Here is a 121896-nt window from a genome sequence, read left to right as displayed (position 1 = left end):
CACCCTCTCCCGCAGACAAAGTCACAATACATCTCCATAACAGACCCTCCTAATACCCCTCTCCTGCAGACACATACCCACTACATCTCCATAACAGACCCTCCCAATACCTCTCTCCCCCAGACACAGCCACACTACATCCCCATAGGAGACCCTCAATATCCCTTCTTTAGACACACACCCAATGGGATGGTTCTCGGAGTACCCAGGACTGTGAGTCACTTCATTAAGCTCTGCCTCCAGCGAGAAGGAGTCTTGCCTGTGGTGACTGGGTGTTAGTTTCCTAACACCACTAGCCTTTAAGACACTCAAGCACTCTCCTTTGGGTTATGCGGGCCCTGTCTTTGCCTAGCAGGTTAACAAGATGTGCACCTGAGTCCCCTGAAGCATTCCCCTATGATATCCAGGCCCTGACACTGACTACCCAAAGAAATCCCAGCTCTTCTTCCCCAAAGGAGCAGTGTGCCCCAATTTGCCAGTTTTACATTAAATCAGCACTTCTGTGTAACACATAGCATGTGTGAACACTTATAATAAAACAAAAGAAGGTTTATTTAAGAAATCAATTCCACTGGTGTGACGGGGCAGAGCGGCCCTACACTGGTACCACAGGAGTTAATCCTTCCTTCCTAGCAGAGGAAGCCATGCCCCAGAAACTCTGCTGGGCATGCTCCAACTGGAGAACAGGTATAAAAGCCCGCAGGTCAGCTCAGTTGGGGCTGACCACTGGAGGTGAAGGATGCAAATATGCTGCTAGCTCCTGAGGTGGGAGAGCCTGCATGCTGGGAGTCAGCCAAGCTGAGATACTCCCTGAGACTCTGATGGCAGATATTCCAGGAGAGGAACAAACTGGAGGAACCCCTGCAGCAGATGACCCGGCTTTCATGGTAGGAAGTGACCCAGGAGAACTTTAGAGACAAACAGTGTTAGAGCTGTATTGCTGCTTGGTGTGTTGCGGGCAGATCCCTGCCAAGCGAGTGGCAAGGAGAGCTTGCCACTACCAGGGACCTGGGTTGGGGCTTGGTGGAGAGGGTGGGCCTGAGTCCCCCTACTCCCTCACCCCCAAACTGTGAGGGATTCTAGAGACTCTGGCTGCTAGGCCATGCTACCCTGCTCATGAGGGGGGGTTGTATGGACTCTGGCTGCTAGGCTGCACTATCCTGCTTGTGAAGGGGGGTTGATAGAGACTCTGGCCACTAGGCTGTGCTACCCTGCTCGTGAAGGGGGCTTGTATGGACTCTGGCTGCTAGGCCATGCTACCCTGCCTGTGAAGGGGGATTGTATGGACTTTAGCCGCTAGGCTGTGCTATCCCACCAGACAGAGGTGATAGTGGGGAAGAAGGCCAAAAGGCTATAACTGACTGCCTGTAGAGGGGTGGACACAAGGACTAGAGAGTGATGAGGTGCTGACGCCCCATCCTACCCCTGCCACAAAGGGGTGCTGTGGTGCCAGGCACGCCACAACTGGAAACAAGAGAAAATGATGGAAACAAATGGTTACAATACAAAACATGAACTAAGGCCTGTGCTTATTAATAGTTAGTTTCCCTATCTAATAAAGTAGGTTCAGTCCATTGTTCAGTCCCCAAAGTTCAGTCCATTGCAGAGCAGGCTGGCTTCATAGGAACTGGGATCCAATCTTTCTTGAAACAACCCTGCTCAACAAGATATATCCTCAGTGAAGGGATGCAGAGTGTCTTTCTCCACTGATATGCTGAACCAGTCATTTGTCTTTATTCATAGACAGGGTGATCCTTTGTCTGCTATAATGTTCCTTTTTGCCTTCAAGTGGTATCTATGCCTATAGTTTTTCTCTGATGGTTTTTCCACTGACTTTTCTATGTTGTTGCTATGGTGGACAATTGAGCTATACATTACACAGTCAGCTAGTCAGGGAGTGGGTGACAACTCACTCCTGCTTGAATGGACTGTCACTGAAGCATATAATTCCTGGGTGACTCGCTTTCACGCCAAGACCATAAGGGCATAATTTTCAATATAGTTATGTTATTACTTTAATATTACCTATACACACCTTGCAATTATGTGTACTGATACATTACAAGCTTTCAGTAGAGACTTTATATGCTACACTTTGTGATTAATATCACGAAAGCAGTGTATTAGGTGTAGAGAGTTTGTCAGGCCCGAGATAGGAGTTGCTTGTAAAGAACTGAACCCTTTGCTGGTTGGCACCAATGGGCCTCTGTGTCACATCCGCTACATCCCCATAACAGACACCCACTATATCCCCCTGGCATGAAAGCCTATCCTAAACAAACTCTCTCCCATCACCATTATAGCTCCAGTTCATCTCACCTTCTGCAATGCATTCACATCTCACATTAGCACACTCATCTGCAACCCCCCACCCACACTCTTCCTTCCTCCCCTCAGCACACAATCACTCTACCCACCTCCATTAATCAGACACACACTCCGCTCCCCTATTTCAGCACCCACCCAGCCACCTACTCTACCCCAGGCTCGCAAGAAAAATCAATGCTTTTGTTTCTGTGCATAAAGGAGATGTTGAGAGTGATAAAAAGCGCACAAGGATTTTGTCATATTTTTCTGTTGCTTGCAAGAATATCAGTTTGAGATTTTTAGAGGGTTTCAGAGTAGTCCTGGAGGAAATCAGCTTTTGATTTTGGTCGTTTTTTTGTAATCTTTACTGTTCTTGTTGAAATTGTGAGTTCCGGCACTTTTTTTTAGGCCTCTGGCACTGGATGCATCAGTAGCAGCTCCATCAACAGTCAAGGTAAAGTGGTCACTTACACCATAGTTTCATTTCCTGTATTTTCTATGAAGATCAAAGAATTTTTGCACCAAATGTGCAATTTGTGAAGACCATGTTGATATTTACATTTTGGAAAATCTTGAAGAAACTCATTCACTATCTTCAAAGTTCTGAACTAGTGTTTCTCAAACCTTTCAGGTTGGCGACCTCTTATCTAAAGTAAAATTTTTCCTGACCCCTTTACATTTACTATAAAAGTAAGAATAAAGTGTGTGTGTATATAATGATAGTGATAACGATAAGCCTAGATCATTTATTTGTGTGTTTGTTTTGAGAAGGTAACAGACAACAACACTTGACCTTCAAAGATAAAGTGTGCAAGGAGTAGAACGAGCAAGACTTTCTTTGGTTTAGATAATAAAAATTTAATGTCTCACAACTACCCCCCACCCCGACTGCCTTTCATGAACCCTTGAGGGTCATGACCCATCAAATGAGAAACCCTAAAAAGGTAATAATTGGAGGTATACCAATCTCCTTGAACTGGAAGGGACTTTGAAAGGTCATTGAGTCTAGCCCCCTCTCTTCACTAGCAGGGCCAATTTTTTGCCCTAGACCCCTAAGTGGCCTCCTCAAGGATTGAACTCACAACTCTCGGTTTAGCAGGCCAATGCTCAAACCACTGAGCTATCCCTCCCCCTCTTCTAAACATTTAACAGTGTTGCATCTGGTAAATCTAGCATTTGTAGCCAACCATTTATTTGGATTCCCTCTAGCTCAGCTATCTCATCCCTAGAGATTTAGGGCCAGATTCTGTGCTGCATCTTCTGAAAGGTGCCAATCACGGAGAGGAAAGCTTGTACGTTAACAGACTCTGCTCTTAGACTTTAAAAAAATTGGTATGTTCATCATAAGCCACTTTTAATTTTGACTATGGAGTCAAAGTTGTGGGCATGCACATGATTTTAAGGAATTGGATGAATACGTGGTGAAAGCGTGAAATGAAAGTGAAAGTGTGTTTGAGAGAAATCATCCAGCTTATTTCTCTAAATTCAGGTAAAGTTTGTGAGGCTGCTATCTGGGGGCCATGAAGAATTATCTACAAGCTAAGGAAATTTGATATAAAATCAGTGAGACAGCAAGCACGGAACTCCACAATGTCATCTGAGTCACTTTTCAGAGTACAGTCAGAGTACTTTAACAGCAAGGGAAAGTTATCCTGCATAACTAACAGGAGGATGCACAGTAAAGAAGTGGCCACATGCACATGAAAGCAGTTGATCCCTCGTACAATAAATACACAAACAGTGTCCTTCACTTTCACTAGGTAATGTGTACTAAACCTTACAGAGATGATGCATTTTTAATGAATGAATGCATTTTTAATGCTTTCGTCCTTCCCTTCATTCAGAAACGATCATCTTCTCTTTGACAGTCCACGAAAGGAGAACTCCCTGCTCAGGCACTCATTTTCAAATGAGCCTTGTAGCTCCTGAGGCACAATCCTGTACATTTGTACTGCATCTCCTTGTCATTAAAAAGATATGAAATGGCAGTACAAAAAAGATGCTTGGGAATGTAGTTTTACTAAGTGTCACTGTAGATCTAGATTGTAGCATAGATAAGGAGCACTCTCACTCCTGAATCCAGCAAGCTGCCATACATTACAGCACTTTCTGGAGTTTAGCAGAGCACATGGTGCATTTAGATTTACTGTATTTCCCAAAGATTTTGACTGAAGTTGTGATATGAAAGGAAACTCCTGTCATCTCCTTTAGGCCTAATTTCTTGCATACCTTAAGAGTGGTAAGCTTACTACAGAATGGCATGTTTGCAGAGTTTTTAAAAGCCTCGGAGCAGCAAAATGAAAAATGACAGAAAATGAATGAACAAAACTCTTAGCACCAAACTGATAAGCTAATGTCGCTCCCGGAGGTAGCTGCTTTCTTCCTTTATCACTAGGTGAGAGCATGCATGACCCCTGAACACAGTCAACTTCTTCATGTATTCCTTGCTGGGAGGAGCATCACTAGGTATTTAGGTTCTTGTTTGGCTTTTCAGAAAAAAATTATGGATAACAGGAAGAAAGTGGGTAAATGTGCCGAGGCCAACAATTAACCAAGCAGGTACTCAGTGGGCAATCGGGAAATTAAGAAAGCAAGAATGTTCCTGAGATGCATTAGCCACCCTACTCCCCATCGTGGCCACAATTGCTCCCATTGTGGATCAATGCCTCCAATCCCGATCACGTACAGCAAGAGAACCCTTGAGGATTTCCTCTCTCAGCAGCTGTGCTAAAAGGACCCTTTCCCCCTATGGGCAGACACTAATACTTTTGCCTTTCCTCACCTAAGGACCAGGAAAAAAACTATGGAAAGTTTAACAAAATGAAAACAATTGCCTCCAACCTTTTTGCCCTGTCAACAGGAAAATCTTAAGTACATGGCTGATATAGGGTACACAAGCCCTGTCACTTGACCGGCAAGGAAGGGTTAACCCTCCTACCTAGGAAGGATCTCAGTTGCTAACAGGTAGGGATACTCAAGAAGTGGTCATATGACTGAATTGAACAGGGTCAACTGATAAATGGGCAGCCTCTAAGCTCATTTGAAAGAGGGACCTGTGGGGAGAAGGAAGGGTCATCTGCCCTAGAATCAGGATGATGCGAGGATGCCTGAGGCAGTGTTTTGCAGAGGCTTGGGGAGAAGGCCTAGAGGGAATGGCCATGCAGAGTTGATACAAGATCCGGGTTCTGGAGTGGGACCAGTAGAGCTCCCTTGCTCAGAGAATTGTGGCACCGAGAGAAAGTGGGGCCTGAAGCCCCAAGAATGGGCAGATAAAGCCCTGATACAAGTGAGGAGCGGAAAGGCTGCTTATTCTGTTGTACTTCTTGTTTACCCTGCAAAGGGGGCCAAAGGAATGGTTTATGATTTGGCCAGAAAGCTGAACAGTTAAAAAGCAGTGAAGTTTCCCATCCAAAACTGGGAGAACTGGGAGAGGGGAAACTGAGGGGAAACTGAGGCATGGAGCCCCAGGTAGTAAGGAAGAGCTGACTGAGAATTGTCGTGTGTGTTTTGAATGCTGAGTTGTCAAAACTGAAACATTTAACATTTCGGTTTCGATGAACTCCTGTGGCAACAGGCTGGTTTCTGTTGGAAAACATTCTGGTGGTCTGCTGGGGAGTCTGGGCTTCCCATGTGTAGTAAATAAGGTCCCAAAGGTATGAGCAATTATAATTTAATTACCATGCAGGGATTAAGGCCTTTTAAAAAAAAAAGTGACAGAAGGGTAGGCTCGGAGAATAAACCCCCAAGGTCTAACTGCTATATTTCCTCAATAGTCTGAGGAAACACAGAGTTGCTGCAAAGTTTTGCAAGAGTGTACCACTGGTGCAGCTAAAGAGACTTTCTTCCTTGTTTCCATGTCTGTGATTAAGTAAATTCATATCAAACACTGATATTATATGACAAGGGTCGGCAACCTTTCAGAAGTGGTGTGCTGAGTTTTTTCATTTATTCACTCTAATTTAAGGTTTCACGTGCCAGTAATACACTTTAACATTTTTAGAAGGTCTCTTTCCATAAGTCTATAATATATAACTAAACTATTGTTGTATGTAAAGTAAATAAGGTTTTAAAAATGTTTAAGAAGCTTCATTTAAAATTTAAATTAAAATGCAGAGCCCCCTGGACTGGTGGTCAGGACCTAGGCAGTGCGAGTGCCACTGAAAATCAGCTCGCATGCCGCCTTCGGCACCTGTGCCATAGGTTGCCTACCCTTGTTATATGATGTGCCAAATAGTAGTAAAATAGGGAACTTGATGGAACCTAATATCATTAAATGTCTATTAAGGAAAAACAATGAGGAATCCTTGTGGAACCTTAGAGACAGATTTATTTGGGCATAAGCTTTCGAGGGCTAAAACCCACTTCATCCACTGCATGAAGTGGAAAAATACAGTAAGCGGGTATAAATATACAGCACATGAAAAGATGAGAGTTGCCTTACCAAGTGGGGGGTCAGTGCTAACGAGGCCAATTCAATTAGCGTGGATGTAGCCCATTCCTAACAGTTGACAAGAAGGGGTGAATATCCTTGTTGTTCTTACTGATGCACAGGTTTCAGAGGGGTAGCCATGTTAGTCTGTGTTAAGGGGAAGTGAACTGTAAGTAATACAGCTTTGGGCAAAATATTGTAACTCTAATGACAGGGTTTACCCAGGGCCGCTCAGAGGATTCAGGGGCCTGGGGTCTTCAGCAGTGGGCCCCCGCCGCCAAATTGCTGCTGAAGACCCAGCACTTTGGTGGCAGGCCCTGGGGCGGAAGGTCCCCCCCCCCCCGCCCTGCCACAGGTCTTCGGGGCACTTCAGCGGTGGGTCCCGGAGCAGAAGGACCCCCCGCTGCCGAATTGCCATAGAAGATGCTCTGGGGGCCCGGGCCCCGTGAGAGTTTTCCAGGGCCCCTGGAGCGAGTGAAGGACCCCCCTCCAGGGGCCCGGAAAAGCTCTTGTCGGGGGCCCCTACAGGGCCTGGGGCAAATTGCCCCACTTGCCCCCTCCTCTGGGCAGCCCTGGGTTTGTCCTCTCAGGATTGCTCAGGAGGTAAAGTCATATTGATTTCTTCTTCTAGTTTAAGTGATAGTGAAGAAGGAAAGCTAATATTTACAATCAAGCATGTTCATGCTATCAAGTGAAGTACACCTGTGCTGAAAGAGGCAGTAAATAAAAGGAACTGAAACCAAATAGTGTGTGTATAAGGACACTTTACCAGAAAGTGACTAATCAGAAATGTAACTGTTTGACTGATAATTTACAGACTCAGCTCAGCTGTACATGTCAGCATTCCACCATTGTCATTAAAACAAGCAGAACAGAAATGGAAGCTTTATACAGCTGTTCTGGCCTGTTGGAGAACCTTCTGAAGTGATTTTGCATTGCATGATGGACTCTTAAAACAAGTCTAAAGCAGCTAGTGTTCAAGGTATGTCACAAGATGTTTGTACCAAAAGTTATGGCCTAACTTCTTACATAAGCTGGTCTGATGAGACATGTTGAACAGACTGGAAAATTCCAATCCCAGTTGCAAGAACTCAAAAGCTGATGTCTTGTTTCCTGACTGGATGGTTAGAGTTACTCATTTTGGTTGGATGCTTTCAATCTTTGGAAGAAGCATGGGTCACCATCTGATTGGTCCACGCCAGCACTTCCAAGAAGAACTAAGTTGCACCACCCAGTAGAAATAGTATAAAATGGTCTCTTCCCTTCAGCACATCGCTTCCTTAAAACACTTGGAAGGGAGAAACCTGGGGTCCAGGGCTGGCCAGCTGGGACGCCTTCTGGTGATATCAAGTACGTATCTTGGATAGGCACCTCTTTCTATTTTCCAGCTGCTGGGGTTGCCTGCTAGCATGCCAGAAAAATACAGTTATCATGTTGATTTAAACTCATATCCTGCTGAAAACAATAACTAAGCAGAAAGCTGATGGCTGAGCGAAGATCTGATGATAAATAACAGACTGTCTCTTGTGGTAATGACCCAAATCAGTCATTTAACCACTTCCTGAAACGGAGTACTTAAGTAGTAAGGAAGTGTACATGCTTGTGTATGTGTTTTTTAAGATTGTCAGAGTTAGTGTGTTTGTGTTTGTTTTGTAACAGGTTCCAGTCAGGATTGCTGTAAAATAACTGCTTAAAAGAAAAAAGGATAGGAATAAATGGCCAGTGTTCACAGTGGAGAAAGATGAAAAATCTGGGTCCCCCAGGGATCTTTGTTAGGACTGGTGCTGTTCAACATATTCATAAATGATCTGGGAAAAGGAAGTAGATAGTGAGGTGGCATAGTTTGCATACAATACAAAATTACTCAAGTCCAGAGCTGACTGCGAAGAGTTATAAAGGGATCTCACAAGACCAGCAACAAAATGGCAGATGAAATTCAGTGTTGATAAATGCAAAGAAATGCACATTGGAAAACAATCCCAACTATACATACAAAATGGCGGAGTTTAAATCAGCTGTTACTGCTCACTCGAGATCTTGGAGTTATTACAGATAGTTCTCTGAAAAAAATCCACTCAAGGTGCCGCAGAAGTCAAAAAAAAGCCAACAATGTTAGGAACAATTAGGAAAGAGAAAATAAGATATATAATGGCATTATATTTTCTAAATCCATGGTAAGCCCACATTTTAAATATTGTGCAGCTCATATATATAATATGAGAGAGTAAAAGGTACAGAGAAAGGCAACACAAATTATTAAGGGTATGGAGCAGCTTCCATATGAGGAGAGATTAAAAAGTCTTGGACTGGTCTTCTTAGAAAAGAGATGACTCAAGTGGGAGGGATATGATATAGGTCTATACAGTCACACATGGTGTGGAGAAAGTGAATAGAGAAGTGTTATTTACCCCTTCACATAACTAGGGCCCTACCAAATTCACAGCCATGAAAAACGCATCACAGACCATGAAATCTGGTCTCCCACCATGAAATCTGGTCTTGTGTGGTTTGTTTTTTTTTAACCTTATACTATACAGATTTCACAGGGGAGACCAGAGTTTCTCAAATTGGGTGTCCTGACCCAAAAGGGAGTTGCAGGGGGATCACAAGGTTTAAGGGGAGTTTTGCAGAACCCCTGCTTGATATGGTTATTTTAGGGGGATTGCAGTATTGCCACCCTTACTTCTGTGCTGTCTTCAGAACTGGGCAGCCAGAGAGCAGCAGCTGTTGGCCAGGCACCCAGCTCTGAAGGCAGCGACCCGCCAGCAGCAGTGCAGAAGTAAGGGTGGCAATACTATACCATGCCACCAGTAGCAGTGCAGAAGTAAGGGTAGCAGTACTGCATGACCCCAGACAATAACCTTGTGACACCCCCCCACACACCTTTTTGGGTCAGGATCCCTACAATTACAACACCCTGAAATTTCAGCTTTAAATAGATGACATGAAATTTATGATCTTAAAAATCATAAGACTGAAGTTGACCAAAATGGACTGAATTTGGTAGGTCCATACACATAACACAAGAAATGGGGGTCACCCAATGAAATGAATAGGCAGTGGGTTTAAAACAAACCTAAGGAAGTACTACCTTACACAACACAGTCAGCCTGTGGAACTTGTTGCCAGGGGATGTTGTGAATGCCAAAAAGTATAACAGGGTTCAAACAAGAATTAGATAAGTTCTTGGAGGCTAGGTCTATCAATGGCTATTAGACAAGATGGTTAGTGAAGCAACCCCATGCTCTGAGTGTCCTGTCCCTAAATCTATGACTGCCAGAAGCTGGGACTGGAGAACAGGGGATGGCTATCTCTAATTGCCCTGGTCTGTTCTTTCCTTCTGCAGCACCTGGCACTGGACACTGTCAGAAGATACTGCACTAGATGGACCCATTATGACCATTCCTATGTTCTTAAAGTAGCTTTGAAATTGAACAAGTTACTCTAACTAGAATTATAGAACCGTGTACATATCTACCCTAGTTAATGGTTTCACGTTGCCTTTCAAATTCTCAGTGTAGATAGCCATAAAATGAGACCAAGTGTGCAAACGTTAACTACATTCAGTCTGTATAGTCTGTCAAATGTAGGAGTTTATGCCAGATGGTTAGGACTGTGTCAGATCCCGAGGTTAATATAATTAATTGGGAAACAGAAAATAAGTGATTACTGTAGACCCATTGGGAAGGAGACCTTGGTGAACTGGCATGTAAGTAATTGACCAAATTGTGTGATCTAGCTTAGGATTGTTTTAGCAACACTGGAGTTGATCACTAATTGGCTCAAGTGAGGCCCTATTCTGAGGGACTCAGTAAAAAATCTAAACAATCACGTTCCCAGTATAGTAACTGAGTATGTGTTTTGAGATTTGATTCTGAAAACCTGAATGGTTATATCAACCAATTTTCTAACTTGTATAGACAAATCAGTCCTATTTTTAGATACTATTTTTGCCTTCTTATATCCTATACTATTAATGGCTATGGTTAAGGATATTAAACTCTATAAAACTAATATCAACTCTTGATTCTTGTTTCTTTAGGTAAGCAATCAAAATTAAAAGAAACCCTAAGAAAGATGGTACAGGTAATCAGTTAAGCAGCTGATTAACTAAGGCAGGGATCAGCAACCTTTGGCACGCAGCCCATCATGGAAAGTCGCTGGTGGGCTGGGCCAGTTTGTTTACCTGCAGCATCCGCAGATTCGGCCGATCGCAGCTCCCACTGGCCATAGTTCGCTGTTCCAGGCCAATGGGGGCTGCGGGACGTGGCGGACAGCACATTCCTCGGCCCGCGCTGCTTCCTGCAGTCCTCATTGGCTTGGAACAGCGAACCACAGGTAGTGGGAGCCATGATTGGCCAAACCTGTGGACGCAGCAGGTAAACAAACAAGCCTGGCCCACCAGTGGCTTTCCCTGATGGGATGCATGCCAAAGGTTGCTGATCCCTAAACTAAGGCTTGTTTTTTTCCCTATATTTCTGAAAGGGATCCACTGTAGCCCTGCCATGTGGACTGCCCTGGGGCCAGGAACTGCAGGGGTTCCAGTGTCGTTCTGGGGCAGCCTTGCCATGCGGACTACCCTTGAGCTGTGGACCCCAGGGCATCCAGGGTTGTCACTGTGGAACCTGAGAATGCTTGATATAGAACTCTCAGGGCCTCTGACTCTCTGGGTTGTTTCCCTTTCATTCTGAAAAACTGAATGGAAATGATTTTTTTTCCTCCCCAAAACCACCATTTTTGGAATCTCCTTTCTGCAGGAAATTTCAAAATGAAGATTTCTGGAAATGTCCAAATTTCCCTCATAATGGAGACTGAGTTTCAACCACCTCTAGCACTAAGGTGTTTGTTTTTTTTTTGTCATAACACACAAGAACACAATGGTCACTCAGAATTACCCAGTGGACAATTGAATCCATTCACGAGAGACATAGCAGCTTATGCAGGAGCTTGGGCTCTCAAGTCCACCCAGCCCTGTAGGTTCAAGAGCCTATGCCACAACATGCATGTGGCTATTTTTAGCATTCTACCTCAAGCCCTACTAGCGCAAGTCTGTCTGCTCAGGCTGGGAGGCTTGCTGCCAGCTCCAGTGTAGGCATACCCTTATTTCCTCCGTATTTGTTGCAGAGCTTCCATATTTGAGGGTTGGCAAGGATTTGGTGTTGGGCCAAGTGTGTCCTCTGGGGTTCAGCAGAGAACATATTTGCAAATGCCACCACAAGTTGGAGTACCTGCTGCTTTTGTTCCTGGCTTAGGTTTTCTTTCAGGGCAGTGAATGGTCATCCGGGAGGATGCAGATGTGGGGTCCAAGCTCCGGGTCATCAGTGTCGGATATAACGACAAGGCCTTCCTCTGCTTTCCACAGCTTTGGCAAATTTGTGATAAATCTGCTGTTCCTCCGTCCTCCTTTCCTGGTTGTCGGATCAGACAGTAAATGACTCCTACACTTTTCATTACTGCAGAAGGTCCCTGCCACTGGGCCTTTAGTTTACATTCTGAACTTGGCCGAAGCAACAGGACCCTATTGCTCAGTTGGAAGACCCACAGATATTCCCTTTTCTTATAATACCACTGCGGTAGCTCTTCTGCTTTCTGGAGGTTTTCATAAGCAAATGCTCCCATAGTCTCGCCTCTTGTGTATATCTAGGATATATCAAATGACACTTTCAGCTTCCAGGTCTTGGGCTTACTATGTTTCTCACATGAGATCTAGTATGTTTCTGGGCTGCCTTCCATATAATAATGAGAAAGGAGAGAACCCTGTTGAGGCATGGGGGGGGGGGTTCCCAAATAGCAAGTAGTAATGCCAGGAGTCACTGATTCCAGTGTTGAGTGTCCCGGGCAATATATTTTAAGGAATATTCTTAAAGGTCTGATTAAATTGTTCAATCAATTGTCAGTTTGAGGGTGGTATACTGATGTCCAAAGATTTTGATCTTCAACAAATTTCAGACATTCCACATCAAGGGAGATGTAAAATTGGTTCCCTGGTCCATCAATCTCTTTGGGGACCCAGGCAAAGACTTTCAATAATTTCATCTACAATTATTTTGCACTCATGGATCACAATGGTACAGCTTCTGGATGGTAGATTATTCCATGCACTGTCACTAAGATATGTTGGTACCCCATCACACTTTTCTCTAGGAGTCCTACCATGTCAATGCCCACCCGCTTGAAAGGGACCTCAACCAAGGGGAGGGGTACCAGCAGAGCTCGTAGGATTCCTTTGAAGGCCACTAGTTGGCTGGCTGGGCAGGAGGAACAAATTTTTGACCTTTTTGACCTGTTTTTATTAATTTAGATGGAATAAATGGGCTAAAGGCATTAACATAATTTAGTTTTTGCCCAGCATTAAACTGTGTTAAACAATGTTTGGTATACAGAGACTTCAGCCTGTCTAGTACCTTGGCATGCATATCATTAAGCTTCCTTTTAACCTTTTATTAAAGATAAAGACAAGGGAAAAAAACAGTGAAAACATTTTGAAATGAATAATACTTTCATTTTAACATCTTCTGTTTCTTGTCTCTTCAGCTGGAGAGTTTAAGAGCAAAAACCCCTTGTTTGACAGTCTTTTTAGAGGGTGTTAAAGATGTAGTAATTGCCCTTTTGGGGGTGGGGAGATGTTAGTTGAGATGGGCTGGAGCTGTTAAAGTTTGGTCTCATTTCATCCCAGATTGTGTTTGCCATCTCTGACTCCACCTGAATCCCAATGTTATTTGGGTCCCCCTCTCTGGCCTGGTCTGGGCAGGACATGTCTCAGGATAAGGATGAAGGTCTGGGGTCCCAGGAGATGGTAGGGGTGGCACTTGGCAGCCATGATGGTGAAGCTTGCTCCAGTAGCTTCTGTCTGTTTTGTCTCCTTTTCTTTAAGGACTGTGATGAGGTGTTCACCCCATGCCAGCCCTGAAGGGGCTACGGAAGCTGAGAAGGACAAACTAGTGAGAGATGCCATGGATGAAGGGTTTAGGCTGGAGAAGCACCTCCTGACTGGAAGATGAAGCTCAGCTGAGCAGGTGTGGACTTGGCTACTATAAGGCCAGGAAGCTGGCAACAGAAATGGCTGCAGTGAGGAAGTCTGAAGCCACCCTTTGTGCATTAAAGAAGGAATGAGTAGGAGCCTGGCCCCGAGGGATGGGTGTATCCAGAAGAGAGAGAGAGAGAGGTGGAAAAGAGAGCCCATGGGAGGCAGAGCAGGTAGCAGCTCAAGGAGAGAGCAGCAAGTTTGGGGAGTGAGCAGATATTGGCTGCATGTTGCAGGGTCTCTGGGCTGGAACCTGGACTAGTGGCCAGGTTCCCCTACCAGCCGCTGACAGAGTGGCAGTGCCTGGATAGCAGGGCCAGTGAGACTCTCTACAGCTGGAGAGCTAAGTCTCAAAGAGAAAGCTGCAGCTCACAGAGTGAGAGGGGCTGCAGAGTGAGAAGTACAATGAGCTGAGAGACCCCAAGGAGAGGTATTGGTCCTGGAAGAAAGCTATTCCCCAGAGCAGCCAGGAAGAGGCGCCACCTGTGATGAGTGAGTACCCCAGGAAAAGGACCCGAAAGGGAGTGGTAGGAGGAATAGCCCATCCCCTCACTATTTGTCTACTAATTAGGCCCAGTTTGATAATAAACCAAAATGTCTGTAATTTCCATACTCACATTTTTTTGTTTAGCAAGCATGATTTTAACAGTATTTGAATTATATCAACAGACTTTTTGTTTGGATCAATTCAGTTTTTCTGTCTTTTTTTTTTCTTACAGCTAAGTATACCATTCTTTATTAAAAGTAAAGAGACCTACTTTTTATGGTTAATGCCCAAAGCAGGCAAAACGTTATAGGTTTAATTGTCACAACAGATCCTCAGCCACACGAAAAGCCAAAATTATGGACTCGGTTTTGTCCTACCCTGTGCAGGGCACTTAGGGTAGCCATGGGTCAAGTGAAGGAGTTTGTGATATGTCTGGGCCACTGAGAATTGAGTTTTTACTTTCTTTGTTTGCCAGTCTTCATCTACCAGATAGCACAGGGTTGGGCAAACTTTTTGGCCTGAGGGCCACATCTGGGTATGGAAATTGTATGGCAGGCCATGAATGCTCATGAAATTGGGAGTTGGAGTGTGGGAGGGGGTGAAGGCTCTGGGGTGGGGCCAGAAATGAGGAGTTCAGGGTGTGGGAGGGGGCTCCAGACTGAAGCAGGGATGCAGGGGGTGTGTGGGGAGGGCTCTGGCTGGGGATGCAGGCTCTGTGGTGGGGCTGGAGATGAGGGGTTTGGGGTGCAGGAGGGTGCTCCAGGCTGAGACCAAGGGGTTTGGAGGGTGGGAGGGGGATCAGGGCTGGGGTTGGGGTGTGGGGGAGAGGCTCAGGGGTGCAGGATCCAGGCAGTACTTGAAGCAACAGCATGTCCCCACTCCAGCTCCTATGCAGAGGTGTGGCCAGGCGGCTCTGTGTGCCACCCTGTCCGCAGCCACTGCCCCTGCAGCTCCCATTGCCCATGATTCCCAGCCAATGGGAGCTGCAGGGGGGGTGGCACTTGGGGTGGCAGCTGTGTGCAGAGACCCCTGGCCACCCTTATGTGTAGGAACTGGAGAAGGGACATGCCACTATTTCCAGGAGGTGTGCAGAAAGCCCCTGACTGGAACATAGCAAGCCCCTGACCCCGCTCCCCATCGGGAGCTCGAGGGCTGGATTAAAAGGTCTGACAGGCTGGACATGGTCCACGGGCCATAGTTTGCTCACCCCTGAGATAGCAGCTGGGACAAGGGGCCAGGAAGCCCAGTTGTCATTAGCCCCACCCCATCCTGTGATTGTGAGAGCTCCACGGTTCCTGACTGGGCTGCAGCCTCTATTAAGCCCAAAGAGGAAGCAAGAAGTTGTCTGAATAGCTGGGCTCCACCCTGCCATGGACTGCTTCCCTGGTGTTTACCTGTTGCTGACCTCCTAGCATCTAGACTCAGCCTGACTCTTGGTAACTGGCTCCTGGTTCCTGCCCTCCGGTACTGTTGCATGATCCTGACCTGCTGGTAACCTGACTGTCTGCCTCCTTATATCTGTTTCTTGGTTACAGCACTCCAGTTTGTCACTTAACTCCGATCTCCTGGTGTTCCGTGTCAGCCTGGTTCAGCTTCTGGCCCCTGGATCCTCAGCCCACACCCAACGCTAACCCCCAGGTCAGACTGCTCACATCCTAGCCCTAACAGAAAGTGTAAGGTAGGGTTGATCTGGGGACCCACATACTGTCATGAGGTTCTTGTGTCTCATGACAGTTGCACTGGGATGTTCGGGTAGCATCTGCTGTCTCTGTGATTGAGGCAGGTAGGTTCTACCAGAGTTTCTGGGTGGTGTCTGCAGACCCATCTCTGCCTGCTGGTGGAGGACCTGTATGAATTGTTCAAGGAAGATCAGCTCTGTGACCCGGATTGCTGTTGGGGGTTTCCAGCTTTAACCAGTGCCAGCAGAAGTCTTTCAGCTTCTGGGCAACTGCTCATGGCCTTGTCTTGAGGGAGGTATCTCTTGTTGTGGAAGCACTGATGGCAGGTCTCTTTATCAATGCCTAATCAGTCCAATATGGCTACCTGCACCTGTTCATAGTCTTGGGCAACCACCCTACCAAGGCCTCTATATGCTGCCTGGGCTTCCCCCCCCATCAATAGGGAGGCTAACTGGTGGCCAATGAGAGACCAACACTACTCTCAAAGTTTACCAGGAAGGACTGAGTTGTTTCCACCATCATCTGGGGTAGTGTCAGGATGTCATGGGGAAAGTACACCCCATCACCTTTTGGGGTTGGGAGGAAAAGGGTGTTATAGCCCCACAGCTGGGTACAAATGTCCTCCCTTAGGTTCAGGGCAGAATGACATAATGGCTAGGGTCCAAAAGTCAGTCCTCCTATGCAGGGCTGCATGGCCCAGTGGCCAGAGTCAATATGGCTGTTGTGCCTCACAGGGCTGTGTGGCCAAGTGGCTAGAGGGAGAAGTGGGATGCCACTGGTGTGGGTGGCAGCCAGCATAGGGGGACCCAGTCCCTCCCTACTCCACTGGGTCCCAACCCAGGGCCCTGGTAGCAGTGAATGGATTCACCACTAGGACAGTGGGGATCCATCCAAAACATGCTGCCTTTGTCCCAGTTCCACAACCAGACCAATGTCTAATTCTCCAGGTTACTTCTTTCCCTGTCTTCCAGCATGGCTGTACACAGGTATCCTGGGTCATTGGCTTGCACAGCTCCTGGCAATTCTGTCCCCTCTTGGGTTTCTATGGGCAGCTGAGCATCTGCCTGGGTCTCGGTGCACTTGGCTTCCACAATCTGGGGCTCCAGCAGCTCCTGGGTGGAAGCCTGCAAAGTGCATCCTCTCTCTCAGTGGTGAGGGGGCATGGCTTCCTCAGCCCACAAGATGGGGTTAACCCCTTCTTGTCCAGTGCAGGGCAACTACACTTGAGTTACACAGGGCCAGGGGCATTCTTTGAATTTTGGGAGATGTGATTTGTGCTGTGGCAGAGTCTGAGCAGCCTTGTATCAGCAACAAGTGGTCATACAAAGCCTTTGAACATCAGGGCTTCTGTCTCCAGCTCCCTCCTTTGTATTCCAGGAGGTTCTAAGTCCCTTACAGGAGGCCTGGTTCTTGCTCCCGTGGCACTGAATTGTTGCTCCCTTGAAGTCAAACTCTTCTGTCCCTTGTTTCCTGTTTCTCCCACTTCATACTTGGAGTTGCCCTGATTAGCTGCAGCAGCTGTGGGTGTGTTTCTCCATGACTGACATTTCTCATAGCTGAGCTGGTTTGGGGCTGATTTTGCTCTTGGCAGGTAGGGGTGGTTCTTAACTCCTTCCTCTCTGTGTTTTAAATTATAAGTTGGAGGCGGGGGTTGTAGACCCCACTGCACAGAAGGACAACAAATTAGCTTGTTATGAATAATACTTATGATGATTTCAAGAAAAACTCTGGAAACTTTAAAAGACATGACGACATCACAATGTGGATCTGCCAAACAGCTAGGAAAGGGAATAACATTCACTGTTGCACCTGCAGGCTGATTAGAATGTGGTTGGGAAGGTGCTATGCTGGTATAACTGGTATAATTTCCTGTGTAGACAAGCCCTTAGTGACAGTGGTGGAAAAAGGAAAGGAGACGAGCTGACAAGGTTGCAAGCCAGGGTAAGAGAATAGTGGAATCAGACAATGATAGTAAGGGGAAGCAGAACTGAAATATATATTGGCTCCAGCTAGCTGGTATTTTTTTATACCTACTGATTGTACTTTTTATTGTGAACCTTTTGTTTGATATAAATTATTTGAATAGGTCTTTTAACTACTGCTCTGAACACACTTAAGTTACTTCCACATCTAAAATATATCCCAAGCTCTCAAAGTTTCATGGGAATGGAGTGATTCTGAAACATTAAAATTCTTGTAAGTGCCTGGAGTAGGGAAAGCTGCTGGCTCTTTGAGATGTGCAGGTTACTTGAAAACAATCAGTGTATTTATGAAAGTATATAAAATGTTACAATATTTGTTGGTATAAAACCACTTTAATTTTAAATGGTCCCCTAAATTTCCATTCTAGAAGACCAAAACCTTCCTCATCACTTCCAGTTTTGCAATAGGCCCCAATCCTGCAACCACTTACTCATGTGCATTACATTATTCACATGAGAAATCCAATAGACTTCAGTGAGATGCACATGTGAGTCTATTACATCCATATATTTGCAGGATCACAGCCATTGTTTCCAGTGACCTTGTACTGCACACATTACAAGCCCTGACATAATTTTTCTTTTGGAATGGAGTTAAGTACTAGCAGCATCCAAGGCTTAAAAACACAGTGTAAGATCCATATCTGCAAATGATGCTCATAGAAAAATATGGCATGTTGTATTATCAGAGGTGTTATGTTGTCATTAAAGGCTCTCTGGTGATACATGTGAAGGAAATGGTAGAGTTAATGTTCATTTAATGTTTAACTTAATCTTTTCTTGACTTTTGAGTGCCTAACTATGCAACTTTTTTTTTTTTACATTTAATTTCCTAAATTAAAAACAACTCCGCCTATTCACTCTTAGGAATCATTTGGATCATGTTTTGTCATTTTAAAAGTACAGAAATATGAAAACAATGTTTTTGACTGGAAGTCCATGTCACCCTTACCAATGGAGGCATTGTATGGAACTCTGGAAAACCCTACTATGTTACTTGCTTTTTCTGCCTGTGCTACAGTTCTTACATTTAAAACCAGATGCCATTCCACAATATCAGGACAGACTTTTAATTTCACAGATGCAGTGGAACTCACTTGTAGAAATCTGGTTTTGTTGTTCAAAGAACAAACTTGTTGTATGCATGACTTCTAACTATGCTAGAATTGGTTTGATGTGCAAATAGAAATTTGGCACTTTGATTCTTTTACTTGTACATAAAACGTAACTATATTTGTACTCTCTGAAAAGTGCTATGTGATCGATACAGGTAATTTCTTTAGTGGCTCTTGAAAATTCTGTCCCATATTCTCATTCTTTGATCACAGAACCCCTCAAACTGACCAGGACAACTCAGAATCCAAGAATTGTGAACAGCCATATTGTGACCCTCTACTCACAGTTAATAGTCCTTTATACCATAAGTAATCCCAATGAAGTCAAATGAAATACTTGTGGAATAAGGTATTACTCAATGTGAGTAAGGGGATGACAGGGTGACTCTGAATTATGCTAAATCACCAAAAATTCAAAAATCAGAGAAACAGGGTATTGCTCTTTCTTAATGTTTTCTTCAATCAGTTGCAAGCCACATACAATATTGCTATCACACCTGGCCCAAGAGAAGTGGAGTGAATAGAAGGTTGCTTATAAACAGCTAGGCCATGGTACAAGTCTTCTAAAGACCATTAGAGAAAGGTATGTTTTGAGTAAGTAGAGGTTTAGTCAAGGAATTTATTGCTCTTTCAAGAACAGCTGCAGCTTGTTTTTTCTAATTAGAATGGCTCTCTCCAAACAACCTTCTTTTTTAGTCTGAAGCAGAAACAATGCATCTTAAATAAATAAGCAACTCCAATAATGTTGCTGTAAAACCACAACTGGGAGTTTACATTCAAAGGGGGCTGGGAAGGCTTTCACAATTTCAAACCACCTGTATTACATTTGGAAAGTGTCATGTCACTGTGCTCTGACAGTTACATGTATGACCTAAAAATAAATAGGTTACACTGTGTTCCATGTATACACACACTAGCATATTAGCTTTTATCTACAGGCTTCCTGCTATTTGACTCGTATGCCCACAAGCAGTGCTACTTTAAAATCAATCAGATTTTGCAGGGGTGTAGTTTTGCTGCCACGCAGATCAGATCGCAGGATCAGAGTCCTAATTTAGAAAGCTAAAAATTTTTGTTATAGTTTGTTACTGAAAACTCCAAGTTAACTTTCATAAACGCTCACTTTCATAAGTGTGTTGTTTTTTTTATTGACATTTGGCATGTGTCTAACAACCAAGTCGCTTCTGGAATGTTCAGTTGAATCACTAAACACTTCAGGCCAGATTCTGATTCCCTTACTCACATTTCATTGGGATTATTGATTTAGGGGATCAGAATCTATCATGAATACAATCAACAAGTGAAAAAAGATAAAATAAGAAAAGCTGATTTAGTCAATGGAAAACTTTTTTCCTTCTATCTAGCGGGTGTGACAGGTCCTTTCTCTCTATTAGAGCATAGCAAATGCCTCTCTCCTCTCACATTTCCCACACCCTGGCCTTCATCCTTCTGGCTAAGGAGGATTGGCAGCAACATTCTTTGGTGCCTATAAAGTATAAACATAGCTTCTTAATGAGCTAAAAAACCTGCTGTCACAAAAAGCATGGAAAGTCTTTCTATATTTTCTAAAACATCTGGAAATCCAGTGGGTGCAAATATCTGAAAGGAATGGAGATCTTTTTATTTTTTTCCTACAAAAATAAGGTGCTTATTGAAGTGAAAGCAATAGTTAGAATACCAGCTCAGGCAAATGTTCTGAGCAGGTTCCCTGTTTGTGCCAATGCACTTTAGGTCCAGACTTCTAAATAATTCAGTGCTAATGGTGCATATTGCAACCTTCATCATTGTAGTATCAGAGCACCTGTTAGTAGGACATTAAGGGACATGATTAAAATCGGTCCTGATCTGCTCAGTCTCACTTGAAGTTCAAATTTTACAATTAATTGGTTGTAATTTTGAATGGAGTTGTGCCAAACTCTCTCGTCAGAGTATTGTATAGAGTAGTAGCTTCTAATTCTGTGATAGTGTAGAAAAAAATTTAGGTCGTATTGCAAACTGTCAATTACAATTCAAAATAGAATAGACATCTAAGGTAGACTAGCAGATTTTGAGCGACTTGGCCATGTATGGTATTCCATGGTTGCTACTTGAATAGAAAGCCTGTGCCTGATAGTGGGTGTATTTTTATTTTGTCAGTGATGGGTTTTTTTATTTCTCTGAACAAGACCTCAAAGTAGCATATATAAATAAACACACTGAAAAGCTACATTAAAAGAACATTGACGTTGCAAAGACAAAGACACAAATTAGAAAATACCAGAATTAAAGTTGCCTGGGCAACCTTGATTGGGCTGGTTTGTGCATATGCATTATGACCCAGGCTTTAATTATGTTATTACATACCATTTTTCCCCACTGGACCCTTGCCTCATTCCATGCACAGGATGGATGGTGCTCACTTAGGGAGCTGCTAGTCAATATTTAGTTTTCTCCTCATGATTCAGTGTGTGGTCTCCATGCCTTATATCCTACACAGTATTCAAATTATTATTATTCATTTATTGGCTTTTCTATGGAACTCATCACTATAGTGTCTGAGTGCTTCACGGTCACTAATGAATTTATTTTCAGCACAACCCAGCAAGATAAGAGGTATTTATTATTAGAGCTGGTTGAAAAATGTTATAAGAAAAAAATTCTGTCAAAATGCCCTTTCATTGATACCAGAATGTTTCATGAACATGCATCAGTTTCAATTAAAATTTTGTTTTGAAAAGTGTGTCAGGTCCAGAATGGAATTTCTAGTCAAAACCAGAGCAAGAAAGAGGCACTCACTTGAGTGTGGGAGACCCACATTCAAGTCCATACTTCACCCAACTGGAGCAGGTACGTCTTGAATATGGGAGTGCCCTACCCACTAGGCTATTGCCTGTGTGGGAGGGAACAGTCAGATGTGTTCTCAGACAATTTTTTGAAAGGTCTCATAGTCATTCCACACTGGCATTAAACCACATTTTGAAACCTTGGAATTTTTTGTGAGATGGAATTCTTTTCTGGCCAATCCCAATTATTATCCCTATTTTGCAGATGGAGAATTGAGGCGCACAGAAATTCAGATTGCAAGTATCCACTAATTTTGGGTGCTCAGTTTGCGACATCTAGGACCTGATTTTTTTTCACAGTAGTTAGCATTACATAGCACTTCATGTGTTCAAAGACCAGTTCCTGTGGAGCTCAATTGCAGAAGTGCTAAGTGCGCACTGCTGCAGATCAGATCAGATCCTATGGTCTCAGATGGGACACCTACAAAATGAGGAATGCACAATTAGAGACCACCTGTGAAAGGTCAATTTAACTGACCTGCCTACATAGGAACTTTATGGCACAGGCAGGGCTAGAATCCAGTTGTCCAGGACAGCAGCCAACTGCTTTAACCATGAGACCACCCTTAACTCTGCTTGGAACTCTCTCCACCATTAACTACACATCTTCCAACTTCTTCAACTAATGAGGCTGGGTTCTTACAGACAATAGCTTCCTTCACTACATGACTCTGACTCCATCCCAGAACAGATCCATCCTATGCACTGAATCAGGTGAGAGTTCTGTGGAGGAAATAGGATGTGATCACATAATTAAAGTTGATATCATAATTCATACAAGAAGCCAAATTAAGGCTGAAGAAGCAACCTTAATTCTGGCATTTACTGAATATGGAGTACTTGGTTTTGCAACCTTTCATGTTATTTTTGTGTTTGTGTAATTGTGATGGCTTTAAAAATTAAAAAAAAAAACAAAACAAATTGCATCATACTGATAGCCGCATGGGTTATCAGCAGGGTTGGAATCTTTTGATCCACTGCACAGACCTCTTCCACATAAGTTAACCGTAGTAGTAACAGTAGTTGGTGGTTACCCTCTGTGGACCAGCACTAGTGTGGGGGATGGGACCCACATTTTGTCAGTGGGTTTCACTGATATTTGCTGACAGCAGAGGAGTGGCAAGACTCAGGAATCTTAGATTCCATTCCAGGCTCTGAAGAGTAGTGTGCTCTAGTGGGTATAGACTCTTCTGCCAGTTTCTCCCAAATTTGACCACTTCTGTCCCTTCCCCTCCAACCTGTCCCTATTTTAGTCCTGTCTCTTTCCCAGCCTGGCTACTCACCCCAGTCCTATTTTCCTCACCTATTCAGTCTGTCTCCACTCTTCAGGCTTCTCATCCCTGTCCCAGTGTCCTTGTCCAGCCATTTTAGTCTTCCCCTCCACCCAAAACTCCTTGTCTCTCTCCCAGTCCCTCCCCCATACATGACCAATTTATTTACTATGAAGTTTGAACCAAAAATGCAGCCTGAGAATTTTTTTTTAATTATTTTTGTCAGGTTGGAGACATGAGGAAAAATTTAACCTAGGATGGCTCTAGGAAAGAACGATTTAAATGGGACCATTGTTGAGGGTTTTTTTTTTCATAAAGGCATTTAAGCTTGAAAGCTTTTTTTCAGGTCTGGGCAGGGGTGGAACATACAGCAACAACATAACCCTTTTTATATGATGGTTTGAGCTAATGCACAGCAGTTTATATGTGGTAACCTAATCAGTGCTCTGGTTTTATTTTTATTGCTTTGAGCTAGAGAGACTGGAGACTGCTGTTATAACTAGTCATATGGGGCTAATTATATGCTAACAAAATGTATAGCTTTAAAGGTAGGTGCCACTCAGGACTTAAGCTATCTGACAGTGTCCCATTAATTTGTCAAGAGATGGAATTTTCTGACACGGTTTTAGTTCTTTTCCTGAAGCTTGCATAGTTAGCCTTGGTTGTGCAGAGAGATCTTTGTTGTGAAGAGGTCTAATCAGTAATTGTGATATCCTAGGGCCAGTCCAGCTGACGGGGCTGGTCTGTGAATAGCCTGGCAGACTGCACATAGGGGTGTGTGCAGCGAGTGTCCAATTGTGCAAGATGGCAAAAAGTTTGCTCAGCAGCTGGGAGAGGTGGAGCTGTTTTGGGGAAAGGAAAAGAGGAGCCAAGCATCTACCAAGTACATAGTGAGGCATGTGGTTAAAAAGGGAACTAGTACAGGAGGCACTAGCAAGCCCAAAAGTTAGTTGTCTAACATTAGCTCTGAAATGCTAATACTTGATAAGGACTCAGTGCTGTAGGGGGCCTGAGTTCATCTCTTCATGATGCTTCTTGGCTGTGTCTCCTCTCCTACCTCAGCTCAGAGGTTAAATATATGTGAACTCGTCAGTAGCACCTCAGAGTCCACTTGCTCAGCTATTGAAACTAACTCCTGTTCAAGTCAACGGGAACTGCAGGTACTCAGCACCTCTCAGTATATGAGCCCTAAGAAATGAAGGGCCAGAATCTGGTCCCACTCCAGCTGTCTTGCGCTTCTCTGTTGGTACAAATTATCAGGAAATGGAGTTTAATCAGTAACCTGGGAATTCCCCTGGTGTAAGGGAATCCCTGATTGGGGTAGAGTTGGTGCAGTGACTCTGCAACGGCTTCTATTTACCCTTTCTTAGGGTATGTCTACACTACCTGCTGGATTGGCGGGTAGTGATTGATCTATCGCGTCTTGTCTAGACATGATACATCGATCCCCGAACATATTCCACGTCGACTCCGGAACTCCACCAGGGTGAAAGGCAGAAGCGGAGTCTATGGGGGAGCGGCAGTTGTCGATTCCATGCCACGAGAATGCGAAGTAAGTCAATCTAAGATACACTGACTTCAGCTACGCTAGTTTCATAGCTGAAGTTGCGTATCTTAGATCGATTTCCTCCCCCCCCAATGTAGACCAGACCTTAGTCTTTTTTTTTTTTTCAGTTAAAAAAAACCCCAACAACAACAAAGCCAAACCTCCCACTACAATTACTGCTAGGAGCTGGTGCTAATTGTAGCAGTTGTGTCAAATCAAAAATTATTTATGACAAGGGGGAGAGCTGGAAAACATTGTGGGATGGGAAAGGGAGAGAGCCAGGAGGAGAAGGAGTGCAGGGGGTAATTAGCATGAGGAGAGATCTTGGATTTACTAAGAGGCTTTCCTTGAAAATTAGGGCCAAAAGTATCTCAAAACAGCCTAAAAAAGGACTTCAGAACTGATACAGATGAGTAAAATCTTTACATAAAAATACTGTGCATATGTAACCCTTTGCCAGCTAGGAGCTGAGACCCAAATCCTCAGACATATTTAGGCACAGATTCCCATTGACTGGAGTTAGTGACCTAAATACCTTTGCAGTTCTGGGCCTTAGTGGCTTCCATAAATCAGCTACTTGGAAAATGTATTATTTTTTCATATGGTAGAGGCTATAAAATTGCTTTCCAATGGTAACGGTTATGTAGTAAGGTGTGTGTGTGTGTATATGTGTATGTGTATATATATATATATATGTGTGTGTGTGTATATATATATATATATATATATATATATATATATATATATATATATATATATATATATATATATATATATATATAAATAATTTTTTTCGTTCACTTAATATATGGCACATGCTCTAGAGCAGGGGTTCTCAAACCGGGGGTCGGAACCCCTCAGAGGGTCGTGAGGTTATGACATGGGGGGTTGCAAGTTGTCAGCCTCCACTCCAAATCCCACTTTGCCTCCAGCATTTATAATAGGGTTAAATAAGTTTCTTTTATTTTTTAAATTTATAAGAGGGGGTCACACTCAGAGGCTTGCTATGTCAGAGGCGTCACCAGTACAAATGTTTGAGAACTACTGCTCTAGAGTGAAAAGTTGGGACCCATGATATTTTACAAACTTCGTTTACATAAAATAGTAGCAGCCAATTGCACCCTTGCTAATCTTTCAGATAAAGTAGAAATAATGGATTCTAACAATGTGTCTGAAATACAACCATCTTTACCCAATTTCTTTGACTTTGGGATTTAGATCTCATAGACAGAGGACCAAATTCATGCTACTAATTGATATTAATGTGTTCATATTTACCTATCTCAAGGTGGGGTTGGTGTTATAAAGATTCATCACTTCATGTGTATACAGCACTTGGAAGATTAAAAGTACTACCTAAATGCTAATATAATATATAAACACTTAGGTCTTCTGTATTTGAGTTAAAATTTAGCACACATAATGGAAACTGTTTAGAAACTATGCAGCTGTTCGATTTTGATTATCGCTCACTGATATACATTACAAACAAGAAAGGAACTAATTTCATCAATGACAAACTATTTGTAACTTGTTCCTGTTGAAGTGTGCATGATTGATTATAAGTCAAATATCTTCCACTTCCTGTTCAACACACAGTTTTTACAATTGGGACTTTAATAAGGCTGAACCCAATAAGATAAACCTGTCTACTTGAAAGGATCCTATTTATAAATCACTGGCCTTCAAACAAATCCATAGCATATTGGTGTCTGACCTTAGCAGAAACAAAGCCTAAAGGGGACTGAAATGTGCACTGTAATTATACCACTCTTCACATGATATCAGGTTTTAAATCAGTTCCTAGAAGCCTCTCCAGTGAGCATGGCTCATGTGTCAAAACAGTCAGCTTAATTTCATAACCTTAAATATACAACTTGGTGAAGTGTGAATGGGTTTGGAAGAAAATAGAACAGGGAGGGAGGACTTGGAGGGCAAGTGTGTTCATGTGTTTTAGATATAAACTAACACCCCAACTCTGGAGGTGCAAATTTAGGGTTGGATTCTGTAACCCTCATGTTGATTAGTATTTTTTCTCAGACAAGCATCTCATTAAATTTGAATCTATCAGTACTAGGGGTAGAGTATAACTGATTGTGTTCATTTCAAACTGTCAGGTTTTCCAGACTGACCATCTTTTGATGGAAACCCGATTAGTTCACACAAGCGGAGCTACTTCAGACCAAATCAGTACTTTGATACATCTCCAAAGAACATCTAAGGCCTTGTGTGTACACAAATGCACTGGTTCATCTAAAGGTGTGGTGTTAAACCAAAATTAATGAAATGTATGCAAGTTTGTGCTTAGACATTCTTATTTCAGTTTGAGTGACTTTGTTTTAGCTTAATCCTGAAAAATACCCAAACTGATTGAGCTACACTGAAATAAATCACTCTTAAATTCAAATGTGTGTATCTACACACAAGCTCTGCATTAGTTAAACTATCTCATTTTAAAAATGCACTTTTAGTTAAGTCAGTCTAGGCAGACCTAAGTAGTAGTTTTGGAAACTCAAATAGTAGGGGGTCAAATCCAGAAAGGTATTAGGAGTTACTCTGCTCAGCAGTGATACTCAGACTGCAGCTGTTGAACCACAAGTGGTTCTTTAATGTGGCTCCTGCAGCTCTTTGCAGCACATGATATTAGAACACTGGTTAATAATTAAAACACAATCGAAGTTATTAACCAATCGGGGCTTTTACTACGCTCATGCTTGATACCGCTCTTGCTCAGCCTACATTCCCCTGTGTCCCCAGCTGTCTTCCGTATAGGTGTTTGGGCTGTCCCCCCTTGTCAGTGACGTGCATTTCCTGCTGCACAGTCTGACAAGTATCAGCATCTAAGGCATGCTCAAAGCACACCTGGATCAGGCCCTGCTGGCAAAATAAGCATTCCCCCACTTACTCTAAAACCTCTTTGAGGCCTGCACAGCTTTGGCTAGAACTTGAGCTCCAAGCTGCTCGCTAGTTGTGGGGCAGGATCAGGGATTAGGTGGCTTGTGAATGCTGAACAGTGGAAAGGTAGCCCCCATGGTGTCAGGCAGCAGCTCAGTGGCAGGTTTCAAAATGTCAGTGGCACCAAAATAGTGGCCTTAGGCACCTAAAAAGGTGGATAGGCCTTTGAGTATCTGGGCCTCAGTGAGTCAGTATTGAATCAGAGCCCTAGCACTATATTGTGAGGCACTCTGGTGCTAGTGAGTCATTTTAGATGTGACCTAAAACCAAGATCCTGATCACTTGGGATCATGTAAAATCCTGTTTTTACATATTTGTGAGTTGAGGATTATGAACACTGGCTAAATTCCAATTCTGTCTACACATACCTGAAATCTCCTTGTCCCGGTCTGTGGCAAGCACACTTTTACTCCAGAGATGGCTGCATTTCAGTGATTGGGGAAGTGACCACTGTATATAGTTTGTATAATTTTTTTTCTAAAGTATCTTAGGATCCTTCTGTATGCCTGCTGTAAGCTGGGTATTAATCAGCTGAAAACAGAAGAGGAGAGAGATGTAGGCATATTAGTCAATCACAAGATGATTATGAGCCACCAATTTCATGTGGCTGTGATAAAGACAAATGTGATCTTAGGATGTAGCGGATAAGGAATTTCCAGTAGAGATTGTACAATGGCATTAATACTTCGCAAAGCATTGGTAAAACCTGAAATACTTTGTATAATTCTGATCACCCATGTTCAAGAAAGATGAACAGGTACAGAGAAAGGGTTCTAGACTGATCAGAAAAATGGAGAGCCTGTCTTATGAGAGGAGACCAAAAGAGCTTGTATTATTTAGCCTCTTAGTAAATTGAAGGCTGAGTGCAGATATGATTGGTGCCTATAAATGCACCAGGGAGGGAGAAGAGCCAATTAAAGTAAAGGAAACTGTTGGCACCAGAACAAATAAGTGTAAACTGGCCATAAATAAATTTAGACTGGAAATTAGAAGGCTTCTAACTATCCGAGGAGTGATATTCTGGAACAGCCTCCCAATAGGAGTATAGGAGCAACCAATCTAATTTTAAGATAGAGCTTGATAAATTTATAAGTGGGATTGTTCAATGGAGTTCCCTGCAGTGGTTTGAGGGGGGCGGGGTGGGATTGCTGTCAATGGCCCACAGAGTCCCTTCTGGTCCTATGTCTCATGTTTCTAGATCTTTTGCTTCAGGACTTCAGCTGGTCACCTGCAGGGGTCAGGAGGGAAATTTTTTTTCTGCTGGTGAATTCTGGTTTTTTTTCCACCCTCCTTTTTAAGCATCAAAATGTCCACGGCTGGATATGGGACACTGGATGGGGTGGGCCAGTGCTCTGTGGTGGTGCTGAGAATTCTTTCTTATATGCTTGGCTGGTGGGTCTTGCTCACATACACAGGGACAAACTGACTGCCATTTTCAAGTTTGGGAAGGAATTTTTCTCCCTGGTCAGATTGTCAGGGACCTGGGAGGGGAAGAGGAGTGTTCACCTTGCTCTGCAGTATGGGGCACAGATCACTTGCTATGACCATGTTGGTATATCTCACTTAATCAGTTCCCTGCTGTTGCAGGGGTTTCAGGCATGGTTGCACCTCAGACCCTCCTGGTGTGAGAACAGTAGTTTAGTCTCCTGAGGGCTGTAATACTTTAGTCTAATCCATTTTATTGGGCTCAACACAGGGGTAACTGGGTGGGGTTTAATGGCCTGTGATGTGCAGGGGATCACTAGATCTGGTGGTCCCTTCTGGCCTTAAACACTGACTCCATGAAGATGAATGACACATTTAAATGAAAGGTAGGTTTCAGATTTTGGAGACAGAGATGAAAGCCTCAGCTATCCTTATCTTAGAGCTGATGCCTTCATCCTGTGGGCTGTGCTGTTCTCTGTAGTTAGCAACTATTCCTAACTGGCAACTTTCACAAGCTAAAACACCTTGCAATGGGCTTATCATAAATACCTAAGTAGTCTTGGAAGTACAACAAAATGTGGACCTTAAACAACCAATTTCAAATCCTACCTAGTCTTAGTCTGTTCCAGTCATGCCTATAGCAGTATTACCAACTTGTGATTATTTTGAGTGACATGATTTTTGGCTGGGACTGGGGACAGTTGGTCACACAAGTTACTACATCTAGCAAATTTGAACCCTCTGATTGCTGCCTGCACCATTTGCCTGCCTCCTGGGGCAGATTAAGCAATTTGAGCTGCTGCAGACAGAGCTCTCTTTCCCTTCCTCTCCCAGTAGCAACCCAAAGCCATTCTCACAGGAGTGGAGAAGTAGCTAAAGAGCCCTACTGCTCATGGCAGCTCCACCTCCTGCTCCCCCCTCCTCTCCTATGAATAATGGGGACAGGATGGTTTCTCTGTTCCTCCCATCCAACCTCCTGCAGCACCAGCCTGGGAAAGAGTAAAGGTGAGTGAAGAGTTCCTGGATCTATCCCCCAACTTGGAAAGGTGAGACAGGATTCCATTGCAGCCTCCCCAGGCCTGGAAGAGTAGGGTGAAGAACCCCAGAAGGAGCAGATGTGAGGCTCAGGAGGGTTAAATTGATGGTGGGGGCAGAATTAATTGCTGGGCATGGGACAGGCTCCTGCCCTGAGAACTCCTGCAGCAAGGGCCAAAATCCCCTTATCTCACACATTTGGAAGAGTGAGCATCACTAACTGCCGCTCACATAAACTTGGGATGGGAAAGGGGCACGGAGGATAAAAATCAATGATTTACAAAAACAATTTTTTTTAAATTTAAATTTAATTTAAATTGAACTGATTTTTTTAAGACAACTTATGTTAAGTCCAAAATTTACTAAAATCTATTCAGATAATTTAAATTAAATACAAAATATTAAGCAGTACATGTTTGCTGCCAAGTTTCAAAGAATCAAACCACTGGACTGCTGGAATTCACTAGCTAAGCACCTGGAACCAGAGTGTGAAGTGCTAAACCACCTTTTGATAGCCATAGCTTCTTCTGGCAGTGCAAACAGAATATTTGCTTCATTTCAGTTTATTCAAGTAGTTCAGTGCAGTGACTAGTTCATTCAAAGTTAGGAAACCAATTGGGAGCTGAAGAAACAGGAAAACTGGTTTTCCTTTTCCAATCTATGAATAAAAATGAGGTCTGAAAGGATGAGATCTACTAGTTCTAAATCTTGAAGGACATGGAGACAATCAATTCACGAACTACAGATAATATTTCACTTGTTTAATTAAATCAGATAATTTAAAATGCAAAATATGTTTTGATAAACTTCTTGATCATCTTTCTTATGTATCCAGCACATCTTATATAAGTAAAGTAGTTCTATTTAACTAATAAACCATTTAAAAAATTCTGTTTGGGTGTTTTTATGGATTTTGGATTTCTATCCAAACAGATGAAGTAAAATCACAAGTAAAAAAAATCTTTGAGTACATAAAGGGTGAACGATGTATTAACATAATAAAAAATGTAAAAATTTAGAATTGTGAATAAGTATAAACCCTAATTTCTTAAATGTGCATAGATATACTATCTTGGTGCAGAAGGAGCATTCAAGGAAGATAAGACCATTGTGCAGAAGCTAAATGAATTCTCTGCAGTGAAAACAAATGCAAAGAATGTGAGGGAGATTCTCATAACTAAGCCATTCTTTTTAGGTGACAAATATGAGACACAGTCCCAGATTGAGATGTTCATATAGGAGGTTTTGGAACAAATGGATAAATTAGTAATGAGTCAGGACCAGATGGTATTCACCCTACAGTTCTGAAAGAACTCAAATGTGAAATTATAGAACTACTAACTGTGGTATAGAACCATCACTTAAATCAGCCTCTGTAGCAGATGACTAGAGGATAGCTAATGTAATACAGATTTAAAAAAACCCCCAAAACTCAAGAGGTTATCCTGGCAATTACAGGCCAGTAAGTTCTATTATCGTTTCAACCAATTTGCTTGGTACCAAAGTTTACAGAAGCTTGACTTTTCCCTGTATAATTCTAAGTGAAGTCATGCCTCACCAATCTAGTAGAATTCTTTGGTGTGAACAAGGATGAGCCGGTGGATATAGTATACTTGTACTTTCAAAAAGCCTTTGAGGTCCCACACCAAAGGCTTTTAAGTAAAGTAAGTGGTAAGAGGGAAGGTCCTTTCATGGATCAACAACTGATTAAAAGAAGGAAACAAAGAGTAGGAATGAATAGTCAATTTTTGCAGTGGAGAGAGGTAAATAGCAGTGTCTTGCCAACATCTGTTCAGGAACCAGTGCTGGTTAACAGATCCATAAATGATCTGGAAAGGGGGTAAACAGTGAGGTGGTAAAATTTGCACATGATACAAAATTCATCAAGATAAGGGATGAATATTATATAGGCAAACAGTACAGGAATGCAGCGGCAAGATTAGAAAGGCAAAGGCACAAAATGAGCTCCAACTAGCTACGGGAATCAAGGGAAACAAGAAGAATTTTTATCAATACATTAGAAGCAAGAGGAAGACCAAAGACAGGGTATGCCCACTTCTCAGTGAGGAGGGAGAAACAGTAACAGGAAACTTGGAAGTGGCAGAGATGCTTAATGACTTCTTTGTTTCAGTCTTCACCGAGAAGTCTGAAGGAATGCCTAACATAGTGAATGCTAATGGGAAGGGGGTAGGTTTAGAAGAGAAAATAAAACAAGTTAAAAATATCTTAGAAAAGTTAGATGCCTGCAAGTCACCAGGGCCTGATGAAATGCATCCTAGAATACTCAAGGAGCTAACCGAGGAGGTATCTGAGCCTCTAGCTATTATCTCTGGAAAATCATGGGAGACGAGAGATTCCAGAAGACTGGAAAAGGGCAAACATAGTGCCCATCTACAAAAAGGGCAATAAAAGCAACCCAGGAAACTACAGACCAGTTAATTTAACTTTTATGCCAGGGAAGATAATGGAGCAAGTAATTAAGGAAATTATCTGCAAACACTTGGAAGGTGGTAAGTTGATAAGGAATAGCCAGTATGGATTTGTAAAGAACAAATCATGTCAAACCAATCTCATAGCTTTCTTTTATAGGATAACGAGTCTTGTGGATAAGGGAGAAGCAGTGGATGTGGTATACCTAGACTTTAGTAAGGCATTTGATACGGTCTCGCATGATATTCTTATTGATAAACTAGGCAAATACAACTTAGGTGGGTGCATAACTGGCTGGATAAACATACTCAGTAGTTATTAATGGTTCCCAATCCTGCTGGAAAGGTATAATGAGTGGGGTTCTGCAGGGGTCTGTTTTGGGACCGGCTCTGTTCAATATCTTCATCAACGACTTAGAAATTGGCATAGAAAGTACACTTATTAAGTTTGCAGATGATACCAAACTGGAAGGGATTGCAAATACTTTGGAGGATAGGGTCAAAATTCAAAATGATCTGGACAAATTGGAGAAATAGTCTGAGGTAAATAGGATGAAGTTTAATAAAGACAAATGCAAAGTGCTCCACTTAAGAAGGAACAATTAGTTTCACGCATACAGAATGGGAAGAGACTGTCTAGGAAGGAGTATGGCAGAAAGGGATCTAGGGGTTATAGTGGACCACAAGCTAAATAACATAATAAAAAACCCAGTGTGGTGCTGTTGCAAAAAAAAAAATGTGATTCTGGGATGCATTAACAGGTGTGTTGTGAGCAAGACACGAGAAGTCATTCTTCCGCTCTACTCTGTACTGGTCAGGCCTCAGCTAGAGTATTGTGTCTAGTTCTGGGCACTGCATTTCAAGAAAGATGTGGAGAGGGTCCAGAGAAGAGCAACAAGAATGATTAAAGGTCTAGAGAACATGACCTATGAAGAAAGGCTGAAAGAATTGGGTTTGTTTAGTTTGGAAAAGAGGAGAAGACTGAGAGGAGACATGATACTTGAAAACTGCTATCTAAAAGGGTGTCATAAGGAGATGGGAGAAAACTTGTTCTATCCTTAGAAGCAGGGCCGGTGCAACCATTTAGGTGACCTAGGCAGTCGCCTAGGGCACTGGCATTTGGGGGGCACCATTTTCTTCGGCAGCAACCGAGGCGGCCGGATCTTCGGTCGCCCCAGTTGCCGCTGGCATTTAGGCGGAGGGAGCTGGGGCAGGGGAGCGTGGGGAGGGCCACCTGCAGCAAGTAGGGGGGGGGCAGCACGCAGGGGAACTCCCTGCCCCAGCTCACCCCTGCCCCGCCTCTTTCCCGAGCACGCCGTGGCCACTTCACTTCTCCCACCTCCCAGGCTTGCGGCGCTTAAGCTGATTGGCACTGCAAGCCTGGGAGGCTGGAGAAGTGAAGCAGCCACAGCATGCTCGTGCTCGTGCATGGAGCAGGGATGAGCTGGGGCAGATGTGGGGGGGTGCTTCAGGGCGGAGGGTGAGGAGCTGCAATGGGGGGCACCTCAGGGTGGGGGGGAACTGCCGCGGGGAGGCACAAGGTTAAAGTTTTGCCTAGGGCACGAAACAGCCTCTAAGCAGGACTGGTGCAAGGATAAGATGAACGAACAAGAAGCAATGGGCTTAAACTGCAGCAAGGGAGGTTTAGGTTGGACATTAGGAAAAAGTTCGTAACTGTCAGAGTGGTTAAACATTGGAATAAACTGCCTAGGGAGGTTGTGGAATCTCATCTCTGGAGATATTTAAGAGTAGGTTAGATAAATGTCTATCAGGGATGGTCTAGACAGTATTTGATCCTGCCATGAGGGCAGGGGACTGGACTCGATGACCTCTCAAGGTCCCTTCCAGTCCTAGGGTCTATGAATCTATGAAAAGTCCAAACTGACTGCAGAGTTGCAAATGCCATATTTATACACTTAACTTTAGGCATCCAGGCTTGCAAATGTGCTCCATATTGCAGAGAAGACCTATTTGCTAATGCTCTTGGGTGTTTTTCTCTTCTATTTTTGGAGTGCTACATAGAGTATTTCATTTGCCATTTGTTTTCTTGTGGTGGTGATGTTGACCTTCTGTATCACTGAAGAAGTTAAGCGAACATGCTTGTTCCGTCAATCTGGCAAATGGGAAGAAAGAGAAAAGAACAAATAGGACATCACAGGATGCTAAGAAAATGACTTCTATTTATAGCCTGGGACATTTTCAGACATGTAAACACCTCTCTTAATTGCAGACCCTGCAGCATCACTCTGGGGATTATCGAATTGCTTGGAAAGCTGGCAGCCATATATGGCATACCAATGAAAGACTTGACAAGGCTAATTGTGTTCCAAGCTGTTTTCAGCACTAGTGGGAAATGAGGTCTGTGTTCTGCATGTACTGCACAAACTAAGTGGCTGACTGAGATGGGGCCCCTATAAAGGTAACAGGATCCATAAGCACATGACATTTCACTGATGAACTTGGTCTCAGGAATTTGCAAAGCAGCAGCATGTTTTTGAGGAATGGGATGTCCTATGGAAAAAGCCTTTATATCCTTTGGAAAGTTTGATTGGTAGTCAGGATTTAAAGACCCTCCTCCATCCCTTCTCTGTAACATTAAGAAGGCAGAAGTCATTAACTAACTAGGTCTCCCTCCCTGGACATGGGATTTTTCCATCCCAAAGTGATTTTTTTTTCCCATCCATTAACATGACTGAAATCTATACTCATGAAATGTTAAAAGTTCCTGTAATGAGATTTTGGGATTGTCCTCTCAAATTCTCTGCTGTAGCAAATAATTGTCATTTGGATTTGTTTGTCTTCTGATCTGTAAGTCTGCATTCCCAACAAACTTACTGCCTAAGTGATTTGTTTGTTGTCCTGTAAGGATCACCTCATGAACTGCTTAACTCAAAACCTAGAGTGAGCAGGGGAAATGTCATTGGCATTGCACCTGCTTACCTGAGGCCTAAAATATGGTCTGTTCATAAGATTCAATATATTTACACAAATGTCTTTCACAGCATTTGTAATGTGTTCACCATCTGTTTCTGGGCTCTGGTAGATGAGACAGGTAGCTCTTAAGTCCTTAAGAGCTCCAGGGAAATCAGCTTGCTAGGCGCACGGCAGGCATGAATGTGGTATAAAAACACCTAATTGAAACAGATTTAACAGCATTTCTTCCATTTTATTGGCCCAGTAATAAGTTGCAGTGGTTCTGGCTTCAGTGCATTAGAGATTCTTGTTCTCTAGCGTGCAAAATCTGAGTGACATGTGCACTTTTCCAGGACACCTCTCTGACTCTTCCCTTGTATACTGACAATTTGATGTAAAATTCTGACTCTAACCACGTGTGCAGGGCTGTTTAAGAGCCAATGTTGTGAGCCTAGGCATAATTGAGGGTTTCACTTTTCAGAGCAAAGAATCCTGGAAAATATCGTCACTTAGGGATTGTTAGTATTATGTGACTGAGGAATCCTTTGACAGCCAGAACTATATAAGGAGGAGCCTGTGACTCAGTGAGAACGGGGGGAGTGGAGGTATGACCTAGGTTTGCAGGCAGGAGGTGTGGGAAAACGGCTAGGGAGGCTGGTGGAATAGAGAGAGGGGAAAGGTCTGGAAGGAGCCTTGCAACACAATAGACAAAGACCCCAAGGAAGAGTAATGAGTAGGAAGAAATCTGGAAGGGAACCAGTGCTTGCATTTATTTAGGGGTCTAGGCTGGGACTCTCCGTGAGAGTGAGAGGAGGCTCCTCTTCTATGGTTCTATGCGCAAACATGGCAAACGGATTGCTAGGCCCAAGAGCTGGATAACAGAGGAACTATAGTGCAGTCAGGGTGAAGATAATTATGTGGCCCCTTTGATGGCACACCGTGAACAAAGATGGGAAAATTTTAGTTCCCATTATATTTTAACTTTGGAAGGGGTGGGTGTTTATGGTTTAAGCGGAGGGCTAAACCACCTCAGAGATCCAACAGCACTGAGAGCCTGAGGATCACTAGGGGGACATAGCAGGTTGGCTATACAGGGGAAACTGAGGCAGGTGCGTGACTAGAAGCCCAGGGAGGTAAGGCCATCTTGACACAGTGACAAACTCTATTTGAGTCACTCAAATTCATTCTTGGGCTTCAAACTTAGATTTACAGTAACTCATAGGGGGGTCGACCTAAGATACACAACTTCAGCTACGCTATTCGCGTAGCTGAAGTCGGCGTATCTTAGGTTGATTTACCTGGCCATGAGGACAGCAGCTAGCAGAGGCAGCTCTAGCTTTTTTGCCGCCCCAAGCATGGCAGGCAGGCTGCCTTCGGTGGCATGCCTGCGGGAGGTCCACCGGACCTGTGGCTTTGGCGTACTCGCCACTGAATCTGTGGGCCAGGCGGGCCTCCAGCAGGCAAGCAGCAGGCAAAGAGGCTGATCAAAAATTCTCCATCAGAAGTGTTTGCAGGATAATCTTGCAGAGTTTTGAATCTCTTCAGCTGACTTCTATGAATCAGGTTAACAATGATCAATTTACAGTTATCAGGCCCATGCCCAGAGGGAGTTCAGGGTAATTCTGAAAACTTTTGAACATGTTGACAGACATCAAAAAAAGCAAAGCAAGCTAATAACTTTTGGGGGCACTATTAGATAAGTCAAACTGATATTCTGTTGCCGGGCTTTCAAATGCTGCTTATTACATTATAGAATTACCGTGTCTCTGATAATTCTCTACAGCGGCCTCTCACATTGGGCCTTTTAACCAAAGTCTATTTGCCAGCTCACTTAGATATGCTCACTGTATGCTGACACTCCAGCTTTCTTTGGTATTTTTGGTTTCCTTGCCCATAAGAACCACTCCTTAAAATGGCCTGTTTCTCTGACATTGGGATTGAAACTTGTTCTGTCTATAGCTTGTTCTGTCTTTGTTTCTCTAGTCTACAGCAATTAGATGTGGGTTTGGGTTTTTTTTTTGTTTTTTTTTTAAATACAATTGGTTTTTCCTCTTTCCTTCCCAGTAAAAAATAAAATAGTCACACTCCTTATTCAATGTAGATGCCATTCATATTTGATACTGATCTAAACAAAGGGAACCGACCAGCGCATTATATGGACGGTACTTGGGACAACTCATTTTTTTTTAAAGTGTTTTAGTATTGTTACCCCTTTGGACTGGAGTGGTTAACCAATATTCATGGTCTTGCAGGTTGTATGTTAGGAGGAGAAATTGATGAGGTATTTCCTTGATGGAGTCTTGTTTATTACAAAGAATGTATAAAGTCCTCTATTCCTGAACACAGTAGGAATCAAATGGGAGGCAGTTTCTTAGCTCACAGTTGAAGCCTCTTTCCAACTAGTACTGTGCCCAAAAAGCTGTCTCTCCAGGTAAGTGCCACTCTCCCAGTGCTCTGGTAGCTGTCTCTCTGACTTTTTTTGACTCCTTTTTCTCTGCCCATTCTCTAGGTGCTTCTGCTCACAGTCACACACAACTCCACCAAAACAGCTGTGCCCACATAGTTCTGCTGCTGACAAGCCTGGGTTTTGAGGAGTGGCTCCAATTGTTTCGGCTATCTTACTCCAACAAGGAGCTTAACTGTTTATGATGTTTATCCTACCAGCTTCAATGAGGTTTCACCCATCCCCCATCAGAACAGTATTTTAAAGTCAGAATATTCTTATTAGGATAAACTCTAGCTCTAGCCACTGGTGATTAATCTCTGTTTAAACTCAACATGTATCTTTAAAATGTAGGCTTTACCATGGTTACAAATAAAATCCTCTCAGGGAATCTTCAAATTTTAAGAATAATTATTCGGCAAGCAATGGAAGGTCAGCTGACAAATAGTTGTTAAGGAATATACAGTAAAAGCTGTATTGTGCGGCACTTTACCAGATGGAAAGCTTTATGAACCAGCATTTCTGATTTTCATTGAAAATCCGGTTTATAGTACGGTTGGCCCGGGGCAGACTCCCTACCTGACTCTGAGTGGCTCCCCGCAAGTGGGGACCTGTCCCTGCTGCTCCTAGGCAAAGCCATGGCTAGGTGGCTCTGCACACTGCCCCCGCCCGCCCTGAGTGCTGGCCCCGCAGTTCCCATTGGCTGGGAGCCATGCCTCTGCCTAGGAGCAGCAGGGGACAGATCGCTGCTTGCAGGGAGCTGCCCAAGGTAAGCGCCACCCAGATCCATCAGCCCTCACCCCGTCCTGTGCCCCAATCCCCTGCCCTGAGCCTCCTCCCACACCCAAACTCCTCCCTAGAGCCCGTGCCCCACACTCCCTCAAATGCCCCAACCCTACCCCTTCACCCCCTCCCTCACCCAAACTCCCTCCCTCTTAGTTAACTGGAATTTTTCACTTAGCTGCACCTCCCCATTCTTCCAACATGCTGGATAAAGAAGCTGTTATTGTACTGTACTATATGCATTTCTAGTTAGCTGAAGTAAGAATCCAAAACTATATAATTTGGTATAATCAGGGGGTCAATAAGGCCTAAACTAGGTTTGCTTTTGAGGTTCTGGCTCTAGTTTAGAACATTACTTGCATTTGGAATCCACCTCCAGCAAGAGACAAGAGCACAAATACTACAGAGTGAAGTGAAAGTCAGAAGACCCCTGTGAGTCTTTTTTTTACAATTTAAAATGAAATGCACCTGTTCTTGCCTGCTTCCTCCCAGCAACTATTTACAGAAGCTATTTATTGTATTTCTTTTGTTTATACCTATTAACTTTAAAGGTTTAATTGGATGGACTGAGAGGTCCTGAACCCAGGAAAGGCAATACAGTCTAGGAATTAGTGACTGAGAGCCAGGAGATGTGAATTCTAGTTCTGATCACCTTGCTTCATGACCTCGGGCCTCAACTTTCAAATATGTGCATTTGCATGAACGCAGTTGTACATGCTTGCTGTGTATTTATGCACATAAATGGTCATTTAGATGCCTAATCTGTATATGCAAATTCCTAGATAACATGCACAAATCAAATAGACATGTTTTCTTAAATGCCTAAATTCCTGTGTATGTACATAACACTACTATTTGAATATACGACCATAGAAATTTGGTCCTTTACAGCTCCGTCCTTCAGTTTATCCATCTGTGAAGAATCTAATGTCCACCTTTATAAGGTGTTTAGGTACCCTGAGATGACGTGTATGTAAATACAAACTGTTATCCTTTACATATTTAGTGACATGGTTCCAGAATCAATTTGTTTGCCCATAACACTAGTATTCATTGTTTATATGATGACTTACCGTTCGCTAACCCACAGCTATGTTAACTACAAACTTGTGATTTCTGTGTTAGTTTTTTTGGTTTGAGAGTAATCCTATATTATAATCCAAACTAACTTCTGTAGTCTTAAGGGAGTCTAATAAAACAATTAGCAAAAGTATTTTGGGATAATTACTTTAGTGCTCGTTAAAGTGAGACATGTATAGTGGTGCTTACCTTTTGTTTAGCTGTAACCAAGAGCTACGCTAATGCACCTCAGTCCTGACCTGCATAGCCTCTGCTCTTTTAGGGCTGATCCAAAGCCCAGAGAAACCAACAAAGATTTCCATTGACTTCAATGTGCTTTGTATCAGGGCCTTAGTTCTGAGCCACCTTTGCCTTCTTTTTTTCCCCCTTTTTCCAGCTCACTGGTGTTGGGTCACTGGCAGGGCCGGCTCCAGGCACCAGCTTATCAAGCAGGTGCTTGGGTGGCAACTCCGGAGTGGGGCGGCACTTTCAGGTATTCAGCGGTAATTCGGTGGAGGGTCCCTCACTCCCGCTCGGAGCAAAGGACCTCCTGCTGAATTGCCGCAGAGCACGATTACGGCTCTTTTTGGCTGCTTGTGGCGGCAAAACCCCTGGAGCCGGCCCTGGTCACTGGATCAATCTTCTCCAGGCTTGTCAGTACAACGTTCACTCCATATCCACTCCATCCTCCCATACACAATCTATCACCATTTTCCTAACCATTCTCTTGTTCTCTACCCACAATCTTTAGTCTCAAATGCCTCTCTAACAGGATTCCCTTCATCCATCCTTTGTACAAGCCCATACCATCTCAGTCATCTCTCTTACAGCTTCTCTCCGATACCACAGACCTTGGACTCACTCCTGTTGGCATCTTTCCACATCTTGTCCAACAAGATCACCACCTTGCTGCCCTGAAACATCTCATTCCAATGCCTTCAAGTCTTCTCAAGTGCCTTTTGTTGGTCACCCGTATCCCAGATCTGTACAGAAGAGCTGGTCTTAATGTGATTTTTGTATAGTTGTCCCTTCAGGAGTCTGACCATCTGTTTATCATAAATCACTCTTCGTTTTCACCAGACCTTCCCATGTTCATCAGCCTTACTTGCAGATCTCTATTGATTTCTCCATTTGCTGCTAACCTGCCTTCCAAGATACTAAAACACAGAAACCTGACTTAGGTGCTGGACTTCAATGTTGTTCATCTGTTATGGTGCCACATGAGTCACCCCCATGACTTTAGTCTTTTCTCTATTCATTCTGAGGCTATAATTTGTTAGTTCCCTGTTCCAAGCAGGGGCGACTCTAGCCATTTTGCTGCCCCAAGCACGGCGGCATGCCACGGGGGGCGCTCTGCCGGTTGCTGGTCCCGCGGCTCTGGTGGACCTCCCGCAGATGTGCTTACTGAGGGTACGCTGGCTCTGGTGGACCTCCCGCAGGCGTGCCTGTGGATGCTCCACCGGATCTGCGGGACCAGCGGACCCTCCGCAGGCATGCCTGCGGGAGGTCCACTGGAGCCGCCTGCCGCCCTCCCGGCGACCGGCAGAGCGCCCCCCGCGGCATGCCGCCCCAAGCATGCACTTGGTGTGCTGGGGCCTGGAGCCGACCCGGTTCCAAGCATCAATCATCTGGACCAAATCTTCCTTGCTATAAGCCACTAGTGCAATGACATCTTCATAGATCAACTTTGTACCACCTTCCATTTGGATTTGCTTACTTATGAAGTCCCTCACAATTATGAAATGTAATGGACTAAGATCCCTGATGGACCATCATACAAACCCATCATACGAACCCATCACCATCTGGACAAGGTCCTCTGGTACCCCATAGAATTGTAACAGAGGCACCAGCAGTCATCTAGGTATTTTGTTGAATGCTTTCTCAAAACTGAGGGAAGCCCAACATTTCCCTCCAGCTTCTTTTCCACCAACTGTCTAGAGATGGACAGACCATCTGTCATTTCTTTTCCTTTTCTGAAACCAATTTGCTCCTTTCCTAAAATAGTTGCATTCGTTGAACAGTGGAGCCTATCTATGATTCTCTCTAACAGTTCCATGCAGTGGGATAGCAGCTTAATTCCTCAGTACTTCAAATAGATGTCTCACTTTTTCACTTGTGTATCACTACTAGTGTGTATTTCTCCATTCTCTTCTCTTTTGAAGCTGCATGCAGGACTCACATGAACCAGCATACACCAACCTCTCTCAAGGCTTCAGTCATTTCCACTGGGACTTTGTTTGGACCTGCTGCTTTTCCAGGTGTCCCCTTCAGCAGTGCAGCCTTGGCATCTGACTCGGACAGGTCAATGACTTTGGTAATTATCAGCTCACACAATGGTACTACAGCATATAAAGGGTTCGTCTAATTAAGTAGACCCTCATAGTATTCTCACCATGGGGGTTATGTACTGTCTCCTGTCACAAGCAGTATGCTCCTGCATTCTTTATGAATGGTGTGTTCACTCCATCTTCCCTCCTTGTGTTTCTTGTCAATGTGATAGTATATTTCTTTTTGGCAATTTGAGGGAAGTTGTTCAGCTCAATACACAGCTCATCTAAAGCTAGGTTTTTTACGTGTCTGACTGCTTACTCAGCTGCTCACTTGGAGGTTCAATTGTTTCTTTAGAAGGGTTATTTTCCACCACCTTTCTGGATTTTCTCCTATTTCTTACTGCTTTCTGCACCTCCTCATTCTACCACTGTTCTTCATGAGATCTTGATCTACTCCACTTAGTACAGCCACACAGCATCTCAGCTTCTCAGATCAATACATTCTTGAAAATATACAAATTCAAACAGCAGAAGAGATGGGGTGTATCTCTTTGCTCAAACCTTGCAACTGTCTCCCTAAATTTATCTACATTCATATTGTGCAGTCTCCATCTCCTGATACAAGTTTCACTGAAGCAAAGCTCCTGCTGAGTGCATTTGCCAGTTGTGACCGTTACTACCAATGGCTTATGTTAGGGTTGCAACCATTTTGCTCAGGGTAACCTTACAATCCTTAACCATCTTCCTCTGGTTCAGTCAGGTTAAAAAGGTTTCTATTTGCATTCTTACTCCACCGCTTCAATATTATGTAAATATTACTTTCTCTTTTCTTAAACCAAATGTTGGGACTCACCCACTGATTGCCTAGGCACATGTCAAGCAGTGCAGTGCCCTCTGCATTCTGCGACCCCAGTGCATACCATCCCAGTATCTGCTCATAGCCATATCAACTTGAGCCTGTATGGGCATTGAAATCCCCCAGGATAAGCAGCAATTCCTCTGGTCCAGCCTTACCTGCTAGGTTCTACAGGCTCTACCTAACCTTTCCCTTCTCGTCCCCCAGGGTAACCTTAGAATCATGGAAGATTAGGATTGGAAGGGACCTCAGGAGGTATCTAGTCCAACCTCCTGCTCAAAGCAGGACAACCCCAACTAAATCGTCCCAGTCAGGGTTTTGTCAAGCCAGGGCTTAAAAACCTCTAAGGAAGGAGATTCCACCACCTCCCTAGGTAACCCATTCTAGTGCTTCACCACCCTCCTAGTGAAATAGTTGTTACTTTTCACTTGTGTATCAGTACTAACCCTAACCTTGTTGTGGGGCATATACAATTCTACAAATACCTGTGTTCCTTGGCTTGTCTTCAGACGGCCTTTAAATGCTCATTCACCCTGATGATTTCTTGAGTTTTACAAAGTTTGTCATGAACCACCTTCCACTGCACCTCTGAACATGCATTACTTGTGTTCTTAGCTCTCCTTCGTGAGAAATTTCCTGGGCTGTTGCTTTAACACTGCAGGGTCAGGTGATCATGTCACCTGGTAATGGACATCATTTTGGACTTCTGGTATTTTTCCACTGAAAGTGGGTGGCAGTCAAACTAGGAAACAAGGGATTTCTACCATATAAAAATCCTATTTAAGGCTGGGGAGTGAGTTAATCTTGGCTCTTCTTTACTGCCTCCACACCCAAGAAGCAAGACTGCTAACACTGGAAGAAACAAAGGAATTAAGCTTGGGGGGGGGGGGGAGCTGAGCCCAGGCAAGAAAGTAAGGTTACCAACTTTCTAGTCACACAAAACCGAACACCCTCATCCTGCTCCATGCCCTGCACCTCCTCTGAGGTCCCACCCATTCTCCAAGGCCCTGCCCCCGCTCACTCCACCCCCCTGCCTCTGTCACTTGCTCTCTCCACCCTCCCTCACTCACTCATTTTCATCAGGCTGGGTCAGCAGGAGGGGTGAGGGCTCCGGGGTGGGGCCAGGGATGAGGGGTTTGAGGTGCAGAAGGTGGCTCTGGGCTGGTGCAGGGGGTTAGGCTGTGGGGGAGTAAGGGCTCCAGCTGGAGGTGCAGACTCTGGGGTGGTACTGGGGATGAGGGGTTTGGGGTGCAGGAGGCTGTTCTGGGCTGGGACCGAGGGATTTGGAGGGCGGGGGTGGGGTTGGGGTGTGGGAGGGGGTCAGAGGTGCAGGCTCCAGGCAGCACTTACCTTAAGTAGCTCCCAGAAGCAGCGGCATGTCCCCCTTCAGGCTCCTACATGGAGGCGGGCCAGGTGGCTCTGGATGCTGCCTCATCCACAGGCACCACCCCCGCAACTCCCATTGGCCGCAGTTCCTGGCCAATGGGAGCTGCGGAACTGGTACTTGGGGCGGGGGCAGCACGCAGAGCCCCATTGCTGCCCCTACACCCTAGGAGCTGAAGGAGGGACATGCCGCTGCTTCCGGGGAACCACGCGGAGCCACGGCAAGCAAGGAGCCTGCCTTAGACACGCTTCACCACCAACCGGACTTTTAACAGCCCAGTTGACAGGTGCTGACTGGAGCCGCCAGGGTCCTTTTCAACTGGGTGGTCCAGTCGAAAACCAGATACCTGGCAAGCCTACGAGAAAAGTCAGCCTGTGAAGGGTCTATCTGGAGATTTAAGCTGCAAGCGGTGCAGTTTACCTTCAAGAAAATCTGCAATTTGCATAAAACAACATTTAGGGTGAGAAATTACTATTTGTAGCCTGTTTCTTTAATATATTAAAGCCTAGTTTGCATGTTTTATTTGCTGAGTAATCTGCATTAATCTTTATGCTATCCCTTATCACTTAGAATCTACCTTTTGTAGTTAATAAACTTGTTTTTTGTTTGTTCTAAAACCCAATTTGTGCGATTCATAATGGGGGGTGGGGGAGGAAGCTGTGCATATCTTCCTCAACATTGAGGGAGGGAGTGAATTTCATGAGTGTAGGCTGCATAGATCTCTATATAGCGCAAAACAATATAATTTGGGGTTTACACCCCAGAGGGTGTATGCACTTGAGTTCTGGGCAATCCCTGAGCTAAGACTTTCCACACACAGCTGATTGCAGACTCTGTGTGATTCTACAGCGGCGTGTGTCCCTACCTGTTGTGTGTCCCTTCCTCAAACAACGCTCAGCAAACCCCACTCCAGCCCTAATCAGAAAACTCCAAGTCAGGTTCACACCCACGTATGTCTTAGCTTGCAATTCACCCCTCCTTGGGTCGGGAGCTGATCCCCTGGGCCCCACAGCAGAACAGGCTGAGGGGGCCCAGGCTGGTGGAACAGGCGGGCTCAGTGGGACCCCAGCACATCAGGTGGCACCCCAGAAGGGGTGCCCAAACCGTCACAGTGTATAAGAGTTCAAGTTGAGTTGTGAATGTGGATTTGCAAGTAGGTGTCGTGATGTAGCAGACATTTTGTTGGTAGAGCAGGGGGATAACTAATTCTATTAGCTTTTTATATTGCTCATAGTTAAATTGCAAAGGTAAAGGGTTGGTAACAGTGGTTTCCATTTAGTCCCTAGTGGTCCTACCAGCAAATGTAGCCCGTTTGCCAGTTTTACACATTTAAAGACTGAGGGCTGGAAAAAACAGTACTGGAATGTGTCTGGCAGGGCTGTGCGAGAAATCTGGACTGTGTTGGCCACATCAAGCATGGCTAACGGCCCTTACTTAAAACAGAAGTGTAAAATTGACCACATTTAAACAGCCTAATTCTCAGATCGGCATGCAGAGTCCACTGATAGCCTGTTAACAACTTCTAACGTGGTAATTTCAGAAGCTTGCATTAGATGATGAGTGGTGTATCTCCCTGTAATTGTGGCTGGTTGAACTATAACAGGTTAGTTTTCTGGCTTCAAACTTTTTCTTACTTGGAATAAAAAAATTTAAAATGAAGGCAGACTGATTTGAGGTAAATTGTGTTAAACTTAGGCCTGGTCTACACTAGGACTTTAATTCGAATTTAGCAGCGTTAATTCGAATTAACCGCACACCCGTCCACACCAGGAAGCCATTTAATTCGACCTAGAGGGCTCTTTAGTTCGAATTCGGTACTCCACCCCGACGAGGGGAGTAGCGCTAAATTTGACATGGCTATGTCGAATTAGGCTAGGTGTGGATGCAAATCAAACTTAGTAGCTCCGGGAGCTATCCCACACTGCACCACTCTGTTGACGCTCTGGACAGCAGTCCGAGCTTGGATGCTCTGACCAGCCACACAGGAAAAGTCCCGGGAAAATTTGAATTCCTTTTCCTGTCTGGACAGTTAGAATCTCATTTCGTGGTTGGACATCGGGGCGAGCTCAGCAGCACCGGCAGCAATGCAGAGCTCTCCAGCAGAGGAGTTCATGTAATCTCTGAATAGAAAGAGGGACCCAGCATAGACTGACTGGGAACTCTTGGATCTGATCGGTGTGTGGGGCGAGGAGTCTGAGCTTTCGGAGCTGCGCTCCAAAAAACGGAATGCAAAGACCTACGAGAAGGTCTCCAAAGCCATGAGAGACAGAGGATGCAGCCAGGCTGCAACGCAGCGCCGCGTGAAAGTCAAGGACCCCAGACAAGGCTACCAAAAAATCAAAGCGGCAAACGGACGCTACGGAGCCTGCCACCACTGCCCCACCAGTGACCATGGACTCTGACGATGGGACAGTGTCGACGGCCAGTTCCTCGGCGATGTTCGCGGACGGGGAAGATGAGGAAGGGTTTGTGGAGGACGAGGCAGGCGACAGCGCTTACAACGCTGGTTTCCCCGACAGCCAGGATCTCTTCATCACTGTCACGGAGAGCCCCTACCAACCGTCCCCGGTCATTAACCCGGACCCTGAATCAGGGGAACGATCACTCGGTAAGTGCTTTAACCATGTAAACTTGTATTCTTAATATAACAGGAATCTGAAGTATGTGAAAAGGAGGTCTCTCTATATATGGGGATAGAACAGAAATCCTCCTGGGAGATCTCCACGAAGCTCTCCTGGAGGTAATGGAAAAGCCTCCGCAGGAGGTTCCTGGGGAGAGCTGCCTTATTGGGTGCTCCGTGGCAGCACACTTTTCTGCGCGAGGCTTTCATGAGGTACTCAGGGAGCATTGCCTCCCCGAGCACGGTTACACAGGGCCCTGGTTTGTGCTGGCTTTCACGCAGCATGCGCTCTCTATCTCCTTCAGTGACCGTCCTCAGGGTGATCTCGCTCGGAGACTCCTGCATCTAATTAGGGGAATTACTGTAATGTTACACCTGGTCCAAAGTATTTTTAAAAAATCTCCGGACAGACGGCATAGCAGAGACTCAGCGCGCTGCTGCGTGACAAGCATAACGGGAAGCCAAAGAATCAAATGGACGCTCATGGAGGGAGGGGGGACTGAGGACGCAAGGTATCCCACAGTTCCTGCTGTCTCTGAAAAGCATTTGCATTCTTGGCTGAGCTCCAAATGCTTCTAGGGTCAAACACAGTGTCCGCGGTGGGTCAGGGCATAGCTCGGCAATTTACGCACCCCCCCCCATCCCCAGAAGTGAAAGGGAAAACAATCCTCTGACTCTTTTACATGTCACCGTATCTTTACTGAATGCTGCAGATAGATGCGATGCTGCAGCACTCAACACCGACATCCTCGCTCCCCCCCCCCCCGCCATGGGTGGCTGACGGTACAATATGACTGATATCCATTGTCATCATCAGCCTATTGGCACATGGGGCAGTGCAAAAGGACTGGTAACCATGTGTACTAGCATCTGTCAGGTCCCCCAGTGTCAAGTGAACCTAATTTTTCCTGGTAGATGGTGCAGTATGGCTGGTAACCGTCTTCATCATAGCAACAGGGGGCTGAGCTTCATCAGCCCCCACCCTTCATGTGTAAAGAAAAGATTCAATTGCCCCTGGACTAGCAGCAGGATGCTGGGCTCCTCTCCTCCACACTCCTTAATGTCCTATCTGGACTATCATAGCAACTGGAGGCTGCCTTCCACTCATTTCTCACTAACAAGTCACTGGGTCTTATTCCTGCATTCTTTATTACTTCATCACACAAGTGGGGGGACAATGCTATGGTAGCCCAGGAAGGCTGGGGGAAGAATGGAATGAACAGGTGGGGTTGTTGCAGGAGCACCCCCTGTGAATAGCATACAGCTCATAATCTATGCAGGATCTGACACAGAGCAGCTGTGCTCTCTGGTTCTCTGATACAGTGGTTCTCTAGTACACTTGCCCATATTCTAGGCAGGACTGATTCTATTTTTAGATACCAAAAAGGAGGGATTGACTCAGGAGTCATTCCCAATTTTATTTTTGCGCCCTGGCTAAGAGCAGCCAGGGGCACTTATGACAGCAGCAAATGGTGCAGTGCAAAGGACTGGTAACCATGCCCATCTTATTACCAATTTATGGTATGGTAGATGGTACAGTATGGCTGGTAACCATCTCTGCTGTCATGCAAAAGCAAAAGCATGCTGCTGTGTAGCGCTGCTGGACCGCCTCTGTCAGCGGCATCTAGTACACATACGGTGACAGGCACAAAAGGCAAAACAGGCTCCATGGTTTCCACGCTGTGGCGTCTGCCAGGGCAATCCAGGGAAAATGGGCTTGAAATGATTGTCTGCTGTAGCTTTCCCGGAGGAAGGGATGACTGACGACATTTACCCAGAACCACCCGCGAAAATGGTTTTTGCCCCATCAGGCACTGGGATCTCAACCCAGAATTCACAGAGACAGACTAGACTGTGTTCATTGTTCGCAAAAATGTATCTTTGCAAGGAATTCACTCCCTTTTTCCCATCACACAGCTTCGACTGTCTCCAGACCTGCCACAGCATCCCCCTCACAGAGGCTGGCAAAGATTAGGCGGCGAAAGAAAAAGACACGGGACGAGATGTTCGCTGATCTTATGGGGTGCTCCCGAGACGAGGCGGACCAGCAGAGCCAGTGGAGGGAGACCCTCTCTCTGTACCAGCTCTCACACAGCGAACGGGAGGAGAGGTGGCGTGAGGAAGACAAGCAGGCGACTCAAACGCTGCTTGGACTAATGAGGGAGCAAACGGACATGCTCCGGCGCCTTGTGCATGTTCTGCAGGACCTCAGGCAGGAGGACAGAGCCCCCCTGCAGTGTATCTGCAACCTCCCTCCCCCGCCACAAAGTCCCATACCCCCCTCACCCAAAATAACCAGAAGGAGGGGCGCCAGAGGCCGTGAAAACTGTCACTGCACCCCAGCAGAGTGCTCAAGTACCCAAAAGCTCTCATACCCTAAATTTTGAGAAGTCCTTTCCTTCCCGCCTCACCCAAGCCCCCATCCCAGTTTCATCCCGTAACTGTCTAGTTGATAATAAAAAATACTTTTCTGTTAATTACTGTTTCCGTCATGTTCTTTTAGAGGAGACTGTGTTTGAAGGGGGGGAAGGGGGTTGGTAATTGGACAGGACAATCACCTTTACCAGGGTACAGACACGGGGGCAGGATCAGCAGCAGGTCACACACACAGTGCAGTCAGTAGGCACCCTGGTCGGTATGGGAGGTGGTTTGCAGGTTCTGTGTGGGTGGGGGGGTACGTGACTTTGTAGCGGGGGAGGGGGGTTACAGATCTCATGCAACGGTCCCTGTCCTGGACCACAGAGCCACGCAGCAGAGGAATCTGTATCCGTCCTCCCCCGCCAAAAGGCCACATAGCCCCCGCACACAGAGTCCCAAAAAGGAGGGATGGCAGGCTCCGTTGAAACATCCAGTCCGGCACTGCAGACCGCTCTGGGAGCAGGAGCCTGTCATTCCTCGAGTTTACAGGCGGTCTTTACATCACTGCACACCCTACCCAGCACAGTCAGTGTCCCAGTTTCAACCCTGTAATGCAAAGTCATCAATAAAGAAACCTTTGTAAAGTTACAGTGGAACATGTATTTTATTTTTAAACGTGTGTTGGAAGTTGGGGAAGCGGGGTGGGCGGGGTATGTAACTGCAGATGCTAGTCAACAGTCACTTGGTAAAGAAACAGGGGCAGGTTCAGCTTCTCTGTAAAGAAACTGAACAGTCACAGGTCACGCTGCTCACTGCTCGCTGGTACTTGAAGAGTTCCTTGTCGCTGTGCAAGGCGCCTGCACAGAGCTTCATGAGCCAGGGCATTAGCGGGTAGGCTGGGTCCCCGACGATCACTATAGGCATCTGCACATCCCCAAGACTTATTTTGTGGTCCGGGAAGAAACTACCTTCCTGCAGGCGTCTAAACAGACCAGAGTTCCTGAAAACACACACGTCATGAACTTTGCCTGGCCACCCGACGTTGATGTTGGTAAAACGTCCCCCATGGTCCACCAGTGCTCGCAGCACCATTGAAAAGTTGCCCTATTTCTCAGCAGCTTACTGTGGAAGAGGTGGACGATAAGGTGCGAGGAGTTGACAACGGCCATAACTGCAGCGGGATCCGTGCTCAAAGTGCTGTGGCGCCCGTGCTGTCACTGAGCAGAAAAGTGCACGAACAGATTGCCCGCAGGCGCTTTCAGGGAGGGAGGAAGGGCGTGATTGACGGTTCAATGATGACAGTTACCCAAAACCACCCTCGACACATTTTTCCCCCCAGCATGCATTGGGGGGAAATCCCAGAATTCCAATGGGCAGCGGGGAGTGCGGGAACTGTGGGATAGCTTCCCACAGTGCACCGCTTCCAAAGTCGACACTGGCCCCATTACTGTGGACTCACACAGTCGAACTAGTGTATTTAGTGTGGATACACAACTTCGACTTCATAAGTTCGATTCCACAAATTCGAATTAAGTTGATTCAAAAATAGTCTTGTAGTGTAGACATACCCTTAGAGAAAAGGCTTTTCTTTTTCCTCTCTACTCCTTAGCTGTGTCCTGTGCCTCTCTCATTGTCCCTTCCCATCCCTCTTTCTGGAGAATCCCTATGAACATTCTTGTGTTGCTGACAAACTGTAGTAAAATACATGGAAGTGCAAGGGACTGGTTGCATTTTACTGGAAGCTTTCATTCCAATAAGGACTGAAGTAATTTATATAAAATACTTCCCCTCTGGAGAAGTGTGTGTGTGTGTGTGTGTGTGTGATTGATTTTACTGTATCAGATTTTTGTAGGCAAGTTAACTTATAAAATGCCATAGTTGTAACTTCACTTTTTATTTCCTAAATGTGCCCCTGTAATGGTCACTATCTATCTATCATAGACTAATCTGTATTCTGACATCATTAAATAGTGCTACAGTGTAACATGGATCCCTATAACACATTTCTGTTTTTACCCCAATCTCATCATCAAAGTATCTAACAAAATTATGCAGTTAATTATTTGCAGAGACAGCCAGGCTAAAAAGCATCTTCTTTGGATTCTGTCCTTCATCTTCTCAGCATGCCTTGACATTTTTTTCTTCCCTCTTCATTCCCCCCCACATTCCTCCCAACACTCATAATCTTCTGCAGTGGATTGGAAGGAAATATTCCAGGGTGGGTATCATGGAAATGCTAATCTGCACTTCTTAAAGGTGATGATGTTTGTGACTGTCCTACACTTTCCTAGGAAGGAATTCCCTAGCTGAAGACCTGCTACTGAGAAAATTCTCTCCTAGCCACTATTCTCACAATCCTCACTCATTTGGGTCTTGCATCACTGAGAACAATGCGAGCTTCGCTATTGAACTTCAGTGTGTACAAGATCCAGCTTTTGGGGGACTGTTCCATAGTTCTAGATGAGTGGAGTCTTTGGGCTTCATCATGGATGTGGAGAAATCTGGTCTCTGAAGGAGTCTCTTTGAGATGATAGATTGACTCCTGAGTAGGAAGTTTCGGAGTTTGAGGTGGGCCTGTGTGTACTTAGTTCAAGGATCGACAGCCTTTCAGAAGTGCTGTGCCAAATCTTCATTTATTCACTCTGATTTAAGGTTTCGCGTGCCGGTAATACATTGTAACATTTTTAGAAAGTCTCTTTCTATAAGTCTGTAATATAGAACTGAACTATTGTTGTATGTAAAGTAAGGTTTTTAAAATGTTTAAGAAGCTTAGTTTAAAATTAAATTAAAATGCAGAGCCTCCCCCCGACCGGTGGCCAGGACCCAGGCAGTGTGAGTGCCACTAAAAATCAGCTTGCGTGCCACCTTTGGTTGCCTACCCCGACCTAGTGCTTTTCAAATCTGTTGAAAATAGGAGCTTGCTATGTTACACTGTTAGGCTCTTAGCTATCGTGGTGTAAGAACCATCACTGAAGTACCAGTGTTTAGAGCACTGGTACAAGGTGAATAAGGAGAATACAGTATGATACCTTGTGCATCATATTAACAAGGCAAGCCAACAAACAGGATTGAAATTCCCATGAGCAACATACAAGGATAAGAATAAGAGCCTTACAAACCAAAGATTAAAGGAACAAAGTGTTACAAAATTACTGAAATTACATCATACTGTAACTGGGAACTCTCTACCTGCTACTCATGAAACAAAAAGTACACAAAGTCCTGCATGACCATTATGTAATTTTTTCCTTAATAGTGGCTGGCATATTAGCTGTTTGAGATAGTCACTCTGGGACTTGTCACTGAGCTTCCATTATTCCTGCCTATTCACTAAGATGTCATTCATAGGTACTGTTATGAAGTAGAAAATGTTTTTGATCATTAACATGCCTTATTAGTTAGTGAAACTTTAACAAACATGCCTTATTAGAAGTGAAACTTTAACAAAAATTAAATCAGCTCCTATGATTTTTTTCCAGCAAGAAGAATACATTATTTTATTGGGGAGGGGGACGTTTGATAGCTAACAATTGATTCCTCCCCCAGCCATAATGGAAGCTCCTTTTTTTTTCTTTTTTTTTTTTAGTTAATTATGCATAGGAACTGTCACTGAGATCAGAGATAATTTAATTCCTGTGAGTTTAATCTTGTATCTTCTAAAATGTTTTTATACAGCTCCAGATCAGTTAGTGGGAGGATGACAATGATTCAGGCCTGAGGTAGGATAGCATGTACAAGTTGGTAAAATATAGAGCATGCACACATGCCCCAGAAACATTCCCATTTCTATAACTGAACATTTTCAAGGTTTTGGGATGCTAAGGTATTTTTATCTACATTTTTGAAGTAGAAGTACTGTAATGCCGTGAGAGACTATTCAGATACAGAAATGTTGGGAATCTCATGTGCAAATCTGTTCTCATGAGTTTGCAGCATATAATTGGCAACCTTGTTAGGTTCAGATATTTCTTCTTACTCAAATTTTGGATACTTATGCATACCAGACCTGACTTCCAAATATTTTGAGGTTCACCCAACAATAGCTTGAAGCCTGCACACTTTCATTGAGGGGGTCTGCAGTATATGTTGTGTGTACATGTGTTTATTTCATTGTTCTTCAGGACCTGAAGAAGAGCATTGTGTAGCTCAAAAGCTTGTCTTTCACCAACAGAAGTTGATCCAATCAAAGATATTACCTTGTCTCTACATTTGTATATGTAAGTTTAATTTCACTGAAGGCCAAATTTTCTTCTCACTTTCAATAGTGTGAATAAGATGAGGATTTAGCCCTAGGTGATGAACTAGTGTCTCTGACATGCAGAGAGCAGCAGCACTGGGGTATCACTGTTCGCACTTACAAGGGGACATACCTGGGAGAAAGAGTAGCACTGGATATGTTATGCAAATATATTAGTAGGTACCAGAGGGGTTACATTTTGTCCCTGAACATGTCAGTGTGACATACTTCCCATCATTTTATCTGGGGGCTAAGATTTTTTCCTTTTTAAATTAATATCTACTGGTGCATAATAAACTCTATTGGGTGTGTGTGGGGGGAGAGGAATCATATATAAATTATGAAAAAAATCTGCATGGCTTCAGAACTCCTGCAAATATAGTAATGATATCAAAAGGATTTTAATGTTTTTGAGATCTTATGGCTGCTTCAAGGAGTAAAAGTAAAACTCAGTGCATCTGTTTACATAAATCCTAAGCTGTGATACCTTTAGTGTGAACAATGTTATACAACAATAAATTGTATTGGATTGTAAAGCTCTCAGGAGGGAGAATTTTTTAAATCAAGCATATCCAATAAAGATACTGTTTCCTTAAAGAGTGACAAAGTGGAAGACCTTAAAACTTCTAAAAAGATTGCTTAATGGTCTAAACAAGCTTTTATTACCACTTTTACAGCATCTAATTCTCTCTTTGGAGGTGCCAGCTGTTGTGAGGAAGGGAAGTAGACTGTTCACATGCTCTAAGTAGGAGTAAGGTGGTTGGGCAGATGGAAATCTAATGTTGAGAGCAAAGGTTAATCTGAGCTGTGTATAAGAGGAAGTAACTGCTTAGTGTGGGCTCTCTGTGTCACATGTAGTTCACTGAAGGCAAACTGAGGGCTCAACCAGCTTTCTGCTGCTTTACTGTCCTGCCTCTGAAAAAGAATACAAAGGAAAGTAAATAGAACTGATCAGATTCTGCCCTCAGCTTTATCTGGGCATCCCAGTGAAGTCACTGTGGCTGACTTCTGTGGGGATGCCTGGTGTAGCTGAAGGTAGAATTTGTCCCAAATTGCTCATCATCCTGCAGCTATAAATGCCCCTTCAACAATCTCAAGTGGATCTGAGTGTTCAGAACTTTATTTATCAAAACCCTGCTTCCCTCCCTACAATATCACCTCTTCTTGTTAGCATCTTTCCTAATCACCCATTTCTGCCTTCTTGCTGTAACAACCAGTTTCCACATGCACCGCTACCTAGTGCTTAGTGTTCCACATCTCTCTGGGGCAGCATTTGAAATCAGACATTCAATTCCTTTCTGCCTACCAGCGGCTGTACTGAAGCTGGCAGTTTGTGCAGATGCCTTGCAAAGCCATGAAAGTGTTGTTGCTCAGGTGTCCTTTGAAAATAACAATCACACATTCATCATCTATGGGCTTGGCACACTCAGTTGCAGCAGCTGTGGGAGAGGCTTTCAGCGCTGCATTAACACCCGTCCACACTTGCAGAGCGCAAGCCAGCGCTGCAACTCCCTGCTGCTGGCTGCGCTGTGAAACGTCCGGGTTGGGGTATAGTGCAGCGCTGAGCGCACCTGCTCAGGCTCAGGCTGTGGAGACACCACACTCCAGCGCCCTGTCCTCCAGGAATAAGGATATCCCCCAATTCCTGTTCAGCCACTCTGCTCACTCACTCTGCTCTACTGCTCTTGCCTCCTGCTCTCGCCCTTTAAATGCCCCCTCCTTAAAAAAATCTCCTTCCAGTGTTTGCTGCAGCCAGGTGTGTGTGCAGGTTGTTAATCATCAGTTTTAGGTTACAGGTAACCAGCCGCCATGCACGAGCCCCAGCATAGAGCAGAGGGTGGGTGAATTGCAGGACAGCAGGGGTGTTTGTGGTGCGGCTGTTCACCAGCACAGCTCGGCCGGCGGGAGAATTTACGATATCTTGAGCATAATAGATATCAGGAGGGTATAGGGGCCATGGGCGCAACGCAGAACGGGTGAAAACAAAAGCTGGAAGCCCTAGAGCTGCCCGAGAGGCCGCCGAGAGAGAGAGAGGATCCGCCGATCCGCGTTTCGTGACCCCCGGCACTTACGGGAGATGGGACATGGGAGGGTGACCACAACCTGACATCCAGGGGAGGGAGGACACTGGAGGCGGGGAGGGGGAGAGGGAGGAGGAGAGGAGAGGGAGGAGAGGAAAGAACCAAGGAAGCTGGAGGGGGGGGGGGGAGGAAACCCAGAGCAGCCAGGAGAGGAGCCAGCATCGCAGCAGGAGGCAAGCAGTCAAAGTTGGGCAGCAGCAGGCAGCAGCAGCAGGAGCGGCAAGGGAGTGGAGAGGAAGGGGTTTTGGATTCTGGGTGGAATTTTCTGGGTGGAAATGTTTCTGGAGGGATGGGGGATGTGTGCATGCCAGCTATCATCATGTGGAATAGCTGTTATCCATGCCTCACTTCACGTGGTGCGTATTCTCAGCGCATGCCTGCAATCATCCATAGCGTGGGCAATATGCCGGCGCAGCAGGTTTATAGGGCCAGCGCCACGTCCCTTCCAGGTCTGACGGTGACGCGCCCGCGCGCGCCACTCGGGGGACAGGGGGACATCTGAACACAGGCACGCAACGGCCTAGTCCCTGCATGCTCTAAACATTGCTCCCCCTGTTCCCCCTCTGTTCAGTGTGAGAAATGTTGAAAGGAGTTTAGAGAGTCCTGTGAAAATGTTGGGAGAGACTTTTCTTTCTGATAGGAGATAGATCACCCCCTGCACCTGCATCCACCTCAACTCAGCCACTCTCCCTCTCATCCTCACCAAGCAACCAGCTCCTCCTTCTTCCTTTCTCTTCTTCACTCTTTGGCTTCTGTTGTGTTTTTTTTTTTGTTGGAAGAATGAAGTGGAGAAGTGAGACAAAGTGAGAACTCCTCAGTGTAACACATATTTCTGTGTGTATGGTGTCTGATGCTGTGTTTGCCCGTGTGTGTTAATGTGTCTGTTGTGTGTAACTGCACAGAAACTAAAAGAGCAAAAAAAAAATCATCAAAACTTGAAGAAAAAAAAAAAAAAAGAGAGAAAAAGAGCTGAAAGAAGGAAAAGAAGGCGAGAAAAGACAGAGAGAGAAGAAAAAGAGAAGAGAGAAAGAGAGAAAGAGCATGAGCAGGAGAAGAAAAAGAAGTGGCTAGCCAAGAGCTGGCAGCGGGGAGCGGCTAAGGAGCAGCTAGCGTCCATCAGCAGTCACCCGCCAAGCAACCCACAAGCCACTCCCACCCGTGCCACCCTTGTGCCCCCACCCCCTTTGTCCTTCCCACCACATGTCCCCACCAGCTCCCAGCACACCCAGCAGCCTACCACCCACACCACCCCCACACCAGCCATGCCCCCCCACCACCCAGCCCCCACCTATATTCCCACCCCCACCATGCATTGCACCATCATGCAAACAGCATGCAGTGCTGTCAAAACCACAATCCACAACACACATCAAGCCACTTGTGTATTCTTGTGTTTGTTCACCAACCCAAACCCTGTCCACTGTCTTGTGTGTTGTGTGTTGTTGTCTGTTCTGTCTTATTTTTCTTTTTTATAAAAAGTTTTTCTTTTTTGAAAACAGTCTTTATTATAGCAAAAAGTATTTAAGATAGCATATAGTGAAAAAAGAAGAGGCCTGCAAGCAGTGTTAATTATGCAATTATCATATTAATATTATGGATAATGCAATTGCAGTGGCATTCTCAAATCAAAGGCTTTGCAGCTGGCCAAGCAAATTCTTGCTCAAATCAATCCCCTCAAGGCCTCCCCCTCACCTGAAGCTCTGCTCTGGGCCTCTCTATTAGCCCTCTGCTCTGGCTGTGAACAGCTCAGCTCCATGCCTCATCGGTGGTCCTTGCCTCTCACTGAATGCTGCCTTCTTCCATAAGCTGCTATATGGCTTACAGCTTTGTGCTTTTTACTCCATCGATGCTTTTTCCAAAGTCAGCATTTCATACACTCCAGCGAGCCTTCTCCACACTCCTTTAACTCAGCCAGCACCCCTGTATCTGTCCCTCCTCAGCCTGCTGTTGTCCTGCTCCTGCTCCTGCCACAAAGCTTGGGTTTATGGGGTTTCATGAGCCAGGCATGCCAGGTCCTCCTGGGGCTCAAGTCTTCCCCCTTGCATCTGACTGATGATCTTCCTGTCCTGAAAAAAACCGAAAAAAAGCTGTCATCAGGACTTCAGAACAGGCCACTGTTCATGCATGCCGCTGTGTCACCCACCTATCCAGGCCGCGATGAGCCACATGTGCCTGGATCCATGCGATGATCCACCAGCACCAGATCCAAATACCCAAGAAGATCACAGGCCAGAGCCACAATAGGGGCCAGAATAGGCATAAACCATTTGCCACAAGTCACAACATCCAATGTCCCACATTTCCACAAGTTCTCAGGCAAACGCAGTCACAGAACATCCTGCACGTCCAGCGTCACTTCAAAGCAGTTGCAAAATGACATCAAACACGGTCCAAACTGACGGATACGATTCCTTTCCCCTGTCTTCCACCCATCTCTGGATTTGCCATCTTCCGATCTTCACAGCTCCAGATTTTTCTTGCATCAGCTTTGCTCAATCTTGTGTCCTTTCGCCGCCCACAAGTCAGCTTCAACAAAGTTGGCACACCATCAGCTGAAAGTTTGCGAAGTTCTGAGTTCTGCAGATGTGATCCCATCATAGCAAAGTGTTCCACTGCTCGGCGTCACATCAGGTGCTGTGACGACACCCACCAGCGCAAGTGAACTGTTCCGTGAACGCGCAGCAGCTCAATGCATTTCCGCAAATCCGCGCAATGCTGCTCATACTGGAGCCAGTCACAGCTGAATGACACTCAGCATCTCATCTGCACGACTCATGGCAGCACTGAGCCGCTGAAATCGCCTCGACTGCCACAAGAACTGTGTGCTGAAGACACAGCAGAGAGACAGTCACAGAATCGGCCTTCGCTCCAATGAGCACAGAAAGAAAGAAGACAACAGGAAGCGGACTGCCGCCTGCCTCACAATGGCGCCGGATGCTGCATGACCCAACAGCAGCCAAACAGGGCGGCGGGAAAACGCGCGAAACGGCCCACCTTCCTCTTCCTTGTTCCTGCCTTCCACAATGCACTCACAGCCCTCGAGTGTGCCTGCTGGCTGCAATGTTGTGTGGACACAGCCTGCTGCGCATACAGCTGCTGCAGCACTGGCTGTGGCCAGCGCTGGTGCACACACAGCGTGGCCTAGCAGCGCACTGCATCCTTAGTCGACAGCAACTGGTGTACTGTAGGTCTGCCTTGAGATGTGAAGCCTTTGGTGCCCTGTTTGAAGTTATAGTTACATTTTTTCCCCCCATAAAGTTGATTTAACATGGATACAGTGGTCAGCCTGGTAGCCACTTGAGACTACTGAGACCATTGTTATGATGAATTTATGCAAACACATCTGTCTCTACTACAACTTTGTTTTTCCACCCCCATTCTCTCCCTGTTTTATTGACCTGTCACGTATTATCTAAAGCTGAGATTGTAGGAGTTCTCTGGGGCAGGGCCTGTCTTTGTTTGTTCATTTGTAGAATGGGCCCCAAGCCTCATTTGGGGTCCTGAGTATTATGGCTATAGAAATAATGAATAAAATTTTCTGTTGAATCATTTTGAAGACTAGTTATTGCATAGTAGATATTTAGTTATAAATGTAGATTACATGGTGCAACAAAATATGGCAGTGCTCTTAGTTATGTGCCCCAATTCACTGTGTTTTCTTATAGGGAGTTAATGTAACTTAAAGTGAAAGCAAACTAAATTATATGCATTTGTTGACGGAAAGATTCCCTTTGGCTCTGAATATCATTTAAAGATGATGATGATTGTTCTTGCTGTAGTGAGTGTTAATGCAGTACTGATAAAGTATATGGAGATAGCTAAATATGAGTGTTTTCTCCAACATAATACGATGAAATATGTCATCTTTCTATGTTCTTTTGGTATAAATACCATCATTCAGCCTTTGGACCCAGAACAGCTAGATGGAGCTCTTTCCTCTGCAATTAACAGGAAACTGTCTTTAGTAATTAAATATTAGGCCAAATTTTACTAACCCTTATTTATACAATAGTTTCCTTGCTTCGGTGGAATTGGTCATGAGTAAGGGCTACTGAAGGTTTTGTAAGTTTGGGCCCAAAAGGTTTATAATTGTATCAGAAAGATGTTAACAATCTGCGTGTGAACAGCAGCACTATTGTTACCTCTAGAGTACACAGTCTGTGCCTGGGTTATTGACACAGAAGATTAAATGAAAGTGGATTAAATATAACCTGAAAGTTACCTGTCAGGCAGCATCTCTGTCGGATAACTTACTGGAATTTATACACTCATATACAGATATAAACTGTATGGATTAGTCAGGTAAATTAGCCAATGTGATGCCTTTAACAAATATGTTGAAACAAGTCATGTAACAACAAGATGATCTTTGGTAGAACTGCCAAGACAAGGTTAGACATTCTCTTTACCTCTGTGAAAATGGGGTAAAGGAGACAACAGTGACTGTCACCTTAATGCTAGTTACTCCTGGTTGGTTAGTGAGCTTTTACACTAGCACTGAAGTTTAGGGTAGCTGTTATTTCCTGTCCTGTCTGACTGACTTGCTTAAGTGCACTTCCATCCATCTTTAGGAAAGGAGGGTAAATGAAAGTAGAGAAGCATGTGCCCTGAACAAAACAAGGTGGTAAATTCATTATTTATAGCAGCATAAGTAGATAACGTGTATTGTAGGAATAAAGTGAAATGTCATAAACAAGGATCTGGGAATGTTTGTTTGTTTTTCTGTCATCCTTTTGTAATACATGCCCTTCATGCTGGGCCTGATCCAAAGCCCATTAAAATTTATTGGAATCTTTCCATTAACTTGAATGGCCTTTGGTCAGGCACCCTATGAAAGCATAGGTACTACTTTGACAACAGCAACTATCAAGGTCATTGTGAGCTAAAGACACTCCACATGGACATACTATCATCTTTGGCCTCAATTCAGGGAACATTTTAAGTCAATGTTTGTCATGATTTAAGCACATGCTTAACTTCAAGCATGCGTGAAAGTGATGTCCTGAATAGGGGTGATGTCCTCACTTGGGAACTTTGTGGCTGGAGACACAGAAAAAAGCTGGATCGGAAATTTAATTTCACTGAAGTGTAACAGAGAAGTCTGTTTCCTCTTGTTAGGAAAAATGAAAAAACTTTATACAGAATTAAAAAAAAACAAACAAAAAAACCAAACCCTAAACCTTTGGCATAGAATAATAACTATAAAAAACTGAATTGAAAGCTTCCAAATGGGTGTCTGTCATTTCCCCTTCACCACTCTGTGTGTTCCACTTGGATAAACATCAATGAATCATCACAAGGAGTTGGCCTGAGGTTCAGTTGTGTAATCAAATCTAATTTTGCTGTGGTGCTTTTCACAACCTGAGGGATTAAAAGGAGCATAAATTATTAGTTTTATCTACTTCAATCATTAAGCACAAATATTAAACTTTTATATACGTTTTTGTACATATTTTGGAGTTGTAATCAACAGGGTTTTTATTTGTTTTTTCCTTTCAGTGAACTTCTTTGGAAATGAGATGCCTTAATATTTCAAAGTGATTTATTGCTGAGATTTTGCAGACTAACAGGCACTGAAATCTTCTAAAATACCTGACAAAGTATTTACAGTCAGATAGCAAGCCTCATAAATAATCAGCAAGCCCAATTTTTATATAAACCTAAACAGTCTTTAGGTTAACAAAACACTGGCAAGAATCCAGATAGCCAGATAGCTGGCTAAAGTAAGCGGGGATTAACCAGGGCTCAGTGATGTGTCAGGGAACAAGGAAGAATAAATGCCAGTTCAGAGTTCAGGAGGAGAGATGAGAAACTATATTGAACTCCCCACCTCCCTTTATTACTAGAGTGGGGTTTCAGCATTCTTCTATTGACCCACCCCATGTTGGGACCTTGCTGAAAATTTCTGATGGATTCCTGCTACACATTGCAGGCGGCGGGGCTTGTTCACTCCACCTTGAACACAAGCAGTTGGCTCTCTGCACAGAGAGGGTCTACGTTGAACAGTCCTTAGGCAGGAAAAGCAGCCGAGTTCAAGTTCAGGTTTTAAGGCCCTTATCCAGTCACCACTTCCTTCTCTGCCAATGATACCAGCCTTCACTGTCCACATGGCTGCTTCTTTCTAAAGCATCTTCTTTCTGTCTTCCATGCTACCCTCAACATGAGGCAGCCATGCACCCCCAAAGTACTCTATAAAGCCATTGCTACCCTCTCCTTCAAATCTTTCTGCAAAACCCAGTCTTACTGTGACGCCTTCAGGAAACCGCTGACTGATAATGGCCAATAGGAATTATTAGAGAGACAAGGTGGGTGAGATAATATCTTTTATTGGATCAACTTCTGTTGGTAAGAGACAAGCTTTTGATCTTACACAGAGCTCTTCTTCAGGTCTGGGAAAGGTACTCAGTGTCACAGCTAAACACAAGGTTGAACAGATATCTTAGCATAAGTAGTTAGCACATATTCTAAGGCAGTGGTGCACAAACTGGGGGGCATACCACTGGGAGGACACAAGGGGTTCACGGGGGAGGGATGCAAAGAAAGTTTCTTAATATCCCTTTTTACAGCAGATTTACGTGCTCCCCATTGCCACCCTTACTTCTGCACTGCAGTTGGCGGTGAAAGCCTTCAGAGCTGAGCAGCTGGAGAGCAGCGGCTGCTGGCTGGGGCAGTGTTTGTGGAGCAGAATTTAAAAAATAGTCCCATGCAGGGCTCTACAGCAGTACACAGATCTTGGTGCCATAAAAAGCACCAAGCAAAGATTGTAGAGATAGTCAGAATCAAGTGCACTGTTTATGTATCTATTCCCTTCAAAAGGTTAGTTCAATCTTTTTTCAAACAAAATGGATAAGTGGGTTGTGGATGGTAGTAGTAAACAATGCAGTGTTTCTGATTCCTCACTGGATGCTAATGTTACTTCAATAAAAGTAAAAAATAAACAACCCACTAATATCAACAGTAATGCAGCTGAACTTTGTATATGAACCTTCCACAAGTGTTGACACTAGTAAGTCTGCTGTGAAAAGTCATATGAAAGATTCTTTCAGTTTTAAATTAAGAAAATATCAAGACTAATATATAACTGGGATTCTCATGGACTCTTGTCAATCACAAGGAATGACCACTGTATTCTGTGGTATTAGCATGACACTACTGAAGTTCAGATGGCACTTGATTACGAAACATTCTGAACATGCAAATAAAGGTGTTAATTTTTTCCATATGCCATGCTAAGTCATTGAGTGGTCAAAGAGACATGCTGAAAAAGTAAGTGATGGTTCCATCAAAAGCTCTGAAAGCATTCCTTAAAGTCGCATATTCAATTGCTAAATCGTGAAGCTGCATACCATGGGTGAGGCATTAGTATTACCAGCTGCGGTAAAGATGTATCAATTATGCATGGAGATAGATGTGGTGAATTTTTGAAAACTATTTCTTTGTCATGGGATACAATGAGCAAGCAGATCAATGAACTTTTTGAAGCTATCAAATTGCAACTTTTGACTTGAGTTAAACAAAGCACAAAGTTTTGCCATGCAACTTTGAGAGTACTCTGATATCACAAACTTGGCTCAACTCGTGTTTGTCAGGTATTGCTATGAGGATGAAATTCTGGAAGATATGTTGTTCTGCAAACCACTGGAGGGGTGAATTATGGGAGATTGAAAAGGTAATCTTGTGAATGAATTCTTCAGAGCACATGGCCTGTCATGGTCAGTACCAGGTTTACAATGGTGTCAATGGCACCATGGTGCCAGGCCCACACTCAGAAGGGGCCCTGGTGCGTGGACTGTGATCCTGCCCCCTTGCTTCACCTGTGCTCTGTCCTAAGGCTCTGCCCCTGCTCGACTTCTTCCCCTGCCCCCAGTCCCCACCTGCCACTCGCTCCTCTCTGCCCCCTCCCCTCCATGTGAGTGGCAGGCAGAACCTCAGGGAGAAGCGCCCAAGTGGGAGGCTGGGCCTTGTGGAGTGGAGGGCAGGGTTACAGTCCAGGCTCTGGGGCCCATAAAAGATTGATCCAGGCCTGGTCATGGTCTAATTACATTGGTATATGTACTGATGGTGGAGTTGTGATAGTGGGTCCCAAAAAAGGCTTCAGAGGGAAAGTACTCAGCATTGCACCTCACATTAAATTCATGCATTGCATGATGCACCATGTGAGGTTCTGGCTGCTAAAACACTGGAAACTGAAGCAAACAAGGCTTTGCATGATGAGGTGTAAATTGTGAATTTTGTAAAACCAAGACCTTTAAAAAGCTGCCTCTTTTCTATTCTGTGCAGTGAAATGGGCTCCCAGTATGACAAACTCCTTCTGCATATGGAAGTCAAATGGTTATCCCGCGGGAAGGTGGTTAACTGTGTCGTCAGTTTCAAGGATGAACTCCGGCTCTTCCTGTCAGAACACAACCCTGAATTGGCAGAAAACTTAACCAATGAAAGATGGCTCTTGATTCTTTGCTATCCCGTAGACATTTTTGAGAAATTAAATGATCTCGACTCTTCACTCCAGGGAAAGAACAGCAACATCTTGCTGCTTGGTGACAAGATTTCTGCATTCCTGAAGAAGCTCACTCTGTGTGGAGAGAGAAATATGAGACAGCAATGCAGTCAGTTTCCGTTGTCTCAGTGAATTCACAGAACAATATCAACTTGACCACAAACAAATTGATAAAGTTGTCTCTAATCATCTGAAAAATCTCTGAGAGTTATAGGAGAAGTGTCATGGACTGCCAGCAGAGAAGGCTGATTGGACTAGAAACCGTTTTCGCACAGATTTGGCAGCTATCCATCTCCCTCTTGCTGAACGAGAAAAGCTGTCAGAACTACCAAATGATCACACCCGGTTGATGGAATTCAAAGGAAAAGCACTGGGAAGTTTTTGGCTCTCTGTGGAAAAAGGAGTATCCAGGACTTGCCATAAGCACTCTTGCCATTCGCATCCACATACGTATGCGAGACTACCTTCGCCGAGCTGGTGGCAATCAAGACCAAACAGCGCTCACGACTCCAGCTGGAAAATGATCTCAGAGTAGCAGTCTCCAGGATAAAACCAAACCGGGATGTCATTGTCTCAGAAATGCAGTTAATATAAGTGGTTAATTTTTTCTTCATTTGAAATTTTTTTAAAATGTTTGCAGTTTGTAATACTTCATGTTTACCACTTCCTAGTAACCTTTACCTAGTCTTATAAATTTAATAATAAAAATATTTTTTCATTCCTTCTGCCAACTTGCCAAAAAAAATCACCCACCAGTTTTAGATTATAAGTAATGGAGGGGGAGGGAGGGGACGTGACAAATTCCATGAATGGGGGGTGGGGGGTGGGAGGGAAGGGATGGGCATGACTAGAAAAGTTTGACTCACTGTTCTAAGGGACCATTCAAGATGAAGTGGCTCATTAACACACACAGTCATAGGACAAAAAGAGGGGTTAATGGGTTGCAAAGTGTTGTGTTGTAATAAGCCATAAACCCACTGTCTTTAAGACCATGATCTTTAGCGCCTGGCAAAGCTATGAGTTTAAGTTCCCAAGCTCATCTTTTGAAGTGTTTTGCAGATTTCCTTTGAGGATGGGAACTGATAGGTCAGATGTAGTCACTTCACCTTGAAAGGTCCCTTAGAATATGTGCTAACTACTTATACTCACAAGATCAAACAGATAGTTTAGCATCTTTCCCAGACCTGAAGATGAGCTCTGTGTACGCTCTCACCAAAAGAAGTTGGTAGGATAAAAGATGTAACCTCACCCACCTTGTCTCTTTAATATCTGGGGACCCACATGGCTACAACACCACTGCATACAACAGTAGGGATTATTGACATTCATTCATTTATATTAAAAAGGAAATTGTACATGATGTGGATCTCTGAAGGCATTAATATAGCTAGTCTAAGTTAAGGCATGTTCTTATTAATGATGTCCTTGTCACAGGGCCATCCAGAGGATTCAGGGGGCCTGGGGCAAAGCAATTTCAGGGGCCTCTTCCATTTAAAAAAAAGTTGCAATACTAAAGAATACTATATTCTCATGGGGGGGGGGGGGGCTGTGGGGCCTGGGGCAAATTGCCCCACTTGCCCTGCCCCCCCACCTCCCCCGCCCCGCCCTGCCTTGTCATCCTTCCCCTTCTTTGCCAATTGTTTGTTACACTCACTTGTTGTGCTATTTCCTATGATAAAACATGGGATGCTATCAGATGTCTGTGGAATTGAAGTGAGCATGTTTGTAGAGGGGCATTCTGCATAACTAGATACTTGTGAGAGGTGTGGGAGTATATTGGCATAACCATTTGTGTATATGCTAAAAGTTCCTTGTACTCTGAGCTGTCAGAACATTATGTAACAAACAGATTAATATTAAACTCTTTTTTTCCTTTCATTGTCTCAGTTAAATTGCCTGAGGGGTTATAGTGCGGATTGGGGGATAAAAGATAGTGAAAGATTAAATTATATAGGGGAAAATAGGAACATACCAGTCTGAATCAGACCATACTTCCTCTGGCAGTGCCCAGTATCTGATACTTTAGAAAAAATATGTTACACCCATAATCCACTGAGTCTATTTGTAATGCTGTACATGGGGGAGGGTATAAGGTGGGATGGAATTTCTTCCTGATCCATCAGTGATTTAAAAAATTTCCTGTCCTTTTATTTACCTGAAAAATGAATCCTAAGATGGATCAGGATGTTCTAAAATAGAACAATCAGGAAGAAGTTACTTCAAATGAAAACAGTAGGATTAACCTTTGTGATGAGAAGCTGATAACTTTCCACAGCTGTCTTTTTTTATCATCAACACAACCTGCAAATAACTGCATCTGCACTCTGTTAGAAGAAATAAAGTATTACTTCTGCATTTTCTTATCTTATGTTGTAACAATACTGGCTGTGCCTTCACTTCCTTTTGTTTCCCTTTCCAAACAAGGGATCTAATCAGGGTGCAGATTAAAGAGATAGAAGATGAGAAGAGAAAACACTAGTGGAGCTGCACTGCAGAATAGCCAGGCATGCAGGATAGTGGCATAGCCAGGCATGCAGGTGGTGATACTGAGGAATGGTTGCACATTGTGTCTTTCTTAATTGATCATAATATACCGTAGTAATGAATTATATCATGATGGACTTCTTCACACCAGGTAAACTGTCACCAGTATGTAACTGTATTGGATCTGTTCACTTGTTCATGTGCTCCCCATAACTCATCTAATATATACTCCCTTCTCCCAATCTTACTACTATCCTATGCTGTACTGCTTTCCTAACCATGGCGGTAAGTCAGGCTGTTCAGGAGAATGTGTGATTACTGTCCTGGAGCTTTGTATCCCATACTAGAAGTTTCAGTGGAAATGTTATGTCCATCTTATGAAATCAAAGCAAATTAGTGTAAACAAAATAATTAATTTAGGGGCCTAATCCCACTGCCATTGACTTCAATGACAAAACTTTCACTGAGTTCAGTGGGGACCAGATCAAGCCCTAAGTGGTACATGCGTAGAGCTGTGACTCTGGTTCTCTATTGTGAGCCTTGTTTACTCATAATAAAAATTAAAACTCAAATTACATAAAGAATCAGCAACCTTAAAAAGTGGAATTTGGAGTTGTACAAAAGATTTTTTTCCAAGGATCTACTAGGTCATAATGTAGACAAATGTAAGGCCATGCCAGAGAGTAGATAGTCCACAATTCTTCCATAACAGGACCAGAATTCTTCCCGTGCATCTGTTAATCCTATAGGTCTGCCATAAACAATGGGCCACTCTGCAGGGGCTCTGTGCCACTGAACTGCTGCCTCAAGTGTCCTGCAGGAGTCACACGCTGCTTGACACTTACCCACCCACGGAAGGGGAAGCTGGGGAAGTGATTAAAGCACAGAAGGGAAATTCTGCAATGACATAGGTTTCTACTGCAGCTTTGGGTGGATGGAATGCAGCAGAGGTGGCATTTCTCAATGCTCCTCCCTCCAGGCTCCTCCCTTTCCAAGCTGGGATCTGATTGCTCAGACCCCTCTTCATTTGCATAAGTGAAGGGGGTCTCATCATTTTTGACTATACAGCTTAAATGAAATATCCAATAGAGTTGCCTGGGTAGTTGCACTTCAATATCAGTATGTTAAGTAAGTCTCTTACTTGCATTTGATTCATTTGGAACCCAGGCTTCCCCTTCATATTTGTGGTAGTGTGATTCCTATTCTCTGTGCATAGTGCAAGTAGGTCTGTAGGAACATGTAATCTGTTCTCATCAGCAGCTGATCATAAAAAAGGCAGTTTGAAAAGAATAACACAAGGCAGTAGATTAAATCAAACTCCTTCCCAGGCTGTCCTTTGTGAATTATTACAGATGGGTGTCAAATAATACGTTTCACTTGACTTATCTGAAAGTGGGGCCGAAGGGGGCGTGGTAAGAAAGAAAAAGAAATTAGCACTATTTTTTGCAAAAGGAAAATTATATTTCTTACATTCCTCAAACACATTTGTTTCCTTTTTCATTCGTCCATTCCCGCAAAATGTATCTCTTCCTTTTCTGTCACAACTATAATTTTAGTCTAAAGCCCATTGACTTCAGTGGATTTGTAATTAGGCCCTTGGAGAACCTCGTTAATAGCCATCCCTAGAAAGCTACTTGTATATATCAACTTTGCACATTGCTGCAGTTCATAATTCAATATGTTTAATTATCTTCAATATTTTCTTAAAAAATATATTGTAATCATTATCTCTCTAGTTATTTCTCCTTGCTTCTCTAATATCTTCAGCATTAATCTATATCAGGGATTGGCAACCTTTGGCACATGGCTCACCAGGGTAAGCATCCTGATGGGCCAGGCCAGTTTGTTTACCTGCCGTGTCCGCAGGTTCGGCCGATCGCGGCTCCCACTGGCCACGGTTTGCTGCTCCAGGCCAACGGCGGCAGTGGGAAGCAGCGCAGGCCGAGGGATGTGCTGGCTGCAGCTTCCTGCTCCTACCATTGGCCTGGAGTGGTGAACCATGGCCAGTAGGAGCCGCGATCGGCCAAACCTGTGGACGCGGCAGGTAAACAAACCGGCCTGGCCCACCAGGGTGCTTACCCTGGAGAGCCATGTGCAAAGGTTGCCGATCCTTGATCTATGTTATAGTGGTGTGGCAGTGCTACTATACTTAAAAGTTGCATAATGACATCTGTTTAAAGGTGGACTTTTCTAAGTCCTCTAAAATTAACATGATTACTCTGAAATTTGGTGTGCCTCAGGAGAATGCAAGTAGGTTTAGTGACCCAAATTTCGAGTCATTTGAGCTAGGGCTTCCAGCAATATAAGCCCACTGCACCAAATACCCATTTAAAAAATGTTTCTAGGTATTTTGCCCAGAGCTAAAAATCAAACTATTGATGAGCTATAGGTCAAAATGGTCTCAATCTGTCAAGTTTTACCTCAGATACTGCATGGCACCTACTAAATCTATGGGGGATCCAAGCTAAGAATAGTATTTAAGAGAATGTACATTTTTATACTGCACATTTGACCAAGGAGTTCCTGAATTACAGCCCCCTCTCTCTCAAAAAAACCCAGTTTTCTGCTGCTGCCTTGTACTCTTAAACAGAGAGGTACTAATGACTGGATGAATCACAGCCGTCATAAGTCTGTGAACTCGCTCTTCATTAACATCCCTAAAGGTAAGTTAATCACGGGCAAAGGAGTTTTGGACTGAGTGGCTGGAGGTTGCTACAATTTGTGAATCACGGGTGGCCATTTCGTTTTAGAGGGCTATGTCATCAAAGTATTTGGAGGGAAAACATTAGACCTGTGACTGCTTCCGGGGAGGGGAGGGGCATTAGGAGGGAGCAGAGTGGGCGAGTATAGGGAGAGGGTGTCAAGAATAAGGCCTAGCAGCTCTGCCTGTCCAGTATCCTGACAGCCTAATGAGCACAGCTGGGCTGCATCAACTAGGCTGCCTGACAGAATGCCCCACCTGATTGCTGGGTTTAAAAGCAAGCTGACTAGCTTCCTAGCCAGTTTGCTGGCTACTCAAAGCATTTGCTATGGCTGTGATAGTGCCTGTGCCTGCTTGTTCCCTGCCTTGCTCCCCTCTCACACCCAGCCTCACCTTTCCCTTGCCTCACTCTAGGTATGTTAGGTATGACCAGCCCCGTCCCAGTCCCTGACAGAGGGACTGGGGATGTAGTGAGGGGTGGGGGATGGATGTGGGGGAAGGTGAGAGGAGTAGAGGGAGAGGAATTGTATCCTAACCCCCCTGCATCCCCTGTTCTGCCTGTGTATCTCAATCACCTTGAATTCCAAACCTTTGTCAGTGCATCCCAACACTGCCTTCAGGAGGTTCCACATCCTGGCATACGCACACATGCTTAGCCAATTCCCCAGAACGCATACCACACAGCTACAGTCTAAGAACCACTTCGCAGCCTTTCACAACTCATTCATCCTGAGGGTACATCTGCATGTGAGCTGTGAGTCCCACCTCCTGTAGAAACACCTGTGCTAGCTCTGCTTGAGCTGGAGCACTAGAAATAGCAGTGTAGCTGGGGGGTAGCAGCGGTGGCAGCTTGGGCTAACTGCCAGAGTATGGATGCAGGGGGGTCAGGGCGAGTTCATATTTAGGCTGCTAGCCCAAGCCACTGCCAGTGCTACCCTGGCTACACCGCTATTCTTAGCGTGCTAGCTCAAGCAGAGCTGGGATGGGCAGGCAGGGGTGAGCTGGAGCCGGTTCGCAGGAACGGCTTGTTAAATTTTAGAAGCGGTTTTAGAACCGCTTGTTAACTGGCTTCCCTGGGAGGGAAACTTTGATGGGCTCCTGCCGGGAAGCGTGTAATTCCTCCTCCTGGCCGCCGGGGGCGCTGTGCTGTGGGAGCCATGTGAGCTGCCTCCTGGCCTTGGGGTTCCTGCTGCTGCTGCCTGGTGGGTTCCCGGCTGCTCCCAGCCGCTCTCCCCGTGTGAGTGTCTGCACCCCCTGCCCGCAGCCAGCCCCTGTCTGCACACCCTGCCCACAGCCACCCCCTGCCACAGCCCCTGCCACCCCCGCTGCCTCCTGCCACAGCCCCTGCCCGCAGCCCCTGCCCGCAGCCAGCCCCTGCCCGCAGCCCCTGCCTACAGCCAGCCCCTGCCACCCCCCTGCCCACAGCCACCCCCTGCCACAGCCAGCCGCTGTTGCAGCCAGCCCATGTCACGCTCCCTGCCTCCAGCTAGCCCTGCCCCACGCCCCTGTCTGCAGCCAGCCCCATGTCCACTGGTGCCCTGCAGTTCCCAGGGCAGTAACCCTGCACACCTGCTGCAATGAGGGGGGGCAGGGAGCAGCTGGGACCCACACATGTGCACACCCTAGGGTGACCAGACAGCAAGTGTGAAAAATCGGGACAGGGGGTGGGGGGTAATAGGAGCCTATATAAGAAAAAGACCCCAAAATTGAGACTATCCGTATAAATTTGGGACATCTGGTCACCCTAGCACACCCCAAGGGAGTGGCGGGGACCCACACATGTGAAACGGAGCTCATTTCTAGTTCAGGCTCATCTTTTTAAAAAAGAACTTTAGGTGGGGTAACATATGTCTGTATTTTCCCAGACATGCTTTTTGGTTCTTAAATCGCCATCTGGGAGGAATTTTTTTACTTCCTCCCAGGAAAATATGGACGTATGGTAACCCTATTGGTACAAAAAATACATACTGTGGCACATCCCTTAAATCAGAACTTTTAATAGGGAACCGGTTGTTAAGATTTTAGCAGCTCATCACTGTGGGCATGTGTATGTGAGCTGGGAATCACACCTCCCAGCTCTAATGTACCTACTGCAACTCACAGTATACCATCTCAACCTGCACTTTTACTTAACCATCGTTGAAGTCTTAGCATTCTCTCATTCTACCTCACTGCTGACAATATCCTTTGTAACATAACCTGCACAACTCTGCATTGGAATGATGCACACTGTGTCCTGAAGGTACACATGCACCTCTTCCGTTTGCTTATGCATAATGGATGATGCACACCATAGCCCTCCTTGTATCATGATCAGAGCTCTGTCACACACCTCAAAGTAATTCACACATGTCCTCATATCACACACATCCCAAGCAGCCCCAACTACTGCCTCCACCACTTAATGTAAGTACACCTAACACACTGACTGCACCTGGAGTGCATTCAAATAATTATTATTGGCTACTGATGGCTCCAGGGAAGCAGAGGATAGGTGGCAAGGGCAACTTTTCTTTTGTCCTTTCATAGTGTTAGATGGAATCCTGTGGCTAAGAGGATGGGTTGTAAATGGAGATGAAGAGCTTGTACATTTCACCAACTGTGGGGTTGGCAGAGTAAAGGTATGTGTTAACAGGGTGGGTTGGGGACATTGCTGAAAGAGGGCAGAGAGATACAGTACTTGGTTTTCAGAAGTTTGACTTTTGCTAAGTTCAGCATTCTGCAACGGGATGACATATCACCAGCAAACTTAAGTGTGCATTAACACAGTTTTCTGCCACTGAATATGTATATGTCTCTCTAACATAGTAAACACAGGCAAGAAACAGATTGGAGCAGATCTTTGTTTTATAGCATAGAGTAAGTGGACTTCCTCACCCCTGATTAATGAGCTGGTAATTTATTTCCATGGTGGCCTTCTTGAATTGGATATTTGCCATTTGCAGTTTGTGTGTGTTAGAATAACAATTCCCATTGACAAGGAAAGCTGTGTGGAGGTATTTGTGATATATTATGAAAGACTTAATAGGAAATAGTCTAGGTAGTTGCCAAAACAAATTAATTATGAATGTTTATCGTTTAGAAGTTTTTAGAATCCTTGCTGTTCAGGATATATATGTGTGTAAAAATATAAAGGATAATTACTTATGCTGTGTTTACTTAATGAATAAGATTGCCAAGGCTTCAGGCGACAATTAATAGACATGCCTGAGAAAAAAACACCCCAGTGATCACCACCCAGGTCTGGAAACAAACTCTATTAGAGCCTTGCTATCATCTCTAGAGTTTGTAGGTTTGTCATAATGTAACAGAGTGATTGGGGTAATAATTCTTTGAATAAATCTGGTAGACTGTAACATCCAAACATAGCTGATTATGTTTTATATGCAGGAAAGCCATAAAGCTATCCTGAAATATGAAAACCCTTTTCGTATTTCCTCAGTTAAGGAAATTTCCAAACCAGATAATACCCAGCTTCTACATGAGGGTAGGTTTCAAGTCTCCATCTCTGGACATCCTCTACCAGCCAAATGGAGAGAACCAACCAAGTAAACACTAAAGCAAAAGCTACTAGAAAAACTTCACTGATTGACCAAAAAAGTGAAGATGCAGCTGCCTTTTGGGAGCTGACACCTAGCTTTTGTGACTGGGAGCCTCTGCTAGCTAGGTATGAGAACTGTTGGCTTCGTTTGAAGAACCATCAATAAATCTATTTATAGCCAGACAAAAGGAATCAGATTCTTGTCTTTAATCTCTTTGAGGATGTCGTGTGCTCAGGTAACAAAGATTCTAACTATTAATTATTTTGCATATTCATAATTTCTACAGAGAAATGCTGGTACAGAAATGTAAGTTACTATTGTGTAATTTAACACCATGTAGCTATTTTTATACCTAGGTAAAACTGTAAGAAAATATTTTAGCTTTGATGTCTGAGTGGAGAGTAAGACTTAGAGCACAGCAACTTGGTCTCTACTGAAAGTGCAATGAAAGCCAATGTGTTTAAAACAGCATATGGATTTATGTGTCCCATACCACATTTTCTCTTTGAGAAGCACCTAGCAATTGTGGGTCCTACTTGACACAAATAATAATGAAGTATTTGTGATGCTCTGGTGTTTCACCCAGGCCAGTATGGTAAGGAGGTGTTGTGATGTTATTGACATGAATTGTGACCATATAGATCATTGTTGCAACCAAGGTCCTATAGTTGCACCAAATCTTGTACAAAAGAGGTCAAGTAAGGTGTCCATGGAAAGGTTGTAATTTGCAGGTTATGATTATGCTGTCTGTTTGTGTGTATCATTTTTGTATTTGAAGTTATGAATATTGGCTATGTACTTGTATCTCAAGTAGCATCAGTGAAGCATTTGGTCAGCTTCTTGAGAAAGGACTTTCTCAAAAGTGCCCAATCAAGAAACACTTAACTGACAATGAATTTTGGGAGATGCCAATCCACATCTGAGCTTTCCTGGGAACATTCAAACTAACATGTAAACAATGGTGTCTGCCTGCAAAAAGGTAAATCATTCAGGGACATGTGACTTGCCCAGGTGGTTACAAACTCCATCTTGTTGTTGTGATTTTGCACAGAAGAACAAAGGAGTTTCCACCCACAAGAGAGAATATAAAAGGCCCTGGAAGCCTCTCCATTTTGTTTTCAGATGGATCAAGAGATGGCCTCTTCATCCCAAAGAGATGCCTGAAAAAAACTGAAACAACGGACTGTAACTATGGGGGTGTGAGCGATTGCTGGACCCAGGCCATAAACCACAATGTTGGTCTGAAAAGGATTGGGCCCAGACTAGGAAGGAGTCTAGTCTGTGAAAGAAGCTTATTGGAACATCTCTGAGGGTGAGATTTACCTGTATTCAGTTTCCTACTGTATTAGGCTTAAAATTGTGTGTTTTTGTTTTTGTTTGTTTCGCTTGGTAACTTATTTTGTTCTGTCTTATTAATTGGAACCACTTAAATCCTACTTAATATCACTTTTGCTTATTAATTAACCCAGAGTAAGTAAGTAATGCTCAGGGGAGTAAACAGCTGGGCATATCTCTCTGTCAGTGTTATAGAGGGCAGACAGTTTTGAGCTTACCCTGTATAAGCTTTATACAGAGTAAAACGGATTCATTTGGGGTTTAGACTCTCAGAAAGACTGAATACTTGGTGCTGGGAAAGTCCCTGTTAACCGAGAAGCCCCTGGGCTAAGTGAATCTTAGTTTCTGTGAACTGCAGGGGGGCATGGCACAACCTCTTGGTCTGTGCTGTAGCTGACTGGTGTGCAGGGCAGGTGCAAGAATGTTTTGTGCCCTAGGCAAAATTTCCACCTTACACCCCCAAGCCCTGTGGCAGCTCTCTGCCCTGAGGCGCAGCTCCCCCTGGCCTGGGGAGCCGTGCAGCAGCTCCCCACCCCAGCTCACCTCTGCTCCGCCTCCGCCCCAAGCATGCCGTCGCCGCTCCGCTTCTCCCGCCTCCCAGGCTTGCGGCACCAATCAGCTGTTTGGCGCCACAAGCCTGGGAGGGAGAGAAGCAGAGCAGGGCAGCGTGCTCAGGGGAGGAGGCAGAGCAGAGGTGAGCTGGGGTGGGGAGTGGTTCTCCTGCGTGCCGTGCTCCCCCCACTTACTTGCTGCAGGAGTCCCTCCCTGCGCCCCCCGCCCCAGGTCCCTCCGCCTAAATGCTGACAACGACCGGGACGGCCGAAGATCCGGCCGCTGCGGTCACTGCCGAAGGACCCGAAATGCCGCCCCCCAAATGCTAGCGCCCTAGGCAACCGCCTAGGTCACCTAATGGGTTGCACCGGCCCTGCTGGTGTGTCTAGCTCAGCAAGATGGGAGTGGAGGGAAGCCACCTCTGGCAGCGGGGTTTGTTCTCAGTGGTATCCCGGCACATCTAGTGGCAGTCTTGAGAGAGTTTCTGTAACCCAACCTGTCACAGGTGTCAGTGCCTGCCCTGGAACTCTGGGTCCTGAGCAGCTTTGTCTCAGAGCCTTGCCACTAGCAGAATGCTCATAGCACAGTGGCCTTGCACTGGCTTCCAGCAGCCTGGTTACTCCTCACAGGGTGACACCAACAGCCCTTCCAGTGCAGAGTCTCCCCTGCAGTGTCTAGTCCCTCTCACGGGATACTCACAGAAGTTAAGTTGCCTGCCTGCAGAGACAGTGCAGACACCAGCCTGGTATTTGATTATTTGATATACAGCATTGAGATGTTTTGTAATAAAACAAGAATAAGTTTGTTAACAACGAACAGGTATTTAAGTGATATAGAAGACACAGGTGTGACGTTGCAGTCTATATGATTTTATAAAAATATGCTAATGAGTGAATATAATGTAACTGGAATATGCTTCATGCAAAAGTTCTCTTGTAAGGTATCATTACAAAGCTTATAATCTACTGACTGTGAGCATCCTTTTTGTATAAATGTATCACTCTTGTATCTGAAACTAGAAATATGAAATATAACTCTGAGGGCCTATTGTAATTATGCGAAGTGTGGGCCATTAATGGTGGTTTGGAATCTTGATGACTCCCATTAACCAGGACAATTGTCTGCAGATGGGTGTGTTTTACCTGTAAGTCTTCCTGTATACCTGTGTGCTGGCAAGTGGGCAATGAAGTCTTGCAGTGACATGTGATCATCTCACCTGAACTGGAATCCATCTTTAACCTGGTGTCTTTCCATTGAGGAGGAGGGGGTGGGAACCCAGAGAGGGACAAAGGATATATGCAAAAGATATATAAAGGGGTGGAACAGAACAAAGGAGTGAGGAGCCATCATGAAGAATCCCCTAGCTACCACCTGAGCTGGAAAAAGAGCTGTACCAGGGAAAAGAATTGTGCCCAGGCCTGGAAGGTGTCCAGTCTGAAGAAAAAACTTACTGAAGCATCTCTGAGGGTGAGATTATCTGTATTCAGTTTGATTAGACATAGATTTGCGCGTTTTATTTTGCTTGGTGACTTACTTTGTTCTGTGTGTTACTACTTGGAACCACTTAAATCCTACTTTCTGTATTTAATAAAATCACTTTTTACTTATTAATTAACTCAGAGTATGTATTAATACCTGGAGGAGCAAACAACTGTGCATATCTCTCTATCAGTGTTATAGAGGGCAAACAATTTGAGTTTATCCTGTATAAGCTTTATACAGGGTGAAATTGATTTATTTGGGTTTAGACCCCATTGGAAGTTGGGTATCTGAATGTTAAAGACAGGAACACTTCTGTTAGCTGCTTTCAGGTAAACCTGCAGCTTTTGGGGCAAGTAATTCAGACCCTGGGTCTTTGCTGGAGCAGACGGGAGTGTCTGGCTCAGCAAAACAGGGTGTTGGAGTCCTGAGCTGGCAGGGAAAGCAGGGGTAGAAGTAGTCTTGGCACACTGGGATCCGCCACCCAGGGGGTTTCTGTGATCCAACCCGTCACAACAGGAATGGATACAAGTCAAACAAAACACGCTTCCTAGTGACTAAAACTGAACTCCAGAAAGTTACAATCTCTGTCTGCAGATTTCTCACCTATAGTCAGTTCCAGCTATTCTTGGTTTTCAGGCCAGGATGATCTCCTTTTCCTGAGCTCACAGGGCGCTGCACCCCTTTTGTCCCCTACATGATGGATACCAAAATGGTGTTCTGCCTTTGCTTATACTTCTCAGAGTCTCTTGTCTCTGTTTCAAGAGCCAGGAAGACTTCCTGTGGGTTCAGGTGTAACCCACATACCTCCTGGGTGTGGTGCTCTGTCTCAGCGAGTGGCACTGAGGCCACTTAGGCCTGGTCTACATTGGGGGGGGGGGGGTCGATCTAAGGTACGCAACTTCAGCTACGTGAATAGCGTAGCTGAAGTCGAAGTACCTTAGCTCGAATTACTTACCCGTCCTCACGGCGCGGGATCGACGTCCGCGGTTCCCCCGTCGACTCCGCTACTGCCACTTGCTCTGGTGGAGTTCCAGAGTCGGGAGCGCATTCGGGGTTCGATATATCGCGTCTAGATGAGACGCGATTTATCGAACTCCGAGAAATTGAGGGGACGTGAAGACATACCCTTAGAGAGAGATTAATGAGTCTGCTCTACAGCCTTAGCTAACAGCCATATGGCTTTTAGCTCATGAAGTAGAGACTCAGGCATTAAGCTTCAGAGGTCCCAGGTTCAATCCTGCCTGCCGATAACCGGGGTATGTTGGTGTTACACAGGCTCCATCTCCCCCATCATGATTAAGCGGTCTTCCCCTTCCCACCCACCCCTGCTGCTCATTTAGCTTGGTGGCATTTACCTTCTAAGTAGATGTACTTTTCTTTGTATTCTGAAGTGTTACCCTGCTTAATTTACACTGGAGACACAAGAAAACAACATTCGTTTCTCTAGGATAGGCTGGACTTATGCACTGCTTACGAAACACCTTTTTAAGAATGTATTTCCATCACATATCTATAATTCTTTATATACAGCCCATACATATTAATCACCCGTGGATTACCAGTTTGCATGATAGCTCACATGACACCTTTTAGATACAGATTATGACAACAGTTTGTTGGAACAATGAGTGTCAGGCCTGGTGTAAGTTATGGTACGGTGTGTCCTCTGCCAGTTGGCACTGAGGGACAGCTTGGGTCACAGTACTGGTTAGCCTTCTCCCTTTTTGGTATATTTCTTGCATTGAATGGGGAAAAAATCAGTTAACCTAAATTTTGATAATTAGGCAGCAATTGTATCTGAAGTATATAATTAGAACCTCCAGTAGGCATTGAAACCCAGTTAATTGATTTACCTGAGATACTAGATGTGACAGTGTCATATAATGGAGCAAGTTGTGAACGCTATTTTGTACTGTAACCTCCCTTACGTATTAGGAACTCCATTTTGTGGTATGCGCAAAACTCCTCCAACATTTCCCAGTGCAAAGTTATTGTGATGATTCCAAATAGCTGCCCTACTCAGGAAAGGTGCTTGACACCTAGTTGAGAAAACTATCACTGAGATACCATCACAGAGTAACCTGGAGCCATTGACTTATTTTTTTAAAATGCTAGCCCAACCCCATGGAATAATTTTTTTTATACAGGGGCACCAGTATTGCTGGTGGATCTGCAGCTTTTCAGCTTGGGTACCTGGTAAAAGGGAGAGATACTTGTATTTAAAAGTGTGGGGGAGGGGCATCCCTGAGCTGGATTGCCTGCCATTCATTGCCACATGCAAGAAGAACTGGCTGGAAAGAAAGAAGAAAGGATGGACTCTGCCTAGTCTGAAATGCTGACAAAAACCTCAGATTCACAGAAAGGGTGAGATCAGACTAGGGATGTGTGTCTCGGTACTTTGTTATTGTGTAAAGATCTGTAACTCTCTAGTACTTTAAGAGTAATGTATATGTGGTTAAGAAATTCCTTTTGCTAAATCTTTGTTCCTTGTTTCCTGTCATATTATCCCTGAAGGGGTTAAATTACAAGCAGAGTGCCTGCAGCTAGGTGGAACTCTGAGGGAGTGTGTGTAAACAACTAGGACCTTGGGAGGTCTGAGGCACTGGTTTGGGGGAGTTGGGTGGCTGAACTGTGGGCTTCCCTGTCCCAAGGTAGGGTTCAGACAAGAGGTTTGAACCTGGGCATGTGCCATAGAATACCAGAGCTATAAACAGTGACTCTCCCTAGACCGTATCCAGAGCCAATTGTCTGAGTACGTCGGCTCAGGAATTTTTCAAATAAACTCTTGTTGTGGAATTTATTCTAAGTTTTTTGTGGAAATTTATCAGTTTTGCTGAACCTTTCACTAGGAATGTTTCTCATGTTCAGGATGACACTTCTGGTCAAAAGGCAGGGCGGGGGAAGACCCATCCCAGAATAGCCAATAGCCTAATAGTAAGGGCATTCTTCTGGGATGGCAAACATTTTGAGGGAGAGGCTTCGCTAAATCCTAGAGGACAGGGTGTCACAGGCAGCTAGTCAGTCAGGGAGTGGTATTATTTGTCAAAAGAGGGTTGAGAATCCAGTCATTAGCTGGGAGGGAGCTGGTTGAGCCCTCCATAGAGATTATTTTGTTTAGGGCCTCATTTAACCTGGCACTGCCCAGACATGTTGGATAACAAATAACAAATACTCATTCTCATTAAACAAGTGTCGGAACCTGGGAGCAGAATAAACATGAACTATGCACTGCCCTGTATTGCTGCATGCATGGAGCTCAGAGAAGACCTGGGGTAAGAGGATCCAACACTTGTGGCAGCACCACAGCACAACTCAGGAGTGAAATAAACTGGTGTACATGACACGTGAAGGAGGGAGGGTTGGTTCTCCGCTTTCTTGCCCCTTGTTTAGTCATTCACTCCAGTGCAAACTGAGGGCAGAGTGGGTGTAAAATGCTTCTGTTCTCATGTTTTAGCTAGTAATGTTACTAACAGTCTTGGTGCTATTCCTGCAAAGTTGTTGGATGTAGACTGTGCACACTGATTTGGCGGATGCTGGGTGTCCGGGGGTGTTTCAATCCTATCAAATCTGTTTCTTTATGCTATTTATATAGTACCCCTCACAGTGGTGTTGAGGATTCTGCATGTGGCTTTCACCACAACAAAAACATTTTAAAAGTTCCTTTGTTTTAAGCTTGTATTTAGTGTTTACATGATTGCTAGCAGGGGTGAATTAAATCTCTACTGGGCCCACAGCCACCCTCAGACAGCTGGCAGTATGAGCTACACATGCCAGTCAAGTTGCAGTCCTTTGACTTTCAGCAGCTGTTTGCTCCCTCCCACCCTTTCTCTTCAGGAGACATCATGACATGACCTGAAATACTGATGGGGCACCATGTCTCCAGAATGTATTTTCACCATTCTCAGTCCTGAGGTAGCAGCAGGGAGTCAGCAAATATTTTGCACTGTGCTGTTTGCTGTACAATGACTTTTTGCTACACTAGGGCTCCTCCAAACAGGTGGCCCAGATTCCAAGTAGCTTGTCAGCTCTCCAATTAAAAAGTTAAAAAAAAATCATTACTCATTTCAGCCCTTGCAATAAGTAACAGATTAAAATGTACATTGTGGTGGGGTACAAAAAAGCTAAATTAGAAAATAGCTTGAAATAGTTTTTGTCTGATATACAAATAGTTAGTATTCAACTAAGAACTCGGGAGAAGTGGTGAAGGTGCTAACCCAAATGGGCAATCTCTCACTAAATCAGTTACTGTACCAGAGAACTGGAGGGTAGTAAATATTGTATCTCTTTTAATAAAAGGCACAAGGGGTTGTTAAAGGGAAAGGACTGAAAGGCAAAAGAGGAGTGTGTGTATTAAGACCAGAGACCCTTACGCTTTCTGCCTCCCTAGGTTCGGCATCCCTGTTCAACGTCTGTCATCTGGTAGGATCCCTTCTCCTGCAAAGAGGAGCCCTCCCACCTTAAATAATGAGGAGTCAATCGGTAAAGGTGAAATCAAATAAAGAGTATTGAAGGGTTTATAACAAAGAGTGGGACAAATAAGAAGGGGAATAAACAGCAAAATTGTTCAATGCAGTGATTACCCCCAAACTCAACCCTACAAAACAGATATAAAAACCTTCTTCACAGATCAAAGTGACGGCAGGTGCTTGGGACCTCAGTCCTCTGGCTAACGGCAAGCCTTTGGAGAGGAGCTCCAAGGAATCCCTTGATGTTCCTTCGGGATCATAGGAAGACAGAACAGATGGTACCCTCAGGAGAACAGTGTCAGATGGTGACAAGCGTAAGTGTTGTCTCTTCTCCTTCTCTTTTCTCTTTACAGGTGAGGAAGCTGTTGGAGGAAAATCCCTAGCCTTTCCATCACTAGGATGGATAGATATCTGCAGGTAAGACCCATGACCCTCCCTGGCTGTCACTCAAATGGATAGCCCCGAGGTCGTGTTCAGGGTAGCCTTTTATACACTCGCCTGGGAAACCCCTTAGAAAAGGTGGGAAGCCCCTTCTGGAAAACCCCTTAGGAAAACCAGTTCTGACCAGAAGTTGTTTACAACTCCAGGAGAGATTAAAGAGAGGGAAAATTAACCGATAATTCACGTGGGTACAAAACTCCATTTTGGAACCAACATGGATTCCTGTAGTCACAAAACATATGAAAGTGAACCCAACCTAACAGGATGAGCGTCAGTACCAGGTAAATGGGATGAAACAATAATCAAAATTGGAATTATTGAACATGTTGATGGGAATGATAATAGGGACAAATCTGCATGGCTTCTGTAAAGGAAAATGGTCTCTCTCTCTCTCCCCAATCTACTAGATTTATGAGTATATATCAACAAAATAGTAGATAACAGAACCATCTGATATTAAACTCTTTGGGCTTTGAAAAGCTTCTGTTAAAATCTCTAATGAGATATTCAGTAAAACTAGGATATTGGCCCCACAATATGCCAACATTTTTATGGCTGACCTGGAACAACGCTTCCTCAGCTCTCGTCCACTCACGCCCCTTCTCTACCTATGCTACATTGATGACATCTTCATCATCTGGACCCATGGGAAGGAGACTCTGGAAAAATTCCACCACGATTTCAACAGCTTCCACCCCACCATCAGCCTCGACGTGGACCAATCTACACAGGAGGTCCACTTCCTAGACACCATGGTGCAAATAAGTGATGGTCACATTAACACCACCCTATACCGAAAACCTACCGACCGCTATGCCTACCTTCATGCCTCCAGCTTCCATCCCGGGCACACCACATGATCCATTGTCTACAGCCAAGCACTGAGCTACAACCGATCTGCTCTAACCCCTCAGACAGAGACCAACACCTACAAAATCTCCACCAAGCATTCTCAAAACTACAATACCTGCACAAGGAAATAAGGAAACAGATCAACAGAGCCAGACGTGTACCCAGAAGCCTCCTACTGCAAGACAAACCCAAGAAAGAAACCAACAGGACTCCACTGGCTATCACATACAGTCCCCAGCTAAAACCCCTCCAATACATCATCAGGGATCTACAACCCATCCTGGACAATGATCCCACACTTTCACAGGCCTTGGGTGGCAGGCCAGTCCTCGCCCACAGACAACCTGCCAACCTGAAGCATATTCTCACCAGTAACTGCACACTGCACCATAGTAACTCTAACTCAGGAACCAATCCATGCAACAGACCTCGATGCCAACTCTGCCCACATATCTACACCAGCGACACCATCACAGGACCTAACCAGATCAGCCACACCATCACCGGTTCATTCACCTGCACGTCCACCAATGTCATATACGCCATCATATGCCAGCAATGCCCCTCTGCTATATACATCAGCCAAACTGGACAGTCTCTACAGAAAAGGATAAATGGACACCAAAGTTCTGTATTGTGGTATTTAATATATTTATTTGTGATCTGGAGAAGGTGAGTGCACAGTGAGGTGGCAAAATATGCAGATGACACAAATATTTAGGTTAGCGAAGACTAGAGAACTGAGGAACTTCTGAGGGATATAACAAAGCTAAGCTAACACAATGGAAAGGGAACAAATTGTTGACAAATACAAAGTAGTGACTATTGGAAGGAATAACTTGAACATCTCAGACACACTTCTGGATTTAAAACAAGCTGTAACTACTGAGGAAAAAGATCTGGTTGTCGCTGTGGGCAGCACAATAAAAACCAGGGCCGGCTTTATGACCCGCGGGGCCCAAGTGGAATACTCAGTGGTGGTCCGGGGCTTCAGCACCACTTCAGCGGTGGGGGGTGCGCTTATGTTTTTCCGTGGCACCGAAGGACCCTCCGCTGCTGAAATGCTACCAAAGGCCCCCAGAGCGGACCCCTGTCACCAAAATGCCGCCGAAGACCCCTGGCGCAGGGCCCTCTTCAGCGTGGGACCCGATTCCGGGGAATCGAGTGAATCGGCTTAAAGCCGGCCCTGATGAAAACATCTGCTCAACCTGCAACAGGAGTCAAAAAAGCAAAAAAATATTAGGATGCACAAGGAATGGGATAGAAAAAATAATATAAAACCATTATGTAAATCAATAGTATCGTAGATTAATGGGGTACTATGGTTAACTCTGGTCATTACTTCTAAAAATAGCAGAAATAGGGGTTCACAGAAAGGTGGAAAAATTATTAGAGGCATTGAAAGACCTCTGTATGGTCAGGAGATGAAAAGAGTAAATGAGTAAGGAGACATGATAGCTATGTATAAAATAATGAATTTTTAGAGAGAATAAACAGAATGTAAATTAGGAGCTTCTATTTATCCCCTCTTGTAATACAAGAGCAAGGGGATGTTCTGTGAAATTGAAACTTAATACATTTAAAACTGGGAAACGGGAATACTACTTTATACAATGCATAACTATTAAGGCCAGGAGCTTAGCAGGATTCAAAAAAGGATTTGACTTTTATACCAATGAGAAAATTTATAGTCTACAAAAGTATCAGTTTATTTATGTATGAGACTTTAGAGGGAGGTTTAAGCAGGGGGAAGGGATAGCTCAGTGGTTTGAGCATTAGACTGCTAAACCTAGCATTGTGAGTTCAATCCTTGAGGGGGGCCAACTGGGGTAAAAATCTGTCTGAGGATTGGTCCTGCTTTGAGCAGTGGGTTGGACTAGATGATCTCCTGAGGTCTCTTCCAACCCTAATATTCTGTGATATGGGTTCTTTTTCTATCACCCATGTGATAAAGATCTGCCTGCCAAAAAACCCCTACAGTGCTAACCAACAGACCTACTTTCCTTACGCCTTCTTGTCACTTGGGTTAAAGAATGGGTTGGAAGGTCACCTTTTGAAGGAGACCAAAGAAATTAAGTAGCCTTTGGGAACAGTGATAGAAAAGCAGTGAGACTAAAAATGCAGAACTGTTGTCACTACCTAAACTTGGAAACATCCAGAATGGTCAAGAACAGACTGTGATAAATTAAAGCCTAGGGTGTGTTTGACAGTTTGTGTTTTGTATCCTAATGGTGAATACCACTGATGCCTTAATACTATTATGAGCTAGGTGAAACCTTGTTATGCGTTGCATTAAAAGCTCATTCAAACTGATGCGTGAACACGCCCTTCATTTTAGACAGATGCAAGAAACACTTAAGGGGCCACACTTAAAGCAAGGCCTAAGCAGGGTGACCATATGGCCCGTTTTGGCCAGGACTGTCCCCTTTTTCAGCTCTGTCCCAGACATACCTACTTTTTCACCAAACTCGGCATTTGTCCCAGCTGCAAGGCAAAGCGGTGAGCGGCGGCTGTTGTCCGGGGGTCAGCTGAAGGCAGCGCTGCCCACCAGCAGCAGCAGAGAAATTTGCTGCTGGTGGGCAGCATTACCTTCAGAGCTGACCCCCCTGGTGGTGCGGCGCTCAGGAGGTTAGCCCCAGCTGCAGGTGGTACGGTGCTCGGGTGCTCAGCCCCAGCCCTGACCGGCGTGGGAGGGTGGTTCTGACGAACCCTGTGTGTGGTGGAGGGGAGAGGGGCGGCTCGGGCAAGCCCCAGGCCATCCTGTTTTTATTTTCAGAAATATGGTCCCCCTAGGCCTAAGAAACTTTACCCAAAAACTAGCACCAGGTGGGCAGGGGGAGATGGGTCCACTTGGTATTGTGACCAGGTTTGTGTGTGTGAATGAACATACAAAAACAGTGAGAGAGGGAAAAGCATAAAAGCCCAAACAATAGCCACTGAGCACAGTGTGACCCTGGGAAAAGCTTGAGACTGCTTTTGGATCTATTCTTAAGAGACTCAGGGCTGTAAGCTAAGAAACTGCTCCTTTTGTTCTTGGCTCCTCCTGCATTCAGAGGGAGGTTTTTGTACATTTCTTGTAGATAAACAAGACTGCGTGCAAGAAAATATCAGGAGCCATCAATTACTACTTCTAGCTGGAACATTGCCAGGGACCTTAACTTTGACTAGCAGCTTGGGTTGAAAAGGGGCAACTATGTTGGGCATGGTTCTGTTTTTACCCTGCTTGTGTTAGTGGTGTGTTGCTAATGTTTTCTAAATGAAATCCATGGACTCCAATGTTTTAATATTGTCCTTACAGGCGTATGCAACATGTGAAAAACTCAGTCTTTAGCTGGTGAAAAGCCTCAAAGTAGCTTTCCAAGATAAAACAAATTATGTAATATTTGTGTTGGGCTTAGAGGCCTTAATAGGGATCAAAGCCCCACTTGTGGCATAACATATACATAACAAAGAGACCTCTTTTACCCCAACCGGTTTGCAGTCTTAAGTAAATCTAAGTGAAAAATACATTGCGCAATTAAAGATGTAAGCAAATACTTTGACCTGAAATTACTTGAATGATTGAAATAATTTAAAGGATATTTTCTTGGCTAATTCCAATGTTGCTACTCCCAAAGTTCATTATAGTGTCAAACCTCTAGTTGTTACAAGCAGGTGACAAGAACTTCACTGTGTTACACAATATTACAACTGTACACAGAAGTGGCACTGGTTTAACTAAAGGTGGTGTGCTCGACCCTCTATCATTGATTTAAACCTGGCTCACATCAGCTTAGCCTGTATCAAATATAAGACCATCCACACACAAAGTTGCACTGATTTAACTAACATAGCACCTTAAATTAAACTGGGTTCATCTTTTCATATGTAGGTCGGGACTTCTATTTTACATGTAAGAACTTTGTAGCTTCCAGCATAGTAAGCTAAACGGCAGACGTGACTTTTCTGTACCTAAAATTCAATCTTTGTTTTTTATTAGGCGTATGCATTTGACAAACTTCCTTTTCTGATGCTTCCTGGAAAAAAAATATTGTTGAAATACCAGGTCATGCATGTTTAAACTTCAGCAAAACTCTTAAAAGTTGGGTACTTCCCCCAGATAATCAAATCATCATCATGTAAAGGTCATGAGTTTGTTGTTCTTGCTTACATTTTCCAAAACTTTACTATATGTGCATAGGAGCGTGTGATTGGAAAACAAAGAAGTTCTGTTACAGGTAAAGAGTCAAAAACCTGTTCTATGCAACAAAAAACAGAATAGCTCTTATGATTAAATTACAAATTATGTGGTTCACTAACTTCAGGTCCCTTGGTTTTAGTTGGGAGTAATTAAAACTGGGGCAAAGGTCCAAAGATATCTGTGACCTAAAGGTGTACTTTCTGGTAAATGAGCAACCCAAACATTTCTGGGTGGTGGAAACTTCCAAAGTGATGCACGTGAGAGATGTACAGGCACACACAATGTATTATAATAGAGCACCTTCTCATACTCTGGTATTGTACCACTTCCTAAAGGAAGAACACTTCCCCTAGATGTTTGGCACACAGCAATGTATGCCTTCGCCTTTGTTTTTTAAAAAAACAATCCAGGTTAAATTATTGATTTTTTTTTGTTCTAATATTCAAAAAAAGCTAAAATAGAGCATTCATTTTCAATTGCAACTAGTGTGTTTCCATTCCTAGTAAGAAAGCACTCCATTTTCTTATATTGTCCTGTTTTATTTAGCTATGACTTTTATTGCCTTGTCTCAGTCTTTGTCACAATTTTCAGTCTTTCAGAGATTTTGAAACTTTCAGTTTAACTACTGAGAAGGTGCATCATGTAATATTTGAATCAAATCCAGGTGCTGAATGTTTAATAATAAATAATTTTCTATAAACCAACTGCATCCTCAATCCAGTTCCCTGTCCCATCACTTAGACAATGTCTCCACTTTTTGGCTAATCTCTCGCAGGATCCATCTCCTTTTGCATAAACCTTAAACTTTTCCTTTTCATCTTTGAGGCACTTAGTAATTTGACCTATATCTACATCTCTGCCCTCCTCAATTTTCCTTCAACCTCTTCCATTCTGTCAGTCCTATCACTCGTAACTGCTTCTATGCTCAACTTGTGGCACCTCCTACACCACTTTGTATATCTGGAACTAATTCCCAATTAAGCTGTGCAGAGCTTCCACATTCCTCCTTCAAAGAACTCCTAAAAACTCACCTGCCCTGTGATGCAAGACAGATAATAAGAAAAATAAATTAATGACAACTTACATGTTCAGGAAGCTATAAATGACTGAAAAAAAATTAGAATGGAAACCCCTCTGCAATCTTTACTAGAGCTAGTCAAAATTTTGAAATGTCATTGATAATTTTTGTTTTTTACCAGTATATAGTGGCTGAAATGTTTTGGAAATTTGAAATGCTGATAAATTTTCATGAAAAATTGAGGGGGCAGGGGATGAACATTTTTCTGCATTTTTGGACATGTTCTAACCTCACTTATGGTGGTTGCTGTTTCTACAGCTATAATAAGCTAGCATTAACTGCCCCAATTGAGTCCAAAGTGTTGCATTTGGAAGAAAACAATGAACATGTCCATGTCTGTTAAGCAGTAATGTGATGTAATTCAAAATGGATTAGATTTTGATCTCAATTACAGTGATTTAAATCTAGACCTACTACAGTGTGGCTACTCCAGAATTACACCAGTTTAATGGAATTCAGAATCTAGCTTAAGGACAGGGCCGGTGCAAGGATGTTTCGCGCCCTAGGCAAAACTTCCACCTTGCGCCTCCCCCGCACCCCTGCCCTGAGGCGCCCCGCGGCAGCTCCCCTCCGCCCTGAGGCACCCCCTTGTGGCAGCTCCCACCCCACCCTCCGCCCTGAGCACCCCCCAACCCCAGCTCACCCCTGCTACAAGCACGAGCACCCCAAGCATGCCGTGGCTGCTTCACTCCTCCCGCCTCCCAGGCTTGCAGCGCCTAAGCTGATTGGCGCCACAAGCCTGGGAGGCGGGAGAAGTGAAGCAGCCACGGCGTGCTCGGGGAGGAGGCGGGGCAGGGGTGAGCTCAGGCAGAGCTCCCCTGTGTACCACCCCCCCTTACTTGCTGCAGGCGGCCCTCCCCGCGCTCCCCTGCCCCAGCTCCCTCCACCTAAATGCTGGCAGCGACCGGGCGGCTGAAGATCCGGCCACCACGGTCGCTGCCGAAGAAAATGGCACCCCCCAAATCCCAGTGCCCTAGGCAACCGCCTAGGTCGCCTAAATGGTTGCACCGGCCCTGCTTAAGGACTGACTTTTGATTAGATACAATGCATAACAGTTGTGTTTTTGCTCACCAGTAAATCTTCAAGTTGTCCTTTTTGCAAGTTATCTGGTCTTTTTGTAAATTCCCTTTGAAGATTAAAAGAGTTAAGTGTTGTTGTTATTTATTAGTAGTAGTAGTAGTAGTATTCCATTTAATAAGACTCAAACCATTCACAATCTCTCCACATGGCCTAATTTCAATAGCATTTGAGTAGCACATGACCTGTGAGTCATCCTATTGTCTCATTTATCATGAGTAAGGCCCTAAATTTTTTGGTTCACTTATTTTCTAAAATGTTTTTCATTCCCTCAAGCCATTCAAAATACCCTTTTATCTTGTTTTGTTTTATTGATATCCATCTTGTTTATATACTCCATCCATTTCTGACTATTCCTTTATAGTATCCATTACCCAAATGTAGGCCTGTGAGTAGAACCCAACCAAATTCACGGTCCATTTTAGCCAATTTCACAGTCATAGGATTTTAAAAATCATAAATTTCATTATTTCAGATATTTAAATCTGGATTTCATGGTGTTGTAATTGCAGGGATCCTGACTCAAAAAGGAGCTGGGGGTGAGGGAGTTTGTGTGTGTGAGTGAACATACAAAAACAGTGAGAGAGGGACAGGCAGGAAAGCCAAAACAGTAGCCGTGGGTTCATGGCTGTGAATTTGGTAGAGCCCTGCCCATGAGCATTCTCCTATTAACATGAGCAGAGGAATCTGGCAGGAAAACACCTGTGGAACTAGGAGAGACAAACTAGGAAGAGGGCAGTAGCAACTCTGCAATGTGCAGTCTCCTCATAATTAGATTAATTATTCAGTGTTTGAATAGTTTCAGTACAATAAATAACCTTATTTAATACCGAGGGACAGATAATATTTTCTCAATGCATTTTCAATTCTACCTCCTCGAGATCTACCCATAACACTTGTAAAGATATCAGATTAATTTGTCTATTAAGTTCTTCTGTTTGCATAAACTTTTTCCATTTTCTGACTTTTCAGCTGATAGCACAAAGCTCTTCTTTTCCTCACCCTCATCGGTTAGCACATGATATATGTTAGAACTATAGTTGACTTACATCTCCTACGGAAATAAACAATTGAGATCATTTTACTTCCATGATTCCACTTGAGTGCCTTTCCTGATGAAAACTGTTTCTTTGTTAGAAACAAAGGTTAATTAGCCAATTCTGTAATGTACAGCTTGTTGCCTTGCTGCAGATGTTTATGGTTATTTTCAGTCATCTAATTGTCTCAGCATAGTCAGTCCCACCCTGATCCAGTTAGTGCCAGCTATATAGCTTTGCCTTGCCCTTAGGTGCTGGAGTTCAATTGGCAAACTGTGGACTCTGACAGCAAGGAGGTAAAGTTCCTTAAAAAAAAAAAAAAAACCCTCCGTGGAAATATTCTTTTTCTATAAAGCAGGTTGTGTTGTACCAAAAAGAACCATTAAGTTATAAGACAGTTGCATTTCTCTCTGTATATTTTTTTGTATGTGTGTAGAGTATACTGTGGTATAACTTCACAATATAGTGATGGTCTTTATTTATTTTTTAATTTCACAGAAAATATATTTGCCATTCAAATGTTATACAGTTTATGCTGGGGGGCGGGGGAAGATAATTTGTGTTCACTTGCAGTCTTATGCATATTAGCTTTGTTGGTAAACCTGGTAAGAATCATGCTGGTGCGCATTAAAGGTCTATGTTCACGAATACTAGAAAGCACTAATGAGATGAAAGATCAATGAGAGGTAATATACGGAAGGTCTGTGATATACTAGTCTCTGGAAAACTGGAAAAATGTACCTGTGCCCTTTTATGGGATCTTTTTTATTATTGTAGGTACTGTGTAAACATAAACTCTTCTGAGTCTAAGTGGCTTATTCATTTTGTGGCTGCTATACAGATTCATGGTTCCTTAATTAAAAATTGTTATATCCTCCTAGTTTCATCTTTCTAGTCTTGTCTCTAAATTAGCCTAAGGGGAGAAAATACTCCCATGCCTCTTGCATGCTAGAGAGAGACTGAATAAATCAGGTGGTTCCATTACATACTCCCTGGGAACTAGCCAGAGGAAAGCATGACTGGCACAACCCTATTCAGTAACCTGTGCCAATCCACATAATACAGGGCCTATGATGCCCAGATCATGTTGCCCCTTTGGCCTGAGAAGTTAGCCAGTATTTGGGACCTTGCCAGTTGTTTCCATGAGGAGGAGAAATTGATGGTGCAATCCTGTTTAACTATAAAGAGTGGACACCAAGTCCTGAACACAGCAGGAATGAAGAACAGGAGGCAGTTGCCTTGTTCAGAAATCTGAGTCTGCTTTTCCAGCAACTATTGTGCCCATAATAAGCAGGTCTCTGACCTGCTCAGGGCCACATCTGACTGCTTCTCTTGCCTTTCTCCCCCACCACTCCTCCCTGCACATACACTCAATGCCCCAGTCCTGAGGGAAATCCCTCAGCCCACATGGTTCAACTTCTGCTCAGACCTTCACATTCTGGCCAGTGCTTTGGGTAAGGGTTTCTATTATATCAGCTACACAGAGAGGGGAATTTAATTGCAGCTTCTATTTAGCCTGAATGAAGGGTGCTTAGGACACCCATCAGCTTTACCCAGATCTGTAATTGATGATAACCTCACAGCATAATAGGTATAAGAAGCAGTTTCAGTATTGCTCTTCACAGGTGGGGGAAATTTCTGTACTGTATAATAAATGGCAAATTTCTGTGCAGTTGCCCATTACCTAAACATTTCTGCTAGTTGAACCAAGTCAAACTTCACAATACTGAAACTAGAGATATATATGCAAAATCTACATAGCACTTCAGCCACATGACTTCCATTGCTATACCATATCAGGCAATCTTTTTAATATTTACTTCCAGCTTTCACTTACCTGTGGTAGATAATATTATAATTCATGGCTAAAAGCTGGAGCTGTGGGCACATTAATAAATAATAATTAGCTTTGTTATTCCTGATTCGCTCTGACTTAAACCCCTTTCTTTGATTTTTCTCTCTCTGAAAAGACTGTATACTTGATCCATTTACCATGTGTGATGATCTACTAAAATCTTCTTTATGAAAACCCAGTTTACTACTATTTTGTGTTTTGAATTAAGCTACAAAGGTAAAGTTATCCACAGAGATGCCAAATAAGTTCTAAAGTTTTTGCCCAGGGCAGAAATAACTGCCAGAGGAGCCAAACTTCTTATTGCTTGGAGGTTCATTTATAGATTCTGTGAGACACTGCCTAGATCTTCTTCCATAGCTCTGCCATCTTCACTGAGAGAAGCTTTACATGAAAGGGTGGGTGTGCAGTCATGGACTCATTCTGATTGGTAGTAGTAAAGTTGTACACAGCTGTGAACCCTCCTGAAATGCCTTATGGGCTTGATACAACTCCCACGGAAGTCAATGAAAAGACTCTCATTAACTTCAATGGGTACTGGAATCCCCAGGCCCAGAATTTCATTTTAGGCTCTGTCAATTACAGCATCTTTATAGACCATGGCTGGTGTGGTAGGTCACAGAGGGGAAGCAGTTTAGCTAAGTCCTTACTCTGTCATATCCTTGTCCATAATCACATTGCAATTGATGCTGTTGTTGTTCACAACCAGCTGACTTAGGCCTTAATTCAGCAAAGCACTTAAGTATGTGTTTAATTTTATACACGAGACTAATTCCCATTGAAGGCAATGGGAATTAAGCATCAGGGCCTTAATCATATACCACTGTCCAAAACCAGTAAAGTAGATAAAATGATTTTTTTCTGCAGAAAATTTCAATAAAATGCAAGTTATTTTTGTTGACATTTCCAATTGAAAATATTTTAGTTAAAAGCTGAAGTTTCCATTTAACAGGAAATGTTGCTGCAGTGTCTCATGGTAGTTGTAGTTCAGGTGCTTCATGCACTCATTCTCCTCTGGGCCAGGTTCCTTGATCAGACTGTCTCCCATGATGCACTATGGTCTCCAATCTTGGTAAGGGCAGACAGTACATCATGGGAGATGAAGTCTTGATGGAGAGTTTGGCCCATAGAGGAGAATGGGGACAGGAGGCATCCAAAGTACAACTCTTTTTTGAGGAGCTGTGGTAGCTTTTCCAATTAAAATATTTTGGTTTTCAGCTGAAAACCAAATGGCTTTCAAAGACTGAGCCATTTGACCAAATATTTAGTTTCTGCAGAAAGCAGAAACATTTTCCAAAAAAAGTTAGTTTAGTCAAAAACTGATTTTTCCACTGAAACATAGTTTAGATGGAAAATTTTCAACCAGCCCTACTGTAAACAGACATAAAAGCAGAACTCAAGTCCACCCGGCACATGCACATTAAAGCTGCAGGGAGTCAGCCCTACTTGAATGCGATCTGTGCTGTCATTGTGTATTAGGGCCAACATTTTTAAAAACAGAAGCCTAAATTTAAGCTCCTAAATCCATTTTTAGGCATGAGCCTGACTCTCTCAAAAATACTGTGCAATCCGCAGCTCCCATTGCAGTGAATGGGAGCTGCTGGGTGCACAGCACGACTGAAAATCTGTCACACACTTACGTATGCATTTAGAAGCCTAACAGAAATCTTTCTTGGCCTACTATCTACTTTTCTTATTTTATTTTAGGACAGCAACATTTACTCAATAGGGTCAATATTTGTGGATTTGGGGGAAATACAAGTGCACTTCCCGGAAATCAAACCACTATTTTAGAGCGGGTTTTTGCACCTCCTGAGTTCCATGGGAGTTTTGAGTGTATATATAAAACGTTGGATTGAGTTCACAACCACATTGTGTATAAACACACAAACTAGGTCCAAAACTTCAGCTAGATATGTGGTTGCCTTCTCTGCAGAATGAGTTATTTGGGTTATTTTTTTTAAACCTTAGTTTATAGTCATAAGGAAATAGGGTCATATGCTTAGCTAGTTTTATAGACCCTAAATTAAAATGTTAAAATTAGGTTGGTAAAATATCATCTATCTGTTTATCATTAAATCATATAGATCAATTATTGGTGCTTGTATTTCAGTAGACTCTCTCAAACATGTAAATTAACACTCACTAAAATCCCTCCCTTTTAAAAAAAAAAATCTGTAATAAATATTTGGATTCAGTCTCCCCTCCGCCACACACATGCAACCAGTTTGTCAGATACCATGAATTTGAATTCAGTAGAATAACCCTCCCCTCTTCTAGTTCTGAAGATCTTTCAGATCTCACTTAGGGTTGTTCTTTTTAAAGTTTCTCCATCTTACTCTTCTATAACTACAAGAACTATGATTGTTACTCTAGTATTGTTGTGGGATAGGGATCAAATATGTGCATTATGTGGAAAGGAATGTGAAAGGAAACATTCAGTCTCAGAATAAAAAAGGGTTTTATATTTCCACACACTAGTAAGGTTATCCAACCATGGAGGAAGGCACTTCTAATGTTTCACTCTTAATTCTAGGTTACTGAGTGCCTGTATTGTTCCCTGCAAAAAAAACTTACTTTTAAAAATCTTTATTTTTTAAAGTAGGTCTGTATTATGTCATGCTTTTTTTACAATTAAAACCAAATGAGTAAAAAGGATGACTTGTTTCATGAAGCCCTAACACTAGTGCATGCAGCCTGGGTGCCCCTTCTCTCACCAGCACTGATTTTACAATGGTGTAACTCTACCTACTCCACTGGAGTCACTCCTGATTTACTCCAGTGTAAACAAGGAGTATCAGGTTCACTAAGGCTATATGTATGCTGCAATTAAAAATTCCACAGCACCAAATCTCTGAGCCTGGGTCAGCTGATTTGAGCTTGCAGGGCCTGGGCTGTGGGACTCTAAAATTGCAATGTAGACATTCATGCTCAGAGACCCTCCTCCTTGCTAGGTCTCAGACTCCAGCCTATCCCAAAAATCTACACTGTAATTTTATGTTCCTGCAGCCCAAGCCCAAGCCCAAGTCAGAGGACTCCAGCCAGCCACAGTTGTGCCATGGGTTTCTGACTAAGGTGCAGGCATACCTTAAGTCTGACCAGGGCCGGTGCAAGGATGTTTTGCGCCCTAGGCAAAACTTCCACCTTGCGCCCTCCCCTGTCCCCGAGCCCTGTGGCAGCTCCCTGCCCCCGCCGTGGCAGCTCCCGCCCTCCCCCCTGAGGCACCCCCCCTGTGGCAGCTCCCGCCCCAGGGAGCTGTGTGGCTGCTTCCCACCCCAGCTCACCTCCGCTCCATCCCCTCCTCGAGCCCTGCGGCAGCTCCCCACCCCCCCTCTACCCTGAAGCACCTCCCCCGCAGCAGCTCCCACCCCCTCTGCCCTGAGGCGCCTCCCCATGGCAGCTTACCCCCCCCAGCCCGCGGAGCCGTGCAGCAGCTCCCCGCCCCAGCTCACCCCTGCTCCGCCTCCTCCCCGAGCACACCATCGCTGCTTCACTTTTCCCACCTCCCAGGCTTGCGGCACCTAAGCTGATTGGCGCCACAAGCCTGGGAGGCGGGAGAAGTGAAGCAGCAATGGTGTGCTTGGGGAGGAGGCGGAGCAGGGGTGAGCTGGGGCGGGGAGTTCCCCTGTGTGCCTCCCCCATCCCTTACTTGCTGCAGGCAGCCCTCCCTGCACCCCTCTGTCCTAGCTCCCTCCGCCTAAATGTCGGCGGCGACCAGGGTGGCCGAAGATCCAGCCGCCGCGGTCGCCGCTGAAGAAAATGCCGCCCCCCAAATCCTAGCACCCTAGGCAACTGCCTAGGTCGCCTAATAGGTTGCACTGGCCCTGAGTCTGACTCTATAGACAAATTATGCAAACATAGTCTTGTCTCCCCTTTTGAACTGAGTGGCTAGTCAAAGTTTGGGATCTTGTGGGTGTTCCAGGTAGAAGTAGAAGTCAATGATGGAGTCTGGTATTTTCTCTAATAGAATTTTTGTTTATTTACCAGGAATGTACAAGACAAACAGGGGATAGTGTCCTTGCTCCCAACAGCAAAGCCACTATTTTCAGCTAGCACCCCAAAAGCTCTTTCTAGGTTTTTTTCCAAGGGTTGAGTTGCCAGCTGCTTATTCAGTGTGTGTCTCTGGCCTTTCACCCATCAAGGCACATACAATACACCTCTGGTCAAATATTTAATTCAGCCCTCCACCCATATGGTGCTAATTTCTGGGGGGGGGGCTCACATACCCCTTTGTTAGGCGTGGACTTGTAATTCATTTATCTTAAATGAAAGATGGCAGTTAGATTTGTAATGGTACCATTAGCGCAACCGACCTGTACATACCCAAACTAGATGTGCTATTAAAAGAGTTAAGGTTGAAAGTGTGTTTCAGTAGAGTCCAGCTAACCAAGCCCTCCCAAAAACAAATCTTGCTTTATAAATATTGTACACCTGAACAAAAACAAAAAAACAAATCCCATCAAATGCTTAAAAAAAGCCTGGAAATGAACAACGTGATCCTGTAGTCTTATAATCCTTCACCACTCACTATCACTCTATCCAATTTATGCCCTAACTTTGCCCACTTGTGGTATTTTTCCCCTGTAATGTAGATATCTGTATGGGTAATGACTGTTTTTATATATATTAAGCATGAAAAGATTTTGGAAGGAACATATTCCGAGGTCACATGAAGTTATGTCAGCACTCTCTCTGTTCCTGTAACGCAATGTGTTGGTGGAGTAGAAGAATATTTTTATGAATAGAATTGGAATGATTCATCTGTTTGGCATTATGGAATGTGGTGATTATATGGTGCTGTAGCTCCATTTAAGCAAATGAGCACCTTGAAAACTTGTATTTTTAAAGGTATTGTATAATAACTAACTTATATAGGTCTGGATTCTCCTCTCACTTGTACTGGTGTAAATCAGGAGTAAACTGGGTATGGGCCAGGTTTGGCAAGAGCTCTGCAGCCTGTCCTACCCTTATGATGAGATGATGTGAGGGGTTCTCCATAGTGGGATCCATGTAGAACAGGGGTCAGCAACCTCCAGCATGAGGGTAAGCACCCTGGTGGGTCGGGTCAGTTTGTTTACTTGCCGCGTTGGCAGGTTCGGCGGACCACAGCTCCCACTGGCCGCGGTTCGCTGTCCCAGGCCAATGGGGGCGGCGGGAAGTGGTGCGGCCGAGGGATGTGCTGGCCGCGGCTTCCCACCACCCCCATTGACCTGGGATGGTGAACTGCGGCCAGTGGGAGCTGCGATTGGCCGAACCTGCCGACGCGGCAGGTAAACAAACCAGCCCGGCCCGCCAGGGTGCTTACCCTGGTGAGCCGCATGCCAGAGGTTGCCGACCCCTGGTGTAGAACATTTTTCCCACAGTGTCCTGTCCCACAGGTTCCCATGGGAGGGTGTGATCTAGGATATGATAAGAATCCAGGGAAACAGAACATAAAGCCTTGTAATTTTATATTTATAAATGATGTGTTTATCTTTGTACCTTACAAGAAAGCCTTGATCAGCCTGATGAACAAGATGCATCTATGTTCCTACAAAACCTACTTCACAATCTTCTTCTGAAATCCCCAGTTAATTCATCTTCTACTTCTTATCAGCATCTGCCATGAACAATGTAGGTGCCATGTTCAGGAGAAAAATATGTTTTGAACTTATCAGCTTGCTGATCAAATTAGTGATATTTGGATCCACACAATGGATGCCAGATATATTTTTTTACATATACCATGTACCTCCTATTTTTATTTTTCCTTTTTCTTTCTTCCACATTTTATAGCACATATCTTAATGTCAAGTATTTTAAGTGTTGAGAGACAAAATATCCTTACAAGGCCAGAATAGGAAATATGTCAGGCTTCCTGTGAAATAAATTTATTTTGTACAGAGCTGAAATTCCTTTATTCTGCATCTGATTATTTCAAAACTTGGTGCTTAGTTGGATCGTAAATAATGTCAAATGCTACAACTGTATTTTTTCATTGTAAGCAGCAAATTCCAAATATTGGACCAGATTGTGCCAATACTTTTTAAGTAACAATCCCAAATGAGATCAGTAGGGATTCTGGGCTAAACTCTTGTGGCACATATAGCCAGCCTTACTCATCTTTACAGTGAATAAAGGTGGCAGTTTGGGCCCAAAGGGAATTTGATATCAGCAGAAGCTTTTTGTATAGAAAATCTCAATGTAACAAGATTACAAATGTATAATATTTAGGATTTTTTGTGATTTGTTAGTGCACATCTTTGTGCATCTACCAGATTTCTAACATACAGCTTTCACATTTCCAGCAAGATGGAAGTGAGTGTCTTGCAATAAAGTCTCAAGACAAACAGAAAAGCCAAAGCCAAAATAATTGGATAGTCGAGGCCACTTTTCAGTATTTCACTGTGAGGAAGACATCTATGAAACCATAGATTTTTAGACCTGTAGCTTTTTACGGTTGCTAAAGTATATTAATGCAGAGCAGAGTAAAAGCCTGGGGCTAATAAATTGTTATGAAAAATCATTATTGAGCACGTACAGAGGCCAAATTAAAAACAGCAATATCCCCACTGTATTAAGTCATATTTTTAGATTACTGCAGGCAGCAGTTCACTTATTTTTTGCCTGAGGACCAAATACGCAGTTACCTCCAAACAGATGCATACATGGGTTTGAAAACCAGCTTTAAGATGCTTCCATATTCTAGATAGCAGCAGACCTTCCTGTTTTATCTTGTAGAATTTATTCTTTCTGGAAGACTAAATAATCAGTGCAGGGATCTGTATACAGGCCATTTCCAAAGTAAGAGCGGGTATATAAAAACATGGCAATCAAGGCTTCTGAATCTTAAACTCTGCCTGAAAATCACCTTTAGGGCTTCTCCTTTGTGTACTGCTGGGGATTGCTAGGAAGGGGAAGCCAACTTTCAGCCTGCACAGCCCCTGCTTGGCACAGGGTTTCTGGTGGGTACTTATATGCAATGTCTGCCAGAATTTTGGCTAAGGTATTGGGCACATTTTGGTTTGTCACTTGTCACCTGTGGCAGGGTATCAGGGCACTACTTTGTCCCCAGAACATAAGGGGATAATTTTCTGTTTGCCTTCCACAGGTGATGAAAAGAAGGAGTACTAAAAAGGGCTGGTGGAAAGACAAGGAAAAGATTGCATGTGGGGAGGCAGGGCTTCACAGACAGGCATTAAGACTGGATGAGCCCCAGACTGAGGAATCTTGTTGTCCTGTTTTACATGTGGCAACTGGTTCTTCTTATTGTGGCAGCAGTAATCAGCAGGAGGAAAGGCCTAGTTTATATTTGTTGAGTCCCCCATGTGTCCTCTGTCACACAGTCCTGGTTAAAGGCAGCAATGTTTTATACTGTTACGATGAGTCACCAGAAGACACTGTTACAGTCTTAGAAATTCTGTTTCCTAATGCAGGAGCACAGTCTGACTTTGAAACAATGCTGAATGGTTGGTTTTATGATACACTTTCTTTTTTTTCAAGGGGAGGGAGCTGTTGCAAGCAGCAGGAGAGTTAGGTCTCTTAAACAGAGTCAGCAGCTGGGACAGAGTTGCTTCCTGGGAACTAGGTATTTGTTTTTTGGTGGAGATTGCTGAAATAGGGAATTTCCTGCAAGCTGTTAGTGCCCAATTCTGTGCAAGGACTGGTGTTTACAGTGAAAATTAAACAGGTTGCACTAAAACTATATCCTGACTCTACATCACTGATTTGTTCTCCAATGGACAGCCAACCTGCAATGCCCTGGAATCTGCTGCTGCTTGGCAGAAGGTGACAGTACTAAACTCTAAGGGCGCGAGGGGGAATTTGAAGGCTAAGACATTACTATGGAGAAGATGCAAGAAGAAATCCATTAGTGTGCTACAGTGGATTCAGTATGAGAGGTCTTTTGAGATCATCCAGGTATCAAATAAGAGAGATGGTCTGATTACCTGTCTGTATCATGCGGCCGACATTATGGTATCTAAGTGCATTCAAAATTACAAATAGGAAAACAGTCTGAGGGATGGTTTTCTCCCCATATGTTGTATCATGCTGAGCGAGTGTATGGTAATGGGGTTTTCTTTAAGGATTTTATTTTGCAAGAATAAGGGCTTTACTGTGTCTCTTGGCTAAGCAAAAATTGAGTAAGTTACAGGCGGCCTGTATATTACCCTGTAGTTGCAATTGGATATGGATATTTTTCCTTTCCTGAACTGTTGGAGAGTGTTACTGTGCGTTGCTGAAAGGCTACTTTTCTACCCCCAGAGGCAGCTGCATTTCAGTGATTGGATTTAAGTTAGTCATGTGTAGACTTCCCTTCCACTCCCATCTGGGGTTTTTGTTTTAAAATTTAGATGAAAGCACTAAACAGCTTCCGCAACAGTCCAGTAGCAGCTGTGAAAATAACCTGGCAATCCTATCTTGCCATTATTCCTCCCTTGCACAGGAACCTGGCAGGAGGCCAGGGTTCAAGCCATGCAAGGACTTTCTTTACTCCAATGGGAAAGATGATACTACAGTTGTGGACTTCTATTTGTACTAGGGAAGGTTTGATATGCTCCAGTACAAAGGGAAGTGGACAGATGGACAGATCATCTCAGACTTGTGGGAGAACTAACTTTTGGTGGCTTTCCCAGCACTGATTGCACTGGTTTCAGAAGGAAGCAAGCTTCAGAGCAGTTGCTCTCTGGCACTTTGTCCCCAGTCCCAGCACCTGTCCCTATTCCCCTACCCAACCCTTTGGGATAAGGAACTGTGACTACAGGGAGATGACTTAGTCGGGGCTTCCAGGAAAAGAGTAGCAAGTCGTGTTGCCTCTACTCTTTCCTTCCACTTCTGTTGGGGCTGCTGTGGCCTCTTCTACTTTCTTCTGCCCTCTGCCTCCCAGCCAAGGGAAGCCTGGAGCCATAGTCTGTAGTCAGTTTGTAAAGTCTGACAAGCCCTTCAAGGGCAAAGGGGCTATTTAAGTGGCAGCCGTAATTATTCCCACACCTGAGAAGGTACATCACCACCAACACATCTTGTTCTGAAGAGCCACTCAGTTAATGGGTGGTTAGATGGTTAATCTTGGCTACAATAAATATTTAGAGTTTCATTCAGTCCAGAGGTGGAAGGGAAGGAGGGGAAAACTGCCAATGAGGGCAACTGTGTCAGCAGGGGCATTCACCCATGAGGTGGGTGGGCAGCATGTCCACTGCCAGCCCTCCTGGCATTTTGGCCAGAGGGAGGCTCAGCTGGAGCCCTGCTGTGGAAGTTGCACAGGTGATAGGTTGAATCAGCATGTCTCCTCTCTCCTGGGTGCCCTAGTCACACGCTCCATAAGCAGAGTTATGGGCTATCTCCAGGCCCCGTAGCAGAGCAGGCGTCCTAGTCAGCTTGCACTGCTGTAACCCCCCAGCCTTCAAGCAGGCTCTTTACTGGAAGCCTATAGCCCAAGTTCTGCTCATGGGACTAAGAATATAAAAGGAATTCTGTGGATACAGGATATGGTAAGTAATGCCCCCATGGTATTGTGATGAATGTGTTCTGTCTGCCAAACATTAGAAAAGAATTTGGGGGGGGGGCATGCTGCCCTCAATGCACAGCCATCCACAAGGCCAATTTGGAGAGCACGAATAAGGTGGCTGTGATAAAGGCAGCATAATTTAGTTAAAAGCTAAATTATAATGCCATCACCATGATATCCTGGAAACAACAAACACGATGGGGGTTGGACTAGATGATCTCCTGAGGTCCCTTCCAACCCTGATATTCTATGATTTCTACACTACTGTTTGCAACTCTTACTGAGAGGTAAGATCGGCGAACTGGATGAGAGCTGTCATTACATAGTCCTCTTTCATCTTGTCAGATGAAGATACTTGATGAAAATTTAGGTGTACTGAAAAGGAGAGGATGTCTTGCTTTGAGACTGAAGTTTAATTATATATATATATATATATATAGTGACAAAGTTCCTCCTCTACCTTGGTGGGTCCTGCGCTTATTGGCAGATTTGCTCACCTCAGTGATCTTCCCCACAGTCTGGATCAACTCCCCCTGTGTCTGATCAGGAGTTGGGAGGTTTGGGGGGAACCCAGGGCCGCCCTCTACTCCGGGTTCCAGCCCAGGGCCCTGTGGATTGCAGCTGTCTATAGTGCCTCCTGGTACAGCTGCATGATGGCTACAACTCCCTGGGCTACTTCCCCATGGCCTCCTCCAAACACCTTCTTTATGCTCACCACAGGACCTTCCTCCTGGTGTCTGATAACGCTTGTACTCCTTAGTTCTCCAGCAGCACACCCTCTCACTCTCAGTTCCTTACGCCTCTTGCTCCCAGCTCATCACACGCACATCCTCTTCTCTGGCTCCCCCCCCCCCCCAGCCTGACTGGAGTGAGCTCCTTTTTAAACCCAGGTGCCCTGATTAGCCTGCCTTGATTGGCTGCAGGTGTTCTAATCAGCTTGTCTGCCTTAATTGGTTCTAGCAGGTTCCTGATTACTCTAGTGCAGCCCCTGCTCTGGTCACTCAGGGAACAGAAAACTACTCATCCAGTGACCAGTATATTTGCCCTCTAACAGACTCCTATACCCCACTGGTTTGGGTCTGTCACATATCCCTCCCCCCTGGTCAACACCAAGGGGTTGGGCAGCTTGGGATGCCAGACAGTGCACACGTGACAAGCCATCAGCATTGCCGTGTTGGCTCCTTGCTCTGTGTTGCACATGGAACTGGAAAGGTTGAAGGGATAAGAACCACCTGGTCACCCTTGTGTTCTTCTCCTTGTTCCGCTGCATCCATTGAAGAGGGGCATGGTCAGTCACGAGGATAAATCTGTGCCCGAGCAAGTAGTACCGCAATGCTTCCATGGCCCATTTTACGGCGAGGCACTCTCTCTCCACCACTGCATATTTTTGTTCCCTCGGAAGGAGTTTCCTACTGAGGTAGAGAAATGGGTGTTCCTCCTCCCCGACCATCTGTGATAGAACAGCCCCCAACCCTACTTCCAATGCATCTGTCTGCAGGATAAATTCCCTGGTGAAATCAGGGGCTATTAGTACGGGGTTACTGCAGAGGGCAGTCCGTAGGTCTGTGAATGCTTCCTCTGCTGCGTCAGACCATCTCACCAGATCAGGTCCACGGGCTTTCACTAGGTCTGTCAGGGGGCTTGCCCTTGTGGCAAAGTGGAGGATAAATCGTCGGTAATACCCCACTACACCTAGGAATGCCCGGACTTGTTTCTTGCGATGTGGTCAGGCCCAATTTTTGGATGGCCTCCAACTTGTTCACTTGGGGTTTTACCAGACCTTTTCCCACAATGTAGCCAAAATATTTGGCCTCTGTAAACCCTACAGCGCACTTGGCAGGGTTTGCTGTAAGGCCAGCTCGCCTGAAGGTATCAAGGACTGCCTCCACCTTCTCTAGGTGAGTTTCCCAGTCTGGGGTATGAATGACCACATCATCCAAGTAGGCAGCAGCATAACTGTTATGCGGGTGTAATAGCTTGTCCGTGAGGCACTGGAAAGTAGCTGGGGCCCAATGTAGACCAAAAGGGAGGACAGTATATTGAAAAAGACCCTCTGGTGTAGAGAATGTAGTCTTTTCCTTTGCGTCTTCCACAAGAGGAATCTGCCAGTACCCCTTTGTCAAGTCTAGAGTAGTCAAATACCGGGCATTACCCAGACCACTAGCTCATCTATGCGAGGTATGGGGTATGCGTCAAACTGGGATACTTCGTTTAGTCGCCGGAAGTCGTTGCAAAACCTTGTGGTGCCATCAGGTTTGGGCACCAGCACAACTGGGCTGGACCACTGACTGTGGGATTCTTCAATGATCCCCAACTCCATCATTTTTTTTTTACTTCTGCTTTTATTTCCTCCCTTTTGGCTGCTGGCACCCGATAGGGCCTCATTGTTATTCTGGCCCCAGGGTTCGTGACGATGTGGTGATATGTCTCCGGTTGTTCGACCCGGTTTTGTCAAGAACACATCTTGGTTCCGGAAGATCATCTCAGACACCTCATTCTTCTGGTCTGGTGTTAAATCGGGAGACACTCTCACCTGTTTGGAAGGCTTGTTTTCCTGAGTTAGGTCTTTTTGGACAGTTATGCATGCCTCTTGTGCATGCCAGGGTTTCAGAAGGTTGATGTGATAAATCTGTTCTTGTTTTTGGCGTCCTGGCTGCCGCACCTTGTAGGTTACTTCCCCCACAGTTTCAACCACCTCATAGGGTCCCTGCCATTGGGCCAGAAGCTTGCTTTCTGCCGTGGGTACCAACACCATCACCCGATCCCCTGGTTGGAACTGTCAGACTTTTGCCTGGCGATTGTAATGAGTTCTCTGGGCCTCCTGTGCCTTTTCCAAATGTTCCCGTACAATAGGGGTGACCCGGGCTATCCGGTCTCGCATCTGTATTACATGTTCTATTATATATCTCTCCTCATTGGGTTCCTCTTCCCAGATCTCTTTGGCGATATCTAGTATGCCATGGGGGTGATGCCCGTATAATAACTCGAAGGGGGAAAACCCAGTTGAGGCCTGAGATACCTCTCGGATAGCAAACATAAGATAGAGTAGTAGGGTGTCCCAATCCTTCCCGTCCCGACTTACCACCTTCCGTATCATAGCCTTGAGGGTTCGGTTAAACCTTTCTACCAACCCATCAGTCTGCGGGTGGTAGACTGAAGTTCTCAGAGTATGTATATGGAGCAGCGTACAGAGGTCCTTCATCCTGGTCCTGTCCAAAATTTCCTCTCCCGGGGCTAATCTGCCCAAGATCTAGGGGCCCAGTCTCTGTTGCCTCTACTGGTTCAGAAGTGTTAGGATGGGGGTCAGACTCGGGTGCTTCTCCCTCCTGGGTGGCCTCCTTTTAAGCTGCTCGGGTCCGCCTACCTACGAGAGCGACCCTCTGGCTTTGAGTCAGTATTCGGGTTCCCAAGGCCTTAGCTGCCCTCCTTTCCCTTTTTGACTTTCTATCCTGTCTGGGAATGGAAAATAAATGTGGGGATATTTCAGAGAAGACTGGGGGTTGACAGTCTACTGTGGATGCATCACTAACTTCAGGGTTCCCCTTTTCCTCCAATCCTCCTACTGGGAGTAAGTTTCCAAACCCTGGGAAATCCCTCCCTATGAGCACCAGGTATGGGAGTTTAGGGACTACACCTACTGCTACCTCAGTAGTGTTCCCCTGAATCTCGAGTTTTACTGGGATGGTGGGGTAATAACCAACTGTCCCATGGACGCATGTTATCCCTGTACGCTTAGCCATCTGACTACACTTGACGAGCTTCCCCGAGACAAGCGTGATAGCACTCCCCGAATCAACCAGTGCCGTGGTCTCTACCCCATTTAGTTTCACTGGTCTGGTGTACATATGTAGGGTTAGTGAGACCCCCACAAGGTGGATTAGAGAGCATGGGTCTACCCAGTTCCCCAGGTTACACTGCATCAGCTCCTCAGCATTGGGACTCTGTGCAGCTATATGTCCCCACTCCCCGCAGGCATAACATCTGTATGGAGCCCTACACATTCCCTGGTCTCTTGGTTTGGGCAATCTAACATCATGATCCTCTTCTCCCTCCGTGCTCCGACTCTTTGTGGCCTCTGGTGGGCCTTCAGCCCCTCTCTTTTTCCACCTGGGCCCTCCTGATGGCCCAGTCACCCAAGCTCTAGGGCTTAGTGCTGCTAGTTTAACCCGGGGTTCCTCTTCCTTAACTGGTCGGGTCAGCTCCCTCGCCGTCCTTTGCCTCTCTACCAGTGCAACAACCTCATCATAGGTGGAGGGTTCGTTCTGGCTTACCCAGGCACGAAGGTCTGGCGGTAGTCCCCTCATGTATCGGTCGATGACCAGAACCTCTAGTATCTCTTCCGGACTCCGAGACTCCGTTAGCAACCACTTTCGTGCAAGATGGATGAGGTCATACAATTGGGACTGTGGGGTTTTGTTTTCCTGGTACCTCCACTCGTGATACCGTTGGGCCCGCACTGCGGTCGTTACCCCAGATCTGGCCAGGATCTCTGCTTTCAGCAGGGAGTAGTCTGCTGCAGCCTCTTCAGGCAGATCATAGTAAGCCTTCTGGGCCTTCCCAAACAGGAATGGGGCAAGGATGCCAGACCACTGATCTCGAGGCCAGGCATCCCGTAGGGCTGTTCTCTCAAAGGCCAGAAGGTATGCCTCTACATCATCCTCCCGCATCATTTTCTGCAGCCAATGGCTGGCCCGTATGATCTGTGTCCCATCATGGCCGCGGTTCAGCTCTGTAAGGGTCTTTACCTGGTTTACCAGTTCCCACAACATAGCCCGGTCTTGAGAAGCCTGGTCCATCAGCAGGCGATTAGTCTCTTGCTGCAGCCGCACTGCCTCCTGTTGGGCAGCTGCCTGGACACGGGTAGCCTCCTGCTGGGCCGCCGTAGCTTGTATCAATGCCCGTACTAAGTCATCCATTGTGGTGAAAAAAAAATAAACCCTCTACCTTTTTTTTTAAAAAATCACCCTCCTTCTTCTGCCACGCTGTACACACCAAATCCCACTCCCAACACCAGTTGTGACAAAGTTTCTCCTCTACCTTGGTGGGTCCTGCACTTATTGGCAGATTTGCTCACCTCAGTGATCTTCCCCACAGTCTGGATCAACTCCCCCTGTGTCTGATCAGGAGTTGGGAGGTTTGGGGGGAACCCGGGCCCGCCCTCTACTCCGGGTTCCAGCCCAGGGCCCTGTGGATTGCAGCTGTCTATAGTGTCTCCTGTAACAGCTGCATGACGGCTACAACTCCCTGGGCTACTTCCCCATGGCCTCCTCCAAACACCTTCTTTATGCTCACCACAGGACCTTCCTCCTGATGTCTGATAACGCTTGTACTCCTCAGTTCTCCAGCAGCACACACTCTCAGCTCCTTGCGCCTCTTGCTCCCAGCTCCTCTCACGCACTTCCTCTCCTCTGGCTCTCCCCCGCCTGACTGGAGTGAGCTCCTTTTTAAACCCAGGTGCCCTGATTAGCCTGCCTTGATTGGCTGCAGGTGTTCTAATCAGCCTGTCTGCCTTAATTGGTTCTAGCAGGTTCCTGATTACTCTAGTGCAGCCCCTGCTCTGGTCACTCAGGGAACAGAAAACTACTCATCCAGTGACCAGTATATTTGCCCTCTACCAGACTCTTGTACCCCACTGGTTTGGGTCTGTATATATATGAGTTTTCCATTGGCTTTGTCAATTAAAACATAAGAGTTTATATTGAAATCTGTAAATATTTCTGTATTTGGTGTAACAGGAAGGTAGATGGCCTATTTTTGTATGAGTACAAATAATCCTTTAAGTAATGGCACAGTTACATAACTGCAAAGAAATGTAAAGCTGATCTGTTTGCTCTAACAAATGTAATATTGGTACTCTGTCAGATATGACTCAAGTAACACAACACTATAGCTATATTGAGTTGTGCGTCACGAGAAGTGTTTCATACTGTATTTCGTTACTTGCTGAGAGAAGGAGAGCAGCAAAAACGATTTTGTGAGCTGTGGGTTTCCATTCCCCTTGACTTGGATGTACTGTAATATGATGTGACTGGCTTTCTTATGAAAACATTGCACCTGAGTAACTGTGTTGTTCCTAGAAAGGCACTTCAGTGTAAACAGTGCTCTTTACTGTAAGCACAGGCAAGGTAATGAGGTCATAAAAATCAACATCGGGGAAAAGGGGTTCTTGGTGACTGGTTTTTTAAGCTATTTATTTAGCAAGAGTTAACAAGTTTGCATATCCTTGCCATGTTAATATCAGAGACAAAACAATTACAACACTTAGTTTTTTTTATAAAGAGACATACACCAATACAGTTGTCAGATCAGAAAAAAAAAAGTTAATTTAAAAAAGAATTTTTCTCTCTCTGTTGACCAATGTGAGAAAATTAATGTCCCCACTCTGCCTTGCTGTTGGTTTTCCTACAGAGGTGTATTGTCACTGGAGATTTGTCATTGTTCCAGGTCTTAACCACTGCAAAGCCACTCTGCTGCCGGAACCCCTCAGCCTTATGACAATCCAGAATCTATTTACACTTTTGGTTTTCTTTACTGGATGCTTGTCAGCTGCTATTTTAATTGGTATTTTATACTGGACATTTTCTTAAGTTTAATTTTGGAGGGAAAATACCTCTATTCTTTCCCCACCTATGGTTTTTTAAAGTGAAATTTCTTTTCTCACTCAGACAAAACTGTGAAATGAATGTTTATCCTTAGGTACCTTATTCTGGGGCATGCAACTCAACCTGCGGTCAGTACTGCTGACCAAAAATGGCCCTTCAGGCACTCACATTTCTTCTTTCTTTGCCCTAACGGGAGCTTTCTCGCCTTCACAACCCGGACACATACAATGGATTGTTACACCAGCTTCTAGTTTATTTAGGTATTTGAGACCCATATTACTATAGCATCTGAGCATCTCAAATATTATTTATCTTCAACACCAGTGTGAAATAGGAAAATACTACATCCCCTTTTTATAGCTGGGGAGATGAGGCTCAGCAAGACTAAAGGTATGTCTACACTATTTTAAAACCCATGACAGCTAGTCTCAGAGCCCAGGTCTACAGACTGGTGCTACATGGGACAGTTATAGCACTGCATGTTAGTGTGCTTTACACCCTCAGGCATGCTTTGCTCGCCATGTGAACAAGGCCTTAGCCTCAGTGGAAGTCAATGGGACTTAGGAGCCTAAGAGCCTGAGTTACTTTTTGAAAGTGGGATTTAGACTCCTGAATCACTTTGGTGTTTTTGGAAAATTTCCCCTAAAATATTAAGTAGGCCACTCCATACTTTAAATAGCAACTTCTTACCCTCTTTTATGGCTTCTCTGGCCAGGTCCACGCTACAGACTTACATCAGTTTAACTGTGTTGCTCAAGAGTGTGAAAAATCCACTAACACAACCAGGGCCAGCTCTGGCTTTTTTGCTGCCCCAAGCAAAAAAAAAAAAAAAAAGGAGGAGGGGTGGCCAGAGTGCCAAAGCAGGAGGGGGGGGGGAACCACGGTGCGGCCAGAGCGGCAAAGCAGTGGGGAGAACAAACAAAAAAAAATGGCACAACTGGAGCGGCAAAGCACAACGTAAACAAAAAAAATCTGCGGCGTGGCTGGAGCGGCAAAACAGGGGGAAAAAATATGGAGTGGCAAAGCGAAGGGTGCGGGGAGAGGAACGGTGCGGCCAGCAAAGTAGGGAAAACAAACAATACAAAAAAACCCTACAGGGTGGCCGGAGCCAGGGTGCAGGGGGACTCTCTGTGCTGCAGAGTGTGCGCCCAGTCTAATGGGGGGGGGGGGGGAGAGAGAGAAGGGGGGCAGCCAGTCTAATGGGGGGGAAGAATAGCTCAGTGGTTTGAGTAGTGGCCTGCTAAACCCAACATTGTGAGTTCAATCCTTATGGGGGCCACTTAAGGATCTGGGGCAAAATCAGTATTTGGTCCTGCTAGTAAAGGCAGGGGGCTGGACTTGATGACCTTTCAAGGTCCCTTCCAGTTCTAGGAGATTGGTATATCTCCAATTATTATTATTCAGCAGGGCACTCACCCTGTGGCCCTGACCGCCACACCGCCTGCTGGGAGGGAAGGACACAGGCTGCCCTGCCAAGTTTGCTGCAGGGCGCTCCCCTCCTCCACCCCTTACAGGGCAGCCGGATCGGGGAACCAAAAAAAAAAGAAAAGCAGCCATGCTGCCCTAGGATTGGGCGGAATGCCACCCCATAGAATCTGCCACCCGAAGCACAAGCTTGCTCAGTTGATGCCCGGAGCCAGCCCTGAACACAACCCCCAGTGAAGACAGCCCTATGTTAATGAAAGGGCTTCTTTCATTGCCATAACTACTGCCTCTCGGGGAGATGGATTCTCCCAGTGGCATAGCAGCATCTTCACTAAAGCGCTGCATAGGTACAGCTGCACCACTGCAGGTTTAAGTATAGACCTGCCCTTGGCTTGAAAGTTGCACCACCTTAAGGCCTGGGTTTCCCCCTCCCTCCCCGCATCTTGCACCTCATGTATTAACTTACACCTGTGCAAAAGAAGTGCAAAAGCATTACCAAATCCAAATGTTAGTGTTTTACAGCCACTTTGTGCTAGTGTAAATGACTACACAGATGCAAGTCAGTGGGCACAAGGGTGGGCCACCACCACACTTTAAGGGCTTGTCTACGCTACAAAGTTAAGTTGCCTTAACTACCGCACTCAGGGCTGTGCAAAGTTTGACTCAGGGCTGTGCAATGTAATTAAGCTGACCTAAACCCTGGTGTAGACACCACTAGGTCAACAGAATTTGTCAGTCAAACTAGCTACTGCCTCTCAGAGGCAGATTTACTGCAGTGACAGAAGAACCCCTTCCATCACTGTAGTGGCCCAGCTGCAGTACTGTAGAGTTTCTAGAGTAGACATATCCTAAAGGCATGTTTATACTACTCCACAGTTCATACTAAGGGAGTGTGAATAGCAATATACACTAAAAATACTTTACTCTAATTCCCTTGTGTGGATCCCGTGGGCACAAATGTAAAGGTCTTGAGTGTGCACTAATGCTGCTAGGACATTTAAGTTTTCACGTGCAGCGTCCAGACTTTGGTCACTTCGGTGCATGTTGCTAATCATACACCCCTATAGTCTGACCTGTGGGACAGCATAGACATGCCTGTAGACTTCCTGTGGTAAATTGTGTTCCCATTGAAATCAATGGCAAAATCACCATTGACTTCAGTGGCACTAAGATATGGCTCCCTTATTCCCACTTACCAGTGAGTAAGTACACATTATCTTGGGGTTTAGTTCAGTACCTTTTCACTACTATTATCTTAAGGCTCTATTTTCTTTTGCTTTTCTTTTTTTTGGGGGGGGGTAAAAGTTGCTTAAATTGCACCCATAAAATATTCACATGTGCAAACAAGAGATTGTTCATGAAAACAAATAAATACACTTGTAGGCAAAAACATAACTGTGTTCAAATTTATACTTTTGAATGGAAAAAAAACAGCTGGTTGTGCAGGTGCATATCTTATAGATCCAACTTAAAATTCAGTTCTAAAAATGCCTCCTACTACATTTTTCTGTTGTCGGCCCTGCAGAAGCAATACGGATCTGACAGCATGAATTGTTTGGTTTTATTTTTTCTGGTTTGGAAATCAGTGACAGAACTGCCCAGTTTCAGGGCCATCAGTAGTATCACACTGTCTTAGGCCTGGTGTACACTACAGAGTTAAGTAGACACAAGGCAGCATATGTTGACCTCACTACATACGTCTCTACACTAAAATTTTGCTCCTGTCAATGTAACAGCCCTACTACACTGACTTAATAACTCCACCTCCACAAGAGGCATAGAATCAAGGCTGATGTACTTAGGTTGATGCAGTCTCAGTGGAGACACTACGCTGCTTACACTGACTGTTACTGGCTTTCAGAAACTGCCCCACAATGCCCCACGCTGACAATACAATTGGCACAAGTGCTCCTAGTGAGGACGCTCACCACTGACACAAGGAGCGTAGCGTGGATAATTGATTTAATTTAATTGATGCAGCGGCAGTGTACTGACATAACTTAGGTCAGCATAATTTATTAGTGTAGACATGCCTTTAATTCTACCCTTATTTACTCCTGTACAACAACACTGAAGACAATAGATTTGTATAAGTGTAAATGAGGGCAGAATTAGCAGACAGTTGGCTTGCACAGGTGTGAACTGGAGCAGCATATGAGCTGCAATTTTTTATTATTTGTTTTAAACTGATGCATAAGCCAGAAAGAGCCCAGCTTGACTCTGTTTGCAGGACTGACATTTAGAGAGAGAAATCAAAAGCTGAGCATGTTTGATTTGGAGTCACTGACGCACAATAAATGTGGATCCCCAAAATCTCATTTTTACAGTGACTTATAGAGTAAATACCATTTGAGAACCCTCTTAAATATTTAGCTTCAAATCTCTAGCTGGTACATATTGAGATTGCTTGTAACTTGTGACTGAGAAGGCTCTAAAACAGCGTGAGATTTAGCAAGATGACTTAATTGCTAGGAATTACAGTGCTAGTTTATTCCACTGAAGCTTTGAGTCTACAGGTGTCCTATGAGTTTATAAATGGAAGCTCAATGCAAGCAAATTCACACAGATTCCAAGAGCCAAGGCAAAAAGAAAAATTAGAATTAAGGTTGAAAATACATATCAGAGACCTGATTGTTAAAACCGTTACAAAAATTGAATGAATGGGCAATTAATTAGTAAAATCTAGGAAATTCTGATGTGAAGTTAAACTTATAAGAAACCAAAGTACATGCTTCTCCTATCCCACTCCTTTGCTTTATTTTCCCGTGAAACGTTGTTAACTCTGCAAGGTAATAGCTCTAGGCTATATCAGTTCATTCCACTCCAATCACTCATTCCTTCCTTGCTTATTCATTCACTGATCACTCATCCACACCACATCCATTTCATACCCAACCATTAACTATCCACTTCAAAATTACTCACCCACACAATGATTCAGAGTGCATGCAGAAGTCCTGCACTCTGAAGGCTGCCCCACTTCTGTTGCAGCTTCTAAACTGCATGGGGTTTCCTCTCTTGTGCTGGGGGTGGAAATCTTGTGGCACTGTAACCGAGGCACTCACCTCTGGAGCACCTCCTGCAGCTGCTGCCTTTTGCTGCTCTGGTGCCCCCTACAGGTTGTCAACCTCACTTGACAGGCCTTCAGTGACTCAGCATTCCATCTGGGTCATGCAGTCAAAAATTAACCCCCTCCAAGGTAGTGAAACTCCAGCTAAACTGTTTATTTGCCCTCACCAGCCCTTCACTTGGGCTTCCCAATGAGCCTTCTCCCCCTTTGTGGGGTTTACACCACTTTGCCGGTGCCCAGTGTGGGAAACTCAGACCCACCCACAACTCCACATTCCAACACAGGACCCTATAAACAGCAACCACATACTGCTCACTTCAATTTGTTGCTGCTACTTCCCTGGGCCTCTTCCCACCTGGCCCCTTTACCTTTACCTCTTACTTCAAGGTTAAAGTTCTCAGGTCTTCTCTCTCCCAACATAAGCAAATACAGCCAGAACAAAACTCTCGTTAGCCCTTGAGTTCCTTTGGTGTGGGCCCTGGCTCCCAGCCCCACCCCAACTGAGCTGCTAAACCCCTGCAGCTCCTTTTATCTTAGCTTGCAGGGCTCTGATTGGCTACTTCTGTGAGGTTTCTCTAGGCAGGTCTGGAAGACCCACCTTCATTGCTCCTTTCCTCTGGTGGGGTATAGTAAGATTGCGGGACCTCCTGTAAGGAGCAGCAAAGGCCAGGAATACCCTGTCACAGGTGCTAAGGAGTCATACAGGGCTGCAAGAACAGTCAGGATTCAGACTTGAAGAGAAGTGAGGATCCATACAGAAACTCCTTATTTAGCATGCAGAGTTTTTAATCCTCCTGTGTTCCCATCTCTGCAGATCTCATCTTGAGGACCTCAGAAATTCATTGCAGAATTTGAAGGTGAAATTTCCCATGCTCCTTGTGATCCTCTGGGCCTGTAGCTCTCTGCTGGAGAACTTATGATGTCTATAATGTGGACAGGCAATGAACCAAAGGGTTACAAAAAGATCCGGAAGTTTGCATGATCCTAAGTTGTGCAGGAGGAGTGCTACAGTCAATGTATGGGACTCTTCTCATGGAATCGCTTAGAACTCTTGCTTCTATGAGGACTTGGGTTGCATAGATTGAGGCGATCTTTCTACTGCTAAAGCATCCATGGAAGTTTGGCTCTTGAATGCTCTATCCTGTTGTACTGAGTATAGCTAGTGAATAACTGTCCATTGAAACTTTTTTGACAGAAAATTGTGTTTTCAACTAAACATTTTTGCAGAAAGTGTCTTTCCTTTCTTCAAAATTTTTTCAACTTTTCAATGAAAAACTGAAAACCAAAATTTTTTTGGCTGAAAACAATGAAAAAATGGTGTGGGTTTTTTTAAAGAAAAGTTGAAATTTTCCATTGATTTTTGTTTTGTTTTGTTTGTTTAGCAGCTCTAGTTCTCAGTTTCCCCCATGCTCTCCAAAAGTCCAGAGAGGGCACTAGCCCATACAGAGTCTGGTGCTATTTGATATCTTTCTTAAAGTCCCATCTCCCCTACACAGCTGATTACTTGAGAATCTCAGCTTTTATTTTTTAAGAAAGTAAGTTTCTAGCCTTTGTTTGCAGAGAAAAGCTTGAAAATGTTATCCCCTAAAGGCTTGAAAACCAGAAGGCATATAAAAAGAACCCCAAATTTATCATTTTTAAAAATATCATGATATTTAAGCCAGTCTTAGAATTTAGGAGCCTAACTCACGATTTTTTGAATGCTGCTCAGGTTGGTAGTGCCAACCCCTAGATAAAGCAAAGGGTCTCCAGCTTTAAGTAATAGCGCAGATGTTTTTAGTTAGCCTTGGCTGTCTAAAATGCAGTTTCCTCAGGGGAAGAAGAAGCCTCACATGTCCATTTGCCAGGAGTGCTGAAGTAGGTCTTGGTAGCCTCTTCCCAATGAGCTTGAGGTGACAACAAGCTCTCCGAGGAACTATAAATGTGAAGTACACCCCCGCCCCAGACTCTAGAAAGCAATTGCTCTTTCCCAGACACTGGAAGCAACAATGAACCCCTAAAACAGTAAGGGTTGATACATTTAGTTTTGCAAGGTCCAAACTACAAAATTCCTTTAAACATCTCAGATTTAGTCCTATGCTGTCTATTTTTTTGCACCTCTAAACATTAAAAAAAAAGAGAGAGTATTTTAAATTCTGATGAGCACATATATTTCATGTCCTATATCCCAAAGAACTTGTTCAAATAACTTGGGCAAAGAGAATATTTTTTTTAATGTCCACTAGCACATTTGACCCTGAAACGAATTTCACTGGGAATCTTAGTAAAGGGGCCAAAAATCAGAACTGAATGAAAAGACACAATCTGAACTATAAATTGGATACTCCCTTCATAATTCATTTCTGAAATAGAAAATATAATTCACACTTATGAATCATAAAACTGTCTGCACCACAACCTTTTTGAATAATCAGGTTTGCTTAGAATCAATTTATTGAATGACTGAAGCAAATATATGTCCATCATAGTCAATGTTATGATATACTTAACATCTGTTGACAGAAGAGAAAACTCACATTTACAGATTTAAAATGCAGGCTTCTGTATATTTCCAGGTAAAATGTATATCTAGATTTGTGATTGCTTCAGCTCATAAATATGCTGATGAATCACTTTCAGGGACCATGAGCAACATTTAGAGTTGATTTATAGATATATAAAAATAATTTTAAAAAGCATCCTTAATAGCTCAGTAGATTAAGCTCATACATTTTCCTCAGCATGGTGGCTGTGTTACATGAAGCATGTACATGTACATTGGAGAAAGGTTAATTAGCCACTAGGCACGCGCCTGTTGTGGAGGCGATGGGTGCGGGGATCTAGTGCCAGCTTTACCTTATACAGAAACATTATTGGTGCCTTGGGTGGCAGAAGTCAGAAAAATAAACCAACTTCTTCCTGTATCTCCCCCTCTCAATAGGAGCACCCTTCTCCGGCATTTGCCTGTTTCCTCCTCTCTGCCCTCCCTCCAACCTGGGTAGTCACTGCACATCCTCACTCCCCGCAGCCTCCCAACTGCAACACCTTCAACACAGACCCAAGCAGAGCCTGTGCTCTGAGACTGAACCAGCTAGAGCAAGCTGAGCCCTTGGCCCCAGACAAGCTACCTACATCAGGGACTGCAAGAAGGGTGATTAGAACCTGTCACCTGAGGATTTCCCTGTCCGTAGGTAGATGGATCCACCAGGTATCTGGCTCTTTCGTACTGCCAGAGCAAGGCAAATCTGCTGTGTGGGGAGGATTTAGCCCAATGATGGTTTTTTTTTAATGTTACATAATTAATTGTAAAATGTAATGCCAAAATGTTACATTAAATAACCCTATAAAATAGTAACACATAGGTTAGAATATTGCAGTTTGCCTGGGGCAGCAAAATGTCATAGCCAACTCTGTTAGAGCTCTGTCTAGGGAAATTCACCACAGACGAGCCTCTAGTCAGTATGATAAATCACATAATAGCTTTGTAAAATGTGCAGAGAGCGAGCAATGTCCAACTGATGTAAGCTTGGCACAACTCTTACTAGACCAGCCAGGAGATGTCTTGTTTAGCTCACCTGGTAGAACTGCTGTCTATGGACTCTACGTCTATGCTGCAATAAATGACCTATGGCACGGTGGGGGAAGGTCTCAGAGGCGAGGTTCCAGCCCAAACATCTACACTGCAATTTTTAGCCCCACAGCCCAAGCCCCATGAGCACAAATCAGTTGACTTGGCCTCTGAGGCTTGGTGCTGCAGGTTTTTGTAATGGTGTAGATGAACTGAGGGTCCTAGTTTGACTCTTGGCCAAGATAACTGCACATTGTGAGTTGCCACCAAATGAGGACTCTGCCAAGTCCAGACTGGTGTCTTGCCACTGGTGGGCACATGTAAATGGCTCCTTAGCTGGAAGGTGACAATGGCATTCAAAGCCAACAGACACTCAATGTATATTTTAATTCTCTAATATAAATTGTGGGACATTTGCAGCCAATTATTTGCTAGGATTTAAGAATAAAAACCTACTTCAGCACTTTCATAGTTCTTTAATTTAATTTTTTTTTCTCTCCTAAAATACGATATTGATCTGGTTTTGGCCGTGAACAGTTCATATTTGATTTTTTATTTGACATCTGGCAGAACAAATTGGCTGCTGCTACTTCATATATGACCATAAAAAACCCTTTTGTTTCCCAAGCAAATGTTTTACCTCTCACATATATGCTGTAGTATTAGCAGAGGGCCTGATTCTGCAAGGTGCTAAGTGCTCTCCATCTACATTGGGTTCACCTGGAGTTGAGGGCATTCAGCACCTTATGAGATTAGGCCCATAATTATGAATGGTAGACACTATGGATTGCATATTGCTGCACTTACTGGGAGTTTTGCCGAGTTAAAGACTGCAGAAACGAGATCTATATTTTCACTTCATTATCTCTAAAATGTGGACAGTGATACTGACCTCCTTTGTTCAGCACTTTGCAGTATAAAGAGCTAGGTAGTATTATTTTATTACTATTATGGGAACACAAATGTAAAACCAGCAAAGGTGAGAGTAGAATTTGGCTCAGTTTCCAGCTTAAGGAAAAAAAAATTACAGAACCTGAAAACTAATCCAATGAGACGTTCCTTAACAGTGCAGGTGATGTGGTTATTATTTTTTCTCCTTGATGAAAAAAATTCTTCAACTCTTACACTTTATTATCCACCTTTCTCCTTTTAAAATATAAGTTATGACATGTTGACAGGGTTTATATCGGTTCAGTAAATGCATCAGCTTTAAATTGTTCATGTTCTTGTTGGTATTCTCATGGCACTGTAATTATAATTACCTTTTTTTATTCCTTCCTGTTGATGATCTTGACATGTGAGACGAGGACAACAAGCTCCAGAAAGTACAATTATAGCCTATAGGCAATCTTTTGACACATGAAAGACAGCTACAACTCATTCAAATTAAAGGGGAATGGGATACAAACCCATAGGTAACTTGCAATTCTGTATGAGCAGTCTCCTCAGGGTTGGTAATATTTATTTTTTATGTCTTATTTATTTGAATTTTCTGTTTTGTAGTAGTATTGAAAATGACATTCTCCTAGTGTGTATGCAGAGCTAACATTATGAAATTACTTTATAAATACTCTAATTTAAACAATACACTAATTATCCTAACTCAAATCGTGCTGCAAGGAAAGATATTGGGTTTCATGTCTGCCCAGGCCAGAACAAAGAGAGTGCTGAAAGACACGTGGCTGGCTCTAGGATTCAAGTGAACAATCCCACAATGGCTAACTGGGCACAGTGGTTCCAATGGCTCCCACACTGCACCCCGGGGCTACAACCCATCACACATCATGTCTCTCAGGGCACGTTTACACTTACCTGCTGGGTCGACGTGGCAAGTTCGACTGCTCGGAGTTCGAACTATCGCGTCTGATCTAGACGCGATAGTTCGACCCCCCCGCGCTTCTTTCTAACTCCCCCACCGCAGGAGGAGAGGGAGAGTCGACCTTGTGGAGAGTTGAGTGAGCCGCGGCGCGCGCGCGACGGGTAGTGTCGAACTAGAGAGGTCGAATTCAGCCATTCACGTTCGTAGCTTCACGTAGCTGACACTTAGTTCGACCCGTTAGTGTGTAGACCAGGGCTCAGTTACCCAGATTTTGAGAAATAGCATTTATTTTAATCCCAAAGTTATCTATGTTTCACACAAATTTAGTGTCTCCTTGCTTTTTGCTGAAAACTATTTACAACAGAAATAAAGAACCATGAGATGGTTATAGAAAGAGGTGTTTATGCTAAAAAATGAATCCTATATCATGTTTCCTACCTTAATATTTTTCTGCTCCCCAATTTGGCTTTCATTTGAATATTTGCCCTGCACTATGTCCCACTTCGGAGCCTTGGCAGGTCAAAAGGTGCAGAAGGAGGTGAGAGGTAGGCCAGTTGAAAGACTCTAAATAAAGATAAAAGGGGTGAAAATAGGGGTGACGAATAACTACCCAGACATCTCTTGAGATATAAATACGGAAAACATAAAATTTTCAATATACTCTTGGAACATATTGAGTACAATTTTTGTTTGAGAAAATGGAAGAAGTTAACTAGGGGGACAGCCATTTTAGACTTGATTCTCACCAACAGGGAGGAATTGGTTTACTTGGTCCTGTCTCATTACATGTCGTTGGGTTTGATAACCTCTTGAGGTCCCTTCCAGCCCTACATTTCTATGACACTATTATTCTAAAGCTATGTCCATAAGGAGTTACTCTGGACTTCCATCAGTATATGTGGAATTTAGAAACCTCACTCTCAATTTTAAAGTATTACCAACGAAGCTGTGAATGATAGCCATGGAAGTAACTAATGCTCATATGCCAGTTGACTTGTCTGAGTTAGAGACCAGCACAGCACATTGACCTTCTGTTAATTTACCAACAAAAATGTAAACAGTGGAGTTTGTGATCCAAGGCGTCCCAGGAATGGGAGCCACTGGAGAAGAATTTGTTGGATATTTTATCTTATTTATAACCTCCCATGTCATCTAAAGAAATAAAGCTGTCTTTCACTTTTTTTAGGCAATTGCTTTCATTAATTGTTGTTGTTGTTTTTAAAACAAGATTCCATGTTCAATGTACATAGTATTTAAATTGTAGTATTTAAACCTGAAATGTACAGTTATTAGTAACAATAGTTGTATATGGATATGCATCATGAACGTTTAATTTATGGAAGCAGCAAAGAATCCTGTGGCACCTTATAGACTAACAGACGTTTTGCAGCATGAGCGTTCGTGGGTGAATACCCACTTCTTCGGATGTTGCATCCGAAGAAGTGGGTATTCACCCATGAAAGCTCATGCTGCAAAACGTCTGTTAGTCTATAAGGTGCCACAGGATTCTTTGCTGCTTCTACAGAACCAGACTAACACGGCTACCCCTCTGATGTTTAATTTATGCAGTTTGTATCACATACATTCCCTAATACTTTCTATATTTGGAAGAAAACAGATAATAAAGGCTCATCGTATGATCATAACAATTTTTCCCATTCCACCATTATTTCTGGGGGATGTTAGAAGCTACTAAGGTTAGACATTTTTTATATTAGCAGGTTCAGAGAACTTGCATCTAAGAGTCTTAAAAGAGCTGCCTGAGGAGCTCACTGGACTATTAATGTTGATTTTTAATAAGTCTTGGAGCACTGGAGAAGTTCCAGAAGACTGGAAGAAAGCTAATGTTGTGCCAATTTTTTAAAAGGGTAAGCAGGACGACCAGGGTAATTATAGGCCTGTCAGCCTGACATCAATCCTAGGAAAGAAAATGGAGCAACAGTTATGGGACTTGATTAATAAAGAACTAGAGGAGGATAATGTAATCATGCAAATCAACATGGATTTGTGGAAAATAGATGATGTCCAAGTAACTTGATATTTTTTATTGATGAGATTACACGTCTGATTGATAAAGGCAATAGTGCTGATGCAATATATTTAGACTTTTGTAAAGCATTTTACTTGGTACCACACAATATTTTGATTAAAAAGCTAAAATATAGGGCTGTTGATTAGTCACAGTTAACTCACATGATTAACTCAAAAAAATTAATCATGGTTAAAAAAATTACTTGTGATTAATCGCATTGTTAAACAATAGGATTTTTTCTACGTTTTCAAATATATTGATTTCTATTACAACACAGAATACAAAGTGTACAGTGCTCACTTTATATTGTTATTTTTATTACAAATATTTGCACTGTAAAAATGATAAACGGAATTGTATTTTTCAATTCACCTTATAAAAGTACTATAGTGCAATCTCTTTATTGTGAAAGTGTAACTTAAAAGTGTAGATTTTTTTGTTACATAACTGCACACAAGAACAAAACAATGTAAAACTTTAGAGCCTACAAGTCCACTCAGTGCTACTTCTTGTTCAGCCAATCGCGAAGACAAACAAGTTTGTTTACATTTACTGGAGATACTTCTGCCTGCTTCTTATTTACAATGTCACCTGAATGTGAGAACAGGCATTCACATGGCACTTTTGTAGCTGGCATTGCAAGTTATTTACATGCCAGATATGCTAAACATTTGTATCCCCTTCATGCTTTGGCCACCATTCCAGAGCACATGCTTCCATGCTGATGATGCTTGTTAAAAAAATAGTGAATTAATTAAATTTGTGACTGAACTCCTGGGGGAAGAATTGTGTCTCCTGTTCTGTTTTACCTGCATTCTGCCATACATTTCATGTTATAGCAGTCCTGGATGATGACTCAACATGTGTTCATTTTAAGAACACTTTCACAGCAAATTTGACAAAATGCAAAGAAGATACCAATGTGAGATTTCTAAAAATAGCTTCAGCACTCAACCCAAGGCTTAAGAATCTGAAGTGCCTTCCAAAATCTGATCAGGATGAGGTGTGGAGCATGCTTTCAGAAGTCTTAAAAGAGCAACACTCCGATGCAAAAACTACAGAACCCAAACCACCAAAAACAAGAAAATCAGCCTGCTACTTTGGATTGTTATCAAGCAAAACCCGTCATCAGCATGGATGCATGTCTTCTGAAATGGTGGTTGAAGTATGAAGGGACATATGAATCTTTAGCATGTCTGCCACATAAATATCTTGTGACGCTGGCTACAATGGTGCCATGCGAATGCCTGGTCTCACTTTCAGGTGACATTGTAAATAAGAAGCAGGCAGGTTATCTCCTGCAAAATGTAACCACACTTGTTTGTCTGAGCAATTGGCTGAAGTAGCACTGAGTGGACTTGTAGGCTCTAAAGTTTTACATTGTTTTATTTTTGAATACAGTTACTTTTTAGAACATAATTCTACATTTGTAAGTTCAACTTTCATGATAAAGAGATTGCACTACAGTACTTGTATTAGATGAATTGACAAATACTATTTCTTTTGGTTTTTACTGTGAAAATATTTGTAATAAAATAAATATAAAGTGAGCACTGTACACTGTATTCTGTGTTGTAATTGAAATCAAGATATTTGAAAATGTAGAAAACATCCAAAAATATTTAAATAAATGGTATTTTATTATTGTTTAAGAGCACAATTAATCATGATTAATTTTTTTTAATCGCTTGACAGCCCTACTAAAATGACATAAAATTAACATGGCACACATTGAATGGCTAGCTAATTGATAGGTCTCAAAATGTAACTGTAAATGGAGAATAGTCATCAAGATGGTGTATTTTCAGTTGAAGCTAGATAAGTTCAGACTGGAAATAAGGTGGAAATTTTTAACAGAGTGAGTAATTAACCATTGGAACAATGTATCAAGGTAATAGGTTTTTCTCCATCACTGACAATTTTAAAATCAAGATTGGATGTTTTTCTAAAAGATATACTATAGGAATTATTTTAGGGAAATTATCTGGCCTGTGCTACACAGGAGGTCAAACTAGATGATCACAGTGCTATCTTCTGGCCTTAGAACCTATAATCCTATAAGATATAAGTCATAATGGAAGTATGGGCCCACATCAACTCCCAGTAAAATCAATGGAAAGATTTTCATTTTCTCCATGGAAATTGGGTCAGGAAGACCTGTGTAAATAACAGGCTAAAAAATTTCTATATCTGTTGTGTGATATAAAAGATTTATTGGCAAGAGTCTGATGACTACATTACTTTCAAATGGCAAAGCCACACAAGTAGTTTGTAGATCATCCCGAATGAGTGCCAGTAAAACTGTTATTAAAGTATTGTATGCATGTTTTATAGGAAGACTAGTTTGCAAATGTTTTAGAGAGTTCTAAAAACACTTACCAATATTGATCCTTTAAACTGTCCCTTGATTGGCTTAGTTTGTGTATATTATGTATCTCCAGTGATTCTCCAAAATTTTTCAACTAACTGCAGTCATGCATTTTTTAAGGTTCGCTAGCTCATGATGATATTACTATGTGTATATATGTAGCGAGAAATAGCAGCCTGTAAGAAAAAAACATTCACAACTGGGTATATTATCAGTGTTCCTAGCTAATTTTGGCTAAATTTTTCTAAAGCTAGCAGTGTGAAGTCAAGCTTCTAAATCCATACTTAAGTGACCGGTTTTACAAAAGTACAGCGCACCCAGCAGTTTCCATTACAATAAATGGGTGCTTCTGGGTGCTCAGTACCTCTGAAAATTAGGCCATTTACTTAGGCACATAAATATGGATTTAGAAGTTGAACAATACGTACTGATTTCAGAAAACCTGATGTATTTTCCTTCC

At 44.0% G+C, this 121896-nt stretch overlaps 1 protein-coding gene across 8 annotated transcripts; it reads left to right on the top strand.

Moving 5' to 3' along the window:
* Positions 1–739: 739 nt before the first annotated feature.
* On the top strand, positions 740–64683 carry LOC120382995 (zinc finger BED domain-containing protein 5-like). Of its 8 annotated transcripts, XR_005588319.1 has the most exons (4): positions 17823–17867; positions 52871–52914; positions 63103–63182; positions 63794–64683. XR_005588319.1 is itself a non-coding variant. In XM_039500556.1 (2 exons), the coding sequence occupies exons 1-2, from the start codon at positions 871–873 to the stop codon at positions 64140–64142; spliced, it is 366 nt and encodes a 121-aa protein (XP_039356490.1). In that variant the 5' UTR covers positions 740–870; the 3' UTR covers positions 64143–64683. The 8 variants fall into 8 exon arrangements, 1 of the variants encoding a protein (XP_039356490.1); XR_005588324.1 differs by lacking the exons at positions 17823–17867; positions 52871–52914; positions 63103–63182 and adding exons at positions 740–887; positions 41870–42021; XR_005588320.1 differs by lacking the exons at positions 17823–17867; positions 52871–52914; positions 63103–63182; positions 63794–64683 and adding exons at positions 740–887; positions 7554–7718; positions 13611–14331.
* Positions 64684–121896: the final 57213 nt, after the last annotated feature.

The sequence above is a fragment of the Mauremys reevesii genome, linkage group 1, assembly GCF_016161935.1.
Source record: "Mauremys reevesii isolate NIE-2019 linkage group 1, ASM1616193v1, whole genome shotgun sequence".
Classification (NCBI taxonomy): Eukaryota; Metazoa; Chordata; order Testudines; family Geoemydidae; genus Mauremys; species Mauremys reevesii.
The sequence above is the reverse complement of the archived record's forward strand: the minus strand, read 5'-3'. Positions and strand labels throughout refer to the sequence as shown.